The sequence below is a fragment of the Delphinus delphis genome, chromosome 11, assembly GCF_949987515.2.
Source record: "Delphinus delphis chromosome 11, mDelDel1.2, whole genome shotgun sequence".
In the NCBI taxonomy this organism is placed as follows: Eukaryota; Metazoa; Chordata; class Mammalia; order Artiodactyla; family Delphinidae; genus Delphinus; species Delphinus delphis.
In genome coordinates, this window is record NC_082693.1 from 37974255 (window position 1) to 38097312 (window position 123058).

The following is a 123058-nucleotide window of genomic DNA, read 5'->3' on the forward strand; positions in this document are numbered from 1 at the left end:
TGTTCTCTTGCTCTCTGTACATCCCTGTTCAACCAGTCCCTGCCTTACCTACACCCTACTCACATGACTGACCTTCCCTCTTAATCATATAGCCTAATCAGTAAATGTCTGCTACTTGCCCCAGGTTCCAGCAAGGGATTGTTCTAACCTTTAGATCACAATGTCTCCACTATGATAGTTTCACCATCATACTAGTGTTGCCACCATAGAGGGGCAGTGAAGGGCGTGCTGAGGTCAATTCCCTCTATCACCGGTAACCTCTACCCACCCACCCCCATGGTAGTGAATACTGCTGCCTGCCACCTGCTGCACAGAGCAGGGTGTTGCTCCAGGACCTTGCTTCAGGCATGTAAGATCCCCCTATCCACTAAGCCATTGATGTCTCTGTCCTCGATCCTGGGCTCTTTCCTCAGCCTGCAGGCTGGGCAAGTACAGGGCTTGCAGGCCTGTGGGGTGCAGCCCAGTAATTGTTTCTTAGAACATCCATCTCTTTGCTTACATTGCCCATCTGTTCTTGCATGCTATCTACTTTATCCCTTAAAGCCCTTAGCATATGAATCATAGTTGTTTTAAATCCCTAGTATGATAATTACAACATTCTTGCCATGTCTGGTTCTGATTATTTGCTCTATCTCTTCAAATTGTGTTTTTTGCCTTTCGTTATGCAAGCAGAGAGGGTAGGGAGTCCCCAGAGAAAGAGAACCAGGCATGGCTTTCTTGACAGAAGAGAAGCCATTTGGGGCCTAAGCCATTCTGTAATCTAAGCCTGGCCACAGTGCTTGCCCTTGAACAGGTCTGAGTATTTAATGATCTTAAGAGAACAAAAGAATGCAGAAACAAAGGACTGTTATCAGGCAAGAGAAGTAACAATAGCAAAGATCAGGAAAAAAAAAAAAAAGATAGCAAAGATCAGTGGTAAAAACTCCCCGTTCTGTTTCAGTAGTAAAGATTAACCTGGGGGCTTCCCTGGTGGCACAGTGGTTGAGAGTCTGCCTGCCGATGCAGGGGACACAGGTTCGTGCCCCCGGTCCGGGAAGATCCCACATGCCGCGGAGCGGCTGGGCGTGAGCCATGGCCACTGAGCCTGCGCGTCCGGAGCCTGCGCGTCCGGAGCCTGTGCTCCGCAAAGGGAGAGGCCACAACAGTGAGAGGCCCGCGTAACGCACACACAAAAAAGAAAGATTAGCCTGAAGAGCTCAACCACCACATCAGCTGGAAACTGAGGGGTGATGTTGTTGACCTTTTCTGACCCTCAACTAAAGCTTGGACTCTGTCAGACAGCCCAAGCCCCTCCATGAACATGCAGGGGCCCTTAGCTTAACACTTCCCCAGTTTTGCTGTTTGGGGTGACGCTGCTTTGGGAAAGATCCCCAGTGTTCTCCTTACTGTGGCTGCAAGTGAGAAATCCTTCTTCCTCCCTATCTTTGGCCTGGTTGTCTTTTGGCTCGACACCCGCCAAAAGGGGAACCCCGTTTTGGGGTAATAGTTTTTTCTTGATAGCCAGACACAATGTACCAGTAAAAGAAAGTGCTGTAAATAGGCCTTTAGTAATGTGGTGGTGAGGTGTGAGGGGAGGGAAGGCATTCTGTAGTCCTCTGTAGGTCTGTCCTTCAGTCAGCCTATGCCTCTGTACTGTGAATTTCACAAGTGTTTCTCCCCGCTTGTGCGGAGAGGATGGATGGAAGGGGGCTGGAGTTGGGTAATTTCTCTTCTCCCACTTGGAAGGCTAGAGTTGGGTCTGTCCCTACCTGTCAGTTAGGCTCTGACAATACCCCAGCAGCTTAGGCTCTGGTGAACTAGCTTCCCCTCAGGGCAGACTTTGTTAAGAAGGACAGAATGCTCTGGAGTATTTCAAAATGGTTTCTTTTCTCACACCGGTGCGGGAAGGCTGAGGGGATTTTTCTCACACGTTTATGATGGGAGCTCCTGGAGGTACATTTCACAGCATTGTGCAGGAGCGTTAAAAACTCCCCTGGAGTTTTTAACGCTCAGAGCCAACTGCACTGAACCTCCAGCAGTTATCGATTACAGTTCAGGTTTTTGAACCACAGCCCTGGTTTCTGTGTCTTCCTACATTCACCTGTCTTTCCAGTCCGAGGGCAGCAGTTTGCCTGTGTTCTCCCCTGTCTTACAGATCCAAGAAGAATCGTTGGTTTTTCACTCTGTTCAGTTTTTACTTGTTGTTAGGATGGAATGGTGACTTCCAGGCTCAATTATATGTGGAACCAGAAGCGGGAAGGGCTCTCCTTCCGCCCTTCACATTACAAGTCCACCAGGTGAATTCTCCACCGGTCTTAGCTAGAGAGACTTAGGTGAGTCAGGAACTTTACCAAGATACCACATCCTCCAGGTCATCCCAAAGAGTCACTAAAGCCAGAAGCATCACTCCCAGCCCTGCTCCACAGAAAAGACTGGGAGACAGACAGTTGAGGGGGACCATATGCAAAGAAGAGACACATTTCAAGTTTTCTGAGATGACTTGAGACTCAAGACTCTATAGCATAGTTCAAGCCTTGCCCTGGTTCCCAATGTGATTAGGGGAGAAATGCATAACTGAGTGAAATAGGGAGCCCCAGTCTCCCTGTCTTCCATTCTAAGAGCTTACGCAAATTATGGCTGCCGAGTTAGACTTAAAATAATTACGTTAGTGACACCAAGCTCTAGGTTCCTTTCTTCTTCTGATGCAAAATCTTCCGCCTAGGAGGGGAACTCTTTTACAAACTATTTGGAATCAAAATACAGCTCTGTAACTGCACCAAATACCCACAGTTAGGAAGCTTCTTGTTGCAGTTACCTAGCTGACTACAAAAAAATCGGGCCTGGAGGAGTCCACTGCCGCTCCAGCCTACTCGCTGCATCAGCCGTTACCCTCTCGCGGACCCTGTTCTGAGAGGATCTCACCCTAGAAAAGACCAAATACCCACCCTTGATCTCCATAGCCTGTTTTATTTGAGGCCCCAGTATGGGGGTGATTACAGTCTGCAGAGCTGTGTACCGTAAGAGCCATTAGGGTAACCTTGATTTTCTCTCAGCCATTCTTCCTAAGAACAATTGAAAACATCTTCACAGTAAGAATGTCATCAGGTTTGCCTTCTCACCAACCCCCAAAAGAGGAAATGGGGCAAACCCCTTCCCTTTGCATTAAAAGGAAACATGAGGCCTGGAGACCTCAAGGACTTATTCAGGGTTCCACCTCCCAGCAGGGCAAAGAGCTATTGAGGGTCCCCACCTTCTGTTTCCAAAATGCTGGAGGACAAAGATGTGACTGTTTCTCTAATTTGTATCATTTTCTCTCTTTCTCATATGGGCATTTCTGGATTGGGGGGTCCCTCCCAGTCTCCTCCATTCCCTCCCCCTCCAGCGCAGAGCAAATAGCATCTCAGTCCGACAAGAGCTCTCACTGCCCTCACGCCCCTTTCTAGCTCGAAGCTCTATTGGGTAGGAGACACCACGTAGGCTGTGGCGATGTACTTCTTGCCATTTCCGTAGGTTGACTTGTCCCAGGTATAGGTCTGGATGGCCAAGGGATGTCCACCCAGGCTTAACTGGCACCTGTGGGGAAAGATCAGCAAATCATAGGGACCTGCTTCACTCCACCTCCGTCCCCAAGCTGGAAGGATGAAGTTCAGCCCGCGCGGAAGGGCTCCACCCTGTCTCAGCCTCTAAGGGAGCTGCCACAGCTCGCTTCAGCGTCTGCCTCTGGCTCCCCACGTGCAGAGGGCCCTCTTAAACTCTGTCTTCTTTTCTGTCTTCTTAGAGAATACTGCTTCTCATCTGTCCTACAGGAATATTCTCAAATCCAACTCTAGAGCTGCGACCTCCAGAAATGAAATGTCCGCTTAGGGTTTCAGAAGTGGTTGGGCCCAGAGTCCTCAAATGTTAGAGAAGATGAGGGCCAGTGGTTTCTAACTGTACTCTCTGGGGCTCCAGCGTTCCCCCAAACAGCCTCAGGGGCCAAACAGAGAGGCTTGCAGCCCCAGGGCAACTCCATTTCTAACTGTTTTGTATATTAAGCTCCTGCATACGATTGCACTTGGAGGAGGGAGGGGATGTGGTTCTGCTGCTGGGGTGAAGGTTGGCAGCTACACGACTGATCTGATCAACTGCTTCACGTTCCAAGACAGAAAACCGAGGCCCAGAACAGTGATTTGTCCAAGCCCTCCTGAGCCACCAGGACTTACACTTTGCCTGGCCTGGCGATGAAGCACAGGGAGTAAAGGGCAAACTCAAACTCGGGGCTGCTGCCGATGAAAGCTGAACCCATTTCCTTGTAGTAGCCGTCCCAGCTGAACTGCAAGGCCAGCACCCTGGGGTAAGAATCCCCCTGCGGAGAGAAGGGCGGTAAAGGGGGTCTGCTGAGTGCCACAGTGCGGAGTCGCACGGAGGGTTGACTAGGATTTGTCGAGGGCCCGTGGGGGTCTGTGTGAGCTCCCTGGGAAGACTGGATTCTTTAAATCGACAGACGATGCAGTCTTCCCTGCTAGGGTATCTGAGTCCTGCGCACACCCTCTCTCTGGAGCCGCCAGCTCGCATCTCCCAGAAAGGCCACAGTCAGCATCCATGTGCCCGATGCCAGGGGAGCAGGGACATAACCGTTTCCTGTGGCCCTCACATGCGGAAGAGAAGGACAGCTTATTGCCCCCAAATTATTTCCAGGCTCAGGGCAGCAAAGGGTTCTTTTTTTTTATAAAAATATAAGAAGTTTAACTCAGACTAGCCAGACTGAAACTTCAGCTGACACCACATTCTAAGGAAATTCAGGTCTTTGGTTTTCCCCTCTAAGGATTCTCCCCTGCCCACACTCTCCCATCCAGAGAGGACGCCCTCTGCCCCCTGCCCCCTGCAGCTCGGGAGCCTTCACTGTTTGGAAGCGTCCTGGCTGGCTAAACCCTCTTTCCAGCAAATGGGGAAGTCCTATTCACGATCCCCGTTAGACTGCCAAGAGGGTCAGGATGGGAGACAGGTCTGCCTGTTTGGAATTCAGAACGAGGACAGGATGTCTGGGTACTGACGGCGCTTTTCCAGCCCACGGGGTCAGCACTCAGTACTCACGGGCCCGTCACAGATGTGACTGTAATAGTCAACCAGGCCCTCCTTCTCCTGCATGTAGAAGTGGATCCAGTTATGGAAGCCAGAGACCTTGCCTTTTTTGACTTCACCTGTAATAAACAGATCAAGGTGGGTTATCTGGGCCTCCCCTCCGACCTCTTTCCCCGCTCCCGTGCCAAGGCTGTACCCCTTCTCCAGTCTCTTATTCCTAGAATGTCCACCCCAACTTCCCAGAGTCCCTCACGCCCCTAACTCTCACCTCAGAAAGCTACACACACACACACACACACACAACTCCCATTTCAGCTGAAGCCCTTGGGAGAGTTCCTTCTCCCCGCTGACCCTGGGCCATTCTGAGATACTCCTCTAGCCATTTCCCTAGGAGCAAGCCAGACTTGGTGGGAGCCTTACGCTGGGGCAATGGGGCCTCCTTAGGAAACAGCTGACCAAGCCCTGGAAGCAGAGGACCATTGAGAGGTAGACAGCCAGGGCCTCAAACACGTCTCTCTTCTTACGTGTGCACCTTGGGAGCCCTGGTGTCTGGGCTTCTTTCTCCCTCTGATACTCCAGAAGAAACTGGCCCTCAAACATGGCCCCTCAGTCCCCTCCCTCTTGGCCAGGGAGCAGACGTGCCCTGCCCTGCGAGCTGGCTCGACTACTGATTCATCGGTGCTGATGCTGCCCTGTGCCTGAGGGAAGCATCTCTCTTCATCCCTCCAACTCTTTCTTCCCAAGCAGAGTAATCCCACCTAAGAAGACATGTTCAAAGCCGCCTGAGTCCCCGTCTTCTTTGCCTCTTGAATACAGCCCAAACCACATGTTTTTCAAGTCGTTGACGAACTCCTGTTCTGTGCTGTAGCGGTCTGGGGAGAGGAACACAGAGGACTGAGGAGAGGGGAAGGCAGGGCCAGATCCTGGAAAGCAAGGAAGGGCCGCCTGCTCCAGCGTGACAAGAGACAGGTGGGTTCCGCCAACATAGTCAGTTGTTCACTCAGCAGTTATCTATGCCATAGATTCTATGGGGCGCCTGTTCTGTGCCAGGCCCAGATCTAAAGGCTGAGGATTCATCAGGGAATCACAAGGACAAGATTCCTGTCTTTATAGTTTATATTCCGGTAGAGGAGACAGATAATAAACAAACAATAAACGGTATGATTTCACATAAGTGCTATGAAGAAAATAAAGCAGATTGTCCCATGATGCCTGGAGGTGGGGTTCGGGTGGGAGCTTTTCTAGAAAGGCCTCTCTGAGAAGGTAGCACTGATCAGAGACCTGAAGGGTAAGGAGTCAGCCATGCAAAGACCTGGGGGAAAGAGCCTTCCACGTAGAAGGAGCAGCAAGTGCAAAGGCTCCAGGACACCCCGGTGTTTAGAGAGCTGAGGGCCCATGTAGCTGGAGCACAGCCAGCAGGAAGGGAGAGTGGTAGGAGAGGAGGTCTGAGAGGCAGGCAGCTGCCAGCCCATGCAAAGAAGGTTGGAGCTCAGTCAAACCTTAACAATAAGAAAAATAGTTTCGATTTACTGAGTTTGTTCTGTGTACCTGGCACTGTTTGAGTGCTTTCAATCCTCACATAGATTCTTCATGTCAGGTTGTTACCAGGCGTTCCTGGTGGAGGAAATGGAGGTGGGGAGTGGGGAGGTAAAGAGAAGAATCAAATATAACCCCTGGGCTTTGGGCCTGAGCAACTGGATGAAGTATGGGGTCATTTATGAGATGGGGAAGATGAGGAAGGAGCAGGTCTGGAGGAAGAGGCAGGAACCGTGAGTTCTCTTTACCCTAAGTTCTGAGTAGATGCCAGTTAGACAGGCAGGGAAATGTCAGGGCTGGAGATCTGAATTAGAGAGCTAGCAACTATCGACGGTTCACTGCCCAGAATTGTGTGTAGAGGACGCTAAAGAGATACCAGGCATATTCCCTCCTTTCAAGGACTTAAAACACGGTTGGGTGGTCCAGTGGTTAAGAATCCGCCTTCCAGTGCAGGGGATGGGTTTCGATCCCCGGTCAGGGAACTAAGATCCCACATGCCGAGGGGCAGCTACTGAGCCTGCGTGCCACAACTAGAGAGCCCACGCACCGCAACTACTGAGCCCACACGCCACAACTAGAGAGAAGCCCGCGCACCTCAATGAAGAGAAAGCGTGCCGCAACTAAGACCCCACGCAGCCAAAAATAAAAATAAAATACAATAAACAGTTTTTTAAAACCACGCAGCTGGAAAACAAGACTAAGAACACACGATATAATAGAGAACGCCTTCACAATCTGAATGGCTACAGCTTACCGGGTGCCAGGCTTTCCACTGAGTGTTTTACATGCATGAATCCCCCAAGACCGCATTGCACAGACAAGGCTCAGTTGGGGTCTGAGGGTCAAACGGCCCAGGATCCCTTGCATCATTAGCAAGTGAAACCAAGTCTCTCTGGCCCAAGGCTATTTTAGGACACACTCCAAACCCTTGACCTCTGAAGAGACTCCGAAAGCCAGCTGTGAGCTGCAGCAAGTGCAGCTTCATAAATGAGGTGGAATGTGAGCTAGAACTTTAAGGATAAGTGGGATTTGGACAGGGAGAGAGGCGCAGACCGGGTGGGTAGTGGAACAGCCTGGACTAGGGCTCAGTCTCGACCTCCAAGATCCTCTCCTGTGTTTACTACAAGGAGAACACCAGGGGGCAGTGCAGGATCGCGCCCTCTTCACGGGGCTTGCTTGTGCGTCACCGGCTTTACCTAAAAACAGTGTTACTAACTCTTAACGGGGCTACCGGAGGATGGAATGCAACGGCTCCGAGCAGAGGCGATCCCACGGCCAGCAAGGGATGACGAGGACGGAGCCACCCCCAGGCAAGGCCCAGCTGCCCGGAGTTCAGGAAAGGAATCTGGAGGACACCAACAAACACACCGCATGCCAAGAAGTCCTGCGGCCCAAACCTTTTTTGGTCTGATTCACATGTATCTGTATCTGGAGTCTCTCCAACCAGAACCCTTCCCAGTATCACGTCCCCCTCTGAACCTTTGTTGATTTTCTGTTGCTGTGTCCCCAGCAAAAATGTGGAATGGGCCGGCCTCCTTCCTGGACTTAGTGCCCGATGAGGGAGCGGGGGCAGGGACTCTACGTGCCTGCAAAGCGGTGCTGAGTCCGGGATCAACTCAGGTGGCAGAGGAGTGCCCTGGGGGCTGAGCGGGAGCTGGGTGACTCACGGCCTGCGGAGAACCCTGAGACCGAAGCAGCAAGTGAGGGGCAAACCAGGCTGCTAAGATTAGGTCAAAAGATGGGCTGACTTCGAAGCCGGACAGAGGATTTTTCAGCTCCTGCTTGGGACTGTGGTCTCTTCTAGGCCCCTCTCTGTCCCCTCCCAGAGGTCCACTGGCCTCCACCTAGTCCCCACCTGCTCTCTTAACCTGCCCGCCGTGGAGCCCCCAGGGGTGCCTGGCCCGCGGTGGGCACACCGCATCCTCAGCAGGGCCTCCCTCTCTCTCGGGGCCTGGGGGAGGCCTCACGGCGTCACTCACTCTGCTGGTGGAGGAAGCCGTAGAGTTCCTTCATGACGGCCGTCTTCATAACCTCGCTGAGGAAGGTGTCCTGCTCAGCCAGCTGCTGGGCTGTGAAGTGCTCCCCGCGGCCCACGGCCCGCTGGTAGTTGTCGAGGAGATTGATGAAGGCGGCGTAGGTCGGCTTGGAGAAGAGCTTCTCATGGACATACGTGAAGAGCCTGGGGCAGGTAGAGGGAGGCCCAGTGAGAGGCCTGCACGCGGAGCAGAAACCCCTCCAGAACTTCCAGGTGCAGGGGCGGGCATGAGAGGGTTGGGTTCAGAGGCAGAGTGGGGACTTCACATACTCTTGGGGACAACGCATGAGGTCCCTCTTTTCTTGCACTTCATCTCTTGGAAGGTCAGTTCTATTCTCAGCCCAGCCAGTCCCAGAAACCCTCCCAAATGGATCCCCACAGGTCCTCAGATGGCTTTATCTGTCTCTGGAGACCTATTTTTTCCCTCTCCCTTTGGTCCTGCCTGCCTTGAGGAGAAAAGAGCTGAGGCACCAAAGCGAGCAAAGCTGGGGGAGAGACTGCAGGAAGAGGCCTGAAGGGAACTCACGGCTCTGGGCAGCGGTCTACTTGGTCTCTGGCCTCCGAGGGCGAGATGCACTTCTGGCGATTGAGAACAATGTCTTCCTCCTGGGCTTTGTTGCTATCTGCCCTATAGATCTTCTCAGAGATGCTCTGCGTTTCCCCCTTCGTTATGACATCGCTGGTGTGGGAGAAACCCTCTGGGAGGAATTGGGGGAGGGGTGTTTCAGAGCCCGAGGGAGGCCAGGGGGCAAGCAGCTGTCTGTGTGCATCCCCTCCTGGGCACCTTCCAGAAGCCCGCAGCGGGGGAGAGGGGCTGCAGTCAGGCGCCCTAGTGATTGTAGGGCAGGGGCCTAGCGGCCTAAAGGATCCTTAAGTTCAGCACATGGCCTTGCCCACAGAATGTCCATGAAATAGCCACACTGCCCCCTGCCCCTAGGAAATTTCTCATACTTTGGCACGCATCAGAATTGCCTGGAGGGCTTGTGAAAACAGAGTGGTGGGCCCCTCCTCCAGAGTTTCTGATTCCATGGGTCCGGGGTGAGCCCTAGAGTTTCCATTTCTAATAAATTCCCAGATGATGCTCATGGTACTGGTCCAGGGACCACACCCGGAGAGCTATTGCTCTAGAGAGTTCCTCTGCCTCTGGGGCTATGCTAAAGGGAGCAGGAGACTGACCACGGCCACACAGGCTCTCGAAATCCTCGCAACAGTTTCCAAACTTTGGGCAGCGGGCGTTGCAGTGGCATAGGTGGTGCTTGTCGAAGGCTTCCAGGCAGCGGCCCCGGCAGGAGTTGGGTGCCGAGTACAAGTCTGAGAGGACAGAGGGGAGGTGTGTCCTGGGCTGACCTCTAGGGGTCGCTCCCCGCAGCGGCCAGGCCGTGCCCACTGCATGAACCCCACCCCACCCCGTGCCCCGCCCCCCAGCCTTGCTTTCCTGATGCTTCCTATTAAAGAACTCCAGGGAAGGAAAACAAACAAGCCTAATTGGTGCACACCCTTCACAGTCAGGAAGTCCTTTCTGGTGCCGAACTCTACTTTCTGGCCTGTTGTTTTTATAATCTTCCCTCTCTAAAAATAAAATCTCTTCCCCTTCCCTGTCCCTCTCAGCAGGCCTCGGACTCTTTCCTGCCTACCCCCCAGGTCACTGAGGCCCTGGGGCTTCCTCCCTCCCAGACCCCAGGAGTCCAGCGAGCTGCTCTCACCACCTCTAGGTGCTGGATTAGGGGTCCCATCTGGCTTTGGCTTGGGCCTGTGGCCACTCACGTGGCTGCCCCCTCCTCCTCATCCTCTCACGTCCCTCATCTTTATCCCGAAGGCCCCCCTCTGGGGAGGCAGACTCACCGCTAGCCGGGGCCCCCTCCATCTCTTCTTCCAGCTCCAGGAATGGCTCAGGCTCGTTGAGGTCCTCATCAGCTGTAGGTCAGAGAAGTAAAGTCACCAAACCTCCCCAAGGGGCCCCTCCTCTTTATCACTGATTCTCAGTCCTCCTGGCTTCGGGGACAAGCATGTGCAGTGGAAGAAAATACAAAACATGGGCGAGGGTACGTTGAGCAAGTACCAGGTGAAGGAGGAGAAAATCTGAAAGTGTAAGACAGGGAGATTGAAAACTGTTCACAGAAGTGAAACAACATCCCCAGGCGACAACCCTCCTCGCCATTCACCCTTCTGGTACCCAGTGTGCTCATCTGTAGAAAGGGGAGGTGGTGGGCAGGAGGTGGTCTCTTCTGGGCTGAAAACTCTGAGGTTGGGATGACTTTTATTTAATGTAAATTGATAGGTGGATAGGCTTGAACTCTCCAAATGACAAGACCCTCACTTAGGAACATCGCTTACCTGTAATAACTCCCAGAGTCAAGGGTGAACTCCTCCCAGGCCTCATGGAATAAGAACTGTTTCCTGAGATACCAGATTCCCTTCTTTCTTCGCAATTACACTTGGCAATGGCCACAAAGGCTGCATTTGGGAATCTTTAGGCGCATTCACAAAAGCACATTCCTATTGCTGGCCCATTCCCTTGCCTGCAAGCTGAGTAACTGCAACCTTGGCTCTGGGCAGAGAAGGGTGGAGCGGGGCTGGGGAGGAAGACGAGGGAATGAATGTTGCTGGGGACTCTGAGCTCCTCTCTCATCACGGAGGGGAATAAATTCTACCCCTACACCACTCCCCCCAAAACCCGACACTATTACAAAGTGCTTCAGAATCTGTCAGCGCGGTCACCAGATAGTATCTTGTTCTTACCATCAGAACCGTGGGGCAGGTTATTCATTCAGTCAACAAACATCTCCTGATCACTTGCTTTCTGCCAGGCTGTGTTTTAAGTGCTGACAGTCCACAGGGTTCTTAACTCGGCCACCGTTTATGCTAAATAGACCTTTGTGAGCTGATCTAGAGCCTCAATCGCCATTGATGATATTTTTTCTGTGGGAAAAGGATTCTGAATTGCACATCAGAGACGGTGATGAAACGGCTGCTAGGCTGAGTATCGTCTCTATCTTGAAATGCCAGCCTGATTGTCCGAGGTGCACAGGCCTCCCTGTGTCTGCTACATGGGGCACAGGGCAGCAGAAAGGGGTCGGCTCGTAGAAAACAAACTTATGGTTACCGAGGGGGAAGGGGAGAAGGGATAAATTGGGAGATTGGGATTGACATATACAACTACTATATATAAAATAGATAACTAATAAGAGCCTACTGTATAGCACAGGGAACTCTACTCAGTACTCTGTAATGACCTATAGGGGAATAGAATCTAAAAAAGAGCGGATGTATGTATATGTATAACTGATTCACTTTACTGCACAGCAGAAACCAACACAACATTGTAAATCAACTATACTCCAATAAAAATTAATTTTTTAAAAAAAGAAGGGGGGTTGGCTCTGATTCTGGCACTGAGCTCTGGGCCTGGGCTTCCCTGCCTGGGCCTGATGAGCAGAGCTGCTAGTATGTGTGGTGTTTTTTGTGTAAATTGATTTAGCATTGTTTTGGGTGGAGGTAGCTTTGAGGGCACATTGCTGGGCCAGCAGAAACCACTCTTGGGCAAATTAGGAAAAGGTACGCCTTTCTCAGCAGACACAGCTCTTCACCAAGACACATGGCTTAGCGAGAAGGATACAAATTCAACTTCGGTCCAACTCACCTTCTCAACCAGGGGCCCTTGTGCAGTACGCATCCTGCACAACCATATGCAGTGGTCTTGCTGGCCATTACCTACCATGGGACACACGGTTTGACACACGGTTAGCAAGGCTTCATGTCACAAAGCAGAAGACCATTTATCTGGGAGTCTAAAATATCGGAAGCATCCAAACAAGGGAATTATTCGAAGCGAGTTTTTCAAATTTTAAACTGTGTAGTTGGAGTAGCAGAAGAACAACTGGCTTTTGAGGGCGATGCATGTCCCATTTAACCTCTGGCCTGGGAATGACAGGTCAGAGATGTGCAACCACTCAGTCCACTCGCGATAGGAAGAGTGGTATGAATTGTCAGTTACTGATGCCATGCGGTCTTCCTGGTGGCATGCAAGTTGGGAAAGTTCACTACCACTTTTTGACTTTTGAAAATGATAATTAGTAATGTAATGCATGCTGAAATGATATTTTCATTCTTTTGCTTTTTTGGGGAATTACTTAAATTTTCCAGATATTATTAATCCTGGTAGTTCAGACAGATATTCCAGGTGAATGACATCTACTTTATTTTAAGTTGGGGTTTTATGTTGGAGACATCCTAGAATACCCAGGACAAGTGGTGGCCATTACAGCGAGATGCGCATGACTCCATTTGGCCTACGGGCAGTAAAGGTCACAAACTTAGCTCTATGGGGATCCTACTCTCCTCATCAAGGCACCCTCTGCAGAAGGGTTCACAGACAGGGGCAGGAGCCCCACCTGGCAAGGAAGGTCATTGCTAGCCGCCGGGGAGAGGTACGTGCACAGCCTCCCATATACAACATAAGCCTCGTCCCCACCACCCACCACCTGCCACCCACTGACTAATAATAGAGACCAGGATCACAGAGTCAGGTGCCAATCGGGGCTAGACCTGTAACACAAATGAATCAAGAAGCAGGAAGGCAGTAGAAAGAGGTGGGGACGGTGACAAACCTGGGAACGATGCCCTGCCTGAAACTGGCAGCCACGAGCAGCTCCAGCCAATTGTTGCCATGTTGAGATGCAGGCTCAGTGTCGCCAGAGCCTCCAGTTTTTCAAAAGAAGCCTTCATTTCTATGTGAACTTTTCCAACTTTAAAAAATTCAGACAGACCGAAGAAAGAGGTCTGTGGGCTGGGCATGGCCCAGAGGCCACCATTCACCTGTCACATAGAGGCTGGTGAGTCACCTTCGCTCCAGTGATCCCACCTGCCTTCTCCCCTCTGACCTCTGTCTCTCATCCTGTGTCCCTTTGATGTCTTCTGCTTCTCTGTTCTTCCCTCCCCTTCGTTTGGTCTCCTCTGCACCCTCTTCCCCCCTCCGTGTCACGTCTTTCTGTCTCTTCTAGTTTGGGTTAGTTTAGCTCAGGGTGGGGAATGAGGTGGGTTTGGGTGAGAATTGGACTTTGGAATAAGTTCTGTTATGTAACCACAGACCACATCCCTTACTCCAGCCAAATGGCTTGCAGAAGCCAGCTTTTGGTCACAAGGGGCATAAGACAAGAAATTTTGAAAGACATGGTACAAACCCACCAGCACTCCTAAAATGACAAGCCCGCCACAGCAAAGACAGTGGAGGGGGTAGCTGGCTGGGCGCTCTTTCCTTTCACTCTGGGCTTTAAGGGTGATAACAGAGCCTTTGTTTCCATTTGAGGTTCCTGAGGTTTGGATTTAGTGGGTACTGGGTTTAGGGTCAGGCTGTGGGTTATGGAGAATGTCAAGATCAGAGTCAGAGTCACAGTTAACACTGGAATTTGTATGAATGAAGAAACTGAAACCTAACTGGGGCCCGGATTGGGGTGGGTTAGGTTTAGATTAAGAGCTAAAGTTAGGATTTGGGCTTGAGTTAATTATTGGTAAAATAACAATTTTGTGTTGCTGTTCGGGTAAGGAAAGGGAATAGGTTGAAAACTGCAGGGTTGAGGAATGTATCAAGACTAGGAGAGGAGAAATAATCCCAATTTTGCCTTAGCTTAGATTTGGGGTTTGGTCCTGGTTGTGATTCCACACAGGTGTAGCATCGAAATTTAGCCTGGATTGGGGTGGAGGTGGAGAAGAGAGATATGGGTTTAGCCACTGGTTTGCATTCTGGGATTAGGGTTTATACTGTGCTAATGAGGGTGGCACAGCAGAGAGACAAAGAACCCGGACTCTGGCACCAAACTGCTCGAGGCCAGGATTCTGGTTCTTCTGCTTTCTAGCTATGTGATCTTGGGCAAGTCATTTGACCTTCTTTGCCTCAGTTTCCTTCTCTGTAAAAGTGTGATAATAATGGAGCCCATCTCATAGTCTATTCATAAGAATTAAATGAGTTCATTTTTGTAAAGCACTTAGGACACCGCATGACACACAGTAGCGCCACTTAGATGTTAGATAAATAAACGGTCAGTATCTCATGCCCATCTTCCAGGTGGCAAGTGTCCAGACTGGCTGGAGCAGTCTTCCCTGTCTACCTACTCAATCTAGCTGACTCCCTCCCTGGGTTTCAACTGGGCCATCGCTCGGGCTGGGGTGTCAGCATGTTGATGTTGCTGACAGTTTCTAGCTGACATCTCCGCTATGGGTCTGTGTTCTTTACATCAAAGAGGCGTCAAGATGAACCCAGGTCCTGAGGCAACTTCACACTGTGTAAAGGGCTTCCAGTGTGGCCAGAAAGGCAGAGCCAGTGGATTGTCCCTAAAAGAGACCAGGCCCAAGGCCACTTGTCCCTCCAAGCCTAGGGGAGCTCCCCCTGAATCTTAAATGATGCTCCCTTGGTGGAACCCAAATGCAAAGACCTTAAGGTGAAGTTTTCAGCCCAGTAGGAAGGCTGTGTCAGCTGCCTGCTCAGTCAGCCTGGCAGTACACCCAGAATCCAAAGGGAGAGAATTCAGACAAATCAGGGCAACGCTCTTAATGGGCCAGATCAGCAGAGTCCAAGGAAGGAATTCACCCCATTCCAGCAGCTGGCACCAGTCGAGAAGGGCTGCAAGTCAATAGTCAGCTCTGTAGAGCTCAAGAGGGCGCCGCCCCACTGGCCCTGGCTGAGTGGACTTTTTCATCTCTGTTCAAGAGCTTTGTCCCCAGTAGGAATCCCAGGCCAGGGATCCTTCACACTTCCCTGTACACCTCACCTTCAAGAGGACCTTGGGACTTGAGGGGGGAGGTTAGGACTGGGAGGGACTTCTCCTCATACGTACCTCCCCGGGCTGCTCTGGGGACACTCAGGTGAGTGTCAGAGTGTCACCCTGACTACTCACTCCAGCGATCCCACCCAGTACCTCCCGTTCATACAAACCCTCTGTGTGCGCCTCCCTCACTAGCCAGGCGCCTGAATCGCCGCTCCAGTAATCCTCTGCCCCATCTCTCTGACTCTCTTTCTGCCTTACTCCATCTTGGCCTTTCTTCTCCTGGACAGAGGTACCCTCTTCAGTCCCCGGGAAGAGCTTGTCACCAGCCCCCATCCCTACACGAAATGCTAAATTTCTCCGTACACTCCAACACTTCAGTATGCCTCAACACCCAGTCCCTAACCACACTGCCCGCCAAGAAACTTGGTCCCAAACCTGGGTGTCCCTATATGCCAGCCCTCAGCCCCTCTGATGGTTGGGGACTCCTACATCTCTGCTTCTCTGGGGGTCTCAGAGGCTGTTTCCGTGGACACCTAGCCAACCAAGTAGATTCACTTCCAGGACCAGATTCCTGCTTCAATTCACTTGAAACAACCAGGGACCTAAGACTGGCTCCCGTGCTATTCATACTCTTGCATCTAAGTTCTGAGATGTTGGCATAGGACAGACAAGAACCGAGCCTCTTCCTCCCACTTCGGGAAAGAAGGAGGCATCACCCACTGGACCCTCTCTTCCCCATCAGTCCCATAGCAGGATCAGACCACCAGCCCCAGGGGCAAGGGCGCCATCTGCCCTTCCGAAGCCACCTTGGCCTCTGCCCTCAGGGATGTCCCCCAAGGATCAAATGTCTCCAGTTGCTCTCCTCTCCTGAGACTGGAATGCCTCAACCCCACACCACTCCTTCACAGTAAGCTAGAGGCTCTCGCACCCTCCCTCACTCCCTACCGAGAGCTCTGCACCACCCCGGGCCCAGCTCTCTGCCATGTGTGCTGGAGAGGGGGTACACGATCCCATCCAGCGTGGGAGGCCTGGGAATGGCTTTCCCCTCCAAACGTTTTCCACTTAGGAATCCTGTTAGGGGTCTCCTTATCCACAACCTGACTGGAAATGATTCCAAGAGTAAATTTCATGTTTATATAAATTATTTTATATAAATAAATACTTGTTATATTACTAGAATTAATATGTTCTAAATATACTTATAAATATTATAAATGATTTTATATGTATTTATCTTTATAATCATAACCAAAGACCCAGTTTATTGAGATCTCACTCCATGTAGGGGGCTTCTTGTATATTATCTTATTTCACCCTTACGACAGTCCTAGGTAGGAAAAACCTGAGTGGGATTCTTTCTCCTTGGGCTGAGGATTCCCCCCACATCCCTCAGCCCAGCCCCCTCCCTTGGCACTCTCCCTACTCACCCAGTAACCACTAATTAACACATCAGCGTCCGCATCTGCAGCTGCTGAACAGGAACATGTTCCCATCCTTAGCCACGGGTCCTGTCCCTGCATCGCTAGTACCTGGGGGCCAGGACCCTTCTCTGCTTTAGGTCCTCTAACACGGGACAAGACTGATTCCTCTGACCACATGACCTGCCTCCTGGTCAGGGGCTCTTCCAGTTTCCCCGGAGCCTGCCCTCCTCCTAAGCCTTTACCCAGGGAAAGGTCCCACGCAGACAGCTCACCTACCCCCAGGTAGCAGAGGAAGTGACCAAGGGCGACCAGGCCACTCAAAGCCAGTCGGCCACAGCCCAGCTTTACGCTATACAGTGGCCCCAGAAAACAAAACCTTGGTGAGATCAAAAGTCAGGCTGGACTAAGGGATGCTTGGGGCTCATCTTCCAAGTCGTCGAGAAGGGGCTTCCATGACATCGGTCCATCAGCTCTGCAGCTCCCTTCATACAACCCAATCCACTCCAGAGGCAACTCCTGCCTCAGACCAGGCTTGGTCTAAGGTGTCCATGGCTTTAGGACAGAGCTGGCTCCCTCTCTTCTCACTACCCTCACACTCTCCCAAGTCCCCCAACTCTCGGCAGGACTCCTGCCATCCCCACCAGTAGTGACTTACCAGCCCAGGCCAGGCCGCAGAGCACGGCCACTATCAGGGGAACACAGGCCTTCATGGTGTCCGGTTGGAGGCCAAAAGGCGATTGGCCGTTGGACTCTCACTAGAGTCAACGTGAATATCACAGCTCCCAAATGAGCCTTGCTGCCCAGGCTGATCCTTTTAAAGACATCAGAACCTGTGGATCTGGTGCATCCAGGTCCTTCCAGGGGGAAGGAGGTGGAGAGTGGGTTAGCCCAACAGCCGTTTGAAGCCCAAGGCAAGGGAACTAAGCAGGCAGGCAACGCCAGATGTTTAGAACAAGGGATGCTAGCTGTTTGTAGCTAGAAAATAGGTCATGCAAGCAGGCACAGCAACTTGGGTCTAGTGTGGGGGGGAGCACTCATGAGCTCATCTTTGGGTGATGCCTTTCAAACATCCACCCACCTGCAAGCCAGGGTCTTGACCCTCCAAGGGCCTCAACTGGCTCCATATTTGAATTCCAGGTGCTCAGCATGAGGAACATAGTAAGAGGGTCATTGTGTGTTAGACAAACAGGAAGTGCTTCAACAAGCTTTGGGGGTCCAGAAGGAGTGATCTAGGAGGCACAGGTCAGAAACAAGTGCTGTTCTTGCTACATCAAGCCACACGTAGCCACATCACCCTTGAAATGTCACGCAAATGGGCCTTTACCTCTTACTGAGTCAGCATCTCGGGTTTTACCTCTTTCAGGTTCTCCCAGGCTCCAGGTTGATGACGCCTCTTAAAGGCAGCCAAAGGACCATCATTTCTCTCCTCTCTTCATCCCTCTTACACTCCTCTCCCCCAGGGACCCCTCCCCAGAGAGAGACAAGGTTCTCAGGGCTCCCATCTTCCCAGGTCTGGGAGCAGAGATGCAGCAACGTAGGGCTGCCAAGTTTTCCCTCCTAATAAAGGTAAAATCTTCTAAGTAAAATGCCCTTTCCAGAAAGAGCACTGCACGGAGATTCTCAGGCCTCTCAAAAAGGAAGTCTCATAGAAAAAGGCAAAACTGATGAACAATTGAGACCACGCTGCAGTAATATTTCCTGGGGTGGGGTCGGGGTGAGCACATCCTCCATCCTTCTTTAACAGTGGAACTTTCTTCCTCTCTCCCGTCTTCAGTTTTCCCATCTTTGAAACGATGGGGTTGGAGCTAATGATCCCTTCCAAGTTCTCAGATTTTAATTTTCAGGCCCCCCAGGGTGCACAGCTGCAAGGTGGGGCAGTCCCCACCTTGCAAGGGACTCACACCACCAGCACAATTGCCTCGCCATTTTCTCCAGGAAGGAAGCCCGCTTAAAGGGAGAAGGAGCCCTTTGTTTGCATAAGTGTCATTTGCACAACCGGAAAGCAGAGGTTGAGCCACTGCGAGCCAGAATCCTCACCCTCCCTGGACTGGGAGCACGGGGACATATCCTGGACCCCAGGTAGTTTAGGGAATAAAGGAGAGTGTCCCTGGCCGGGCAGGAAGCAATGGTGCCTCAGAGTTTGGGATTGGAAGGTCTGTCCCTTCCAGGGTGGGACCCTGGGTGAGGCCAAACCTATCAGAGTGGGAGTGGGGTCTGGCCAGGGTTGCCCTGATGTCCAGCTGAACCGACTGTGGGATGGAGTTTCAAGGGTGGGAGCGCTTCCCTCCATCAGGGGAGTTTTAGGTCAGGAGCAAGGCTGGGAGCTGGGGAGACAGTTGAAACTGACCCCATAGAGCCAGATGGGCCATCTGAGGACCGAAGTGTCCTGGATAGGGTCCTCCAACAAGAACCAGAAGGTTGACCTTCACCACGACCGCCAGCACTGACTGAACACGTACCACGTGTCACCCACGAAGAGCTTCCTACGTGCTATCCCGTCCACGCTCGCTGCAACCCTTTATAGGTACTATCGTTACCCTCATTTTACAGGTGAGGAAACTGAGACACAGAAAGGTTGCCTCAAACAGCAACCTTCAAAACACATCAACAACCACTTCATTATGTCTGGGTTGCTATGCAAAGTGGTCTGGAGTCAGATGCATCGGAATTAAAGGGACCTCCGTGGTCACCTGGTTCCACTTCTCATATGACGTTGCAATGCCCTAACAACACTACATCGTCACTCTGCCTCCACGGGGGGGCCTCTGGTGTTGAGGGATCACGGGGCTGCTCATCCCCCCTTCCCAGATCAGATTCCCAAACCCCAAACCCCGAGACCTGCTGACATGGACAAAAGTCGACAGGACAGTAGGAAAAATCCATTTGGCCAATATTAGGAGCACACATCCACACGTTCATGCAAAGACGCCTCATAAACTTCGATGCGCACACGTATGTACACAGAGACAGACACGGTGAACTGTATTTCAGACAGCTTTCTTTTCCTGGGCAGACAATGCTGTTGCTCTTTTTCCAAGTTCTCCCCCAGTGAGGTCCCCCTGTCAGCTTTCCACCCTTGATGAAAAGCTCTACTTCCCAAGGAGCCACCGTGGGGGCCAGCCAGCAAGGTGGGAATCCCAGGAGGCTGGGGCCCTGAGACCCGGGCGGGGAGAAATCGGCAACAGGTGCTTGTGGATCGTATCCCCACAATGAGGACACCAACGGAGGCGGCCGCTCCACGGGAGGAAGGGAGGGGAGGCTGCAGCTATGGCCTCCGCCAAGGTTTGGAGGGTGGAGAGGGTGCAGCTGCCTGGGCAAGAGTCTAGGAGGCTGTCAGCCGTCAGTGGTGTGAGGAGTGGGGATTCCAGCAGCAAATAGTTACTGGTGCTGTCTTTGTGGCTGGGGCTATGCTGACGCTGGACTGGCAGGGTTCAGGCTGGGCTAGAAAACTGTTCTTGGAACCCACCGGTTTCTGGTGGGATAGAGGACAGAGAAGCCCCAGCGTTAGGCTGCTGTTTGAAGTAGATCACACTCATCTCTGGGCTTCCAAGAGGGTCAGGGGTCTGTGAGGACCAACAGGCTATGGGAGAGCCCCAGGGGGCTACTAAAGGAGACGTATGCCCAGACCAGCCTAGACCACCACCCTTGACCTCTCTGAAACCAAGGCCAAGTCACTTCTGCACACGACCAGAGACTGGAAGGGCCCTGCAGCTGGTCCAGCACAGGTGAGGCCTGGAGTCACTTACCAAGGGGACCCTGGCACCTGAAGATGCTGGATCTCCAGGCTCCATCCCACCGTGACCTGGGAGTGCCCCAGGATGGCAGCCCACATCTGATCACGTGTGGGCCACGTCAGTCTGTAGTCTCCTCTTGTTGAGTGTGTCTTAGCACGGCTCCGTGTGTGGCTTTCTCCCACACTGGTTTGTGTGCTGTGTACCACGATTCGGTTCCCAAGCTTTTTTTGTCTTTAAGTTTGTGGGCATCCTTGACATTCAGCATCACACTCACCGCCAACCCTAGGCATGTTAGTCAGACGTGCCTCCTGCCCCGTTCATCACAGTGTACTACGATGTACCCAGGCGGTACTTCTGGTTGTGCCGGCCGTGCCCCATGCTGGTCCTCTGCCTGAAGGGCCCTCCCCAAACACATCAGCTGTCCATCTCCTACGCATCCTCCAGGCCCAGAGCAAACCCACCCTTCCACAAAGCCTAACTTCCTCCTCCACTCCTGCCTATGGACTCAGTTCTTGATATTTGTCATGTGTGCCTTTGAAACACATCACAGCCGCCTCCGATAGACAGTGCTGCCAACGAAGTGTCGGTTAACCCCTGCACTGCCGGTGAACGTTTCATCCACACAGGTTGTTTCTTCAGCTGGCCTCTGAAATTCCTTGAGATAGGAACCCTGCCTCCTGGGTCCCCTCTACTGCTTTGTATTGCCCATGCGATGTGTGTTAGATAACTGTCAACTTGTGCCTGGGACCAGCAATGAATCAGTGAATGAGTGAGTGACTGAATGAGCAAACTGAGCCTTTGAGCCTCACTTGTGATAAAGGCCCAAAGGAAGATGACTCGCAAAACGGAGAGAACAGATACCTCCCTCCAGGAGCTCTGGACGCTCCCGGGTTGGTACTGGGGGCGGGGGCAGAGGGCTTATGGGCAGTGGCTGGAAGCGGCTGCAGGGATTCATTCTGTAGTTGTATTTTCATAGCAAACACATTCAGGAGTAATGGAAACTTTGGGGGGGGGACCCAAAGCCCCAAACCACCTGTTGGCAACACCACCGCCAAGGGGCAGCCAGTGCAGGGATCGGCTAGAACTCAGAATTCCAGCAGCTTCTGAATCCACAATGTAAAGATCACTCAACTTTACCCTGCTTTTTAGGATCCCAGATAACCAGCTGCCTGCGCTTTTTGCCAGCTGTGTTAATGTTTGTTTTATACCGCCTGCTAGTGATTGTAAAATAAAACTTCTGTTTCATGTCCTCAAACCCCAGTGGCTTTGGAGAGGGTCTGGAGGCACAGATGGGAAAAAGAGAGGTGGCCGAGACAGGCAGACAGTGATAAGGAGGCTCGGAGAGACAGCAGGGGAGTGAGCAAGGGCAAGGGGCGGAGGGCGATCAGGAACGAGGCAGGCGTGAGGCACCTCGCACACCTCTCACCCCAGGTGTTTGGGCACAGCCGGCTGCTCACAAAGGCGATGACAGGACTGGCAGGGGCAGTTCCCGACCCACGGTCTGGAGATCTACAATCTGTCAAAATTACCATAATTACTGTGCCGAGGTAGTTGGATGATGGACAACTTCCCCCTTCCTCGTGCATCTGAGCATGCGCTCCGTTATGCAAAGCGAAGTGGATGCAAGGGTGAGTTGCTCAGCGTTTTACAGGACGACGGAACGGAGTGCACCGAAAGCTTGGATTGGGGCCAGCAGAACACCATGCTGAGACCACTGGTTCTAAGCCAGACTGCCTGGGATTGAATCCCAGCTCTGCCGCTCACCTGCTGTTCAACCCTAGGCAAGTTCCCTGACCTCTCTGTGCCTTGGTGTCCCCTGTAACTATATAGCGAATAAGAATACCTTACAGGGCAGTTGTGGTGACTTGAATGAGTCAAGACTTGCAAAGCCTTAAAACAGTATCAGGCACATAACAAGACCGGATAAGTGTGTGTTTAAAAAAAAAAATAAGGTCACATAAGATCTAATTTACATGGGATGGTTAGGGAAGGCCTCCCTGAAAAAATTACCTTTAAAACAGAGACATGAGAAAGTGGCAATCTTTCTTTTTCTTTCTTTTCGTTTTTGCCACGCCGCGAGGCTTCTGGGATCTTAGTTCCCTGACCAGGGATCGAACCTGTGCTCCCTGCATTGGAAGCGCAGAGTCCTAACCACTGGACCGCCAGGGAATTCCCCATAAGGTGATTTTAAAAAAAAAAATTCCAAATATAATTCCAAAAATAAATTTCCATTTCAAAATGTACACTTTGAGTACTTTCAGGTCTTGGGGATGATTCTTTAACGAGTCACACGTCATCCAGCTTACCTGGTTCGGTTGCCGAAGGTAACACCTATTTTCTGGGGTTGCAGCTGTAGCCTGGGGAACTGAGCTTTGCTCTGCGGGAGGCCAAGAGCTTCAGTGGGAACAGCTCTGGCCTCCTAGGCCTTGGTTCTGTTTGATGAGATTGCCAACAGTTGCACGGCCCAGGAGACAAGAAACGAGAGGAGAGACAGAGAAGGCTGGCCTCCTCCGTGGGCCACCAGAGTGCAGCCTGGATGTGCAGGCTCCCCCTCCAGCACCCAGGCTACCCTGCAGGGCCCTGCCCCAGAGGAGCTGGCCATCCACTTCTCCCTCCAACTCTCACCCTGGAAGACTCTGCCGTGTTCCCTAAGTCATACTCTGGACCCTGCCCCTCACTTGATGTCATGAAAATGCCCCTTATGCCCCTGCCTGGGGACTCTTCCGTTCCTGCTCTCGCCCTTAAAGTGACCATTAGAATCCTCCCAAGTTACGTACCTACATAAGAGGGGCCTCCCCCAGACAACTGGAATTCGGGTAGGCTGCAGTAGGAGATATTTAGGGGCAGAGAACTCTCTGAGAATGCTTCTAACACAATTGTGCTCACAGCTGACTCTCCCTCCCGCGGGCAGTCTGGCTGGGGGCCGCCACTGGGAAGGTGCTCAGGAAGGTGGGGAGGCCCCACAGCCTCATGACCAAGAGGGGTCTGCACAGTCTCACCCCGTGTGACGCCTTGAGCTGTCTAAATCAAAGACACTAATTGCAGGAAGACATCCCAAACCCTTCTAGTCCAAATCCCTGTTTATAAATAAGGAAACTGAGGTCTAGGGAGAGGCAGGGACTTGCTCAAGGCCAGGTGCTGCTGAGGCCGAGGCTCCCGCACGCACGGCCCACCTGCGGGAGGACTGCCCTGACACTGGCCTGCGCTGCGTCAAGCTCTCCCGGAGCACTTTTCTGGGAGGCAGAGTAAGTGTAACGCGTCCTGCTGCCATGGCTGCAGCACAAAGTCACCCTGTCTCCGCCCCTCTGCTGGCTAGAGCCCCCCGAGCGCCAGGAAAGCCTGAGCTCTCCTCCACTCAGCAACCGGGAAGCAGCTCTGGCTGCCCGCAACTCACACCCCAGCGAGAAAACTGGGGCCCCGAGCCCTCCTCAAGGGCCAACAGGATGGCAGGCAGCGTGAACGTTCAGCTCCCTGGCTCCGGGTTCGTAACGGTCAGTCTAAACACACGCAAGCAACCAGAGTCTCACACTTTCCCATACAAAGTGGGTCTGGGCTCTGAGCCCAGCCTTTCCTCCTTCTTCTGGGGGTCCCTAGGCCCATGCTCCTGCAGAGGCGGCCCCTCTGGCCCCATCCAGACCACCTGGCCCGCGCACGAAGGCCCCAGGCGTGGGAGAGAAGTGATCTCAAAGCGCAGGGGAGTCGGACTTGGCTTCTCAGAGAGATCAGTTTCATCATCGCTGGGCGGGATGGTAGCCACCCATCACTTGTACCACAAGCCCCTTCCAGGGCCCTGTCAGGCTGGGCTAGGCTCCGGTCTCAAAGAGCCCAGAATCTCAGAGAGGGTCACCCAGATTGGCTGGAGACGGCAGCTGGACAGGCCTGAGAGGACACTATGTACTTCCAGCCCATGGCCTTGGCACACGTGAGAAGCCCAGAACTTTGTGCACGGGGCAGGGTCTGAGTACACATTCTGGAAATGCATTTATGCTCTGACCTCCATGGGAGGGAGGAGGGATCAAGAACAAGGGCCAGGTCAGAGCCCTTCCCAGCCACCAGCCACCATACTGATACTCAGGTGGTTTGTACCAGTGGTGAGCTGAGAGCACCCCAACTCTGGAAGGCAGAGCTGTGAGGCAGGCATGCAGGGTTCTGGGGGCCGGATGGCTGGGACCGTGAACCTGCAGCCCAACGGAGCAGCTGGGGGCCTGGGGGCTTAGGGGTGAGCAGTGAGACCCCGTGGCCCTAGGCACGCACCTCTCTCTGGCCTTGCCCTCTTGGCATCTCGTCCCCTCCGATGGCCTTGTCCTGTGCCCGTCTGCCTAGCTGGGTGGTCTGCTCCAGGACGGCCGGGGCTGCCCGTCTTATAGGTAGGACTCCCCTACAAAGCCCATGGTAAGTATTCCAAAATGAAGGAAGGGAGGGAGATATTTATATGCTGTGTCTATCCCTACGAAAGCAGAAAAGGTTGGGGCTCAGAAAGGTTGCATCTGGAGTGCCAGGGGCACGAGGAAAGGCATGGATGGGGAGGCCCATTGCATGGGCATGGCTGATACACATCCAGTTCCTTCGCCAGTCCACCCTGTTATTAACCAGTTATGTGACCTTAGGCAAATCTTTACGTGCTCCAGTTTGACTACAAAACAGGGGTAAAAATATCTACCCTATCATCAGGGTAAAAATTAAGATAACAGATGTGAAAGTGTGCTGGAAAGGATGAAAACGCTACTCAAATCTCAATCTATTAGCGCGATAAATACTGTGAGTAACAGCAACATTAAGAAGATTAATCTTTGCTGCTTGGAAGGCAGAGCAGGCAGAGGCCCGGGGCTGCGGCTGCCGGGAACACAGAAGCCACGGAGAATGTGAAAGCAGGTCTGCACCCCCCCCACCCCCGGGCCCCGCCCCCAACCGTGAGCTCTAACTCTGCTCGATGCCTTGGTGGGGGAAGGGCACTAGATCACCACCTCCAGGTCTGTCCTGCTTGGAGGGGGCTTGGGGAGAAAGGGGATGGCTGGCTCCCAGGAGAGAAGTGGGAGCAGCCAGAGGGTCGGGGCTCCCCAGGCTGCCCTACCCTTTCACCAGGTCCTGCTCAGCCTGCTGGAGGGGAACCCTCCCTGGTGTGCACCCCACAATTACAGTCCTGGCCTGGTCCCCAGGCTGCCCCAGGGCTCTGCAGGGAAACTAAGGATAAGAGGGTAAAAGAGGGATGTTAGGAATTACCACCTCTGTCCTTTCTCCCCATAGGACACACACACACACACACACACACACACACACACACACACACACACTCCCTCTCTGCTTTACCCCCTTTTAGGTAAGAGATTGTTTTAAAGGTCTGACCTCAGACTTCCTTCTTTCAGCAGTCCCATGAATTCCTCCTCCCATCGCAGCTCTCCCGAAGCTGGGACACACACTGGGGGCCCCCTACACACAGCCCGGGCTGCTAGGGCGCACAAGGGATGCCACAACTCCACCCCATGCCTGGGCAGTCAGGGATACAGAAGGTGACACAGCCCTCAGGGCAAGAGGCCACTGTGACCTGGAGCCTTTCCCTCCGCAGTGGTCCAGCCCATCACTGGGGCCTTCGGCTCCCGGTCTATGTCCCCTGCCTGCCCTGGGCACTGCTTTCCTGGCAAGGCCTCTCCCTACAGGCTCAAAAGGTGTCTGGCCCCAGAGACTAAGGCAGCTAGAGGTGGCCAGGCGGTCAAGGTGGAAGGGAGATTCCTGCACAGCCAAAGCTCCTTGGGGACACGGGTGTGACCACAGGGAAGAAAAAGAGAAATGCTGATGGAGGACACCAGCCCCACCACGCTCAGCTCCCACCGTTCATCACAGGCCTGGTCTCACCCTGGGTCCGAAAGGATGGAGAAGGGCGCCTGGCTGGCCGGTCTGGCCTTTGCTGAAACGTTGACAGACAATGGGTTTAGGAGAGAAGAAAGGCCCTGGGAGTCCTGACTCACCGGGCCTGCACCTCGTGTCATGACTGCTCAGCTCTGGAAGCTTCCGTGCCTCAGGGTCCTCCATCTCTACCCATGGGCAAGGGCACACTGGCTTGGTTACCTTGCCGTCTGCTCCACCCCAGGCTGTTCCTGAGGGAGTGGGCTCCCCACTTCCTCTGAGGTGATGTTGCCCCAGCAGGCAGAGGACACAGGACAGCCGTCAGCTGTCACCTCAGCTGCAGAGGCAGAGCTGCAGTTCACTTGTTTGCCACTAAGCGCTGATCTGAGATCATCGTATCACACCCATCTTACAGATGGAGAAATGGAGGCAGAGAACTGTTCATTGACTTGCTCAGATGCACTTAGAAACCCGAGGCATAGTCCCAGTTGGGCTGCCTCCTGCCAAGGGCTCTGGCCCTTTCTGGAAGCAGTGCGTGTCCATGACCACAGGGATGAGAGGTTTGGCAGTGTGGGGGCGGGGGGAGGTGAGGGTGTGTCCAGCCTGAGCCCCAGCAGCTGTACCAGCTGCCTCCTCCTCCCAGGTATGGGCCCACTCCCTCCACATGCCCCAGGACCCTGCTGCTCAGAACCTACTCCGGGTCATCCCCAAGGCCGAGAGGCCCCTCTCGGGGTCAGACAGCGCACCTCCCCTGGCCAGGCTCAGAGCCACAGGGAGCAGAGAGGAGGGCAGCCCCACCTGGGGCTTCCTCACGTGAGTTCCCGTGGCAGGAGGGTCCTCACTGCCCATCACGGCAGCTGGCAGGGGAGAGGGGACTCCAAGCTGACAAGGCTTGCTGGCAGGAAATCTGACTCCTGGATGCCCTTAGGCCTCAGCAAGGGATGGGCTCCCCTCAGAAGCCTCGGCCTTAGCCTCTCCATAACCTCCGCCTCGCCTCGCCTCGCCTCCCGGAGCACCGCCCAGCAGGGCTGCAAGCATACGGGCAGGAAGTGGAGTGGGGAGGGGAGAGGAGGGAGGAGCGACCTCTCAGACCACTGTGGACAGCTGAGGGCCACTCCGGCCAGCCCCGTGCAGGGCTCCAGGCTCCTGCCGCTCTGGTGACCAAGGGGCTGAGGTCCAGCCGCAGTCAGCCTTGGAGCCCTGCAGGGTCCCAGAGACCATCCCGGGCAGGGGGCAGGGCTCGGCCTTCCCTGCCACACCCCCCGGGGCTGGCCCGAGAACACAGCCTCTCTGTCCGCTTAGGGTAACAATAAGTCTCCTCCGGGACCACCACTCCCAGACAAACAGCCCCGACCACACCCAGCTGTTTATCGCACAGGCCGTGGAAAGAAAAGCAGCACGGCCCCCACCCTTCCCTGCCTCCCCACCTCCCCGGGCAGCGGGCCTGCCCCTGCCACCCACATGCCACACACATGCAGACGCTCGGTCCACTGCGGAAACACACCCCAGGGGCCCGGCGATGGCCGGTCAACAAAGCCGAGAGGCATGGAATCTGGAAAAGACCTGGTGCGGAGAGCTCTCTATTGAACACACAGAGGGAGCGCTCTGCTCTCCCACCCACTCCAGGGCTTCTCTGTCCCCCATTCCTTGGCCTTGGGCCCCGGCTCATTCCATTCCGAGGTCCTCCTTGGCCACCAGTCATCAAGGGGACGGCTGCCTCCATGCCGCCCACTCCAGGGCCTCAAGTTCAGTCCGCGGAGAGCCCCTGCCCGGCGCGGCCAGCCCGTGGGCCTCCTGGCCCGGCTCGCCCTGGCTCTCCCGGCGGCCAGTGCCTGCTCCAGCCCGGCCCCTCCTCACGGCTCCAGCTCCCGGGAGAGGCGGGACAGTTCCCGCTGGTTGTCGATGACCTTCAGCTGCTGGACGTAAGCCCAGGTGCTGGCTGGACTCCGGGTGCTCAGGGACTGCTCCGAGCCTAAGTGGGGGGAGGGGGGGAGGGGTGGTCGGCGGGGGGGCGCCGCGCACTTTGTAGAGCCCACCCCTCCTCCTCCAAGGAGCAAATCGGCCTCCCTGCCCTCCGCCACCGAGCCTGCCACTTCCCAGGGCCGATCTAGAAGACACCCCGCCCCCCTGCTGGGGCAGAATAGCATGGCGGTCAAGAGCACAGACTGGAGAAAACAGGCCCCCCAAATTGCATACAGTTTAATACCCCTTTTACTAAGCTCAAAAACAACTAAAACTAAAGAATATTTTGTTGTCATATATATATGAGGTATTTAAAAGATGTGTATGTATGTGCGTGTGCATATATATTTTATCATACGTATATATAATAAACCTATTTTCCAAAACAAGAAAACGAGTAACTCAAAATTCAGGAGAGTGGCTCCCCTGGGCGGGAGGGGCACGAGGACAGGGGAGAGGGACACCACTAGGGAGATGGAAGCTATTGTCAATGTCCTCATGTTTGGCTTGGGTCCAGAGGTGCCCATTGTATTATCAGAATCTACATACATATATTAAAATAATGAGGACGGTGTGGTATGAACTGTGGATTACAGTGAATCCCATTTCATGCAACTGAAGGCCAATTAAAAGAACGCAGATCTGGAGTAAGAGTACCTGGGTCCCAGCTCTATCTAACCCTGTGGCTTCCACAGGCTTCTTCAAGGCTCCAGCCCGTTCGCACATCTTCAAGTTAGGATAACATTCTACCTACCTCACAGAGGTGTTGTGAAGCGTCATCAGCATCACGTATGCACGTGCCTGTAAATGCCAGCCATGGCCAACTCGTCAACGCCCACCCCTGCCCGCACTTACACGTGGAAATCCTGGCCGCCTGGCTGTCCTCGTGCAGGTGGGAGACTCGGCTTCTAAGCGGTGACAGAGGCACTGGCGGGTGAGAGGGGGGAGTCAGCGAGACAGGACCAAGCCAGTGCCTTGAAGGGGACACCGGTCAGGGGCACCCACGTGGGGAACCCGCCCTCTCACCGTTGCTGTGGCTTCTGCAGTGGTGCAGCATCCTCGCAGCTCTGGCCATCATTCTCTGCGGGCCAAGCAAGGACGTGAGACCCAGTGTGAGGAATGGGACCCTGGTGTGGCCTGCGGGACAGCTGAAGTGCTCGTAGGAACTAGTGGCTGTAGGAGATGGGGTCCTGTCTGCTGTGCCCCAGCTCACCCAGAAACCCAGTGGGGACCAGGCATTGGGAAGAACAGAGGTCAGGGAGGGCTTAGACGGGAGGGGGCTCCGGTTGAAGAGCAAGATAGTTGAGGCTGTCACCCCAGCACTCCCCAGTGGAGACCAGACCCTCATGAGGGCATGCAATGGAGTAATGGCTATTTTAAAGGAAGAATTCATATTTATATTGTTGAGAACAACTTTAGACCATCTCCCTCCCCATCCCCAAGCCCTTGCAAGGCCATCGTCTTGCAAGACCCAGAGACCCTCAGCCACGTGCATAGCCTGCAGCCCATTCCAGTGTCAGGCACCCACTCTCCTCGGACTCACCATCTTCTCAAAGTTGATGAGATTCTCTACCAGCGTGTGATTTCCCTCATGGATGAAGGTCATGTCTGCAAAGAGATGGGCTTTGCTCATAGGTCCCCAAACTCCTTCCCCTTCCAGCAGCCAAGGAAAGGTGAGGGGTCAATAACAGGGGGGCTCGGGCCTGTCGGTCCCCCACATGGCCCTCTTCCTCCCCAACTAACCTCCTGGAGCGATTTCCTTGTATCTCTTAGGCCTCGTATCATCGGCCATCTAATGTCTGCATGTCTTAACTCTGCTCCTACCCTGTGAACTCCTAGTTCATCTTTGTGTCCCCCAGGGCATCAGCGCACTGGAATCACTCAGAGGGTCGGATGGACACACAGGGGCAGGAATGGATGGGATGGAGACAGGGAGGTGGATACTGGCCCTCTTACCTTTGAGAAGAAGGGGCATGAACGGGATGAGGGGAGGGGAGAGCTTGGTGAGGGCCAGACGGTACACACGGTGGTTCCATGAGGGGTCCTGAGAGGGAAGAAGCCACAGTGAGAGAGGGAAGGTCCCATACACCATAACCCACCACGTGCCACAGCGCAACCAATGCCCACCGTCCCAAGGAGAGGCTGTGCACCCATCCCCTTGGAGCTCAGCTTCCTCTCGGCCCCAGATCTCACCAAGGCAGGCTCTGCGGAGGCGGGAGGGGCCTGGACCTGTGACTGCCAGTCTGCGTGATGTGGCTTCCTGGCCTCTGATTAAACCCCAAGGACACGTCGTGGCCATTATCACAGGGGCCCTGAGGTTTCATGGAAAACTCTTTCTTTTCCGTCCCTGTTTCTACCTCTTTCTCTCTAGTGGGTAAATTCCTTTGAGCCTCTTGAGCCCCAGGAGAAGTTTTTCCTCAAGCGTCTTAGAACCTTGCTGATGAAAGCACCCTGCACTAGCTCTCCCCTGAATACTGTCAAACCTTTCAAACCAGCCCCCCTAACAGCTCCTGGCAGTGGAGGGCTCGGCTCCTGAAATCTTTCCTCATCTTTTGGCCTGGGCTGGCACATGGGCTCCTTGAGTCTCCTGAGGGGCCACGGACAGGCCCCAGAACACCATGGGAGCTGAGGTCAGGACCTGCCTCCTGCGTCCTGAGGCAGGTCAGCTGGAATCCAGCGTCCCCCAGCGGTCCCCTGGCACCTCAGACCCCAGGGCCAGACACTGCCCTCATGCAGGACCTCATAGCCACAGTAAATGCCATCCCCCCAGCACACATACTGAGCGCTATAGCACACTACCCAATCACGCTAAACACCTGTTCCTCAGCCAGCACCCCAAACTCACAGGCCAAAGGGAACCAGGCCCTGACCCAGGGTAGACAAGGGGACCCAGAAGGAGACAAGGACTGGCAGAGAGGCTGCAAGGGAGCCAAGAATCGGGGTTTCTGGAGGGAGGAACCGGGGCCCAGCACTCACCAGCAGCCTCTCGAGGGCCGAGTAGAGCTTCCGGACTTTGTGGGGCAGCCTCTGTGAAGGAGAGGCAGGCGGGGCTGTCACTGCTCTGGGGTGGGAGCTCCATCCCCAAAAAGGACCCCCAGAACGGGCAGGGGCCTGACTCAGGACCGAGGTGGGAAGGCCCTGGCCTGCCCCGGCAGATGGTACTCACCTCCCAGGTCTGGGCCAGGCGGCTGATGGCCGAGTTGCTGAGGCCAAACATGATGGCAAAGAAGGAATTGAGATTCTTTTGCTCCTTGAGGCTGTGAACAGAAGACCCAGAGACCCTCAGCCACGTGCAAAGCCCCGCACCCATACAGCAGCCGGCCTGGGGTCCAGCGGCCTGCGGGCACTGGGGCCGGACGGGGTGGGGAGGCGGAGGCTCCAGGGGACCCAGGGAAGCATGGGGCTGGCAGATTTGGCAACACCCTGCCCATGGATCGGGCATTTAAGTAAAGGCAGCCTCAGGACTCCGCCCACCCAGCGCACCCAGCCCACAGCGCTCACTGGGCAGCCAGCTTGATGAACTTCCGGAGCAGCTGGGCCCGCAGGCCGGGCACAGGGCAGAGACACAGCTCCGTGGCCACCCAGTACTGCAGCTCATTGAAGCGGCGCATGAAGCGCTCCAGGTTGGCGGTGGTGACGTCCCGCAGGGGCTGGGGGCCCAGCACGTAGTGGATCAGCTCCACCTGGGCGGGGACAGCATGAGCGGTCAGCGCGGGGCAGGCGGGGAGCCCACATCGCCGGCCCCCTCCCCTCCGCTCTGCCCCTGCACCTGGTGGATGCTGTTGAAGAGGCTCCAGTCGTGGTCCGTCAGCTGGCCCGCCAGGTCCTTGGTGCTCACCAGGTCCAGCCCCTCTGCAGAGCCCACGGTGGGCCCCAGCTGCTCGGGGTGTGGGGTCTGCAGGTGGAAGAGTGCTCAGGGGGGCTGCCTGGGGAATCCGGGGGAAAGGTGCAGGGTGGGAGGAGCCTCTGTGCCCAGGGTCGGAGGAATGTCAGGGAGGGCAGGGGCTGGAGGAGCATCTGATGGAGGGGCTTCCCAAGGAGGCATGTCCCAGACAGCTCCCCGACGCTGGGACCCCTCCTTGTAGGGTGCCTGTTCTCTGGGGAACCCCTGATGAGGCAGGTCTCCCTCTTCCCCCTTGAGAGCTCCCAACCCGTTCTCCCCTCCCACATCCTGGGGACTTTCCCCATTGGCTGAGGCCAACTCCTTCCTCTTCCTCCTTAAGGCCCAGCAGCAGTCAGAGCCAGCCCTCCCCGTCTTCTCCATGTGACCCTAGCACCCACTCCTACCACCCGCAAAACGCAGCTCCTCCCCAGGCCCTGGAGCCCTGCCTGTCCCTACCAGCTTGTGCACTTCCTGAGGGTTGACAACAAAGAGCCGCTCGTTGAGTCCCAGGGATGTGGCCACACCGTGGGCATCTGGCTGCAGGCCAACAGTGTCTGCAAAGAGAGCAGAGGCTGTGCCGGGTGGGGACAGAGAGGGCGGCCAGCAAGCAACCGGAGGCAGGGTGGAGACCCCATTCAGGAGGCTGGAAGGTCTCTTCTCCCCGTAGCAGGGTTGGAGCCCTGGGCAGGTGCTCTAAATACACAGGTGCGCATGCCCACGCATCCGCACACACAGGGTAGCACGGCCCAAGGACGATGAAAGGGGAGTCTTAGTGAGACAGGCTGACGCTAGGCAACGCTGGAGTCTCAGTGAGCCTCGGCTTCCTCCTTTGTCGAACGGAGACACTAAGATTTTCCCTGACTACTCACAAGTCAAATGAAATCATTGATATAAATATAACTAGTGGCTATAAATACACGATACATATACAGGCCTTTTGAGAACTGGGAAAGGCCCTGCAGAAATCTTTGTGCGGATTTTCATCAGCTCTTGTGGACTGAGACTGGGTTTTTAGTCATATCTGAGTCCCCAGGCCCTAGACCATCAGCCTCCAAAGTAAGGTACACAAGACCATCCACGTGTCCAGGAAAAAACCTTAGCTCTTTCACTTTATTGGTTTTTCTCACCTGTTTTGCACTTCTATTTTGTGTGTTGTGTTATGATCATGTAACATTAGGGTAGGAATATACGTATGTGACTTACAAGGAAATATACACATATTATGGAGTTTGTAATAAAATATTGAGGCACGTAGGGTCTCAATAAACACTGGCTTAGAACAACTGCAACTTGCCAGGTAGCCACCAGAGGGCAGTGCTTCCCAGAGCAGCACATAGGCACAGGTGACCTCATCCTCTCTCCCCACTTCCTGAAGGAAGGAGGCTTTGCCAGTGTCCCTGCCATTCCTTGCCATTATTCTCAGCTGCCTACCCTGGGCTCCAGCTGTCAGACCTGGGCTGTGTCCTTCATGGACAACAGTGGTTTTTAATGTCCCAAGTTCTCCAAAGGCAGGTCTTAATAATCCTCATGTTGCCGTATTCCGAGCACCAGCTTTATGCTGGGTCCCGTGCTAACGGCTTTAAACACAGTAGCTTATTTAATAGCCACAGCAGTCCTATGTGATAGGTACAGTTACAGTGCTCATTCGACAGACAAGGAAACCGAAGTTCACAGAGGTTAAACGACTCGCCCAGGATCACACAGCCAGTAAGCAGTGGGTCTGGGATTCCAGCTCAGATCTGGGAGTCCACTGTCTAGGCTCTTAACCGTCAAGCTGCTCTATCTTACCTGCCATGGTACCTCTACCTCCTAACACACTGCTGGCCCACAGCTGACCCTCAAAGATGACTACAGACTAAATGAGCAACTACCCGAATTCAAAGGCTCTCGACGATGCTCTCGCTGTGTGAACTTGGGAAAATCACTGAACCCCTTTGAGCTTAAGTTTCCTTGTCTGAAAATAGGATCAGAATACCTATCTCATAAGATTGCTATTAGAGTTCAATAAATATGTAAGCATGATAATGACGTAGCAGTAGCTACGTAATAACAGATAATAACGTAGTGCTGACTATGGGTCAGACCGCATTCTAAACACTTTTATAGATGAGCTCATTTATCCTCACAATTCCTCTATGAAGCAGGCACTCTTTTCATCCCCATTTTACAGATGATGAAACAGAGCCCAGAGAGATTAAGCATCCTGCCCAGGGACAGAGAGAAGGGAGCCAAAGGGCAGAAGTCAAATGTGGGCAACAGGCCCCAGAGTTCATGCACTTCACCACATGCAAAGCACTTTGAAGAGATGTAAGAAACCTCCCAATAAATGCCAACCATCACTAACATGATAAAGATAATAGAGATGATGATAATCTTAATTCGGGGGATGGGCACGGCTCTGAGGGGGTCCCCTCCCTTGGGGCCACCCTACCCAGAGACACAACTCACCGCCCGCAGAGTTCACCTTCACCAGCACCTGCCCCTTAGTCCAGCCGTCCTCCTGGGCCAACGCCGCCATCACCTCTCTCACTGAGGCCGTCACAGGCAGCTGCAGGGTCAGCACCGAGTGGTCCGGCCGGCAGATGTCATAGGGGACTGGAGAGGAAGGCTGGCTGAGCTGTGGGGGGGGGGCTGCTTCGTCTCCCCACCCCAGGAGGGAGAGGGCAGCGACTGCAGCGGAGGGAGGGTCCCGAGCAGGCGGGCAAGGGCACTACGGAGTAGCTTGGGTGGGTGGGAGGCCCTGAGCCAAGGAGAGGGGGAGCCTGGAACACAGACCCCGAGGAGCGTGGCATGCCATCCTCGGCCAGGCGCCCCAAGGTCAAGGGTGATGACAGTAGGGTTCGAGCTATGAACTGGCTGGCTTGGACAGACCACCAACCTTTGTCCCCGACTCGGATGGCACAGTTGCTGCTGGGGAGAGGTTCATCCTGGCTGGGGAGCCAAACAGGCATGTTCCGGGCCTGAGAGGGAGAGAAAGTAAGGCCGGGAGGACACAGGAGAGCATGCAGGGACGGGGAGGGGCCTCTGTCACCAGGAGCATGGCACTCGCGGGGCACGCACACCACCCTGGGGCTCTGCTTGGCCCATGAATCTGGGCCAGGTAAGGCGCTGGGGACTGAGGCTCCTGGAGGAGACAGAGCAAAGTCTGTGCCCCCCTACGTGTGTGTTACCCCCTCTACCAGATGGGTCTAGAATTGCTCTAATACGAACACACCTCAGCTGTTGATCTCGGTTTTTTCCTCCTTCAGCTACCATTTGCTATTTGCTACATGCCAGGCTAAGTACAGGCATCTTTTAACTATCTAAATAGTCACAAAAGCCCTTTGACAAAATATTATTATCCTCATTTTATAGATGAGATCAGTGAGGCTCAGAGAGGTTAAGTAACATACCCAAAGAAACACAGCTGCTAAGTGGCCCAGCTGGAATCCTAACCCGCCACCTGCGCCCCCCCCACACACACCCCGCTCTTGTCCACCAGCACTCAACTGTGTCAGCTGCCCCGTCACCCCACAGCCCTTCCTCCATGGCCCCACCACAGTGGGCTGCTGGGGAGCCCCCGCTGGCCAGAGGCCTCCCTCACACAGCTCCTCTGCACACCGACCACTCTTTCTAACTCTTGTACTGACTCTCTACCTGCTCTGAAGGTGGCAGATCAGGTTCGGACCTTGGTTCATGGCTCTTCCCTGGATTTCCAGATCTCTGCGCTCCCCTCCGAGCTCCCCCCAGCCTCACGCACCCTCCCACTCCACCCCACCCCCGCAGATGGAAGACTCTTAAAACCATACCACTGAGCACTGAATGTTCTTCCAGGCCCTGGTCTCAAATGCCTCCTGGATCCTCCCGCGTCTGTGCTCCATCACCCCAAACTCAACACACCCCTCGGATCCCTCATCCCACCTGCCAGGCTACTCTTCCGCCATTCCCCTGGGCTCATGGTTCCTGCTGCCCAGCCCCCGCTTCCCCACGGCATGTCTCTAGTCCTGGGGTCTCCGTGTGCCCCCCTCCCCAGCCCAGGCCAACCTCAGGGTCCACCAGCCTGTGTGTTGCCTCACTCTTTATCTACTAAAACGGCCCAGCTATTCTCCGCCAGCCTCACCTCTCGAGCGCCTCCCTCTCTACCACTGCCATCTGCCTGACAAGAGCCCGATTAAGCTTCCTATCACGGCTCCCACCGTCACTGTCTGCTGGATAGCGCAGTCTCCTCAGCTGACCTATGCAATACGCAAATCTCATCTTGTCAGTCCTCGGCTCAGACACCTTCAACGGCTCACGCTGCTCTGGGGTCAAAGGCCAGGCCCCTTACCGTGGCCCACAGTGCGGGGGGGGGGGGGGGCACCTGCTCTGGCCCCTGCCCACCTCCCCCCTCTCCTCCAGGCCCAGCGGTCACTTCTCCCTGACCCTGACCCGGAGTCAGCCCTCCCCTTCCCGTCTCCAGAGACCCCTGTCTTCGCCCTTATACAGCATGAGATTGCCCTGCAGCCCCGTCCCTCGCTTCGCTGCAAGCCCCTCGAGGCCAGCGTGGCTCCCCCCGCCCCCTACGGCATCCTCGGCACCTAACGCAGTGCCCGCCGGCCGTTCCCTGAGTGGCAACCACAGGCTGGGGAGACAGAGGTCAAGGCCCTTCACGCGGGCATTCCAGTGGGACATGACAGACACCAACAGACAATAAGCAAGTACACAAACAAAGAAAACAATTCCACTGGGATAATGCTTTGAGGAAAACCATAGAGGACACCTTGGAGGGGAGCCGGTGGGAGAGGGGCCAGCAGGTAAGGGCAGGAGACTGAGGAGGGGCTGAACTTCACCTTTAGCCGAAAAGGAGCCTGCGAGGAGGAGGGGGGAGCAGGATGAGGTGGGAGAAGCAGCTGGGCGCTGCAGGCCCAGGTGAGGCATCTAGGTGTTATTCCCAATGCATGAGCCCCCAGCCAGCCCCAACTTAGCTGCCCAGCCCCTTCCGCCCCATCCCTCAAATCTCGTGCCCATCACGGCTCTTCCTCCTGCTTCCCCCCGCCCCGCCTGCTGCTGGGAATGGCACTGGGATCTCGGCCTGCCTTCCTCTGGGCTCCCTGCACTGGCCCCCAGGAACCCCTGGGCTTCCGAGGCTACCCCCAGGCACCACCCCTCACCTCCCAGGTGGGAACTGCTAGCTGGCTCTAACTGTGAGCATGAATCACCTCCCGGATGGAATAACAGCCCCCTGGCTTGGGGGAGGCGGGGGGAGCAGTGACCTTAGACCTCTGTGTCTCCCTGCAGGGCCTGGCCCCAGCGCCACATGCAGCCTGAGCTCCATGAACACCTATCCCAGACCCAAGGATGTGCCTGGGGCCGACAGGGGACGGGGGGGCTGCCCACGCAGAGCCCCTTCGGTAGGGGCTGAAGGAGGGGCCCGGCGGTCCCTGGAGGAGTGGGGACAGCTGGGGCCCCGCAGAAGCGAGAGGACCTCATTCGGGGCAGACACCTTCATCTGCGGAGATGCGTTCCCACAGCCATTTTCCAACCTGTGGAGCAAGAGAGGAGCGAGGTGAGAGTGGCGGGCAGGGCCCCCTGCAGGCGGGATGACATGGGGTCAGGAGCAGAGAGGACGACACGGGCTCTGGATTCTACCTGCCCTCACCAGAGGCTCAGAGGTTTGCAGATTTGGTGAGGATCAAAGATTTGGTGAGACAGGCAAGACTCGAAATCCAGCCCCTGGATCCTGGGATTTTCCCAGGCCAGCAAGGGAGGGAAAGAGAGCTCAAGGGAGAAAGGGACGCGGTGTCCGGGCAGGCAGCCTGCACAGGAGCTCTCCCTGGACCTCAGCCGCCCCCATGGGATGCCTGGGAGGGCGGGAAGGTCTCGGAAGGCGAGGTAAACGCTAGGAAATTGACCGGGCTGGCCGGCAGAAGCTGGCACCACGGGTGCTTGGCAATAATTAGGAGGCAGTGAGCACAGCAGGTGTGCTGGGGCTAGAAGGATGGCCCACGAATGACTGTGGCTGCGTGAGCACACGGAGGAGCACGTGATGGGAGGGCGAGTAGCAAGGGGACCGGTAAGAACACTAACAAGTCTAGACAAGTGAGCACAGCACACCCTGAGCTGCACTCTTCAGGTGCAGTGAGGGGTAGGTATTCTCCCAGTTTTACAGACAAGAGCTGAAGCCCTAGGGGGTGGGGGGGCAGTGAGGGTAATGGGCTCAGGGCGGCATAGCTACAGTGGTGCAGCCTGGACTGAAGCCACGTGCTTGGCCCCAGAGGCAGTGCTCTCCATCCCCGCTGCGCCGCCCGTCCCCCAGGTGACGAGTTAACCTGAGCCAAAGCATCACCTGTGGTGTCGCCGCCTCTCTGGCCACTGCTCCCGCAGCAGGTTGCAAAGCCGGGCATCCCTGCTCACCAGGTCTGACAGTTTCTGGGAGGAGCCAAAGTTCACTGAGACTCCACATCCACCCTGGGCAGCCCGGTCCAGCCCTGCCTCACGCCCAGGTACCTGGAGGAAGCTGGTGGCCACAGGGTCGGTGTGGAGCATGGGGCCGTACAGGGCCACCCACTGGCTGACCAGCCGCAGGATCTGTTGTCTCTTGTTGCAGATGTAGGTGCTGCACTCCTGCTCGCTGCCTCCCACGGGCTCCGCGTGGAAAGTGGGCACCCGTCAAGGGAACCACAACATCTAACCAGACCACCCACCACACCTTGGGCAAGGGAGGGGCAGGACGCCCAGAGCCCATATGCACAAGCTGGGCCTGGCACGATGCTGGTACTTCGGGGGGTTCAGCACAGCCACGATACGAGGGATTCCTTCTCCCCACTCCACACGCCATCCTAATCCCCTGGGGCCGGAAGGATATTGGTGCAGGAGGGCAGCGCAAAGCTGGGCAGTGGGCATGAAGACACTGTGGGTCAGGAGGAAGTCGCTGAGGAATGTCTCTGTAGGGCAGGGACAGGGGACAGGTGGGGGCTTCAGCGGTCACGTCTACTGAGCACAAGTATATGCACAGCTGGAGCATCCCTTTCCCCAATCCCACCACGGGCAAGGGACCAGCGATGCCCAGTCCCTGTCACCGCGCTTCCCACCCAAACCAAGAACACAGGAATGCAAACTTCCTGTCAACTGACCAAATGGATCAAACTAGCACCCGATGAGGTCAGACGGCAGGGTGCCTGGCCCTCTCCCATGCTGTGCTGACCACCCAATGAGTCAGAGAGCAGTCAGGGTGTCTCCTGCCCCTACCTGTTGGGTCATGAGCACTGGAATCAGGCCGCATGGCCTCCAACAGAAGTTCTAGGATCTTCTCCGGGGTGCCAGACATCACTATATACCTAGCAGAAGCAGCCAGTCCATAGCACTTATGCCACGACTCCCCTTCCCACAGCCGGGGCAGACATCAATAATCAATCATATCACTCATCCCTATTTGCCAGCCCTCTCTCACCTTGGGGTGGAGGGGGGACCAACTCAGGGGATGCCTCTTAGTCCCTGGAAGCCTCTCCACCCCCAGGTGGCCAGAGGGCAGGGGTATGACACGGGGAAGGGAGTAAAGCCTGGGAAATGGAAGGAGAGGAGGTGGGCAAGAGAGGTGGTATGGAAAGGGAGCATGGTGGGTATGTTACCGGTTCCTGCCTGGGGTTGGGGGACGAGAAGGGCCAGTGCCCTGAGAGGTTCTCTCCAGCACCAACACCACTTTGCCATGTTCTTCCAGCCTCATGGTCTTTGCTTCCACATCCTGGAGAACAAGCCAACACCCAGTGCTCAACATACACCATGACTCCTTTCCCCACCCTACAGCTTCTCCCTCTCCCTCCCCCATTCCAAACGCTGAACCCCACAAGGCTCCCACAGGGACCCTCAGCCCTTCTCCCACTCCATTCAGTGCCCATGACCTTGGTTTTAACCCCCACTCCTACCCCTGCCCATCACCCAGCCTGAGCCCTTCCTCCACCCCATCCCTCCCAGGGCTCCCTCCGTGGATCCCACGCTCCATTATGCTGCACCCCCTTGCACCCTAGACCCCCACCCCTCTGTAAGCCCAGCCCCTGGTCTCCCACCCGAGCCAGGGTCCCCAGGGCTCGCTGGCCCTCCTCAGCACGCTCTGCACCTCCTCACACACGCAGGGCTGGGCTGCCACCTGCAGCCAGCGCCCCGAGCTTCTCCACCCTCGACCTCTCCTTGACCCTTAAAGGCTCTCTCTGGTCTTTACTCTTTGCCCCACACCATTTCTCCAGAGACATGTCCCTGCCACGTCCCCTGCCCTCCCCACCCCCAGCAATGGCACCTTGATGATACGGTTGAAGTCCTGCTTGTCCACGCGAAGAAAATGGCAGTTGTCCTCTCGCAGGATGATGGTGGCTGCCCGGGGTGCGTCGTTCACCAGAGCCAGCTGTCCGAAGTCGTCTCCCTCGTGCACTGTGGTCACCAGGCCCTGCAGCCAGGCCTGAGTCACAGCCCAGCCCCACCGCCCAGCCCTCGCCGGGACAGACCCATGGCGGACAGAGCCACCAAGGCAGGAGGAGACCCGGGAGATTGGCAGCCTTGGGTCTATTAAAGGCACTGCCCATGAGGTCAACCCCAGGGGGCTGGGCAGGGAGGGAAGACTCACCTTGCCGTGGGTCACCACGTTGACAGATCCCTTCCAGATGATGTACCAGGAGGTGCCCTTGTCCCCCTGGCTGAACACTGAGAGAAGCACAGATCAGACATGCCCCCGGGGACCCATCACTTCTTCCCTGTGGCCTCCGCCCATGTCCAGGTCCCTGGTGCCCAGCTTCCCATCCCGTCTGACTTACACACGGTCCCTGCCTTGCTGTGTGGTTCAAAGAGCAGAACTGCCGCTAATTCCCGCTTCACCTGGGGGTGGGGAGAGGAGGGTCAATGAGGTGAGTTCAGGGGAAGAGGGAGCATGTGAGGCGGTTAGGTCCGAAGCCACAAGTGCTCAGGGGACAGAGATGTAGTTAGGTCAGGTGACCTGGGATTCAGCGGGAGACAAAGCAAGGGGAAGAAATGGGCAAAGAGAGGCAGAAGGGCTTACAGATAAGGATGCCGGGGGCAAGAAATTAGACTGAGGTTTCCCAGCCACAGGCAGAAGGGGAGGGGAATGTCTTCTGGCCCAGCAGCGGTCACAGGGAAGGGAGGTTTGGGGGTGGGGAGGGCAGGGCTGGGTCGGGGGACTGACCGAGTTGGAGAGGTGGGCCACGGCCTTGATGTGCAGCAGCTCCTCAAAGATGAGGTCCAGCTCCTCGTCTGTGCGCTGACCGGGGCTGCGGGCACAGGAAGGCGGGGAAGAAGTGATGAGCTGTGGGCCCAAGGCCAGGAGCGGGAAGCCACCACGTCCACCCAGCTTGGGCCTGGGCCAGCCGGTGCCCCAGCAGTAGCTGTTTATCAATAGTGGGCCAGTCTTTACCGGGAGCACACTGTGTGCCAGACACGGGGCCATGCGCTTTACACGCATTACCTCATTCCACCCTCACGACAACCCCATGACGTTGGTATTGTTATCCTTTGACAGAAGAGGAAGCCGGCATGGAGAGGCCCAAGGTCACCGAGCTAGTAGCCAGTGGAACTGGAATTTGAACGCAGACCTGCCGGCGGATTCCAAAGCCTTCCGTCTCTCTGCATTGCAGAGTGGGTAGCGTCTCCGGAGGCCACGTGTCCCACGGCCTCAGTTACAGAGGAAGGACCATGTTCAGAGGGGGAAGGAGGGCTCGAGATCACACAGCAAGTCCATGGCGGAATGCAGACCAGAGCTCAGGCCTCTGGTCCAGCCAGGGTCCCTTCCCTCCACAAAAAGTAAGGGACCACCCCCTCAGAGGGGAAACCGAAACTACCGAGTCCGAGAGCAGGGCTGCGAGATGCAAGGCGCCCGACTTACGGCTTTCGAAGCGCCACCGTGAGCAGGGCGTCAGGCCCCCGCTGGGAGAGCAGGGCCAGAGCCTCAACGAGCTCCTCCTCCAGCTCGTGGAGGCCTGCAGGCTCCGGCTCCGGCCCGGGGAAACGGTAGAATTGGGTATCTCGATCCTGGAAGGCCCAGTCGTGTTTCACTGGGGGGCAGAGGCCCAGGCGTGGGGGAGGAGAGGAAATTGAGGCCACGTGGGTATGAGGCCCCCTGCTGCAATGCCCACCAGTGCCTGCTCCCCAGGACTGCCCAGCCCCGGGCACCCACCCAGGGCTAGGGCTCACCATGACAGAGGGCACCTTCATCCAGCAGCACCTGGCAGATTCCCACGGCTTGGCTCCGGGAATGGACCCCCAGCCCCAGGGCCAAGATCCCATCCACCAGTTCCCGGCCAGAGCAGCATTGCCTGGGAGGTGAAGGGGCCAGGGAAGAAGAAGGAGTCTCAAATGGCAGGACGGGAGAGGCGAGAGGGAAGAACACTCCATCTGAAAAGCACCTGGGTCTAGAAGCAGGGCTGGGCCCAGGTGCCTGGACAGAGTGAAAGGGAAAGAAAACAGGGGGTGGGGAGGATTTGGAGGGGGTGCGCGAGGAGGTAGCCAAGGCCACCACTCACCGGTGGAGTCGGAGGTGGTACTTTCGGTCTCGGATGAGGTTGGGGCAGGTGGCCAGGAGATGCCGATGCAGCTGCTTCCCCGCCCTCAGCACCCGCTCCGTGGAGGCCTAGGGGCCCGGAGAGGCACAGCTGGCTCAGGCCCTGAAGCCCTCGCTGTGCTCCGCCTCCCAGCTCCACCCCTCGTGGCTTGTACCTGCTCGAGGCTCACGCTGAAATCCAGGGACTCCTCGCTGTTGGTGAGTGGCGTCTGAGGGCGGTGGGAGGGTTTGAGTATTAGTGCCAGGCCTTTAAACCCAGCTGTCAGATGCCCACCCCCGTCAGTCCCAGCCCCTGCCCAGTCCCCGACTCCAGGCGTCCACTTAGCTACTCTTTCAACAAATACTCACTGAGCACCCCCCATATGCCAGGCGTCCGCCTCATGCCCGCCCTGCTGCCCTATCCCCAGACCCTTGTCTTGCTTCCTGACTCCAGCGGTACATCCCCACAGATGAGATTCCAGTTCTGCTTACTCAGGGCCCAGGTGTGCCCAGGCTCCCAGGTAAACTGCACCGTGTAGGGAAGGGGCACAGTGGAGCTGGGGGGAGCATGACGACGTGAGATAAGAAGGCCAGGGAGAGGCCAGAAAGTGAGCAGCTCGGGAGGCCTGGCGTCCCAGGGCCTCCTGCCAGGCCAGGGTCAGTCCCCAGTCACAGGGCCGTGGGCGAAACTCCTGCCCTCCGTGGGCCTCGGTGCAGACTGGTAGTTAAAAATACAAACCCTGGAGCCGACTCCTGGATTCAAATCCCTGCTCCTCTGTTTACTAGCAGTGTGACCCTGAATATATGATTTAACCTCTCCCTGCCTATAAATCTATAAAACATTCCTAACAACAATTCAGGCTTTAGGAAGGATTATGTGAGTTAATAGAGATCACATGTTTAAAGCACTGCCTGACATATACGTGTAATTGTATATACATGTTAGTTATTATTACTGATCTGTGAAGCTGGAAGGCCCCTTTCCTCTCCAAGATGCCGTCGCTGCTAGCTCATAAATAGCCCTGTAACAGTGAGTCAGTCTTGCTAGCACACAGGACAGCTCTGGAAGACGGGGTTTACGTACAAATCATTGGAGAACGAGGTCTCCCTGCCCTTGGCATCAACTGGGCATCCAGGACTCCTGGGCCTGTGTGCCCTGGGATGTCGGCCATGAAAGCCTCCCATGGCCCTCTTTTCCTGCCACCTGAGGACTGGAATTTGTGGGCATCTCTGGACAGGATGCCCTACCCTCTATGAGCCATCCCAAAGGCAGGCACTTGAAGTTTACAAAGTATGTCTACCTCCATGATTTCATCTGATCTCATATAGAATAGGATCAGGTGGGAAGTAGGCAGAGCAGGTATTGTCTATCCCCCCTGACTTAGGAAGAAACAAAAGTCTAGAGATGAAGTGCGCTTGTAACTCAGACACAGCCGCACAGTCACGGATAAACTCAAGTTCCTACCAGAAGTGCTCACATTCTTGGTCCCACTCCACCCACCACACCTGCCTGTTTCCTCTCCCGTCCCACTTCTCTCTGCTGCTTTCCCATCCGCACACAGGGCCTGAAGAGGACCTGGCTGGGGAGCTAGGGTACGACCAGGCCTGGGGCCACAGTCCCCTCCCCTGGTCCCAGCATCCTCCCACCGTGTGCCAGGCAGAGGCCTGAGGTCTGGCGCGCGTAGGTGCCTGGCCCAACGCCGGGCGGAAGTCGCTAGGTGTCCCATAGGTATCCCTGACCCGGTCATGGGGCCCATCCTGGTGCCAGACATAGCCCTGGAGACTTACTGACAGGAAACGAGGAGGGGGAAGGGCAGGAGTTCTACCCAGCCAGCCCCCTGTGTTGGAACAAACAGTACCGAGTGCTAATGACTTGTTGTTGTAGCTGTCAGAGTGCCCAGGTGGCCCCAGTCCCTGCCCCAAGTCCCTTCGGTGCCCACGACCCAGGCTCCCGCGCACACACACTCCCTTCCTGGTATTATTGTGACCCCGCAGGGCACATCAGGAGGGGAGGTGCCTGGTCACGTGGCCAGGCTGGTCAAGACTCAGATCTCAGATCCTCAGGCCTTGCTTAAAGCACTTCCTGTCCTGCCCCAGGGGATGTGCACGGAGGCTGAAGGCTCGGAAGCTGGGGGCTCTGGCCCATCAGAGCTGAGGAAGGCATCCTTCTCATTTTGCGAGGAAAGCAGGAGCCCAGAGGGATGAAGCAACTTGTCCAGAGTCACACAACCGCTTAGAAATTTAAGATCCCACTGCATAACCCTACCAACGCTGACCCTGAAGTAGGTGTTTGTCTCCTATTTCACAGCTAGAGAAAAGGAGGCTCAGAGGTTACATAACCTGCCCTGTGAGCCGGTAAACAGGAGCACCAGGATTCACGCTGTGCCTCTCCGACTCCAAAGCCAACGTCCTTAGCCACCAAGCCCTACCATATCCCATGGTGCCTCCGCGGCCCCGTGCTTCCCCCACTGTGTGCCATGAAAGCAGAGATGAGAGAGGTGAATGCCGCCCTCAGGAATGTTCCACGGGCAAGGAAGTTTGGAAAATACTGGGTTAGACCAAGTTCCATAGCCCCTCTGGACCCCTGCCATGTTCCCAGCATCGGGTTGGAGGCGCTATTCCAGAGCAGCAGGTGTGTGGGCTCCGGAGCCAGGCACCTGGGTTCAAATCTCGGTTCCCCATTACCAGCTGGCTGTGTGACCTTGGGCTGCTTATAAATGTCTCTGTGCTTCAGCGTTCGGTAACATGGGGTTGATGATAACAGCACCTGTCCCACAGGGTAATTCTGAGGATCCGATGAGTTCATAACATGCAGCATTCGAAGCCGCGCCTGCTCTGTAGTAACTGCTTAGTCAGTGTTAAGTACCTTGATGTAACATTATTATTTCATGCTGGGCACCTGTCATCTGGACACAGTGCAAGAAATGTTGTACTTCCGCTGACCCTGTCCCTGATCTGATAACCCTGAGTGTCAGCTTAGAGGGTTCTCAGCTGGAGAGCAGTGGCTGGTACGGCAGGGGTGAAGGCCCTCACCCACCGCCTCCTCTCATGTCTGGACAGGAAGGACTCAGGGTGGAAGAGGAGGTCCCAGCTAGCTTCCCTGGCATCAGCACCATGGCCTGCCCCACCCCCGTCACTGAGGGTCGGAGTCGCGCTGGAGGGGCAGGCACAGAGCCAGAAAGCCATGTTGGGACCCGTCAGACCAGTTCCCTTAGGCCACAGCTAGGGTCTCAGGCCAGGGCTGTGTGTACGATGGGACTGGGAAAGGATGCATGAGTGGGGGTGATGTTTTGGGGTGTCGGTGTTACCATCCACAGCAATAGAAAGTCCACTACGAGCTTGAACTCTGCAGCCAGATCGCCTAGGACCAAAACCCAGCTTTGTCCCTTAGCAGCTGTGTGACCCTAGACCTCTCACTTAGCCTCTCTGTGCTTCTGCTTTCGCATCTATAAAATGAGATGATGGCATTAGTAGCTATCTCACAGGGCTGCTGTGAGATTATCTGGTATGACAAAGTAAGCTCATAATAGCGCCTGGGATATAAATACTACACAACGATTAGCTACTACCATGATTTGGACAGGTTGGATGAAAGCATGTTTTCTGAGTTCGAGAATAGAGCCACGTCCCCCAAATAAGTCACTCAAAGAGAAGCATCCCAGGCTTCTCTGAGCTGGTAGGACCCAGCAGAGGTCGTCCTGATCTCGCCCCTGCCTCTAGACAGATCGGTCCCTCTGTAGGCTCCCGGACGTCGGACAAGATCTCATCTCCCCTTCATGTTTTCCAAAGGAGACGTCCTTCCATCCCATTCCAGCATCAGCTTTGCCGTGGTTGGTAAGTCCTTTCTGTATCTAACCTCAGGCCCTCCTGCTGTAACCTGCTTTCATTTTCTCTTGTCCTGGTCTAGTAGGAACAGAAAGTGCTCTCTTCAGACCTCAGGAGGTTGATGGGTTTCCCCCTTGATTTTCTAAGAGGGGGGCATGGCCTGAATAACTCCCAGCACTGCCCTCCTGGGGCTCTGGGCCCCACCTCCTTTCGACATCCACCCTTCACCCTGTGTGTGCACGCTCCCTGCCGGGTACTTGTTCCCTCATGTGAGCCCCTCCTCGGCCAAAGGCATCATCCAGAGAAGAGAGGTACAGCTCACAGGTACCCAGAGTCTCTTAAACACAGACGCCGTATGCTAACACATATATATGGAATCTAAGGAAAAAAAAAAAAAAAAAGGTCATGAAGAACCTAGGGGTAAGATGGGAATAAAGACATAGGCCTACTAGAGCATGGACTTGAGGATATGGGGAGGGGGAAGGGTAAGCTGTGACAAAGTGAGAGAGTGGCATGGACATATATACACTACCAAACGTAAAATCGATAGCTAGTGGGAAGCAGCCGCATAGCACAGGGAGATCAGCTCGGTGCTTTGTGACCACCTAAAGGGGTGGGATAGGGAGGGTGGGAGGGAGGGAGACACAAGGGGGAAGAGATATGGGAACATATGTATATGTATAACTGATTCACTTTGTTATAAAGCAGAAACTAACACACCATTGTAAAGCAATGATACTCCAATAAAGATGTTAAAAAAAAAAAACAACACCACAGACGCAACGGGCTGAAACCACCTCTGCCCCCCCACTCCCCAGAGATGGTCCTCAGGAGAGGATGTGCCCCGTCTCTAGCCCTGAAAATCTAAGTTCCCTCTAATCACCAACACCCACACATACCTGGCAGGGGAGGGGCTTTGTTTCTGTGCCTCTGACCCCATTTTTTACTCCACTAACCCTCACCCTCACTCTTCCAGCCTCCCCATGCATACCAGCCCTTCAATTCTGGGGGACTGGGGGAGCCAGGAGACAGCCTGGCGGCCTCTTCCACCCCCTCCCAGACTTTGGGTCCCAGGGGATCCTCCAGTGACCTCATTGTCCCGGCACCTGACCTTCCCCCCACTCCCCACCTTGCCTCTACAAGCTGGGAAGGGGACAGGAAATGCACAAGTAATTATAGCCTGAGAGGGAAAGAGGGAGGGAGGGTTCCAGCCCACTGGCTCCAAGCAGTAGCTACTGCCAGTGACCTGGAGGGTGAGGGGGGCAGACAGCGAAGCCCAGAGGGAACCCAGCTCCCCTGCCCCCTCCAGAGCGTCATCTGGAACAGGACCCAGGCCCATGAGGCCCCTTGTCAGGAAGACCCAGGGAGGGAGGGGTTGGGGGAGAGCTGGGGACTGACACCTAGATTCTCCTCCCGATTCCCATTGCAAGGAGAACCCCATCACCTTGGTGGGCTTCAGTTTTCTCAACCCAGCTTCATATTTTGGTAAATATAAATGGTGGTTGGGTGAGGTAGGAGGAAGGAGGCAGAAAGTGGTGGTCATTCTACTCAGAGGAATTTGCTGATAAGAGAGGAGCTCTCCCAAGCCCTGCTTTCTCTCCGCCCCTTTGCCCAAGCACTCTCCCCGCACTCACCTCCACCCAGGCTGGGCACAGGTAATAGACACAACGAATCTCAGGTGAAGAACCTATTAAGTCTGGGTGGTTGGGGAGAGCTTCTCTGTGATTTGGATCCTGCAACCTTTATCCTGCCCCCCCAGCCCCCCCACATCCTTCCCCCACACCCTTTCTCTCTCCTTCATTCTTGCAGCTCCAGAGAGATTCTTCACCGGCAAAGGGAGCTCCGTTCATCTCAGAGACTCCAAACTTCTCAGAATTCTCCCCTGAGCCCCTCAAAGCCAGATGCCAAGCAATGTTCACATGACCACCTCACCCCGAAATCCAAAAGCAGACTCGATGCAGTTCAGCCCTCACTAAAGGAGAATGTTGTCGCGGCGATGTTTAAAGAACAGTAACCAAGCTTACCTCACACCCGCCCCACTTGACCTGGTCCCCAGCATTTCATACATGCCTCCCACCACCACCTGGAGAACACGCAAGCACCTAACTCTAGGCACACAGAGGTGACAACTAAATGACAGATCCCTGTACCCCTCCCCTCATGCCTGAATGGGGGGACTTGGGCACCACATGCACACGCAGTGCAGCTGTGTGAGCCACCCGCACACTGCAGCCGAGCTGCCTGACCCACTGTCCACCCCAGCTGTCCCCCTCATGCCCCCAGAGCGAGCTGGGCCGCCGGAAGCATGCCCGTTCTTCCGGTCAGGGCCCCCTCCAGCCCTGGTGCCTGGCCCGGGCAGGGGGTGGGCACTCACCCAGCGAAGCCCCTGGATGCAGCTGGGGCGCTGGTGCTCAAGCAGCAGCTGGTAGGAGCAGCTCCGGGACCGGTGCATCCTCCTCAGCACCATGTTGAATAGCGTCCCCTCCGGCACCACGTCCGGGAGCCCTCCCACCGGCGGGGCTCCCAGAACTGAGCTGTCCTCCACAGCCAGGCCCACCTGCCAGCGGCTTTCACCTGGCCAGCTCACCTGTGACGGGAGGAGGAAGGCAGACAGCCATGAGGCCGGGCCTGGGGCAGCTGGACCAAGGCACAACTGCCCCAGGCAGAACCACTTCCCTAGAGTCCTCTGGACTGGTCAGGCGGAGGTGCTGCATCCCTGCCAGGAGCCGGGGGAGGGACAGGAAGACCTTCACTGGGGCCTGCCGGTCTGGCGCACTTAGGGGTCTCCAGCTGGCGCACCAGAGATCAGGTCCTTCTTCCCGGTCTTCTGGGGAATTCTGCCCCACTCCACCGCCCATGGCCCTGCAGGGATCTCCACCGACTCCCGGTATGGGACTACGGACTCTGGATGCCCCAGAAATGCAGCTTCAGCTCAAACCATTCGTTTCTCCACCTCCCTCACCCCTGACCAAGCCTCTCTCTCCCACCCCAACTCCCCGACCGTGCCAGCTTCCTCTCCGGCTCCTCCTCCCCCTAACCCCACCTTACCCACCTTCATATTCTTCCTCGAGCTCGCACAGCCGTGCAGCCTCTAGCAAAAGGCGGGGGCTGACGGGAGACCCCCCGCCCCCCTTCCCCCCGCCAACAGCGAGCCCCTGCTGTAAGTCCCAGGCGAAGTGAGCAGGCCAATTCCTGGCTGGACCCGCTGCCAGGGCAGCCCGAGCCAGGCTGGGTTGAGAGGCTCCTCTTGGGTGGGGGGAAAGCTGGGGACTTGAGGGGCGGTGTTCCCCCACCCCCAGCGACAAGGAGCCCCGAGCCTCCCCTCCGTCCCAGACGAAAGAGCCAGCTGGCACCGGGCGCTGAAGCGAGGCTGCAGCTGGCACTGGTCCGGGCGGGAGCTGTCACACCCCCTGCGCGGCCCGCCCTCTTCCCTTCCCGGGAAGGACCGGGAGGGCGGGGAGGACGCGCCAGGCCTTACAGTAGGGAAGGGGGCGGGGGCGGGGGCGGGCACGGGCGAGGGGCGGAGTCTCGAGCCCAGGGTGAGCCGAGCCGGCGGGAGCCCGGGTCCCGAGAAACCCTGGCGGGCCGGAGCGCCCTTGGGTTGCGAGCCGGGGCCGCGGCGGCGGGGGTGTCGGGCTAGGGGCTGCGGGCCGCTACACCGGCCGCCACGTGGCCGGGAGGAGAAATGCAAACAAGGAAACCGGGGGAAGGGGGAAGGGGGTGAGTCATTGCGGCCCCACCCGGGAGGGAAATCCGGGCTGGGGCCGCTTCCCGGCCGGCCGGGGGCCTCCTGCCTCCTGTTTCGGTTCAGGGTCTCGAACAGGCCGGGGGAGGGATGGGGCCGTTTTCCCGCAGGGAATCCCGCTGCCGAGCCTCCCACTGCCGCGCTTCTATGCACACACCCCGTCCGCCCCCTTCTCCCCGCCCTACACACACACACACCCGCCGCGGGTGGGGACACTGAGGCTGGAGAGGCAGGACGGCGCTCGGGGACTGTGGGCGCTGGAGGTGGGGCTGAGATCCCAGAGGAGCTGGGCTAGAAGGCCACGCCCCCGGCGGGTGAAGGTCGAGCTCGGGATTCCAGAGTCCTAGGCGGGCTCTGTGTGGAAAGCCATCGCCTCCCTGGGCCTCAGTTCCCATCGCCGCGCTGCTGGCCCAGCGCCCCCTCTTCGCTCCACTCCTGCTTCTGAGTCCGCGGAGAGACAGTGGCTCCGGGACAGCAGCTCCCCCAGCGCCGGCGCCGTAACTGCTCAGGGCGTCACCGAGGGTTTTGGAAGGAGTCGCACGCCTCGCCCCCGGCTTTCTAGGACTCACCCCCTTTTTGCCCCACCTGTGTCCCTTTCCCTTTGCTGCTGAGCCTGCCTGGACAGAGGAAGACATGTCTCTAACAATCCATGTCCCCTGCTGTTTCACCGATGATTATTTTCTTGGAGGGGGGGTTAATTGTGATTAAAATCAATTTTAATATGTCTTTGAAAATCATTCCAGGAGTTTATCAGATTGTAAGTTCCATCCCCTCAAATTCAGATTCAGTCCTACTGGCATGAAGTGGAAAATCTATATTTTGAACAAATACCCCAATCTGCTGGGTTCCCACTTTGAGAAATGATAGTGGAGTTTTAAATGACCCCCTCAGGGAAGGAGGGGAGCCCGAAAATGAATCTGCCCCCCAGACCAAACCCATCCACTCAGGTTTGGGGAATTTGGAAGAAGGAAGAACAGCTTGAAGGGATAACAGCCTGGGGTCACAGGTGTCCATGGGGAAGAGAGTAGAGAGGGAGTGGGGCTGGGGGAGTGAGTTGAAATTTCAGGTCTCTGGTGCCAGTGACCTGGTCTAGAAGTCCTTGCAGGGGAGTTTCCGGAGACTGGCAGTCGGGTCAGAAAGGGGTCCCCCCTTTCCTATTCATCCTGCCCCTACTTTGGGCAAGTGGAAATGGAGCCAGTGGGTGAGGCAGGACATCTGCGTCCCTCTCAGCAGGCCACAATAGCCTGTAAGTGCCTGGCACTGTTCCAAGTGCTTCCCAGGTATTCTATCTCTGCCACCACCCTATGAAGCAGTACTACTGTCATTCCCACTTCAGATGGTGAAGCTGAGGCTCAGAGTTACCAAGTAGCTTGCCAAGGTCAAGGGTACAAGGATCCAAAGAAAGTCATTCAAATTGGACCTTCCACTTGTCTCGTTCTTGTCACTGGAGGGCAAAGCCCCCCACCTCCCACCAAGGCAGATGATGGAGCAGGTGTTTCCTTCTCAGGATTCCTGGTTGGGACTGGCCTGTGAAATGAACGCTTGGTAGGTGTTTGATGGAGCCTAAGGCCTGGAGGGGGCGGGGGACTAGGGGAGTGTGTCTGAGGAAGGCACTTTAAGCCAGATGGTGAGTCATCACAGGGAAAATCGTGCCATACCCTGGTGCAGCCTCCACCCTCCTCTGACTATCTTTAGATGCCTGAAAGTTGTGTTAGGACAGATAAATGATAACAATAGTTAACATGCACCAGGCCCTGTTCTTGGTACTTGTTATACTGGTTGATGTTCTTGATTCATTCACTGATTTAATCATCTCAATGATCCTATGAGATAGGTATTATTGTTATCCCATTTTGCAGACGAGGAAGTGGAGACATGGAAAAGTTAACTGACACACCCAAGTTTCCACAAGTAAGATGTGGAGCAGTGAGTGGTTCTCCCCAAGCACTTAGGAGTCTGTATGCTTTACCACTCTGTAATCCTGCCTCTCAAATATACTGACAGCTCCTGCAAAGGGAGAGAAGCCCACGTCCAGAGTCATTTCCCTCACACTTGGGTGCACAGGCTCCAGACGTAGGGGGAGGGACAGACAGATAATGGAGGCTGACCAGCAGGGCCTCTTCACACTGTCCACCCACATGATGAGCTCTCTGCCAGGGCATGAGCCTCATGGAACCCTGCCTCCCTCCCTCAGGCAGGCAGCAGGGGACGGCAGAGGCTCCCAGGGAATAGTCCAGGAGGGTTAATGGGAAAAGAGGGCTTCTTGGCCGGCGTGACTCTGGGCTGTATTCCTCCCACTGAATCCTCTTTGCTGAACTCTACACTCGTGGGGCCCACAGCTTCCTGAATCTTCACACTACACGAGTCTAAAACTCCCTTCCCACCCCAGCTGCCTCTCCTCCCGCCTGGCCTCTCTCAGCTCCCTGCTCCAGGACCCCCACCACTGCCTAAGCAAGGCACCTGATACCTCGCTCCCTCCCTCTCCCACATCTCATCAGCCTCCAATTCTGGTTGATTCAACCAATGGATAACCTCTTGCATCCACCCATCATGCCCCATCCCCACTAAAACTGCTCTAGCAGAACGATGGTCTCTTCCATCACTTACTATGTGCAGCGTACTCTGTTTACTACTTTATAGACATCATCTTTTAATCCTCAGAACAATCACTATTTACAAGTGAGGAACAGAACTGAAGAACAGAGAGGTGAAGTAACTTGGCCAAGGTCACACAGCTAGTAAGTAGCAATGCCAAACTCAGTCTGACGGCAGGGCCTACCCTCTTAATCACACTTCGGTGATCGCTACTCTCAACCTTGCCTTCCTCAGTCCTTCCTGTGCAGTGCCACAAGAATCTTTAATTCCTTCAACGGCATTTACTGTAAGTTCCAGCAACTCTGCTGTAAACTGGAGATCTAAAACTGGGCAGATACTGGGTTCCAGGGCCACGGAGCCTGGTGGAATTTTCTGGTAGCTCACTAACACACTAATCTGGTCAGGCCTCCATACCCAGCACAGTGGCTGGCATAAAGCAGGTGCTCAATGATTCCGGGTGGAAATGAGCTGAAGTCGGTGGGACAGTCAGCCGGGGCCTGCTGTGGGCCTGTACCAAGGGCAGGGCGGAAGGGAGAAGGGCTGCTTTCCCAGTTCATTTTCGGACAGTTTGTTTCACCTCCCTCCCGGCTGCTTCTTTGTCTCCTATCTTTTCTCCTTCTGTGCTGCAAACCTTGCTTACGAGGCTCAGCTGTGTCCCTTGAGGTTGCTGGTGGGTTGGAGGGTGGGAGGTTGGAGGACGTCTTAGCTGATAGGCTGGCAGCGGGACTGAGGAAAAGGGCCAGCTTGGAGGCCAGAGGTTATAAGGGCTGTGCCTGGGTACCTCGGCCTGCTGCAGCTTCCCTCAGCATCCTGATGTGATCCCCTGGCCATAGCTTATTAACAAATGGAGAGGGACTGAGAAGAGAGCCCAGGTACCCTCACCTGGGCTCTACCTCCCGGCTCTGGAAGGTTGAAGGTCCTCTGGCACTTGTCCAGGCTTCTGGCCCCAAGGATGGTTCCAGTCCAGTTCCCCCATCTCCTCCCCTGCCCATTCCTGGGGGGCTGAGGCAGGGAGCTGGAACACTGATGGGCACCAAGCCAAACCTTCCTGGGACCAGCAGGTCACAGCCAGTCACTCTTGAGCCACTATGACAGTGGTAGAGCAGGGACGCAGAGGAAGTGGGGGGCAAGCTGGAGGGAGGTCTGGGAGGGCGGGACAGGGCTGGGGAGCAGTGGGGAGCTGACTGAGGCGAGAACAGAGTCCCCACGCTTTCCTGCAGGCACATTCTTCTGGCTGGTGGTCAAGCTACCCGTGCATGACAGGAGCAAGGAAACGGTCACCAGACAGGCCCGTGGTGCTGATGGCGGTAGCCAGAGGGTGAGGAGAGGCTGGCAGAGCAGGGTAGAAGGCAGGGGCAGGTCTGGAGCTGTGCTAAAGGGAGGGGAACTTGCCTAGCAGGCAAGTTTGGTGGTATTTGAATGTGCAGGCAGTGCTTTCTCCCTCCAGCTTCTGCTTCTCAAGTGTGTGTGTGTGTGTGTGTGTGTGTGTGTGTGTGTGTGTGTGTGTGTGTATTCCACATACCCAGGAGACACTGCATCTGCCCTTGAGTAATCAGTGCTCTGAAACCGTGGCTCCAGCCCAGTTGTGACCACTTTCCCTCAGGCCCAGAGCCCTCTCCTTGGCTCCCTCGCCTGCACCCCTGTTGGGGCTTCCAGTCTGCACTTGCTGGCCCACACCACTCCCCCGCCTCTCCCTGGGGCTCACTGCCTGCACTACCTCCTCCCAACATCCCCAGCCTTCCCCGGACCCTCATCTCAGGGGCTCCCATCTTCCCTGGGCCCTTGCTCAGGACTCGAACTCTGCACCCACTTTGCCCTTTTAGAGACTTAGGCAGGGGCAGCTGCAGTAGCCCGAGGGAGGGTTCCGTGTGGATCCAGAGCGCTGGCCAAGGAGAGGGCAAGGCTGTGAGTGGCCAGGCAAGCAGGCCATGCAGAGAAGGCCCTTCCCAGCATCAGCGCAGACCCCAATCCTGCCCCCAAATCCCACTCGGGAAGTGCTGGGGCCAGAGGAAGCTGAACACTCCAAAGACTCGGCACTAGACCCACTGGCCATTTCCTCCCTCCAGAGAGGACACAGCAAAAGGCCAGGGGAGGCTGCAGAGATGGGGTCTGTAGAGGGAAACAGAAAAGAGAGGTGACGTCTGCAGGTCTGACTGAGAGAGAAGGCCGCAGGCCACTCCCTCCCCGCCTGGGATCAGTCCTCCGCTCCAGGATGGAGAGGCGGCCCCCAGCGGCTCAGACTTCCCACCCAGCCCTCAGCTGCTCAGACTTCCCACCCAGGCCTCAGGAAGTCCTTCCTGCTCCTGCCTCGGAGACCCCTCAGCTAGGAGCTTTACCTCCAGAGAAATGGAGGGGCAGCGGACTCCCCTTAAACCTGCTGCAGGGCGGGCATGGAGCCCACCTCAGCACTCCCCCTCTCATTCCACGGAGGACTGGATCCTGATTTAATCTCCAGTCTCCCCCAGGCCTCAGCTGACGGTGCCGGCTGGGGTCCTGGGTGCCAGGCGAAGCAGCCACTGCTGTGCCCCTGCCGGGTTCTTCTCCTGCCACAGAGCCCGGCTTGTGTCAGTTCCTCCTGCAGGGCCCCATTTCTCTTCCACACGCCCGGCACTCACCACAACTACAATTAGAAATCCAGGCCGCGTGCTTAGCACAGCCAGGGCTGTGGGCACAGAGGCCCTCAGGAGACGCTTCTTCTATTTATTTATTTATTTTATTTTATTTTATTTTTGGCTGCATTGGGTCTTTGTTGCTGAGCACAGGCTTTTCTCTAGTTGCGGCGAGCGGGGGCTACTCTTCCTTGTTGGTGCGCGGGCTTCTCGTTGTGGTGGCTTCTCTTGTTGTGGAGCACAGGCCCTAGGCACAGGGGCTTCAGTAGCTGCAACATGCAGGCTCAGTAGTTGTAGCTCGCGGCTGTAGAGCGCAGGCTCAGTAGTTGTGGCACACGGGCTTAGTTGCTCCGTGGCATGTGGGATCATCCCGGACCAGGGCTTGAACCCGTGTCCCCTGCATTGGCAGGCGGATTCTTAACCACTGCGCCACCAGGGAAGACCCAGGAGAGGCCTCTTGAGTGGAATAGGTAAACTCGTCTCCCCCTCTCCTGCCATGGGTCCTTCTACCTTCCTCATGGCTCCCCCAGGTCTGCCTCTCCTGTTACCTTTCCAACCGGTTCTTGGCCCATCTCTGTTCCTCGCACTGCCTCAGTCTGTCTCTAGCCCATCCTCTCCCTCCTCCAGGGAGTGCCCTCAGATTCGCACCTCAAACCTCTCTAGGGTGCTACTCATGGGTCCCGAGCGCTGGACTAAGCACAGGTGTCAAGCTTTTGGGGGGATCTGCGTGTACTGATCAAGACTCCGTGGTGACTTTCTCATTCAACAAATCCAGTCCCTAAACTCAAATCTGAAGGACAAATATGTACTAATCCCTGTGCCGGGCTTTGTCCTTTAGGGAGAGTTGATGCCCTCCTCTCCTGGCCTCAGCCTTTGTATTCGCTCACTCCCCACAGCCCCAGGCTCCAGTCCATGCAGAGGTTAACTCCTGGCTTTATCTCTCTGTGTCTCTTTCTCTCTCTCCCTCTCTCTCCCCTCACCCAACAACAACCCCACAGCAAAAGGGAAAGGAAAAGAGCGAGCGCATTGGAGGATGCACCTGTGATTGGGGGTTCAGGTCAGCAGATGGAAGTCGCCAGAGGACAAGGAGAGGCGAGCAGGCCTAGGCCCCGGGCCCCTCCTTGTTGCCCTTCCAAATGCTGCGGCGGCTGTGATTGCTAACACGCGTACACGCTCGCACATTCTCCCTCTCCACACTTGTCTGTCTCTGATGCTTATCTAGCTCTGGAGCTCAAAGACCTGTTGCTTCCGCTCAGCATCTTCTCACTCAGCATCCTGTCCTCTGCGTGGACCTCCAGGTCGTCAGTGGGCAGGCAGAAGAAGTGGGGTCTCAGTGAGAAGCCAGACTGTGAATGGTTTCACTCTAGCCATAAAAGGTGAAGATGTCCCCTTCTAGGGGCAGAAGGCAGCCACGGCCCTAGGGAGCAGCGCTGGGGGAGGAGTGGCCAAGGTGACCCCCTGGATCTGAGTCCTCAGCTCGGGATTACTTCCTGCAGTCTGGGCAGCTGCGGTGCTCATGATGGGGCCAGCTCTTCCCTGCAAGAAGCCACCTGCTCTTCCTCTCTAGAATGGTCCTTTCAGCTCTGTGGTCTATGAGCCTGACCTCAAGAGGAAGACGAAGCTGCAGGGGGACCAGCTGAGGCGGGCTGGGCCCAGGGGATCCACCTCCGTGTCAGGCACGGCCTGGGGCTGCCTTAACCAGGGTCCTTAGCCTTGAACTCCACAAGGGCTGGAGGTGAGCAAAGGGACCACGTAAGTTCTGGTAAAAACTTTTATTTGCTAAAAATCTTGCAAATAAGATTTTTAGCCCAACCTTGCAGAGCTCGGTCTCAAGACACAAGGGTGGAGAAGGCTGCCCCCTAGAGCCAGGATCAAAGAATTCTTTATGGACAGCCAGCCATTCTTGCCTTCATTTATTGCACAGATATTTATTGAGTTCCTACCTAAGGCCCTGGCATTAGACTAGGTACTGGGGATACAGAAGCGATCAAGGAAGGCAATAGGGTGACTAACCATCAGAGTTTTCCCTAGACTCAGGGGTTTCCTGGAATGTTGGACGTGTGTTGGTAAAACCAGGACAGTCCTAGGCAAACTGAGAGGAGTTGGTCCCTAAAAGGTAAAGCCCCTGCCCTCATGGAGGTTATATTCCAATGGGATGGCAAGGGTGGAGTTGGAAAGGATAAACAAATACGCAAGACAATTTCACATAGTGCTATCACTTATCACAAGATGTAAGACAGAGTAGGGGACTGTACTTTAGAGAGGAAGGACAGGATTGCCTTTCTGAGGAAGTAGCATGTGACCTGAGGCTTGAATGATGAGCAAGCCTTATGAATCTTATGAGCACTCAGAGGAGAGCTTTCCAGATACAAAGTTACCAAGACCCCGGGGCAGGAACAAACTTGGCACATTCAAGAAACAGAAAGAAGGCCAGTGTGCCTGAAGTGAAATGGGCAGAGGTGAGACTAGCTGGAGTTGGCAACTGACTTGTTTACCCCAATTGCTATGGAATCTATTGGAGGGATTTAAGCAGGGGAGTGCCATGTTCTGGTTGTTATTTTTAAAAGACTATTCCAGCTGCTGGCTGGAGAGTGGATTGGAGGGGAAAGAACGAGCAGAGGATGACCACGTAGGGAGCTGCTGCAAGTGGGGAGGTGGTGATGATGGTGCCTGGACTAAGCAGTGTCTTGGGGAGAAAGGACAGGGCAGACCCAACCGTACTTGCTAATGAACTGCACATAGGGGGTAAAGGAAGGAGAGGACCAACTGGTGCCTAGGTTTGGGGCTGGAGCTACAGTAAACAAGGATATACCCCAAAGGACATCAGAGGTCCCTCTGTGCGGGGATTAAGAAGCAGAGAGGAGGAAGCCCTCACACGTCCAAGAAACTCAATGAACTGTCATATAGCTCGGTAGGGATATCCTTGATGTAACATTGTGGGAGGAGATCTATGTCTGGAATGTGCCTGCTTTGGGGGAATGAGAAAGAAATGTCTTAGGAGACAAGGTGTCTGTGGGTGGGAGTTAGGAGTCTGTCTTAATACTGGTGGGGCCCAATTTAAAAGTGACTTCGGAGGGCTTGGTAGTTCAGACAAGTTATCCATATAAGAGACGTTTTCATGACCTGAAATGGAATGAGGGATGGTGTATTAGGGTAATGAGGTTAGCTGTAATGACTCCGAAATCTCAGTGGCTTACCACGAAGAAAAGGATGTATTTTTCATTCCTATTACAGTCCGATGCAGGTTTGGGGAATGGAGTGGGTAGTTCTGTTCATTCACTCATTCAAGGGTCCCAGGCTCTTTCCACCATGTGGTACAGCTGTCTTCAACATGTGGCCTCTAGAATCATCACGGAATGGGAAGAGGGAATGAGGGCTGCATGGGAGATTGTATGGGTCCAGCCTGGAAATGGCACACATTGCTTCTGCTTTGATTCCATTGCTCAGAACTCACTCTCATGGCATCAGTTTAACTGCAAGGAAGCTGGGAAGTGTTCAAAGTTCCTATTTAGTAGGTCACGTGCCAGAAGAAGGATGCTAATGGTGAACACTGGTGGTCTCTGTCACAGGCAGGGAGAATGGCTCTCTCTCTTGGGGATGGGGGGGGTGGGCAGTGGTGTCTGTCTTGGGCTGGGATGGGAGTGCACTCTCAGAAATCACCTTGGAAAGGAAGCTGATGTGGGGAGAAGAGCATGCGCGGTGCCTACCAGTGTGCTTTGCAGCTTCATAACCCTCCCATGCTTTCCCTTCTCGTGGCCTTTCTCCAGATAAGATCTTAATTATCCCACATCTCACCACAGAAATAGCCTTGTGAACGCTTTCTCTTCTACAATTTTCTTTTCCCATCAAATCCAACTTGGATACCAAATAATCTTCTTAAGGCATGGTTTATGTCATGCTACCCCTGTTCAATAATAACAATAATTTCAACAACAGTGATAATAATTTGTCAAATTACTGTGTTGAGTGCTTTAACTGCAGTATCTCAATATCTCTCGATTGCTATAACAAGCCGATAATGTATCATCATTCCCACTACACAGATGGAGCGACAGGGGTTCCGAGAAGTTCCTGTGCTGTCAAACATGGTAGCCACTAGCCACGTGTGGCTATTTAAATTAAAATCAATTAAAAATTCACTCATACTAGGCACATATCAAATACTCAACAGCCACATGTTACTAGTAGCTGCCGTTCTGAAGAGGGCAGATATAGAATATTTTCTTCTTGGCAGAAAGTTCTCCCGAGTTAGGGGAAAACTGCCCAGGTCGCACAGTAAGTGGTGATCCCATCTGAACATAAAATCCTTCAACAGCTCCGTATTGCTTCCACATGTAAAAAAAGTGTCAGCCTGCTGGTAACCTACATCCTGGGCCCAAGCTACTGTTACATAATTATCTCTCGTTATTTTCTTGCACAACCTCCCTCTCCAGTGTAACGAGTTTGTTAACTCCTCTCCAATACTCCTGACCTGCACTCATAATAAATATTTTTGCTCTCCTCCTTTCTGTCTGCCCAGCTAATTAATTGCTACCTGACCTTAAGGTTCAAATAGCTTAAATATTTCTTGAATCAGCCCCCTCGTCCCCATTCTCACTGCCTCAGCCTGAACCACCTTTCAGGCTCTCCTCATGTGGCAACCTTTCTGCTGCTACTAACCATACTTGCCAACATTTTTTAAGCACCTGCTACATACTTGCCACTCTTCTAAGCACTGCCTCTTCATCAAAGCACGTTGAAGTAGACATCACAGCTGTGCCCTGTCCCCATTTTACAGACGGAGTACCTGAAGCACAGGGAGGTGAAGAATTTGTCCGAATGACCTCTCTGCTTTCTAGTCCTTTCGAAGGAAGTTCACCCTCACACTATTACCCTGGCCACGTTTCTAAAACACAGAACTGTTACTTCCCTCCCCTGGCTTCACAGAGACAGGGGAAAGCCTTTTCAGCAGAGCAAGCAAGGCCCTTTATGTTCAGAACATTTCCAACCTCAAAATCCATCACTCCACCCACAGACCACAAACTACTTACAGTTTCCCAAACCTGCCATGTTATTTCTTCCTTCTGGGCTGTCACACAGGCTGCTCCCACTGCGTGGAGGACTGTTATCCCTGCCAGCCAGCTCTGGAACCATCCGTGGCAGTGTACTCTGGACCACAGGGTTCGCTCCCTCCTCTGAACAGCCATCACTAACTCTCTCCATCAGTGGCTCCCAAAGGAGGGCTGGATGCCGAGCTCACCTCATTAAAATCACTTCTCATTAAAAATATATATATACTCCCAAGATTCAAATTTACTGTCAGGGGTGGAGTCTGGGGGTCTTTTTTTTTTTTATTCTGAAGTGAGGCAAATGTGGTTTACATTGCTCGCTTGGCAATTAATCATGTCCTGCCTAGATTTCTTGTGTATGATCCCCTTTATTGTTATTTGATCCTTAACCTTCATTCACTCACATTCATCTATTCGACAAATGTTTACTAAAGGGCTACTATGTGCTGTGAACTCTTCTATGTGTTGGTGTGAATGAAAGAGGCACAGTCGCTCTTCATGGAGATTACATTCCAGATATATGTGATAGCAGAATGATGGCCCCCCGAGATGTCAATGTCCTGATCCCCGGAATTTGTGAATACGTTACTTTACATGGCAAAAAGGATTTTGCTGCTGTGATTAAGTTAAGCATCTTGAGATGGGGAAATTATTCTGGATTATCCAGGTTCTTAATCATAAGGGTCCTTATAAGGGAAAAGAAGGAGGCAGCAGAGTTGGCAGGAGAAAAGGAGATGATGTAATGACAGAAGCAGAGGTCCGAGGGGTGTGTTTGCTTTGAAGATGAAGGGACACCTTCAGGAGTCAAGGGATGTGGGCAGCTCTAGAAGCTGGAAAAGGCAAAGAAACAAATTTTCCCCTCGAGCCTCCGAAAGGAAGGCAGCCCTGCCACCCCCTAGACTTTAGCCCTCTGAGTTCCTTTTTTGGACACATACGTACAGAACTGTAGGATAATAAATGTGTGTTGTTTGAAGCCCCTAGATCTGTGGTACTCTGTTACAGCAGTGAAAAGCAATAAATACAAGGTATATTGGCTACTTATTTTGCGCCAGTATGTGACGGGCCTCCCCAACTAGATTATAAGTGTTTGAGGGCTCCGTGCGTTGTGTTTTTTGATTTTCCCTGCCGGCTCCCAGCGTGGCACTGGGCCCACGGAGGGAGCTCAGTATACACCTGCTATAGATTCCAGCCTCTACCCTAGAATTGTCTGATTCTGATGGGAGTGATGTTTGGTAGATTTGGGGTGGGAGGACGAGGCTTGCGGAGATGAAAGGAGAAGGGAGCTGTCCTTGAGGGTGAGGTGTTTGACGTTAGAAGATGGGGCAGATGTTCCATGACAAGAATCTTCTGAGAATCGCTTAATCCCTGAGGAGGGAACTGATGGATAGATAGGGGCGGAAGGAATCATACTCACTGTGTACTTTCATCTACCTTAATTTTTATATCTTGATTTTTAACGAGAAATTTACATCTTAAATTTTAAAGGAGAACGTGATAAATTTTAAAAGTAATCACGGCAGCTGGCTTGTACACCCGTACATTTCCGGGCCCCGCCAGGGACCAAATATCCTGTAGCTCAGAGGACGAAGCCCGGAACCTGCCTTTTTAGGCGGCATCCCCAAATGATCAGGGGCCCGAGGACTCAAGGCCAAGCCCAGGACGCGCCCTCCACTGTGGTTCCGGGCGCGGGCGGCCTCCGGCCGGGGAGGGCGCTGTGCCGGCGGCGCAGGGGGCGGGCCGGGGGCGGAGCGCGGGCGGCCGGCGGCTACGGCTCGGCCCCCGGCTCCCGGCTCCCGGCTCCCGGCTCCCGCTCTGGGCCCTGCACCTGTGACCGCCGGCCACGCTCGCCTTCTGCGCCCGGCGCCCGCAGCCCCATGGCCCCGTCCCGCCTGCAGCTCGGCCTCCGCGCCGCCTACTCCGGCCTCAGCTCCGTGGCCGGCTTCTCCATCTTCCTCGTCTGGACGGTGGTCTACAGACAGCCGGGGACCGCGGCCATGGGGGGGCTCGCAGGTACCGCGGGGCGCGCGGGGGTCGCTGGGTCCCGGCTCCGGCCGCGCGGACGCGGGCGCGCGGCTGCGGGAAGGAGCCGGCGGCTGCTCCGCAGGCTCCTCGCGGGCGGCGCTTCCCGGGGGAGCGGGTGGGGTGTTTACCCAAAACTGGCCGTGGGCAGAGCAGGCCCCGCGCGGGCCCGGGCTCCTGGACATCCTCGGGGGGCCTCAGGGACTCAATGCCCGCCCGAGGCGCCGACGTCCCGTATGTGTCATTTGCACCAGCCCCGGCGCCCCCGGGTTAGCCCGTCCGCCCTCCACCCTGGGCCCAGTGACAGCGTCCTCCCTGCACGCCCGCTGCTCTCGCCACCTCCTTCGCGCAACCAGGTGTGAAGACCTGGCGGTCTTCACACACACACACTTGTGCTGGGGGATCCGCGCCCCTTCCCTGGGGACTGGGTGAGAGCAGAGAAGAAGTAAGTGGAAAGGAGGGCTGGGGGTTCCCGGGGAAGCCCATGTGCCTCCTAACAGGGTGGAGTCCACCGCCAACGGAGTCGCCAGCGGAGCCCTCAGCGGAGCCCCGGAGGACCGCGCTAGGGATCTGATGGAAACGACTTTTTTTCCCACCATGTTGGTGTCTCTTTGCCACTCTTCTGCTGTGGCTCCTGGGCCAAGGGCGGCTCCGACCGCCCTTTCTGTGCCTCAAGGAGGCCAGAGGAGGCTTGTACCGGAGTTGAGAACGTCAGTGCGCTGGGGGAGGTCTGGTGCTTACCGGTGCTCTGTACTCGCTGTGCACCTTTGAGCATGTTGTTAACCTCTCTGTGTTGTAGAATTGGTGTGAAGACGAAGCATATCATTTCTACTTGCTAACTTTTTTTTTTTTAATGCTTCCTATGTGTCAGACACTGTGTTAAGCAAACTGCTTTCATCATCTCATTTAATCCTTACGTTAGTCCTAGGAAGTAGGCATTATTATTGGGTCCATTTTACAGGTCAGGCTTAAACTGAGGCTTAGTGTAAGCTATTTATAAGCTATTTATTTATATATATTTTTAATATATATATTTTTTATATATATATATTTTATATATTTATTTATATATAAGCTATTTTTTATTTATATATAAGCTATTTATATATAAGCTATTTATATATATTTTTATATTTTTTATATATTTATTTATTTATAAGCTATTTATATAGCTTACCTAGGGTTACACAGCTACATGAAATTATATGTGTGGGGAAAGCACTTTGGGAAAAAATACGTGTAAGGTTCATAGTTCTGCACAGGATGATCTGACTCCATAATTAAACTCCTCTGCCACGGGAGCCCTACATGGACTAACTAAAAATAACGAGATTTGCTCATGGCCCCAAAGCTCACTGAGTGCCACACCTGGGTCAAGAAGGGACGGGAGGTGGGGCTTCTGCCCTGGAAGAGGGGTGTAGGTAACCACGGCCTAAGCAATGCCAGGCAGAGCACTTGGGTTCTCCGAGGAAGGGCACGTGGTTGCCTGGCTGGGCTGCTCTCATGCCTGCCTAGATGCCCCACCTGTGGTTCCTCCCAGGGGGCCAGCCTGCCCACCTCTGCTCAGTTATCAGCAGACGCCTGACCCCCTTCCCCGCTGCACCCCACCGCCCACCATGTTCCTTATGATTCTCTGGGCTTTGCAGTGTTTTCCTATTTCCTGTCGGCCTGCTGCTTTCCCCTCAGGAAGGCGATGTGACTCTCCAGGCGAGGCCCAGGGGTTGCCCTGATGAGACTTGAGATGAGGGCGCTGGTGGGCGGTGAGGAGGGAGGGCTGCCCCTGGGATCAGAGCTGGGTGTGTCGGAGTCTGGCCTGGTGGAGTGAGCCCCACTGAGCTGTGTGACCATGGGCACATCGATGCCCCCTGGGCCTCAGTTTCCTCATCCGTAAGGAATGGAAGGAGATTCTGCTGACAGGGGTGTTGTGTGAGACCCCGTTCAGGTCTGGAATGCTACAGCTGTATGTCCTCTCCCCGAATCATCCATCTTTCAGCTGCCCGTCGGGGGGCAGCTCCAGGGAGTCCCAGGGTTTCCCTCTGACCTGAGCCCTGCCCTCTCTTCCTCCCTGCAGATTTCCCTTGGCCTCTGAGGCAGGCCAGCTGTGGAGCCGCCCACAGCAAGAGGTGCTAGGGCAGCGACCAGCTAGAGCAGGGTCCTGGCAGCTCCCCGACAGCCATCGCAGAACCAAAGCCGCCTGGTGACGGTGGTGGTGGTGGCAGTGTGGCAGGTGGGGGAGGGCTGCCAGGGCCACACACCCTCTGCGCCCTGAATGGGTGCTGAGAGGGTCTGCAGCCAGTCAGCCTCTTCCTCTTTTGGGGATGAAGCGTCAGCAGATTGGTGCGTACCCCGCTTCTGACTTGGCATTTTCCAGAAACTGCTGAGTCACCAGAGGGCAGCCCCAGCGTGCTCCTTCCCCTGTGTGCCAGGTGGGGCTGCTGGGGGCTGTTGATTTCCTGGGGACCTGGGAGAAACGTTCGTGGGTAGAGACCCAGTCTCTCCCATCCTGGTGTGCGTCTGGGAAGAACTGGCTTGGAGGAGAGGCGGAAGAAATAGTTTTGCTGTGGGAACGCTTGGGAAAAAGACTTGCTCTAGGTCTAGTAGACCGAGGAAAGAGAATAAGAATAGAAAAGTTGCCCAGGAGTCTAACCAGCTCTGTGTTCTTCCCCATGAGCTGAGAAAGGACAGGGGTGGAGGGGAGGGGTGGAGGCAGAGAGTAGGGCCTGGGTTCCAGTGGCCCACTTGTCTGTTTCCCTGTGAGCTCCCCTGGGCTCCTGGCCCCTCACCTCCAACCCAGCCGCTGGGAGTACTTTCACTGACCATCTGTGTGCCTTCCTTGTCCTGGGCCTGTCAGCTCTGAGCCCCGAGCCACCGAGCAGAGCCCTGCTCCTTGAAGCAGGTGGGGTGGAGCGAGGGGTGAGGTCTGGTGTGGACATGCATCCGGGTGGGCCTGGGAAACCGTCCATTCTGCCCTGAGTTATGCAGACCAGGCTTCCTGGAGTCCAGAGTGTCCCAGGGGAGTGAGCAGGGCTGAGGTGTGGGAGGGACCGGCGGGGGGGCGGGGGGGGGGCTTGTGCTCCTTCACTGACCCCCTGGATGGAGTTGGGGGAGATCCCCCTTCTAAGGACAGAGGCGGGAGCCAGGGCCGGTGGGGAGGGGCCTGCTTCCAGATGTGGCCTGTGTTTATCTGGAGGCCAGGGCTGTGTGCAGGGCAAGTGAGAGGTGGGGCAGGATGCGTCTGCTTATTAACAGAGAGCTGGGGCCTGGCACACCCAAAATGGCCATCTTCCTCTTCTGCTCAGCCCTTTTTGGTACATGGATGTGTGTGTGTGTGGGGGGGGTGTCCTGGGGGCACCACTGGAGCGTGGCCAGTGGACTAAGAGAGGGCATCCCACAGGCCCCTATTTCAACACTTACTAACCTAGAAATTGCTGAGTCACAGGGGAATTGCTCTGACCTTATTTTTCCCCTAAGCTGGCTTCTAGACTCTTTGAGTGGTAAAGCGTCTGAGAGCCATCTATCTCAGCCCCTCCATGGCATAGTGAGCAGATAGAGGGCAAGTGGAGCGGTCGCAAAGGTACCCATCTGACGGTTCCTTGGATGTGCTCAGTGACGATACGCTTCCTTCCGCGGGCCCTTTGAGAAACCAAACAGCTCCCCCAGTGAACACTTAGGACCTGTGTGAGAGGATTGGGAAACACTTCTGGAAAAGGTGGCTAGCACGCCGTCCATCCGGATCACGGAAGATGTTAAGCTGTAGCCGGGGGATTGTTATTCTGTCCACCTCTGGCCTGCTCCCACTTCCTGCCTAGGCAGGGACGGAGACAAGCTTGTCTTGCCTCACCCTGATGCCAGGGCTGGAGGGACCCATGTTCCAGGCCCCCAACCCCTGAGGAAGGCTGAGGGTGGGCAAGGGCAGAGCTGGGAGAGCGTGGGTCAAACAGCGTGGGAAGGGAAGCGGCAGGTGTTGGCAGAGCTGAGTCCTCACTAGCAGGGAGCCCTGGGTCACCGTTTCCAGGCTGGCGGGACCTTTGGGCTCCCCCACTTGCAGATGTGGAAGCGCCGAGGCTCTGAGAGTCACGAGCAGCACATCGGTGCCAGGCCCAGGTCTCCTGGTTGGCAGTCTCGTGGTTTTCTGGCCCTTGCCAGGCTGCCTGAATTGTGACAGCTTCTGAGCCGGTAATCAGAGCAGAGATCTGTGATGACATTCCCCCCTGCCTTTTGATTTTCCCCCAACTTAAAAAAACATTATGAAATATTGCAGGCAAGTAAAAAAGGATAGGCAATTTAGTGAACTCCCTCATTCTTACCATTCAGCCTAAAAAATTAAAACGTCATAGATTCAGTCAAAGCACTCTCCCACCCCGATCCCCCTGTCACCTTCTCTTCCTTCTCTCCCGTGCCAGAGCTGACCACTTTCCCCAGCCTTCCCGTGCTCCTCTGCGTGCAGTGTGGGCGGCTCACTTTTTGAAGGGCCTCCTGACTCCTAGGATCCAGCGGTCTACACACAGGTGGACAGCTTGCAGCTGGCTCTGCCTTGTCCCTCATTCGTCCCTTGTCAGGACCCTGCGGCCCTGCCCTGGACCCTTGCCAATGGAACTGCTATTTGCTCCACTCTCTGGGCTGCGGCGGCAGGCACAGCCCGGCACAGAGGGCATTCATTGTATTGTCTGAGCGGCAGCTGGCATCGTAGGGGAACTGCCCAGTCGGGCCCAGAGGGCAGGCCCAGGACCGGCTAGGGGCATCTGGCCTGCCCTTTCAGCAAACGACTTAGTGAAATGGAGTCTGGCTAGGGGACTTCCCTGGCGGTCCAGTGGTTAAGACTCTGCACTTCCACTTCAGGGAGCACGGGTTGATCCCTGGTCAGGGAACTTAGACTCCGCATGCCTCGTGGTGTGGCCTAAAAAGGAAATTAATAAAATGGAGTCTGGCCAAGGGCAAGAAGAAGGCCACTTGGGTACTGGGTGGCCCTGGGGGTTTTAACCACTGGGCCTCCCCATCCCATAAAACCAATGCATGGAATTTGGGAAGAGCCCCACTGCCAAGAGCTCAGCCACAGGCCTTGCAACGTTACGGTGGTGGCCTCTGAAGGCTGGGAGAGCAGAAGCGTCAGGGCGGGAGGAATGCTTCTCACAGCTGTGGCCCCCAGGGTGGGGAGTGGGGAGTCCCCGGAAAGCAGGCTGGGCTGCAGCAGTCCTTGAACTTTCTGACTTTAGGACCCCTTTACACTCTTTAAAAAGTGGTGAGACCCGAAGGAAATTTTGTTTATGTGGGTTATATCTATCGATATGGACTGTATTAGAAATTAAAACTGAGAACAGTTTTAAGCATTTTAAAGTAATATTAAAAATAACATTGTGGGCTTCCCTGGTGGCGCAGTGGTTGAGAGTCTGCCTGCCAATGCAGGGGACACGGGTTCATGCCCCGGTCCGGGAAGATCCCACATGCCGCGGAGCAGCTAGGCCCGTGAGCCGTGGCCGCTGAGCCTGCGCGTCCGGAGCCTGTGCTCCGCAACGGGAGAGGCCACGACAGTGAGAGGCCCGTGTACCGCAAATAATAATAATAATAATAACCTTGTGTTAACATAAGTAACATTTTTTTGTAAGAAGTATTAGGGTTTTCCAAAGCAAAAAAATTAGGGAGAAGAATGACATAGTTTTACATTTTTTGCAGATCTCGTTAATGTGTGGCTTAGTGAAAGGCAGCCAGATTCTCCTAGAATTTTGCGTTCACATCCTCTTCATATCACAGGCCACGCGGCCTCCAGCAAACTCCACTTTACCGGGAGAGTGAAAAGGCCAACACTGCTGTTATTATGCGAAGAGCCTGGCCTGGGGGACCTGCAGGGCTCTGGGGGGTCGGCAGGTGAGGAGAGGGGCGCTGCCTGAGCCGTCTCTCCCGGCAGGTGTGCTAGCGCTGTGGGTCCTGGTGACGCACGTGATGTACATGCAGGATTACTGGAGGACGTGGCTCAAGGGGCTGCGTGGCTTCTTCTTCGTGGGCGTCCTCTTCTCGGCCGTCTCTGTCGCCACTTTCTGCACCTTCCTTGTGCTGGCCGTCACCGGACACCAGAGTAAGGTGTCCCTCCACAAAGGGAGGGCGTGGGAGGGCCGGTGGGTGGAGCACTCCGGAGGCCCGGGATTCCTGTCCTGGGTTCAACACTTACGTCCAAGGGACTGGACAGACCACTTAACCTCCCTGTGCCCGAGTTTTCTCGTTGTAAAAATGGGGAGAATGGACGCCCCCTATCCCCGCCCCTGGGTTGGAAGGGATCAATGAAACGCGTGGGAAGTGTGTGCTGCATTCAGCACCCAGGAGTGTGTGGTTAGCCGCCCTTTTTAGCCTCCAGCGGAGGGTATGGGAGCGCCCCCTGGTGGCTGCAGTCTGCAAGTAGCCAGAGGCTCTTCCTGCCCGCTCTGATGCTGAAGCACATTGGAAGGCAGTGGCCTGGGGTCAGTGTCACAGAAGCAGAGCGGATGATACAGCCCTGTGATTAGCCAACCCTCATCCCCACTGCTCCCTGCCTGCAAACTCTGAATGCTCTGAAACCTCTATCACACCTGATCTCTCCACTGGCTCAGTTCAGCCTCTGTTGGAGGTTGTGGGGAAGGATGGCCCGGGGCTTGTGGCACGGTGGCTAGGGTCAAGGGCAAGGTCCTCTCAAGTCACGGTTGGGTTCCTCTCCCCTGCAGGCCTCACAGACCCCAACAGCTACTACCTCTCCTGCGTGTGGAGCTTCATCTCCTTCAAGTGGGCCTTCCTGCTCAGCCTCTATGCCCACCGCTACCGGGCTGACTTTGCCGACATCAGCATCCTCAGCGATTTCTGACCTGAGCGATGAGGTCTCCGCACCCTGGTGGTCCTCAGGACCTGGACTCAGCCTCTGAGACATCAGGCGGGCCTGTACACCCCCTGGGAACCCCAGAACCGGGGCAGAAAGTATACAGCAGGAGGACGGTGGTCTCCCTGGGAGCTGTCCTGTCCCCTTGGGGGGAACCCTGGGTGCCGTGGAAAGGGGTCCTGCCATGTTGCTCATCAGCGTGACTGGAGGGCAGCTTTAGACCTTTTCAAGTGCATCTATTTTCTTAGCACTCAGTGGGCAATCTTTCTAAGTAGGGCCAGGGCAACAGGCAAGGGGTAGGGCAGTGGGGCCTTGACCTGTGCCTGGGGGCAGGGCTCCCTGCTGCCCTAGACACTCTCCCTCAGGTGGGACGGGACCCTGGGGAGGTGAGGTCAGGTAAGGGATCTCTAGTAGAGACTTCTCAGCCCCTTACCCCAGCACCCGCATCTTGTTGTCCCCCAAGAGTCAGGTAGCTGAACTCATTGGTCCCAGGGATGGTAACACTTGCTTCTCTTTTCCCAAGGCCTGGGGACCCGAGGGGAGTTCAGTGTCCCTCTCTCCACCCACCCTGTTCCTCGCAGAGGTGGTTCCCATGAGTATGCTAGAGCCGTCCTCCCCTTCCCCACACACCCCAGAGCAGGACGCCCCAAATGAGGCCAGACTAAGGGTCTTGGGGAAGGTGCTTCTGCCCCCCGAAGGGCTTTGGGGAAGGGGGCAGCACGGGGTGGGCTAGAAGGAACCCTCAAACCTGTGCCAGGCACCTCCAGCCCAGCATTTCCATTTGGCCTTCTCATGCCTGCCCCTCATGGCACCCAGATTGCCCCTGGCCCCGAGATGCCTCCCCCACTCCTGCCCCTGCCCTTCACCCAGAGCTTTTCTCTTTTAAAATCTCCCTTCTGAAGGACAAAATCTGCTTTACTGCCTATACACTGGCCCAAGGGCTCACCTAACTCGGAAGGGAAGGGCTCCATCCATCTTTTTGTCTTAGGTTGTCATTTTGCACGGTCTACCCCTTTCCCACCTGATGTGTCCTGCCCCTCAGCTCTTTGCCTTATCTGGGTCACTGTCACTTTAGCAGAAATACAGCAGCCATTTGTATCAGCTAGCCTCTGGTGCTTTCTTATGGGGTGGACTGTGGGAGCGGTGGGTGGGAATGGGGGTCTCCAGTCATCTCATCAAGCCATTTCCTTAGCTCAGAGGGGACCCTCTCCCTCTGGTCCCACTTGGCATGGGGGAACCCACAGTTCAGCTCTCTTCCTCCAGCCCCCTCAGCAAACCCCCCAGCCAGGGCGAGGATGCCCCGGGGCACAGCCTCAGCAACGTCTGTGGGATTCAGTGCCTATCGCCCCAAGAGGCCAGGACAGATGGGAAGGGGATGAACATGGTTCCCCTCGTATTCTCCAGGCTGTGAGGGCTTGGGCCCAGGTCGGAGGTGATGAGGCCGCTCCTTCTGCTGGCTGAAGAAGCCTGGCCGCCTCGGAACCATAAAGACAGGCGCCACTGGATGAGCTCGCCCAGGCCTGCTGTCTCGCCCGTTCTTCCCTTCTAGGCTCAGCAGATGCTGAAGAAGTCATGGTACATTAGAGCAGGAAGGAACCGAACAGTGTCTATTTCGGGAACCTTTAACTGATAAACAGAGGCCCCAGGAGGTGACGTGACTTACCTGAGCTCCCAGCTGGGACTTGAACCCAGGTAGGTCTGATTCAGGACTCTTTAGGGGAGCCTTAGCGAGCCGGGTCTGCAGGCATCCATGTTCCCCACGCCCTTACGGGCCCTCTGTCTACGGACTCAGCCCAGAGCTGCCGCCTCTTCACTACCCAGAGGTGGGGCCGGCGGGGGCAGCCAGGGTGTGTTCAGAATGGATTCTTCCCGCAAGGCAGCGGCCACAGAAGGCCAAGGAGCTGGAGGGGGGCTGCCCCACGGCCCAACCTGTCCCTTCTCTTCCACAGTGAATCAGGCACAGGCTGTGCTGTGTAGCTGTAGGCCCGCTGCCCACCCCTCAACCCCCGGAGGCCCTTTCACATGAACCTTTAAAGCAAATAAAACATTTATTGTTCAGATTTTTTTTCCATTTTTTTTTTCTTTTTTACAAAAACATGCATACATACACAGGGCATGGTGGTCCTCGGGAAGACACACTCATGTGCACACACATACAAACCCTCCTCTTACTGTCTCTCTCTCTCTCACACACACACACACGCACACACACACACACACACACACACAAATACTTTCCTTCTTGGCCCCAGGCCTGGACCCCAGAAGCCTCGAAGTCTTTGCCAGGGCAGCCTCCCCTCCCCCATGTCTTCCATTCACTCTCCCACCCCCTTTCCCGTCAGCCAAGCTAGTCCTATGTAGGGCAGGAGTCAGCTGGGGTGGGGGAGACCCCAGAAAGAGAAGGCTCACGGAGGGGGGTGGTGACTACTGAGGGGTCCCTGGGGGTCATGCTGTGCTTCTGAGGGGAGATGAAGGGTTTGGCACCATTGGATCAGGAAGCAAAGAACTCCAGGAGCACCTGTCTGCTGCACCAGAGCCCTGAGATGGCTGACGCAGGTGGCCTCTGGCAGGGGCAGGGACCAGATGGGAGGCCTGCCGATGACTGCTCTCAGAGGGAGGTCTGTCTCACTGCCCAGTGGTGGGGAGGAAGCTTCCAGAGTCATCTGAGGAAGCAGGAGAGGAGGGACTCCCCCTGCACGCAGGGACATGGGACCCCTTTGCCCCTGCTACCCATCCTCCCTCCCCCAGAGCCTAGGAAGGGCCACTCTGGCGGAGGCCGAGTTCACATTTCTGTGTGGAGCCTGGGGCTGTGTGCAAAGTCGGGGGTCTACAGAACCAGGAATAGTGGTTGTGAGCGGGCCCGGCTGTGCCAGTCCTCCTCTGTGCAGGCCTGAGGATCGGGGGCCCAGCTAGGGGCCCAGACCCCAGAGGGGTAGACTGTGCTTCGGGGAGAGCCCTACTGGGGCCCGGCTGGCTACGCAGCCGGCCTCCTCTCAGGGTCTTCTTTGGTCCCTATGCTAGACCCAGGGGCCTTCCCAGGCTCCTTGGGGTGACTGTCAAGAGGCTGTTCTCTGGCCCCGACTACCTGCCCGAAGGATCTCTGAAGACCCCGGGAACGGGTACTGTTGCCAGAGGTTGGAAGAGAACCAGGTCCGAAGGGCAGGGCGGGGCAGGGCGCGGCAGGGGGCAGATCCGTCCTGTAGCCTAAAGATTCATGGGTTCTTCCTCCTCCACCAGCTGCTCTGAGGTCCTGGGGGAGGGAAAGGGGGGGGTGCTGCTGAAGAGCCAGGGGAAAGGCCTGAGCCCAGCTTCCCAGGAAGCCCGAGAAGGCCGTGGTGGCTGGGCTGGAGCCTGGGCTCTGCAGGTTGGGAGGGTCCAAGGGGCTGGAGGGGCTGTGAGCCAGGGGTCTGGCATTACCGCTCTTCAGTCAGGATGCCCACGGAGAGGGATGCCAGTGCAGTTACTGCCTCCACTTCTGCATCGGCCCCTGGCACCCTGGGCACCCAGGAGTCTGGACAGGAGGCCAGGCGCTGCATGCAGCCCCAGTATTCACCTGGGTAAGAAGCCGAGTCAGAAAGGGCTGGGGGCACAAGGCCCTCCACCTGCCCACCACGCATCCTAGACTGGTCCTGAGGCTGCACATCTCAGGCCCAGGAGTAGCGGACGCGTCCTCGGTGTGGGGTCAGCTCTCACCTGCCTCCACCCTCAGTGCAACACCCTCCCTGACTCGGCCCCCGAAGCCCTGACAGGGTGAGCAGTGCAGATTCAGCGTGGCAGTGAGGGGCCCTCGCAGAGGTCCAAGCCAGTCCCACACGCCTCTGGCTGAAAGGCCACCGCTAACCCATTCCCATGGGTGTGGGGTTCCTAAGTGCCCCATTAGGGCCTCCCTTCCCCTAGATGGGGTCTGTGTCATGGTGACCTCACGGAGCCCTGAGCCCCGGCCTGCTGGAGCCCAGGGTCCCCCTCACATGTAGCCCCTGGCAACGCTCAGCGCAGCACAGGCACGGGAGGCCAGAGGACACAGTGCCGGGAGAGGTGACCAACACCGCGGCCACTCTGTCTGGCTGTTGGCAAGCCACTTACCACCCTGGACTCCCACTGCCCCATCTAGACCATGGGCACGACCGTCCTGCCTGCTGTGGCGAGAAATAATGTCCACGGAACACGCCCGGCCCGGAGCCTGGCCCAGTGGGAGGGCTCCACACCGAGTACCTGCAGCAACTGCACTGTCATGTGCAACAGCCCTACTGAGCCCGGACGTGGGAAATCTATTTTGTTCATTTTTGTATCCCTGGCATAGATCACGGGTCTTTACATAAAGGGCTCCACAGATGCTGAGCTGAAGCTGAAAATTTAAAGTGCTTTCCAAATGTGGGGTTAATCTAAGACTCAGCCCCGAAAGCACCCAGAGCTCCTGCGGCCAGGTTTGAGGGTTAGGGTGGGAACCAGCACTTCCACAAACAGGGCCCGAGTGTTGCTGTGGGCAGGGCCCTGGCCTAGGGCAGCAGCTGGGGATGGGAGGCCAGTCCTGCCTGGTCCCCACTGGGTCCGTCTGGAGGGCTCCGAGGGTATCCACTCATGGTGGGGGGGGGGGGGGCTGCTTCCCATTATCGTGGGGTACTTTATAGGAAGCCTACTCCAGAGCAGCAGCACCCCTGGCCTGGCTGGTGCTGGAAGACCTGGGGCCCTGGTCACTGGGGGCAGCAGAGCCCCAGGTTTCTCCCGAGTCTGGGGTCAGCGGTGTCCTCTGTCCATACTCACTGTGCACCCGGATCACAGCTTCCAGAGAGCGGATGGCATTGAGGTTGGGTTTCTGTTTCCAGCCTTCTTCTGAGAGGGGATCCACCTACAGAAGAAAAGCGTACATCAGTCACCCACCTCTCAGGGACCCCCAGGCCCAGCTCTCTCCCACCCCCGGGCCCCCGCTTTCCAAGCGCAAATAGGCACGTGCTCCCGGCTCTACCTAGGGCAGGGGACGCTGGCCCTACGCCTGACCTGGGGAAGAGGCATCCACGCCGCTCCCCTCATCCCGGGCCTGGCCACCCCCACCCCGCCCATCTGCATGCCCTCAGGGAGGCGCCCTGTCTACCTGCTCCCTGGGGCACTCCTGGGAGAGCCGGACACCCTGCCCCACCATCAGGGGCAGGCTCCTCACCTTGTTGCCTAGAAGAGCAGCCACACAGGCCTCAGAGGCGTCACAGATGGCTGTGAGATCGTGGCCACCCTCCAAGGCCAGCACCACCGCGCCTCCCGCCAGGCTCATCAGCTGCTGCGTCATGTACCCAAAACCTAGACGGTTGCGCGAGGAGGGTTAGGGGGGCAGCGGTGGAGGAGAGGGGGGCCCTCTCTACCTCTGGTAACTCCCTGCTTGACTCCTCCCTTAGAAAGAGTGACTCATGCACAAATCTCTACCTTCCCAAGTGCTTTCACACGGAATCCCCTGTAAATCCCATCAGTATGCCTCACTGAAGGCTCAGCGAGGTTAAGGGCAGCTAGTAAGTGGCAGGGCTAGGACCGGAACCCAGGGCATGGACTCCAGCCCATGTCTTTTTCGCTAAGACACACCATATTCCTCTCTGTCCTCCAGGCCCCATGGCCCAGGGGGCTGAGTGGGCTCCCTCTGTTCTGAGAACACTGCTCCTCCCCACTGCCCCCCCCAGGAGAAGCTGCCAGCCCAGCCTGGGAAGGACACAGCTGGGGTGGGAGGAGTCCTGTGACTGAGCTTCCAGGTCTACGGGACTTAAGCCCCCTGGGTGTGACTTAGGCCGCCCACACTGAACTGACCTGGTCTGTGCTGGGGCCCTGGGCCAGCCACTGCCACCTTCCCCTAGCCTTGGGCTGTGCCGCCCCTCCCGGCCTAGCCTTCACTCCCTACACCTGCCCCCTGGCTTGGGCCCTCCTTACATTTGGCGGAAACGTGGTAGCCGCCCAGTGGGGGTGGGTGACCCTCGGCAGCATCGAACCCAGCTGACACCAGGACCAGGTCCGGAGAGAACTCCCGGGCGATGGGCATCACGACTATCCTGTGTGGGCAGAAGGGGGGCTCACCACGCTGTGCAGGGCTGCCAGGGGCAGAGGCCAAGGGCCCCGCCAGCCCTCTCCCACCAACTCTACTGGGGGCACCCTGCTCTCAGGACTCCTAGACACCCACTCTCCCGGCAGGATGAGCAAATGCCTCTGACTTCCTTGACCTTGGCTGGCCACCCATGTCCCTGGTACAGCCTAAGGACTCAGCCACCCAGGGCGCTTCACTGGCGAGAGGCAGGAAGGCACCCGAGGGAATGAAAGAGGAGTGGGCGTGTGGGTGTGTCTGTGTGTGTTTCGGGGGGTGCGGTGGGCAGGGCCTCGGGAAGGGGCAGGTCACTGAGCCTCAGGGAAACACTGGAAACACTCAGCACTTAGCTGCCACCCACTTAGGACTGAGTTGGCCACACCTCACCACTCGTCACCTGAGAGCTGACCAGGGCGACGGACTCCCTCTGAGGTCCTGGGCCACCAGATCCATTCTCGTCCTCTGCCCCCGCTGGCCCCTCACAGCTGCCTCCCTCCATCCCTCACCCAACTCGGGGGTCTATTTTGGTGTCCTTCAAGGCCCCGGGCTCTGGGCACACAGATGCCAGGAACCCCAGCCCAGGGCTCCCACAGAATTAGCTCTCATCGAGAACACTCTAGAAAAGTATATGGAGACCTACTTCCAGGGTTCTCTTTTTCCAAATGGACTATAGGAACCCTCAGAGTGAAAGATATAAGGGACCCTGAGCAAAGTCCCTCTTCTAGAATGGCCTTTCTTAAGCAACTCCCCCAATACGGACATCACCTGCTTGCTCGCCCTCTTTCTCCACAATTTAAGTTTCTCAGTCCCTGTGCAGAGCTGCTCACTCCACCCTGCCCATCTCCCCGCACTCAGGTCAACACTGGCTCTTGGTAACGTGTGACATTATAAACTTTATAATAATATAAAGCACCCTTTGACCTTTCATTCTGTGTTTCCTGTCTTCCCACAGGGACTGGAGGCCCCTAGAGGCCAGTGTAACAGTGCCTTTCCCTTTGCTTGTCTCAGTCCATAGGCCCACTCCGGGGGCTGACTTATAATGAATGTCTAGTAATTGGATGAGGACAGGCTGACCAGCCACCTGATCGCCTCCAACCTGGTGCTGTTGGAAAAGGGGACGAGAGGGTGGCCTTGCTGGGTCCCCAGAGCACTTACCTGAAGGCGGCCAGGTACTCAGGATCCCCCACTGGGGGGTCCAGACCTCCAGCCCAGGCCACATTGACATTGAAGCCCTCACCGCTGCCAGCTCCCACCTGGAAAACAGGAGGCAAGAGAGACGTGAGGAGAGCAGAGTCCCAAGAGAGCGATCCCAGGATGTCAGAGCTGCAAGACCAGCTCATCCAACCTCTTCACTTCCAGATGGAGAAACTGAGGCTCAGAGCGGCTAAACAGTCTGCCCAGATCACACAGCTAGCTGTGACAGGGGCCGAGTAAGGGCCACAAGGGAGAGTCAGTGGGGCTGGAAGGTGTGGTTACCTCATCCACAGCCCCACTGCCTGGGAAGAAGTTGCCATCGTCGTGGCGATGAAGGGAGATGTAGAGCACGCTGGGGTCCTGGTAGAAGGTCTGCTGTGTGCCGTTGCCGTGGTGAACGTCCTGTGCAGGGAGATGGGCAGTGGATTAGGGCAGGTCTGAAAGCAGACACATGGAGACTGGGGCAGGCTGGAAAGGTTTCAAGGTCGGTGACCATTCTGAGGGTCAGGAGTCTAGACTGGGGGTGAGAACATGGGGGCTCCTAGAGCGAAACTGTTGCATGACCCACGGGCACTCTCTGAGCCTCAGTCTCCCCCTGTATGTATAGATGTGTACATAGCACGCTAGGTGGGGGTAGCGATAACACGAAGCCCTGAAGGGGAGGAAAGAGTGCGTGCCAGGGGAGGATCAGTGCCAGGAGAGGGAAGAGTCCAGGGTCACACATGTCAGGAACTCTCGCTACTGTGTCTTGCCCAAGGTCATGGAGTGATGCAAGTGATGGAAGCCATGCTCCGCTGCAGAGGGGCCGGACCATGAGGCCCAGCGCCACCCCTCCAGGGAGAGCCATGGTAACTCACAGGACCGTGCGTGGGCGCAAGTGTGGACAGTTCCTCCACTCCCCTCCATTCTGTGTAGGAATGTCCCATAAGCAGATGTCAGTGCACAGTAGAGCACGAGGCCGTGCTCAGAGCTAACAGGCCTCGGTTCAAATCACAGTCTCAGGACTGACGAGGTGTAGAGCTGTGTGCCAGTCACCTAACCTCTCCTCATCTGTAAACCAGGTCAGAGCCAGGGTTAAATATATGAGGCGTGAGACCATCAGTGTCTGGATGCGATTAGTGGTATGTTGATGTTATGTGTTATTACTGGTACTGTCACTACCTGCAGGAGAAAGGCAGAAATGATCAGATCTGCAGGAAGAAGCCAACAGAGGCCAGAAGACGGCATTCCAATGGCCCCTCCCCTGTGGGAGCTGAGGCCTTTCCATATACCATCTCCTCTGGGCCTCCCAACAGCCCCGTGATGGGGGCGTTATCCTCACCGCATTTCCCCCGTTTTACACAGTGGGGGAACCGAGGCTTGGGAGGCTAATGCGGAACTAGGCAGGACGTTAAGCCATGTCTCCTAACGCCAGGCTCAGGGCTCTTTCCACAGGCCTCTCGGACCTGACGGGGCCAGGACCCGGGACCCACCCAGTCCACAATGAGGATCTTGCTGGCCTTGCCCTGTTGTTGCAGCTGCCGGCAGGCGATGGCCACTGAGTTGAAGAAGCAGAAGCCCCTGGAAGGAAAAGAGAGGTCGTGCCAGCCCCAGAAGCCTCCCCGTGCCGCACCCCCTCCACCTGCCTCTGGCCCGGCCCAGCCCCAGAAGGCTCAGAGGAAGGAGGGGGAACATCCCAACAGGAGGGCCTTGAGGGCCTGCCCCCTACCTCAGCCCACCCAGGCCTCCCCCAGGCCTTACATGGCTGTGGAATGGTCTGCATGGTGTCCTGGGGGCCGAACCACAGCAAAACCGTTCTGGAAACAGAAAGAATGCTCGTCAACCGAAGAGCCAGACCTCTGACCCACGCCTCCATGAACCTGCCCCTGCCCACCCCATCCCCAGGCTCCTCCCCCGAGAAGGGACCCCAGGGCAACAGCTGCCAGTGTGACTGACCATGACCAGGCTGGGTATCAAGGGCCCTGTGCTGACCCCCGGGCCGTGAACACAGAATCTCCCACCCCGGTGGCTCCTGGCCGTTACCACTTTGGAATCACAACAGCTGTCATTTGTTGGGCAAAATCTATGTGCCTGGCACTGTGCTAAGCACTGGGTAAATGCTGGATTTCATCCTCACAGCTCCCTGAGGTAAACGTTATCTAATCTTCGTAAGATAAACATTGTTATTATATCTGGTTTACAGACAGCAGAAACCTGGAGCTTCCGCGGGTTTAACAACACGTGCAAAGTTGCCTGGTTGCAGATGGTGGAGCCAGGACTTGGGCTGTGAGCTCCTAAACAGCAGGCGGCGGGGGGGGGGGGGGGGGGGGGCGGGGGGGGCTCGGCACAAGCCCCCATAAGGTGCCCAGCCCGGAGCAAATGAGGAAATGAGCGCCAACCCGGTCTGTAAAACCTCAGCATCACCAGCAGGCGCTCTGCCAACGCACGGGGCTCCCGAGAGGCCCTGCAACTTGCCCACGGTCCACAGCGGGTCTGTGTTAACCGATCCTGGATGATCGTGACCCTGTCTCTCTTAGAGACCACAGGCCCAGGGGCACAGTGGCTTGCTTCCCCACCAGGTAACAGGAGCCTAGGGTTCAGATCTCATCTTGGTCCCCAGAGCTCTCAATTTCCCTTTCGAAACCCTGTGGTGATATCCAAGAGGAATGTGATGCTGGGTGTCGGGTCTGGCCTTCCCCGCTACCCCATCCTCTGCCTCCTTCCTCCGTGGCTTGCCCACCCTCCACTCGAACCTCCTACCTTTAGCTCTCGGGAAGCCACTTTGAAGGCGAGGTCAGTGACGCTGCCGGCAGCCCAGCGGGCCGCGTTGGAGGAGTGCAGCTCGTTCCAGATGGTGTCGGTATCCACCTGCGGGGGCCAGAGTCAGGGCCCGCATCATCCTAGGCCTCCCACAGCAGCCAGGGCCCGGGGGGCGGTGCCCACCCCACGGCCAGGACCCCAGGGGCAGGGAGCTGGGCAGACGGCGCTGCCGCCCCACTGCCCCGCCGCCCAGAAAAGCAAGGCCTCCCGTGTCCCCCAGTCCCGGCACGACTTCTCCTTCCCAGCTTCAGTCCATATCACCAGCCCGCAACTGGCCAGCACTCTGCCGGCAGCATCGCGCCTGCCCCCCGGTCAGAGGAGGGGGCATGGCGTTACCTGGGCGGGACTTGGGGTTTGGGCCTGGAGGGGGTTTTAAGCCCCAGCTGACTCTGCTCAGGCCCTCGGGACCGTCGGAGCTCGAGGGGCCGTCTGCACCACTGTCTTCCACTCGGGGCCCCTAGCCCAGGCTGGGAGGCCCCCCAAACCCAGTCCCTGGGCCTCAAGGCTAGGGAGGGGCCGGGGGGCGTGATGGGGAGATGGGGAGGGCGAGGCGGACCGAGAGAGGCGAGGAAGGCAGAGAGAGTCGCAAGAGGCTGGAGAAAGAGAGAGAGACAGAGACAGAGAGGGAGCGGAGGGAGGAGAAAACAGAAGCAACAACAGTTGGAAAAATCAGAAAGTGGCAAGAAATGGGAAGTTGTGAACAGGGCGCTGACCGGCTCCCACGCAGCCCCCCAGCAACAGCTCCCATTTCCCTCCAGGACCGGGCCTCCGTCCCCTGCCTCCACACGCCCGGTTTGGTTTGCGCAGGGACCTTTTGAGGGGAGGAGAGCACTGCCAGCAGGCAGAAGTCCCCCGGCAGAGTGAGAGGGAGCCCGGAAAGCTAGGGCGTGGGAGGGACAGGCCTGGGTCGCCAAGGACACCCCTGCAGCCCCAGGGTCGCCAGAGGCATCCCTGCAGCCCCAGGCCGGGCAGCCCACTCCAGGGACGCAAAGCAGCCTGGAGGCCAGCGTGCTCACGACGGGAGACGAGCCCCAGCCCCGGGCCCGGCCCTGCTCTTCGGGCCTCCTCAACAGCCACCAAATGCCTTGCAAGTGTGAGGGATGGGACTCCACACTCAGGAAGACATGCCCGCCACAGGGAGCTTCCAGCCGGCACAGGGGCACTATGGGAGAGCCCCTGGCCCACGGGGCCCAGCACAACCACAAGAACAAGCAGGCAGGGGCTGGGCCTGGGAGAACGGAAGGGAGGAGGTCTGAGAGCCCGTGGCCACGCGCGCTCGAGACCTCGGCACACTTACCCCAACGCCACCGCAGGGCAGCATCACGAACATCCGCTGTGCCAGGAGCCCTGTGGGGAGAGGTCCAGGTGTGTGAGCCGCATCTGCTCTGCCTCCGGCCGGGAGCGGGGAAGTGGAGAAGAGGGCCAGGCGGGGTGGGCAGGGAGGGGTGGAGGTGGGCAGCAGAGGGCCTAAGGGCGGCATGGGGGTGTCCCGGACGCTGGAGGGACAGGCTGGGCGGAGCTAGGACTAGAGCACAGGGGATGCTCAGGCTGGGTGAGCCAGGGGAGGTCTGGGGGCCCCAGGCGCCATCGGTCCCCTACCTGCCAGCTTCCCATTGTCCAGTTTGAGGCGGCTGAGCGGGTTGGTGCCGTAGAGGAGCACGTGCCGCTCTGAGTGCACTGACTGCAGCTCCTCCAGGGAGGCCTTCCGGCCCCGTAGAGACTGAGGAAGGACCCACAGAGCTCCTGAGCCCCTGCTCGGCCCCTCCCCTGTCACTCCCACCACCCCGCCGCCCCTCATCTCACTCTGGCTCCAGGGCCTCCCAGCCCCTTCCCTTCTGTGACCCTCAGCCCCTCCGACCCCACAGCCCCCACGCCGCCTCCTGACCTCGCACTGGCTCCGGAGCCCCCGCTCCAGCAGCCGGGACCAGATGCTCTGGATGCGGCCCGCGTGCTCCGGGTGCCGGCTGTTGTCTCCGCAGGAGCACTGGTGCTTCAGCATTACTGAGTCATAGACCAGCCCTGCGGGGAGCAGGGGTCAGGGCCAGGGCCCCGGGGAGTCCCCACCCCCAGCCCCACCATGGAGCCAGGCCGGGCACACCCTCCACACCCCCGCACAGCCCCACATGCCCCATCCTGCCCCTCGGAGCCCGTACGCACACCCCCAGCTGCTTACCCAGGCAGCCTTGGGCACCTCACCCACACATCAGGCAGCCCTGGCCAGCACAACCGCCACCCAGCCGCTGCCTTCCCGACTCACTGACCCCCCCACGTGGCCCAGGGACAATGACCATGACCTCAAGAGCTCAGAGCCTAACACAGGGAGGCTGATGCCAGGGGCTCGCACTGCATGTCAGGACCCAAATAGGCACCCCCGAGCTGGGAGCTGGGAGTCCACAGTGGGCCACGTGACAGGACAGATGCAGTTTTGGGGAAGTGACTGTTTCAGCCTGACCAGCAGGACGCCCAGAGGAGGGCCCTGCACGCTGCCAGTGGGAGGGTCACTTTCAGAACATCTCGGGACATTAGGCTCTTCAGAATGCTCACAGCATTTGACCCGGGGATGCCACTCCTTGACAGTGACCCTCGGGAAACAATCCCAGGGATAAGGGGAGATTTATAGAAATTTACAAAGAAATTCAAACGAGCAAAAGTGAGTAACCACCTAACTGCTCAACCCATAGGAAATCTTTAAACAAAAATACTGTGATGACATACTACAAGATCTCATTTTTAAAGTTTAATTATATCACAAGGTGTTCATGATGTGCAAAGTGAAGGAAGCAGGATACAAAACGTAGCCACAAAATGCACCGTATGTGAGATTTATACATGTGGCTAAAACAAAGACTGGCTTGAAATACGGCAGCATTTACAAGGGGTTGCCTCTGGGTGGCGGGATACCGGCTGGTGATTTTTGTTCCATTCTTAGGCTTTTCTGTATTCTTCAAAATTTCTAAAATGCTCGAGTTATTTTCACAAGCAGAGCAACAATAATAAATATCGTTTTTGAAGGCCCGGACTAGTCGTCAGGAGACCTGAATTCTTAGCTTGGCCTGACTGCCAGCTTGCTGTCCCCTTTGATTTCCTGAGCCTGGGTCTCCTCAGTTGTAAAATGAGAACCACCAGTTGCTCCACGGGACGCTGGGGGGATCTCATAAGACTAAGAAAGTGTTCTGTGGCCTTGAGAAATGTCCTGAGTGAACCATGACACAGACATGGTCCTCTGCCCCGAGGCTCCGTGTGCACCCAGCCACTTCCTCCTGCCCTCCAATCCGGGCCTTACCTGTGGTGAAGGGCAGGGTCCGGGCAGGGGTCTCTGAGCTGGGCAGGACACGGGCCTGGCTGGTGGGCTCTGGGGTTGGCAGGGAGGCAGGCGCGGCTGGGGAAGACTGAGCCCTGGACAGAGGCCGGTGACCGCCCTGGGCCAGGGGAGGCAGCACGGAGTCCCCAGTGGCTCCCCGGGGGAGCCGCCCAGCCAGTCGCTGCTGCTCCCAGAGGTACACCTGAGGGACACAGGGGTCTCAGTCTCCAGGTTCTCAGTACCCTGCTCCATCCACCTCTGCCCACAGCCTTGGAAACCTCCATGCAGGCCCCTTTTCTGCAGAAGCCTCTGGCCCTGCCTCCCAGCTGGGCTCTGGTCTTTGAGTCGCTGAGCTCCCTGCCCCCACCAACCCCCCCGAAAGGTCTGCACCCCAGACTGACCACCCTATTCCACCAGAGCTCCCTGGGCCCTCGAGACTCCAAGGTGAGAACCTGGGTGAGGGGCCTCAGGCTGGCTCTGACCAGGATCTCCTTGTCTCCAAGGACTGCCAACCACCCAAGGACACAGGGACCTGAGTGAGCCTACACGTGTGTGGCCTGGAACCACGTGTTACGGGCTGAGTTGTGTCCCCTCCCACCTCACATTTAGGATGGAAATCCTAACCCCCAGTCCCTCAGAATGCGACCTGATTTGGAGACAGGGTCTTTACAGAGGTACTCAAGTTAAAAATGAGATCATTAGGGTCAGCTCCAACATGACTCTGGTCCTTATGAAAAGGTGAAATTGGGACACAGACGTGGAAAAGAAGAAAGACGATGTGCAGACCCAGGGAGAAGGCGGCCGTCTATAAGCCAAGGAGAGAGGCCTGGGACGGCTCCTTCCCTCACAGCCCTCAGAGGGCACAACCCTGCCAACACCTTGATTTCAGACCTCTAGCCTCCAGAACTGTGGGAAAATAAGGCCTGTTGTTTAAGCCACCCAGTTTGCAGCACTTGTTACAACAGCTCCAGCAAACCAATACCCCACGGCTTGACGTGCACAGCTGAAGGGCTGAGCCCATCTCTGCCACACCTCCTGCCCTAGCACCTTCCTGGAAACAGTACAAGCGCTCACAGGGGAGAAGTCCTAGGGCAGGAATGTGTGGGGCTCTGTGAAAGGCCAGTCTCGCTGCTGGACGAGGGACACGGCTTCACCCTGAGATGGGAAGGCTGCTGGAGGGTGCAGCACGTGTATGTGTGCATGTGTCTGTCTGTCTGTCTGTAACTTGCTGTGGATTTGGCAGAGGAACTGTGGGTCCCAGAGCTGTCCCCTGCGCTGATATCCCATCTCCCTCCCTTCCATCTTTACCAGGCCCCAGAGTCTCCTGACTCTGCCTTCCACCGAGGGGCACCTGGGCACTACCATACCTGCTGGTGCTGCTGGAGAGGAACAGGGCCTCGGGCCTCATGCTGCCCATGGCTGGACTCCCTGTGCTCCAGGCCGTCATCCCCCAGCGGCCCCACGCCCCCGCCATCTGTCTCGAGGTCCTCCGCCGAGGGTATCTGCTGCAGTCGCGGCTTCTCACTCGGCTTGGCTGGCCTCTGGGGAGGGGAGATGCTAGCTGAGAGACATGCTGGGCCCCCAGGAGCCACACGTCCTCCCTCCGACCCTCCAGATCTCTGCCTCTCCTAAGTCTCCCTTCTCTCAGCCCCCAGGGTCCCAGTTTAGCAACCCCTCACCACCTCCCCTACCCAGTTCCACTCACCTTGATCAGCTGGACATGAGGTTTGAGCCGCTCCAGGCGGGGCTGCAGGGGGCCCAGCAGTGGGGGGGCAGTGGCGCTTGGGGGCAGGGGCTCTGAGCGGGTCCGGCTCAGTGGCCGGTGGAGGCCTGACCCGGAGGGCCGCTCGGTGGTCAGTAAGGACTGGGCAAAGTGGAAGGGCAGGGGCCCAAGCCCGGGCACTGGAAAGAACGGGGTGGGGGGCATAAGGAGGGAACCACAGGGAGGAGCAGAAGGAAGCAAGGGTGGGGCGGGGAGGGGGCGAGCCAGGAGGAAGGGACCCTGCCCACGCTTGGCCTTCAGCAGGGTGCAGGGATCCAGCCCCTCTCCTGTAGAAGCTGGGACTCACCAGTCAGCAGGGGGGCGTGAGAGACCGAAGGATCCAGGAGGAGAATGGGTTGCAGGCGAGAGGGCAGGGGGCCTCCAGCCTCGGGCTCCAGGCCATGGGGCAGGAAGAGGGGAGCATGGGGACTCGCCAGGACTGGTCCCCGAGGGCCCAGAGTCGCATGGGTCCTGCGGTCACCATCAGCCTGGAGGAGAGGTGGGGAGCATCACAGGGGAGAAGATCCCAGCAGGGAGACGGTGAAGGCCATCAGGTGGGGTGTAGAAGAAGGAAGAGAGAGATCTCGGGCGCTTGGGGTGGGGGAGGGCGCCTCAGCCACTCACCCTGGCAGGGGCGGGCAGCCCCAGCGTGATTGTGGGCAGCAAGGCGAACGGAGCCAGAGAGGTCTCCTGCAGCCGCAGCCGCTGGCCCAAGAGCGCCTGCCATGGGAGCAGGGCAGGGGTCACCGGTCCCAGACCTCCACCCCTGGGCACACCTTCCCCAGAACCCCCAGGAGGCTCCGGTGGGGGCTGCCCAGACCCTGCGGCCCCAGCCTGGTCGGGCCGCCTGCTGAGAGGAGCCTCAGAACTGCCCCCGACAGCCCAGCCTGGCAAGGCCTTACCTCGGAGCCCAGGACCGGGTTGGGGCCGTGCTCGCTGTCATTGGGGGAGCTGCACCCTGACGCCGGCGTGCTGCTACTACTGGGGGAGGAGTCTGAGGGTTGGGGAGAGGGGGACACGCAGTCAGGGGCCAGGAGGCGGGGCCAGGAGGCGGGGCCAGGAACAAACCCCTTCCCCAGTGGGCGGGCTCTGCTTCCTGCTTTCTTCCCAGCAGGGCGGGCAGAAGGGAGGCCGCCTCCAGTCTCCAGTGCGTTTGGACACTTATTTGTTTAGCGTGCCCCTTCTTCTGGTCAGGCGGCAGCTTAGCCAACAGAGCAAGGGGGCGGGGGATTCAGCCCCAACTTGCGCCCTGGCGAGTGCGTAGGACACCCCCCGACAGATGCCCATGGCAGCCCTGAGGCGGGCAGCCCTTGTCTGGGTGGGGCCTGACCCAAAGGGACCGGGCCTGCCACCCGCCCACCGCGCCGGGCCTCACCGCCGAGGGTCTCTGCCGGCCGCCGCCGGAGGCTGGGCGGGGCGCTCTCCTTCCGCAGCAGCGGGTTCTTCCTCCGCTCCAGGGACTTTTTGGGCTTGTAGCGCAGCTTCAGGTTGGGCTCAGAGACTGTGGGAACACCGGCGTTACTAGGCCCCCACCCCCCCACACACACCCCCCCACCCCGGTCTCTGGCCTACGCCCTCCCTCCCAGTCCTCTCTGAGAGAGGCCAGAGAAGGCAGTGCCAGAGAGAAAGCCACCGGGTGCAGACTGTCCCCCGCCCAGCCAGGCCCCCCTCCCTGACCCTCATCCAAGGTCCTTCCTTTCCCCTGGAGGTCCCTGCCGGCCTGTCCCACGCACCTGTCTTACGCAGAGGGAAGTGTTCTGGGGGGTCGCTGGGCAGGCTGGGTACAGGAGGCAGGAAGCTGCTGAGCATGGAACGGGCAGCTCCTTCCGTCTCCAAGGGCTCAAGAGTTCTGTGGGGTGAGTGCCAAGGCTGCTTCAGAGGGGCAGGCATGCCCAGAGGCCTGACAGCCATCTCATTCCACCCTTTGGGACCTGCTAAGGAAGGCAGCAGCCCGCAGGGTCAGGAAGTGCCTCGCCGGCAGGAATACCGGCCATCTCCAGGTGGCAGCATTGGGCCACCCATCCTACCTGCAGCCCACTGGTGATGCCGCCCTCGGACCTAGGCATGGGAGCCAGGGTCCGGGGCTTGGATAAGGGCCAGACACAATGGGAGGATCCTGTTCTAGGAATCAGGATGTTTTTGTGATTACAGGAAGATATAAAGAGAAAAGAAAGCGTGGTGTGTGTGTGAGAGTGTGTGTGCGACAGGCGGGGGAGGAGCGATAATTAAAGAACAAGAGAGCAGGTATCAGTTGGGAGAGGGGTTCGGGGGAGGCCTTATGATTAGAAGTGAGGGGTGAGGATCAGGTGATGGGCAGCTGGGAGGAAGAGGGGGCGAGTGTACGTGTGCTCACAGGTTGACATCCAGGGAGGAGGGGCGCGGCAGGGACACGAGGGGGCAGGTGGGAGAGGAAGTTACCTGTAGGGAACGCTGGGGCTATTGGGATGGACCGTCCTCTCTAAGGCTGCCTGCTGTTTCTTCAGAATCACCTCTGCCAGCTTCTGCTTGACCACACTGCTGGCTACGGCACCTGCAGGGGCAGAAATCATCAGTGGGCTGGGGGTGGGTGGACTGGTGGCCTCCCTGGAACATTCTCTGCCCGTTGCCCTGACCACGCCCCCAGGACGAGGCATCCCAGGGACCCCTCAGGCAAAAGCCAAGCCTGAGGCCCCACCCACATTCGCCGGCAGCGCCCAGCAAGCAGAGGGGGACCCAGGCCGGCACTCCCCCGTCCCGTGCCCACGAAGGAGGCCGTGGACACCGGCTGGGGAGGCCTCCATGCTTACTGCGCTTGCTCTTGTCCTTATTGAGAAGCTGCCGCAGCTCCTGCTCCTGCTGCCCCACCTGCAACTCGGGCAACGGCGTGTCCATTGAGAGCTGTGGGGAGGGCCGGCCGCCCAGGGAGGGGCGAGGAGTTGGAGACGGAGGCGAGGGTCTGGGGAGGCTGAAGGGAGGGAGGGGTGCCGGGTCTGAGCTTGAGGCCGCTGCGTGCGTGGGGAGCTCTATCTTTACCCTCATGGTCTCCGCCGAGCGCTGGGTCTGCAGGCCAGCCAGGAAGAGGTGGTGGTGCAGGCGCTGGGGGTGCTGCAGGGCCAGCAGCGTGGGCTCCGGCGGGGGCTCCACCGGGGGCCGCTGGCCCACCCGCAGGTCCATGGGCTGGGGCTGAGGGCCTGGCGTGTCTGCGCAGGGCCTGGGGCAGCCTGAGCACACAGAGAGGGCAGCGTCGGCCGGAAGGCTCTGCAGGTGCACGGTTACCTCATCAGCCTCCTTCAGATTCACTTGACGATGGTAAAACACCCTCCGGGGACCTCTTCCGCACTGCACCCTCCCCACAGTCCCGCACGGTGGTTATTCTCAAGCCTGTTTCACCCATGAGAAAGGAGGTCATATAACTACACAGTCTATCGCTGGTGCTGTGTGGATCGAGCTTTCTGACTCCAAGCACAGCGTTTTCCACGAAATACGCTGCCTCTCCAGGCCAGGATTGGGGGCTGAGGGCCCTTTAGTGATACATTCTGGGCCCTGGCCTCTCCTTCCCTTCTTCCCACCCTGGAAGGAGGATTGGGCCCAGCTGCCCTCCGATGAGCTGCGCTCCGACACAGCGATCGGACAGGCAGTCCCCTTTGTTCAGCCTCCAGCCCCAAAGGGCGTCCCAGGCCCTCTCAGTTGCCATCCTCCCTACTCTATCCTAGGCCACAGGATAAAGGAGAGGTGCCTCAAAGCCACAGCCAGCCCTGGCCTGCGCCCTGGGCCTGCACAGCCCACATGCCCGTGGAGCCTGCGCCCAGGTACCCTCACGCCAGCTCCGGGCCTCAGCAGCCTCAGCTGCCTCTTCTCGAGTGTCCCCTGCACCCATGCCAGGAGCACCCTGCCAAGGCTGTGGATGCAGGGGCTATTTATAACCAGCCACCAGACCAGGTCCTGTGCCAGCCCCGCCTGCTGGGCCAGGCCGGGCTCAGCAGCCAGAGACACTCTGAGGTGCTCAGAGGTGGACAGTTATCCTGGAGAAGGGGAAGCAGGTGGGGCTGGGAGCAGGTGCCCTCAGACAGGGCACACAAGCAGGGAAGCCTTTCCGGAGAGGCCTCCTTCAGCTCATCCAACGCTGGGCCTCCCCGACGGGGGCAGCCACAGGCCGTCCTCTGGGCCTGAGCCGGGAGGACTGGAAGGACTGGAAGGACTGAGGAGGACTGTGGCAAAGACCAGCTGGGGAGTCAGGAAATGCGGCATCTGGGCCCAACTCAACCATTATCTTAACATCCACAGCACACGTGCACAATCGCTGCAAACCCTTCTACCTCATCACCCCTGTAGGCCCTGGGAGGTAGTTATTACTATTCCCACGTAAGGAAACTGAGGCGCAGGTGAAGGGACCTGGCCAAGGCCACCCAGCTCGGGGCACAGTGAGCTCGGGCTCCGTCCTGCTGAGGCCAGTGCTCCGTCTCCGTCTTCCCATTGACTTCCAGGAAGTCACCTCCCCTCCCCCACCGGCAGAGGGGTCTCTCACTGGGCAAAGGCAGAGGGGCTTGCAGTAGGTGGTCACTAAGCGGTGTCTGTTCTCACATTCTCTGACTGTGAGATGGACACAAGAGAGGAGCAGAGGAGGGAGATGCCCTCACGACTCTCTGGATGTCAAGAGACCGGAGCGGGTGCCTGAGCACCCGATATGGCCAAGAGCAGGCAATGCACTGCTTTGATGTTCCCACCTCTTGTTCATGTGTCCACCCAGGGACCCCAAATTCTCATTCTGGTTCCATCTGGGCCTCTGATGCCACTGCACTCCCGCCCCAGGAAAGGTCTCAGTCTTCCCACGTCAGGTGTCCTGGCTTTCCGGGGTGACTCCCCTGGTGATGCAAGGGGGCCCTCAGGGCACCCAGGGCAGGCCACCCAGACTTCAGCCATACAGACTGGGAGCGGCCCCCTCCCTCTCTCCCAGCAGTGCCCCGGCCTCCAGAGCAGAAGGCTGCTGGGAACATGGGAGGGGCTCTGCCTGCAGCCCTGGCAACGCCTCTCAGGGTGACTCAGCATTTGGGGGTCTCCACGGTCTGATGCTAAGCCGGCTTCCGTCAGCTTTGCCTCCCACATCTGCACACGGACCCCCTGCCTCAGCCGTCTGCTCCTGTCCAGTCACAGCCCACGTACCTCTGAGCTTTAGCTCACACGTCCCCCTGCTGGTGCCGTCCTCCTCCCTCGAGTCTACTTTTCCAGATCCTACCCTGACTTCCAAGCCCAGCTGGAGTCTTCCCTCTTTCCTGGACCCAGCCCAGTGCCCTGCTGGGTCAAGCCCTCTTCTGGATTTCCATCACACTGGCTGCTCTGTGCCCTGAAAGCACCGCCCAGGCAGGTACCAAATCTGAATTAAGCTCCAAGGTCAGGGACTTGGTTTTGCCTACTGCTCACTATCCCATCACCTAGAACAGTACCTAGCAAGCGACAGGCACCCAATAAATACTGTTTGATTCGATGAATAAATCTCTATATCCTCGGTGCCCTGGAACAGAGGTGGGGTTCATTAATGTTTCTTTTTCCAATTTCTGTCTTTAAATTTTTAGAAAATTACACAACTAGGAGAACTAAATAACAGTAGGTGGTGAACTTACTGTTTCTTGAATGGATGGACAAACTCCTTAATCAGCTGCCCCCTCCTTTGGAACTGGTCACATATCGCATTCGACTATTATTTCCCTTTTTACTTGTATATCTTGTCTCCCCACCTGCCTGTAAGCTTTTGATGGCTAGGACTGAATCAAAGAGGATAGCGGCCTTCCTTTCTCCCTGCCGTAGTTTGGGTGTCAGGTGTGCACCTTGCACCCAACAGGCCCTCGTCCGGTCCAGCCCCCGCCCCCGCCCCATGGGCACGTCCTAAACCCTCCTCGCCCAGCACGGCCTAAGAGCAGCGGGGGCAAGGAATGGTGAGAGACCCACGGAGAGGGGTCCTCTCCCTCCCGCCCGAGCAGCACGAGGCATCTTCCCACCCCGCAGGGCTGGTGTGAGGACTGCAGAGCCTACAAATGAGAATGCGCCGCCTTGCCCAGAGCCCCCGAGGCAGGGGTCCGAGCATAAGTATTAGCTTCCTACTTGCTTCCTGTTTCACTGCACCAGCATGGACAAGGAGAGCATCCTGCCTTTCCTTTTCCTGTTGTGCTTCCCAGCTCTGGGGCCAACCTGGATCCAGAGCTGCCTCTCTTATCCCCCCTCTTACCCCTTCCCCACAAAACCCCAACTTCGCCCCCTCCCCCAGAACCCCAACCTCCCAACTCTCTGGCCAATCAGCCAGCCACCGTTCTGAACCACCCCTGAGCTCCTCGCCCCGCTTCTGTCCTTCCCAGCGCATCTTCCACTCCCCACCACACTCTCCCTCAGGCCCACTCTTACCTGTGCCAGGGGGACTGGGGCAGTGGGCACCCGGGCTCACCTGGGTCCCATCTGTAGAGAGAAGAGAGATAGAGTGAGGCGGCTGCCGGGAGGGGCAGGGGAGGCGGAAGAGAGAGGGCCAAGCCAGGCAGGCCGCCTGCTGGTCCAGGAGGCCCCACTCCAGCCCAAGGGCACCTCCCCCAGAAGCTAAGGGAAAAGACAAGACCCCACCCCATTCCTTTTCTCGGACTCCCGTGCCGCCTGAGAGCGATCCCCAGTTCCATCTTCCTCATCTGATCTTTCAAGCGGCTCAGGTATCTTGCTCCGCCAGAGCTCACTCCACAGCAAGAAACTCAGGAGGCCCTGGTTTACGCAACGGTGCCCTCAGCCCTCCCTGATGTGCTCAGATACAATCTTCCTTGGGCAGCCAAACCAGGCTCCCTTAGCCCGAAGGGGGAGAAGAAGGCTGGGAGGTGAGGTGGGAGAGCACGGCTGCTAAGACTGCACTAAGGATGCCAGGAGGGAGACGGGGAGAAAGGGAGAGCAGGCCTGAAGGGGAACTGGGGCCCCCTCTGAGGCTTCCGCAGTGTGGGAGGGACCGGGTCGTGGCCTGGAGGTCAAGTCAGATCTGGTGGAAGCTGTGAAGTGGCGGGTCTGGAATGCATAGCTCGAGGGCCCCACGGTAGGAACCCCTTTCCTCCTCCTGTCCCATCCTGGGTCCTGCAGCCTCTGTGCCCCCCGAGAAGAGAACCACTCAGCCGTTCTCGTGGATGACCTCAAAAAGAAGTCTTTCCTTCTGGAAATGGTCACCTCTCCCAGGCTCCTAGGCTCAGCCCAGGGCCCTCCATTCCGTTCAGAACCCATGGAACCCCACGGTAGGGCCGGTGCTGTCGGCAGCCGAGAGGCCCGGGGATCCCAGGGACTGGCTGGGGTGGAGAAAGAGAGAGCTGAGTCCTGAGGCCACCTTTCCCTCCTGCTGTCCCAGCTCAGGGCCAAGGGGATGGAACCTGGAGCCTGGAGGCCTCCTGGAGGCGGATGTGGTAGAAGCCCTCCTCGGGCAGAAGGGGCATCTTCTGAAGGACAACTGACGGGCGCTGCACTACTGCCTAAGGGGCAGCCCCAGTCCTCTTCCAGAAGCTGGAAAAGGAGAATTCCCTGCAGGCGGGAGCCTCTGGGGGAGGCGGCAACTCTGGGCACAGACTCCCACCAACTGCCCTCAGACACTAGTGGCCTGCGCTTCGGATGACGACATTTGGTAGGGAAATGCCGCTCCACCTGTTCAAATGCTGCCCGTTCTTTGAAGTCCAGCACGAGGCCATCTCCTCATGAAGCTCACCCTGACCACAGCCCCCTTACCATCCACAGCACCCACTCTGTGCCCCCCACCTCGACACTCCATTAATCCAGGTCTCTGCGGTGTCACGGCTAAGCCATGCCCATCTGCTCCTAACACCTTGCTGGGCACCTGGCATGCTCTGTTAGGAACTGGCGACTTGAACACAATGGCCCCCTGCCTAGCACACGGCACACGTATTTCTCAGGGTTTGTGAGCCTCAAGGAACAGGAGTATGGGAGGCAGCCTCCCCTCCCCAGGATGTGGTAGCCCCCTACCCTGGACTCTCTTAGGACCTCCCCTTTCTTCTGCGGGACCTGGTCCTCCAAGAGAGGTTTCTGAACTGGACTTCCGGGTGCAGTCCCGGAGACTGTGTCTGGCCTGGAGTCCTTGGCCTCCAGTCCCTACCTCCTGGGAATTCTCCCCTAGCTCCCTCGGTCCCTGCCTGAGGGCTGGCCAGCAACACTCACGCGTGGGAGCACAGCCAGCTTCTCTGTGCCCAGCTCCCCTGGTAACCATGGGTTCCGGACACCGTGCACCCTGTGGATAGGACAAAAGCTAATGGCCCTGAACTCTGTCGTGTTTGTTACGGGGCCCAAAAGGGATGTTCTGTGATGATGATCTATGATGATATAAACTCTGTTCAGAAAAGCTGTGTGTGTGTGTGTGTGTGTGTGTGTGTGTGTGTGTGTGCGCGCGTGTGCGTGTGCGTGTGCGTGTGCGTGTGTGTGTGTGTGTTGCCGACAGGGGCAGCTTCTAAAAGCAATGCCTCGAAAAAGTTCTGCTTCTCCTCCAACCCCCTAGGTTTGTACTGAGAGCCTTTGGATTCAGAAGAGCCCAGAGCAACAGAGATAAGATCTGGGGGACAGCTCTCCTGTGTACCAGAGAGAGGAGAGTAACTAAAGGCACCCAGTCAGTGGCTGAACTGAAAGCAGAAGCGGCATCCCAGGCTTGGGGATGAATCTGGGGACCCCTCTTCTCATCAGCCCCTCTCAGAGCGCCGTTACCATTAATTTGGGGTCAGACTGAAATAAAATCAGGAGTGAATGGACCCGAGGGACAGAAAACACTGCGTAGGGCTGGACCCTTCTCCACACAGCTCCGGACCTGGGTGGAGAGCTCTCATTTCTGGAATCCTGGCCACCCCCCTATTTCTACCTTCTTTGGAAGCAACTCTGGTCAGGCTGAAGAGGCAGTTTACCTCGTGCTGCGGTTCCTATCAAGTCACCTTCCCCAACCAGACACCTGATCTTACCCAGAAATCCCACCCTAATGGGTCCACCCCGGCCCTCAGCAACCTCCAGGGCAGACACAAATGCCACTCTTCTGTCCCCTAAGCACAAGCTGGCCTCCCACTCCTCCCTTGTTGCCCCAGGCCCTCACCTGCCCAGCAGATGCGACTGGAAACCCGAGCCTGGCCTGACCGCCTGCTCTCCCAGTGCTGCCAGCCCTGCATCAGGGGAGGGCTTCCCCAGGAGCAACGCCACCCACAAGCCCCCTCCTGACGCCTCTGATGTCTTTGTCGAGGCTGTGTCCCCCTCCCTGGTCTCCTGAGGAGCTGAAAAAGGAGAAGCAGGCAGACCCAGGCCCTGCAGGCAGAGGAAAACAGGCAGGAGCAAGAGGCCAAGCCCTGCGTCCAGGGCGGACTCCCTCCACCACCCGCCTGCCCTCCTCAGCTCGGGTCTGCTTCCCCTGACATGGGCAGACGAAGTTTGACTTCGCGGGGGGCTGGCAAAGAAGACAAAGCTGGGGGTGAAATGGCTTCAGGAAGGTCCAAGAATAAATAAACAGAAAAGAGAACATCATGGTTGCCCGACTCTCTGACACTGAGTGAGGACTGTGCAGTGTACATTAGGACCTGATGGGGCTTTAGAGATTGTGCAGGCCAACACTCTCACTTCCCAGAGAGGGAAAGAAAGAGGGCAAGGGGCTATGTCATGGTCACCCAGCAGGTCAGTGGTACAGCCAGGCCAGACCAGACCAGTGCAGGGGGAAACCCAAGAAGTGGATCCCAAAAGCAGGTACTAAGTACCTCTGTGTGAGGTCACTGGTCCAGGTCTTTTTTTTTTTTTTTGTGCGGTACACAGGCCTTTCACTGTTGTGGCCTCTCCCGTTACGGAGCATAGGCTCTGGACGCGCAGGCTCAGCGGCCATGGCTCACCGGCCCAGCCGCTCCGCAGCATGTGGGATCTTCCCGGACCGGGGCATGAACCCGTGTCCCCTGCATCGGCAGGCGGACTCTCAACCACTGCGCCACCAGGGAATCCCTGGTCCAGGTCTTGAAGGGATGGAAAAGTGAATAAAACCTGGCTCTCACTTTAAGGAGTTTAAGGTACAGCCCACAGGTGTTGTTTTTTTAATTGAAAAGTACACTACTTGCAGACACCACAGTAATTCAAAGAGCCCCTGAAAGTATGAAACCAGAAGTTTCTCACTCATCCAACTCCCTAGACCTTCCCTAGACTCAACCTCTTTTAACAGTTTCTTGTGTTCCCCTTCCAGAAATTCTCTGCTGGTTATTAATTCTATTGCTCAGTATCTTGGCACCAAGCTGCTTATTACTCAGATTTATCCAGAGCCCAGTGGGCTGCTCGCTGGCTGGAAACTCCTGCCCCATGAAGTGACAGAAGTGAGGGTCCACAGAACAGAGGCCATTGGCTGTGAGGTCAGATGGACCTGGGTTCAAACTCTGACTCCCTCAGTGACCGGCAGGGAGAGCCAGGGACACGTCGCAGCCTGGGCAAGCCTTGGCTATGCCTCTGAAATAAGAGGATAAAGAATATGGACGGGGAAGAGGCCGTGTGAGATGAGCAGTGCTGTGTGTGAAGCAGGGAGCACATGGCGGGTGCTCCCACAGTGGTCGGGATTCACACTGCTTGCTCCCAGGCTAGTCTGCAGCCTCCCTCTGGCACAAGCATTTCGGTGTCTGATACCACCTGTGTCCTCCCCTCGTCTGCCACAGTCCACTGTCTCCCAGATGTAGTCCCGGTCCCATCTCTTATCCCGACTCTCCCAACCACAGGCTCTTCTCTTTCTCCGCCCTCTGAACTTTTGTAAACTAACACTTTACTATGTGCCGGGAGTTGTTCTAGGTGGCCTACGTTTGCTAATTCGCCTAACCCTCATGACAAACCTATGAGGTGGTTACTGTTTTTATCCCCATTATATAGACTAGTCAACTGAGGCCCAGCAGTATTAAATAACTTGTCTGAAGGCACAGAACATGGGAGTGGCTGAGCTGGGACTCGAGCCAGGCAACTGGGCTCCAGAATCCATGTTCTCAAGCAATGCTCTCCGCTGCTGCTCCCCAGCACTTCCACTGCCACAGGCCAGCGGGGGGGACAGCAAATGCAGGACCCGGCAGGGCACAGGGAAAGATCCAAAAATCCCATAGCCCCCCAGAGACCCGAGCCGGCGGCCAACTCCAGCCCTGCTGCAGGTTAGAGGGCAGAAGCTGCCTGTTCCACCTTTGGGCCCCCGTGAAGACAAGCCCCCCCAAATCACTTATAGATAGCAACTGTTGACTCTGCAGATTCTAAGAAATGATTTCGTACTGTACGTGGGGACAGGAGCCGGCGACCTTGGAAGAGCACCGGCTTCATCTTCCAGGCGGTCGGGTGCCCTGCCCTGTCCCTTCTTTAGTTGCTCCCGAGTCCCTCTGAGGCTTTCTCAAAGCACGCTCCGCTGGGAGGGCGGGCGGGGCGGGCAGAGGCTCGGCTCCCAGGTGAGCGGCCTGGGATGTGGACCTGCCCAGACAAAGGCCTCCAGTCAGGCCGAGGCAGGGGGCCGCCGCTCTGCAGGCTCAGCAGCTGTGCGCCAGGCGGGAGGCTGGACATGAGGGCCGCAAGGCCGGCCCTCCGCCTCCGCAGCCAGCATGCCCCTTTCCCCGCGCCTGGGGCCCTGGGGCAGCTATTTTTAGCTCTTGACACCTGGGTATTTTGCAGCCGCAGGATGTCCGGTTTGGAGTCTCTTTCTGGGAATCCCACATGGGGCAGTTGTAAACAGCCCCACGCAGCGGCGGCCCGAGCTGGGAGCCGGCACCCCCCTTTCTGCTGTTTGAGATGAATCAAACAGGAAGCAGACGTAACCATGGCAGCGGCAGCTTGCGCTCCCTGGGGGTGGGAAAGCGTCCTCCCTGGCTCCTTGTCCCTGCCCCAAGTCCATTCCATTTTGTGGCCTCTCCTCACAGATGGCAGGGGGAGCTGGGCCGTTCTGAGTTGTGAGCGGCTGGCAGTTCCTGGGACTGGCGCTCCCTGGAGAGCCTCCCTGCCCTCTGGCAAAGAAAACCAGAAGTCCCTCCAAGCCCGGCCCGCCCCCGCTCCCGGGGCCTCTCGGACCACCACTCAGCCTTCCCTGGCTGCCCTCTGTGAAGGTAGGAAAGGGTGGGCAGAGCCACTTGCTCAGGGGCCCAGGGCGTGCAACATCCCTGAGCAGGCAGGTTCCTCCAGTCCCACGCCCAGACCCCTGGTCCAGCCTGCCCTAGGGTTTCCCAGGTCCCGAAAGGCCTCAAAAACCCCAGTTCCCACTTACCCTCACTCCCCTGTTCCCGGAGCACCAATCCCTGAAACAGGAAGTTCAGCATGATGTCTAACCACCATCTTTCCTATCATAAGCAAAACAGCCCGAGCAGTCAAGATGGGGCCCCCATCTGTAACACGGGGAGAAGAGTCGAGTTTCTATCAGCTTCTGCCTTTGTCTCTCCCCCTCCCCCACCCCCTGGTGCCCCACTTAGACCAGCTGCTCCCTCTTAGCCGCCCGCCAGCCCCAGCCAGTCTTTCTCAAGGGCCAGCGCTTGCCCCAACAGGAAGCACAGTCACCGCCCCGGGGCTGTCTCGGAGCCGCTCCTTTCTCCCCTCTGAGGTCTCCTGTTCATGCCCTCGCCCTCACTGATCCCTCAGCTTCTGGAGACCCTGCTTCCCTGCGCACCCCACCTCTGCCTCCCGCCGGTTCTGCCTCTCCCAGATGTGCCTTCCTGGCTCCCCTCACCTGTGCCACCCACGAGGCCACTCAGCCCACTCCCGAGACTGCCAGGGAAAAGCTTAAGCTATGATATTAATGTCCATCGTTATTATTTTATTATTAGCAGTAACTAGTAGTATTAGTATGATCAACAACCACGTGCTGAATGCTTACTGGGTGCTGGTTACTGTGCTGAGTGTCTGACTTGTACTATCTCCTTTGGTCCTCACAACCACCCCATGAGGTCGATATTGCTACCATCCTCACGTTACCAAGGAAGGAAACTGAGGCTCAGAGAGGTTAAGAAACTTGCCGAGGTCACACAGGTGGCAAGTGGGGCTTCTGGGACTCCAGAACCTAAGCTATAATCACTACACTGGTGTTTACAACTAGTCCCACCCACCGAGGTGAGGTAAGGCCACCAAGGGGTCACACAGGACACAGTGCGGTCCCAACATCTGAAGGCCTGGGCGTGACTCACATGTTCTCACAGTGCCGGTACTCCATCCAGAAAACAACAACAAAAATAAAAACTGAATCATATCTGCCCGTGTCCCTCACTTGCTTCTTCATGTCCAGGAGGCACTCCCCGACCCCATCCTCACTTCCTTTTTCATCTTACGGCCCCATCCCCACTCCCTTTTTCATCTTACGTTTTCCCTGCTTTTTAAATGTACATATTACCATTTTATCATTTCCTGTAAGCTGCCCCCAGCAGGGTATAACTAAACGAGCAAACCCCCAGGTGCCAGGGAGCATCAATGCTGTGTGAAAGCCCTCTGGAAACTGTCAAGCCCTGTCTAAAATGCACGTTGCATAACCAGAGCAAGACCCCCCCCCCACCCCCCAGCGGCTACTTGGGAGTGAACCAAATCCCCCAGGGAGGGGATGGGTGCGCGCGCGCTCTCTCTCTCTCTCTCTCTTTCACTCTCCCTCTCTTGCCCAGGCCTCACACACCCGGGCAGGCCGCGGGCAAGGATGGAGGTGCCCACAAGTGCAAAAGGGAGCACCCGTCTTCAGGGCAGGCTCCCGGGAACTAGGAACAACACCAAACAGCCATCAGCACCCTTGGACCTGGGGCAGGGAGAGACAGAGGCCACAGCGAGACCCTGGCCTGCTCCATGGCCTGGGGCATCACGGATATGAGTCCGTGAATAGCAACAAGCTATGAATGCTGGCACTCACAGGGATGCCACATTAATATTCATGACAGTGAATACCAGATCCCCATCCCCGTGATGCCCCAGAATCCCACTCATTTTGCCTGTTATTTTTGGAAGATGGCAGAACTCTGTCGGGCAGATTCTCCAGGTGACACGATTCCCTTTTGTGGCCAGGGCTGCCCTTGAGACTCACTCAGCTGGGGTTTTTCCAGACCACAGATCCAGCCAGGGTGCTTAACACAGCTTTCAGGGAATTCAAAAGCCAGATGCACAGTCCTGGGTACAGATTTGGACAAACCAGCTGTGAAGGACAATTTCTAGCCAACTGCGAATGCGATGAGATGAAAATTTACTGCACTGGAAGGTGGAGATCACTGACTGAAAAGAATGGCATACGTGGTATGGCCTCGTTTTGGTAAGAAGCACGGTGTATAAAGGCATGTCAGGAGATGGGAAGGTGTACACTGAGGTACCGTGGCAGTGATCTCCCACTGCTGGGATCGGGATGTTTCTTATTCTTTCATTTTTGCTCCTCTGTGTTGTCTGATTGCCTACGATGCACAGGAACTGCCTCTGGAATAATAAAACAGAACTGATATGTGTATGTGCACCCACACGATATCAAGACGGCACTGCCAACGGGCGGCAAAGTCAGGATGCGACCTCTGGTTCCCGTGAGAACTGGGACGTAGGGCTTTCACTGATTCCACGTATTATATTCTTGGACCCCATATCGTCTGGAGTTCCGCATTATCTACAGCTCAGCATCCTCCGCTTCTCCCGAATCACACAGAGGGCCTAGCACAGGCCTGGGCACAAAGTCAGGACTGACTTAATGGATGCCTGTAGGCTGAATAATGATCATTTCCTGAAAGAAATGCCTGCTGCCTCTTCCAGGGCCACTGTGCTGGGAATACAGACTGCTGACATCACTGACCTTCTCATCCCTCCTCTGCCTCACGCTCCTCTTAAAAGCTGCCAGGGAGGGGGCTAAAATAAAGGTCACCCCAACAGATGCTGGCAAGGTACTTACTCCACAGCAGGGCCATCAGGGCCAGTCCCATCCCAGACCCTCCCCGGGGCCAGCTGGCAGCGAGGCCCTCAGGTTCCCCCGCATCCTGCCTCACTGGGAGAGGCCAGGGGTGGGGGAGTGAAAGAGAGAAGGGGTCCACCCTGCGACTTCTGGCTATAGACTCCTGCCGTTCCAGGCCCTTATGGGTGGAGGAATCTGGAACAGTGAATTTGGCCTGGTTTTTCCTGTGAACTGGGGCCGAGCCCAGTTTCTGTTCTTCATGTCTTTAACATTCCCTATCCCTGACCTTCAAAAATATGAACAATAACATCAATAACAGTGATAATATTCTGTGTGTACTGACTTCATACCAGACACGGTGCTAACCTTACTTACTTTAATCTTGAGAACAACTCCAGGAGCTTGAAACTACGATTATTTTCATATTACAGAGATGGAGAAACTGAGGCACAGAGAGCCGTGTGCCCAAGGTTACACTCAGTGGTTTGCAGGAGAAACGGGGACACTGCCACATTCCTCCCTCTGTGTCCTCACTCGGAAGGCCCTTCTGCCAAGCTCTGCAATGGGCACAGGAGAGTCGAGGGTGACCATTCTCATCTGTAGGGTGCATTAGAATCCACTGAGAGTTAACACGCGCATGTGAGCAAATCCCCACGTGAAAGACGAGGAAATCAAGTCTCAGAGCCCGTGGCAGCCTCGCAGGAGGTCCCAGAGCCATTCAGCTGGGATTCAAACCCAGGTCTTTGGTATGAGAACGCAAGCTTCTTCCCCTCTATCACACAATCTCCTTGGCCCAACTCTCAAGATGGCTCTGAAGGCCTGGAAGGGAGATGCACAGCCTCTAGCACCCCGGAGATGAAGCCTGCGCCCAGCCCCTCGCCCGGTGGGGGTGGGGTGCTGCGCCAGCACCTCATCAGCGACTCCACCGACTCCACCGTGACTCACTCCTGGGACCCAGGGGAAACACAGCCCTGAGCTGCGGGCAAACACGGCCTGCCGCCTGCCCCGCCTCCAGCTCCCCGCCTCCACATTTGCTAACCGAAACCCGGCTGTTGCTATTTTTAACCCTCCAGCTCCCCCTGGCCTGGGGCTCCCCCCTTCACCCCACCCCCACCCCCTGCCCCAACCGGGTGCTACCAGCCCGTCATTCTGAGAGCAGTTCCACAACTTGAACGCCCAGGAGGGCGCAGCGGATGCCCGTGCAGGTTTGTGGGGCGAGCAAAACAAGACAGTTACGGCCCGTCGCCGAATTCCCCCACCCCGACGCTTTCCGAACCTGTGGCTCCCCGCCTGCCCCGCTTCTCCCTGTCATCCTGGCAGCGGGGGAGGGAGGAATGGGACTTCCAGGGCTGCGGGGGGGGCGCTGCAGGAGCCAGAGCTGGCCTCCTCGGGGTGCAAGAGAGCTGAGCTGGACTCCCGAAGAGAGATGGGGTCCCCCTCATTCCCTCCAGGGCACCAGGCTCGCCCTGAAAGCCCAGGGTCTCTGCCCACCAGGGTTTCCAATCCCTGCAGGCAACATGGGGAAAAAAGGAAGTGGCTGGTGAAGGGGTGGGGATGGAGAGTTTAGCCCAGGGCCCTCCTCATGGGATGTCCCCTCCCCATCCTGGGCAGAAGGCCTGGGAGACACAGGAGTCCAGGGGGTGACTGCACCCAGCAGCCTAAAGGAGGCCAGGGTTGAAAGACTCCAGGCAGCGGGTTGGAGGGTGGGAGGCCTGACGGGGCCTCTTCTCTCACGTGAGGGCTCCTCTGATATTCAGCTCTCTGAGCAAAGGGCCCGACCATCCTGCAGCCGCCAGCTCTGGGGCCCCAGGGAAGAGCTACCACGAGAAGAGCCCGGAGGTGAGAGGGTCTCAAGGCTGCTTGCTGATGTGAAAGTGAACCTCCTGAGACGGGGGTGAAGAGGTGGGGCTGCCAGGGGACCGGGGGGGGGGGCACTGCCTTCTAGCTGTCATCTGCTGCCCCCACCCAACACCTCCCAAGCCCCCCGCTCAGAGGCTCACCCAGTTTGAGGAGCAGATTCCAAGGGCCCAGGAGCAGCTCTGGAGCGCCCAGCCAAAGATCTCCTCTGCTCCCTCTCTCCTGCCCCGGCCCCCCGCTCGGCCAGCCTCGGCCCTCCCTTTGCCCTGTCCTCGCTGGCCCCTGCCCCAGCCCTTCTTTCTGGTGTGTCCTCTCTTCCAGGGCCCAGCTCCTCTCTAAGCCTTGACACCCCCCCCCCCCCCGGGTGATTCCTGAGCCAGGTAAATAAATCCCAGTGGCCACAGAGACAGCCAGGCTAGACCAAGAGAGGAGGGACTTGGCACTGGAGTTGTAGGGTGGGGAGATGGGAGGAAGGGAACGAGGTGGGAGGAAGGTGAGGCAGGAGGGTCAGGAATGGGCTGGCACTTGAGAGAGGCTGCCGCCTTCCCAACCCCTGACATGTCGACAGGGCCCTGGACTCGGCCCCACGACGGGGAAGAGGCTGCTCCCCCAGGCGCCGAAGCAGGCTGGGTCCAGCCCTGTCCAGCCCTCCCTCCTCCTCGCCCCTTCTGCCAGCCTCTGGGGATGGCTCGAGCAGCCGAGACCCTGCTGTTCCCTGCCAGGCAAAAGGCTGGAGATTGTGCTCCAGTCCCCTGCCAGCACTCAGCCCAGGTCTCTCACCTGGACCCAGGCGGTTGCCAAGAATGGCTCAGAAGCTCTGAGGGCTCACTTCTAGTCTGGGGGGGTGAGAGCAGGCATCGATGTCACTTCTCAAGCAGGCCTCCCCTGGCCGCCCTGTCTAGTTAGTGCCACCTTCTTATTCTCTATCGCTGCACCTGGTTCATTTCCTTCTTAGGGTTTAGCGCAATGGGTAACTAGGTGTATATACTCATTTCTTTACTTGCCTACTTGTCTTACTGTCTCCTCCACTAGAGTGGAAGTTCCCTGAGGGCAGATGCCCTGCCTCTGTGTTCACTGTGTATCTGTGCCTGGGACCTGGCACCCAGCAAGGCTCAGTAAGCATCCAGTGAGTAACGAAACAGCTGAATGCCTGGCTCAGTAAAGGGGGCCTTCTGGTTGCCAACCTCACTTTTAGGACTGACGAGCAACAGTTCCAGGACTTCCCCAGGGAGGAGGAAGCAGGATATAACAGGAAGAGCAAGGTCGGGAAGCCTGGGACCCCAGGGAAAAGGTCAAGGCCCAGTAAGCATCCGCACCAGTCCCATGTGGTCCACGGCATCACGCTGAGTGTGGACATGTACACCACAGGGGACGCATGGGTGGGTCCTGGATTGGTCTTGAAAGGCTTGAATTTTGTCCTGGTTCTTCCTCTTAATATCCCTGTGTCCTTGGACAAACCACATACCTTCTGTGGGTCTCAGTTTCCTCAAAAGAAAATATGAAGAGATTGGCAGTCCTCAAACACGGCTTTGCACCGGCTCACTGAAGCGCATGTCAAACTCCAGATTCCTAGGCCCAACCCCTGCGGACTCTGAGTCTATCTGAAATGGGGCCTGAAGATCTTTATTTTTAATACATTCCCAGGTGACTCTAAAGCAAATGCTCCGGGAACCGGCATTTGAGGAGGGATGAAAATGCTTTCCAGCAGATACCTGGACTTCCATTAAAAAAGCCACTCCTGGGCTCCCCTGGTGGCGCAGTGGTTGAGAGTCCGCCTGCCGATGCAGGGGACACGGGTTCGTGCCCCGGTCCGGGAAGATCCCACATGCCGCGGAGCGGCTGGGCCCGTGAGCCATGGCCACTGAGCCTGCGCGTCCGGAGCCTGTGCTCCGCAACGGGAGAGGCCACGACAGTGAGAGGCCCACGTACCACAAAAAAAAAAAAAAAAAAAAAAGCCACTCCTGCACAGGCATACGTCCCCCCAAAACGTGTCCACACACCCCACGCAGAGCCACGAATTGCAACGGTGCACAGCTCTACAGACGACACACATCTGCACTACACGTGTGCGTGTTCCCCAGACACCCAACAGAGAGCCACCACGTGGATCGCCACCTCTACATACACAGCCCAGGGGCACACATGCAGGCCCACCACCACATACCCAGTGTGCACACACACCCATCACATGCTGACCCACACTAAACAGACACTATCCTGAATTTATTTTGCCTCTGGGAACTGGTCCAGGACCAAAGGAGCTATGCTCTGCTGATGAAAACATCCCTCCCGCCTCTGCCACCCCCCACCCCTTGCCCCAGGCAGCATGCTGTCCAGCTCCCCCTTCGAAGGGGGAGAGCTGCTGGAGGACAGTGGGGAGATGGGATGAGGGGAGGCACAGAGCCCTCCCCAAAGTCCAGCAGGCCCTCTCTTTCCCGTCCCCCCGGGGAGGTGCAAAAGGGCCTCCACCCAGCCCAGCCCCCCACCCCGACCCCCAGTGCTCGCTCAACCCACTTGCCTAGATTCCCAAGCCCTGGGCCTAGGCGCCAAAATGGCAAAGGAGGTGGCCAGATTGAGGGACTCCTCCTAATACTCAGACCTCTAAGGAAAGGGCTGTCTGGGGGCATTTTCCTGCAGCTCGAAAGCCTGGGTCCCCCAGGGAAGGTTGCCACAGAAACAGGGGGAAATATCACAGGGAAACACAATACCCGGTAGGGTCACCTGCTGACCAGGCTTCCTGCTGTGTTGCCCACCCCCCATCTCATTGCCTTCTTGGTCTCCTGCTCTGGCCTTAGCCTAGGCCTCCTCACCAATGCTCTCCTTCCTGCCTCCCCTGGGTGAGGGAAAGCAGCCTTATGCAGAAACTCTGCCCCTTTTGGTTCCAAACAACAACATCAGGGATGGCCCAGAGCTGAGTCCCCCGCTTCTAATCCTACCAGCATCCCCACCACAGGAAATCAAAGCTTCCTGCCCCAGAGGAAGTGCCCCATCTAGTGAACAAATCCAACACATAAACGCACAGTCCCAGAGCCTTGGGGAGGACAGAGGCCAGCTCCCACGCCTTACCCCAGCCCTGTTTCCAGCAATACCCCACACCCCACTACAGGCCCCAGTCTCAACGCCGACTGAGGACAGGTCAGGGCCGAGGCGTGAAGGGGGCATGGGCAGGACCTGAGCCAGGCCAGGGGAGAAGAAGGCCAGGAGAATGGGCATGGGCAGAGTTAGAAGGTCTGGTCCCAGCCCTGCTCAGCCTGCCATTCCCTGGCTGGGTGACCCTGGGCCTTGCATTAGCTCATCTTCTCTCAGACCCCTGCCAACTTCAAAATTACTAGCTCTTAAAATGAAAGGTCAGGAGAAGGAAGACAAAGAGATGCCAGGGGTTACGCAGGCTTTGGCCTTGGGCAAGGACGCCTGCAGCTACAGGAGGGTCCCCGCTCGTACGCCCATCACACATGCGTTTCTCACTTCCAAGGGCTTCATATCCGAATTGAGGAGAGGATGGACGAAGAGAAAGTTCCAACTCTCATTCCCAGACCAGGATGAAAGCTGGGGTCCATTATTCCTGAAGGAAGTGGTCGGCATAAGAGCCCCCACCGATCCATCTCCTCCTCTGTGGTCATTTTACTGATGGGGAAACTGAGCTCCAGCATAAAAGCGGAGCGACCAGTTTAGATTCTTGGAATAGTCAGTGCAAGACCTGAATGCAACCTTCTCAGCCTCAGGATCACAGCTTAAGACTTGGTGGCCAGAGAGACACCCATCCCTGGGCTCAAGCTAAGGAACACAGAGACCTCGGGAGAACACTTCCCGGGGCCATTCCAGATGTTATACCAAGAAGCAGCTGTGAGCCTGGCCAAGCCAGGGATGAGAACCATCAGGGGACTAAAGGCAGGGGAGGAGTCCCAGCAGGTCCAGGACCTGGTTCCAGTCCAGGTTCACTGGGAAGAACACAGCAAGACTGCTTTGTGCCTTAGTTTCCCCAGAAGTGACTCCACAGAGGAGGAAACTTACTTATTAATTCAGGTGCGTAGAGGGAACAGAGAGCAGAGTAGGGAGGCTGAGATGCTGAGCAAGGAGGAGCTAAGAGATGTGTAGTAGAGGCTGGAGAAGGAGCTTCCGAGAGGGCTGGTATGAGGACAGGAGTGTGTGGCAGGCTAAACCCCTTGGAGGACCTGGCCTGTGGGGTGCTATGGGGGAGAAATGGGCCACCGAGGTGGCCCATTGGGAGGTAGGAAACTGAGTCACATTCTCTTTGCTTTCAGCCCAGTGGCTGGGCAGGGGTCTTAGGAAGGTTCCCGTGGATCCAGGTGCAAGTCCAGGGAACAGGCTGATGAATCCAGATGTTGAGTCCCCAGCAGGGCCACTGAAACTGGCAGGCAGAGCTGGGCCTCAAGCAGATGTTGAATGAGGGTGTGGGGAGGGATGGGCAGCAGCAAGACAGCCAGTGTCCAGATGCAGGGGGAGCCCTCTGGGGTATGCAGGACAGCCAGCAGGGACGGGGAATGGCCTGGACTTGGTGGGAGGAGCACCAGTGGCTGGCAAGGTCAGATCCGAATGGGTAGCCTGGGCAGCGGGAGGGAAGGAAATGGGGGTAGGGGGAGCTGGGCGGCCTGCAAGCCCCAGAGATCGGTCTCTCTCTCTTTCTCTCTCTCTCAGCCCACAGGCCTAGAAACTCTGGGCGTCAGGGCCCAGCCCAGCTGCCAGATTTGCCGCCTGCTCTTACTCCCCAGGACCAACAGACCGCAGGCTTGGGGGGCACACATCCTGTCCCCCACCACTCACTACACAGCCTGCGGTCACCATCTTCCCGCGCCCCTCCAGCACCTCCGCAGCTCACTCGGGCACAGGTGTCTCTTCACCCTGATGGGTGAGCAAAGGTGGGGGGCGGGGGCGGTGCTGAGAGAAACCTCGCTGTCAGAGACCCTCCCTCCCAGGGGTCACACTCTCCCCAGCAGAGGGGTCGGAGTACGGTCCGGCCGGGATTCGCGGGATGGGGGCGCTGATGTCCGGGGCTAAGAGCCCGGCCCCAACTCAATGGGTCCTGCCCTTTGCCCTGCGCTTCCCAACCTTCCGCTCCGGAGCACCGCCCCCTCCCGGGGCCGCGGCAGCCGTCCCTCACTCCCGGGTCCCCCGGTCCGTTCTCCCCGCAAACGGGGGTGATGGGACGCCGGGCCCGCGCACCGGCGGCCCGGGGCCTCCAACTCCCTCCCTCGGGCCTGTCGCTGCCCCGCGGCTGGCGGATGTGGGCGCCCCGCTGGAGGCCCGAACCCTCCGGCCCCGGAACCAGCCCGGGCCGGGAGCCTGCCAGAGCCCCGCGGAGACGGGCGGGGCGGGCACGGGCGGGGGGGGCGCACGCCGGGCCGGGCCCGCGGGGCCGCCCGGAGCCCGAGCCGGAGCCCGAGCCGGAGCCCGAGCCCGGGCGGGCGGCGCTGGGTGCCGCGCGCAGGGCGGGGCGGGCGGGGGGCGACAGCCCAGTACTCACCAGCGCCGGGGCTGTGCATCCAGGGGCCGGGGCCCTCAGAGCGGGGGGCTCATGGCGGGGCGGGGGGCTGGGGCGCCGGCCTCACATCCCCCCGGTCGCCGGAGGCTGCGGAGCGACTGTGAGACGGCGAGAGGAAGGGAGGGGGCCGGGAGGGGGAGGGCCCTGGCAGCCCGGCCGGCCGGGTAGGATGACAATGGAAGGAAATGCTTTATCTGAGTCTGAGAGCGGGCCAAGGGGGAGGGGAGGGAGGGGGCCGGCGCTCGCGGCCCGGGGACACACCACCTCGCAGACACGGCGCGGCGCCCGGGCTGGCGGGCGGCGGACACCCCGCGCGGCCGGCTCGCGGGGAGGCAGCGCCGAACCCGGAACGTGGGACGCGGCCCCGACCCGCCCGCGGATGCCGCGCTGCCGCCCAGCCCCGGCCGCCGCGCGGCGCAGCGACCCGCGCACAATTCCCGGAAACTCAGATACCTGAGCGCACGCACCCTCGCAGACAGCACGTACGCGAGCACACATCCATGTTTACCCGGGGCAGACTCGTTCACACAGACACTCTGCAGGGGAGGACCCCCGCGCTCACAAGCACACATACGTACGGCCCACCAGCCAACAGTTACACAGGGGGACGGCGGGACACGCGTGGAGCCCCCGGTCCCGGCGAGGAGTCCCAGACAGACACCCCCGCCCCCCGCCCCAAGCACGACTTGCCTGAGGAAAGTTCCAGGATCTGATTTGAATCACTGCCCAGCCCTCCCCCTCTGCCACCTCCTCCCCCCCCCCCCGCCCCGACCTCGCCAGCTGAGGGGAATCGAAGGGTCCAGCCTGTTCCTATTAAAAGAAAAAGGGGGGTGGGGGTGGTGCGGATTTTGAAAGTTCTCTTTTTTTAAAGAAATTTCTCAAGGGATTTCCTTCCCTCCTCTCCTCTTCCTCTCTTCCTCCCATTCCTCTCCCCCCACCACCCTCCCCCCTACTTTCCCCCTCCCGGTCCCTATGAGTCAAACTTCAGCAATGTGCCCAGTGTCTCCCAGTGCATTACAGCGGATCACAGAAATGTTCCAGTCTGTGAGTCGGAATGCAGCCGCCTCCAGCCCTCCCTCAGCTAATAAACTCAGCTCCGGGCTGGCTTTACGCAGCAGCCCTCCCTGCCCCCCCTCCCTTTTAGCGGGACCAGAAGGTCAGAGTCAGGGGTCAGGGGCTGAGGACCTCGCCATTGTGCTTCCCGGCCTAGTCTATGAGCCCTGTCGCCTTTGGCAATCTGCTGGGTCGGAGGCACAGCGGCTCCCGGGAAGGGGAGAGGTCTGCAACGGAAACGCTGGGCTCTCCTGCGCTGGGGGCCTCGCTGCTAGAAGGCAAGAGTGCAGCTTCCCTCCGTTCCCATCCTGCCTCCCTCGGTCCTGCAAAGCCAGAGTCCCGGATTCTACAGAAGAAGAAGAAGAAATTGAGGCTGAGCCAGCGGCGGAGCCATGACAAATTAGAAGCAAGAGTCCCAGTGGCCTAGGGGGGCTTGGCCGTGCCAAGGTCCAATATGACCATAGACTCCTTGCTCCCTCCAGACCGGCTCCGGCCTCACCACCTGTTGCTCCCGCTTCCCACTTCAGGCCTTTTCCTGGTCCCAGCGCTCACTCAGCAGGCAGGTCCAACCCCTCTGCGCTTGTTCACTTATCCTCACAGACCCCTTTCCTGGCATCCAAAGTCTCCTACAGCATGGCGCCGCACTACACGCATCTCTCTCTCTCTTCCCACCCCTTCTGCTGTTCTGCTCAGTACCTCCTGGTACTTAGTGCTCACTGATGTTAGTTGCTATGATTACTGTTATTATTTCAGCCATACTGGGCTACTGGCTGCTCCCCATCGTGTCCTCATGCTTTCCCACTCCCCTACTTTGGCTCAGCGCATTCCCTCCCAGCCCCTTCCTCCTCCTGTTGAAATCTGTCCAATCCTCAACGTCTATATCACCTTCTCCAGGAACCTTTCCCTGATTCCCATAGCCAGAGAGATTCTTTCCTTCCCTCGAAGGACCCCACTCCAGCACCTTGTCAATCTTTCCCTGTACTTTGACCGTCACCCACTGTATACTTGTCTCAACTCTCTCCTCCTTCCCAAGAACGTTCAAGAGTGGACATCCCCTGAGCCCAGCTATGGCCTTAGTCATGGGTGCATTCCTTGTAGTGTCTTGCTGAGTACCTTGCACAGAATTCAGACTCCCTCTGAGTTATTTGTTAAATTGGAACAGATGTTCATGGCCTTCAAGGACCATCCCCCAGCTGGACACTCCCAATATACCTTTTTTCCCTATGACTCCCCATACTGACTCTGAAAGACACATGTTCTTCCACCTCAGGTGTGTTTTTCCCAGCACCGCCCCCGCCACTTCCTAATTGAATCCCTCTCCTTGCCCACAGCCTCCAGGAAAATGGCTTGGTTGCTTCAGACTCGCAGCCTCTCCCCTGCTTTTTTTCTCCTTTAGCCTCACAATGCCCCCTCCTGACACCCCCCCCCAGGACTCCCGTAGTTATTTCTGGACTGAAATCAGGCCCTTGTTTGCTCATGTCTATCATGTGCATCATTCATGGATTTGTTTGTGAGTTTTCTTTTTCTTTTTGACCTAATCACTGAGTTCCAGGAGGTTTGAGCACAAAGGGTATCTCCTCCTGCCTCTGCGTGTCCCCACATTACCCAGCACATGGCTTTCTACACACACCAGAGCTCCCTGCCCCCGAAGTCTAGGCAGAGAGAAAGACAGCAGGTGAGTTCTCCAACCAGGAAGCTGGACTGTGCCCCTCCTTCTCTTGCCCCTTTACTTACCATCCCCCCATCCCCACCCAGAGGACAAGTCTTAAGCCAGTTTCTAAATCACACGTCCCTTTCTGGGATGTGTTAGAGAGCCTCCAGGAAAGAGACATGAGGCAGAAGCGTGCAGGCTACCTCTCTCTCCTCTACCCTGGTTACCATGGGGAGGTTTTTGGTTGTTGTTGTTGTTTTTCTTTTTCTTTTTTTGCGGTACACGGGCCTCTCACTGCTGTGGCCTCTCCCGTTGCGGAGCACAGGCTCCAGACGCGCAGGCTCAGCGGCCATGGCTCACGGGCCCAGCCGCTCCGCGGCATGTGGGATCTTCCCGGACTGGGGCACGAACCTGTGTCCCCTGCAACGGCAGGCGGACCCTCAACCACTGTGCCACCAGGGAAGCCCTTTTTTTTTTTTTTTTTTTAAAGGTTCTTGAGTGCAGACCTCTCACAGACTGCTCAACTAAGCACCTGGCAGAAGACATTAGTCCCATAGGACCTGCCTTGGCTTCCTGGCATCTTCCTTGAGTCTCTGGCCAGTACAAAGCGTGAGGGCACCCGCCTTCTGCTTTCTTTGGGGCTCTGGGTCTACTTGACATTCTCTTTCTCCTTCTTCTCTCCTCCCCTTCCTTAGCTACCTTTTACTGACTATTTCCCATGTAGCAGCCCTATGCCATCCCCCTGGCAAGCATTAGATCATTTATTCTTCAGTTATCCTTGTTATGCTTGTGATTAAAGTAAGGCTCATAACCGTTGAGAAACCTGACCAAAGATACACAGCTAGTAAGTGATGAGGCCATTCACTTACTCAACGAGTGTTTTTGGGTGCCCTCCTCGTGCCAGGGTTCAAAGCTCCATCCAAAGTCTTCTGGTCTGAACCTCAGGCCTCTGAGACCACTCCTGACCCAGTTTTCTAGATGTGGTAGCTGAAGCCACAACCCCTCGCCTAACCCGCACTTCCCCCACACTCTCCACAAGGCCAATCAGAAGGTGTTGATCCCTGGCCCGGGTGAGATCTCAGAGGGACAGCACTTCCTTGGGTGGGTTCGGCGTTGCATTCCAGTTTCTGAACCTAGAATCAGGTGCCAATGCGCAGGATTTGGACTTCCACATAAATAGGGGCAGTAGATCCCCCACTCCATAGAGGGTTTCATGGGATCAGATGTAACAAGTGGAAGGAAGGAAGGAAGGGAGGGAGGGAGGGAGGGAGGGTAATTAGGATTTACTGAGCATCTTTTTTGTATCATGTGCTGTTCAAGGCCCTTTCACTTATATCTCATTATCATCCCCTTTGTTTTAGTTAGCAAACTAAAGCTCAGAAAGACAAAATGATTTGCCCAAGGCCATAGAACCGGTAAGTGACTTAATCCCAAATATGCCTGATTCAGAGCCTGTGCAGTTTCTTCTAGCAGGTCAAAACAGTGCAGAAGCTGCAGTCAGGTCTCCCGCTCCAGTGCAGCCTGGTTACTAGAGGTCCCGCTCATCTAGGAGTGACATTCTAGATGTCAAGTTTCCTTCCTCACTGACCCCAGCCTTGTCCTCTCATCCCCGGTTCCCACCTTTGTCTGCTACATTGCCCAGTAGGGATCAGAGGAGCTATGTAAGTATTCTGGTTAGGATTGAGGGCTGTGGCTTTGGGGTACAGCTAGGCAGATCCCAGCCAGGATTTTAGGATCTGACAGAAGAGGCCATATATCCTCCTGGGCCAGAATTGGATAGATAAATCAGGAAGAGGCTGGGGCATGGCTACAAGTTCAGATAGCCTGAGCTGGGAGGTGAGATGCCTGTGGGGGCAGAGGCAGGTGGAGAGAACTAAGCAAGTTCCTTCCCTGTCCCCCTACCTCCCTCCAGTGTCAACAAAGGTGATGTGGTTTCCCCTGTGGTCTGTTGCCCTAGACACCTGCAGTTCTGAGTATATATGTGTATGTGTCTATGTGCCAACCATGCCACGGGGGGACGCAAGGAGAAAGCAGTGGGACAGTATGGGGAGCGGCAGAAAGCCAAAGGCAAGGTCTCCTCAACCCCAAGGTGAAGAATGCACAGTGAACGAGGAAGACGGCAGAGGCCACCCCCTTGGCTACCCCAGGTCCCGGCCAGGAACCTCAGGAGAGCATCGTGGGTGTCAGGGCCCTGGGCTGGGACGAGGAGGCAGGGAACTTGAGTTCTGCCATTAACTTCCTGGGTCAAACGTTTCTAAGTCTCAGTTTCCTGCTCTGTAAAATAGCAAGGCATTGGTTACCTACCTCACAGGGCTGGTCTGAGATCATATGAATAATATATGCAAAAGTTTGTACCACTTTGAGTTTTAGAACTATTACAATTGCCCCCCCACACACACACCACAGTGGAGATAAAAAACAAAAGCAAAAATGAAAACAAAAACACAGCCTCTGCCCTCATATTGATCACATTGTATTGAGGAAATAAAACAAAACACATAAAATACTTGAAAGCCTCTTGTGAAGCCAACTATTTCAAAAACTCTCACTACTGTGTGATCTTGGCCAAGTTAAGACCTCTCTGGGCCTCAGGTTGGTCTCTCATCTATCAAATGAGAGAGCTGGTTTAGATCATCTCTACTTATTTTTCTGAGTCTAAAAGCAGTTTTCTGATCGTGTTATTTCGAGTGCAAATGAGTACATGACAAAGAGGAAAGACCTGAGCAGATCACAGCCGAAATGAAGTTGGTGAGTTTTGGCTGGGTTTTCAAAGAGCCCAGAAATGTGAATCGGTGTGGGGAGAGGGGGTGACATTCCAGGTAGAGAGAATGGCATGTGCAAGGGCGAGGCAAGGAAGCAGAGGGTGACAAGCAGATTAGTGAGGTTTAGGAATGGGGTTGGTGAGGACTGAGGGAGCCTGGGGAGGAAATGGGGACAGGAGGAGGAGAAAGGGGCAGTCCCCGGGGCTGAGGCCACTGAGACTGAAAGTGGGGGAGGAACATGGATGGGAAGATCCTCTCCCAGCTCCAGAGGCGGGTGCCAAAGCCCACCCAGCCAAACTCCACCCAGGAGAGAGAGACAGAAAGATCCCCTGGCCAAGAGGCCCCACCTACAGGGACGGCCCATTCCTCCCTTCCCCTCTCTCCCAGCTCCACTCTAGCCTGGAGGTAAGCAAGGGCCCCTCCAAGCCAGAGCCCTGTTAGTGACAGAAACAGGCAGATGGGGGCAGTGCCACGTCCCTCCATAACAATAATGCCAGCGGCAAAATAATAACAGCAATAGTGATGATGATGGTCGGAATATTGAAAATTGAGGTATCGAAACACCGCGTTGGGTAACAGGAACTAACATAGTGTTGTAGGTAAATTATACTTCAGAACAAACACACAAACAAGCTCCTAGAAAAAGAGATCAGATCTGTGGTCACCAGAGGCAGGGGGTGGGTGTGAGGGGTGGAGGGTTGGAGGGAGGGGGAATTGGAGGAAGGTAGTCGAAAGTTACAAACTTCCAGTAATAAGATAAATAAGTACCAGGGATATAATGATAATGTGCGACATGATAAATATAATTAATACTGCTTTATATATGCTTTATATCTATGAAAATTATTAAGTGAGTAAATCCTGAGTTCTCATCACAGGAAAAAACCTTTTTTTTCTATTTCTTTAATCTTGTGTCTATATGAGATGATGCATGTTCACTGAACTTGTGATAATCATTTTATGATGTATGCGAATCAAATCATCATGTGTACACCTTATACAATGCTGTATGTCAACTATATCTCAATAAAACTGGGAAAAAAATAGTAATGGACGGTAATGATGAAATACACCACTCATCACTTGCCCTCTGATAAAACCCCGCAGCACCAAAACCTCTTGTTATGGCCATTCCATTTACTAGAATCTTTGCTTCTAAGAGCTGCTAGTGATTTATAAGATTATCTAGTGTGTAGGATCCCCCAAACCTGACATTAGATCAAAGTCACGTGGAAGAACCTGTGAAAAACAGATTCTGGGGCTCTCTCACAGTCTGCGTCAGTCTCTTTGGGGTGGCAGAGGGTACCTAGTAATCTGCAGATCCCCAGGTAATTCTAAGATGTGGTTAGCTTTGGGACGTTCTGATCTAATCAAACCACGCCTTCAGAGATGAGGGAACCAAGGACCCAGTCTCCCTGCCGGAGATGTGATGGTTAATCCGTGGCGGGGAGAAGGCAGAGAACTCAGGCATCCCAGCTTCTAGGTCAGCGCTCCTTCCCCAGCCTGCACTGCCCAGCCCCGAGATGCCTGTGCCAGCAGAGATTATGGTCAGGGAGGCAGCCACTGGGCCATACCCTAATCGTGAACGAGAAGAAATTCGTCTGAGTTGCAAAATGCCTTTCTGTAGCCAGCTCACAATTACTCGCTCCAGTGGCCCCTGTAGGGAGGCTGCAGTCCACCCACCGGTGGGCTCGGGAGTTCAGCCTTGCTATGTGCCCCCAGCAGGGCCCTCCGTAGGCCCTGTGGCTGTATTGGATGGAGGGCAGGATCTTACCTTGTTACCAACCTTAATGGTTCCTCTTTGGAGACACTTACCTCTGGCCCTGGAATCTCCAGGAAAGACCTTGAGGAGGTCCTGGCCTAAGAACACTCACCTCTCTTCCCCAGGAGTGTCTTTTAGGGTGGATTTGGACTAGTAGCCCCTGTGCGTAGGAAAGGAGCTATGAGCTGAGGGGAGGGTAGAATGGGGTGAGGGTAGCTATGCAGAGACAGGAGTGGGAGCATCCTTGCGGCAACCTTGAAGTGCCCACCCACATACAGCCACCACTGTACTCATTTTCATTGAGTATAATGTCTTACTTATTGAGCATCTCCTCTGCCCAAGCCAGGTTCTTGGGCACAGAGGCAACGAGAACTGCAGTCCCTATCCCTGGGGAATTCATCGTCTCCTGGAGAGCAGGATACAGCCAAAGAAAAGAGCCTGGAATGGAGAAAACTGTCAGGGGAGGAACTCCACCACCGATGCTGCAAGAGTTGTTGGGTTCCCAGAGTCATGGACGCACCACACTGGAAGGGACCTGACGGGCCATCGGGTCCTTGTGGGCGAGGGCAGTGGTCCTGCTCTGACCTGCCCCCCTCTGTGCCTGGAACGGCAGTGATTGTAGTAGTCTCCGCGTCTCCGCTCCATCCTCGCATCCCTCATTCTGGCTTGGCCTGAGCGGCAGAGGTAGGAGGGGACAGGAGGCAGAGAGACAGCCGCTCTCCCCCTGGACAGACCCTGAAGCTGGGCTCCAGTCTTCTCTGCACAGAGCTTTCAAGGAACCATTTAAAGGAGGACTGGCTGAGGGAGGCTGTGTTGTACTGTGGTTAAGATTGAGACTCTAGAGTCGGGCTGCTTGGGCTGGAATTTCTCGGTTTCCTCATCCGCAAACTGGGATACGAAGTACCTGCCATATTAGGGTTGTTGTGAGGACTGATCAGGACGTGAAGTGCTCGGTGTGGAGCCTCCCGTCCACTGGGCTGTCAGGGACGGAGCCCGATGCTGACGTTAGTAATAGAAGATAGCGTCCTGTCCCACTAAACCGCAGTTTTCCCCTACAAATTCAGTCTCAAAATGAGTACTGACCTAATTCACTCAAAGAAATCCAAGCAGGTCTATAGCCCTAGCTGTCCCCTCTGGGAGCCGGGCTATGGGACTGGAGAAAATATGTGGGATCTTCGCCGACCAACCCCCCACCCACAACCCTGTCCCCATACTCAGGTGTTGTTGACGCAGAGTTGAGGAGGGGACCCTGAACCAGGCTGCAGGGAATGCCCACACCCACCGAAGAAGGGGCCTCGCCTGCTCTCCCAAATCCTGGCACTGCACATCTGGAGTGATCTGCACATCTGGCTGCATCCCTGGGGCAATGGCCACAGCTGTTGACATTTGACGGAGGAGAGATCGAGCTCCTCAGTCAGGGCCTGGGGGGCTATAAATAACTAGCTAAGAGGACCAGGGGGATGAGGTTGACCTTTGGGGGGCGGGAGCGGCTGGCGACTTCCCCCAACCCCTCGGGTCCAGAGCCAAAGTTTTAGCAAAACAGGAAGAGGCAGCAGCAGCTGCTGGGAAAGTAGGAGTGGCTCCCCTTCCCCCACTTGCCTGGGGCCTTCGGATCCCAGCCAGGACCTGGGAGAGGTGGAGTCTTCTAGGCTTGGGGGAGAGGAGGGGCACACCCACGCAGACTGTGGCCCCAGCCCCTGGTGCCCTCCTATGGCTCAGCTGGGGCCCGGGCAAGGGAGGATGGGACGGAGCAGGGCAGCCCAGTGAGTTGTGCCTGCCAACCCAACCGCCTCCTGTTCCCTTTCTGTTTTTCTATCAGTGGGACAACAGGAAGGACAGACATTAGAAATGGAGCATAAAATATGTCTGTGGCCCAGCCGGTGTATCTAGAGGCCCACCATCCTCTCTCATCCCCTCCCAGCCCACAGGTGGGCTGAGCCGAAGCCCGAGTGGGCGGGAGGCAGGGCTCTAGACAAAAGGAAGGATGCTTCCAGCTTCTGGAGAGGGGCCCAGGGAAGATGGAGATGGAATGATGGAGAACTTCCCCATGAACTATTGAGGTGGGGAGATCCAAAGCTCTGGGGGACTATTGTTCCTGGGCTAACTTGTCCACGGGAACAAGCTCTGTAGAGCCGAGAGCCAGCTAAGGGGCCTCATGAAGTCCAGGATGTAAGCTGTTGTCCCGGAAATGTTGCTTTGCTTTGCCTTGCCTGGGGGAGACTGGCCACTGCCTGGTTGGTTACATCTGATTCGACCCTCGGCTGGTCCACATCTCCAGTGGGTCTGTATCTGTATCCGTCATGAGCCCTCATTGGAGCCGCTCAGCCTGGAGCCCCGCATTTTGCCCGCTAGGAGGGGCTAGACGTGCACCGCCCAATAGAAACGGAATGGGAACCATGTGTGTAACTTTAAATTTTCTTAAAAAATAAAAGTAAAAATACATCAGTGAAGTTCATTTTCATAGTATATTTATTTAACCTAATATATGTAAAAACATCTTTCCAGCCTGCAATCGAAATAAAAAATTGTAAATGAGACATTTTACATTCTTTTTTCATACTACCTCTTGGAAATCCAGTGTGTATCTTACACTTGTAGTACATTGTAGCCATGTTTCAGGTGCTTGATAGCACCTGTGCCTAGTGGCTTACTGTATCGAACAGCAGAGGTTTAGACAACAGTAGCTTAACCTCCTCTTCAGCCCTTCTAGTCCCTTGCCGGGGAAGAGGCTTGGGAAGTGGAGGACGAGGCCAGTGAGGTCAATGCCAAGGGTTAATTTGCTCTAGGAGGAAGGCCACCCACTTTGGCTTTCAAGCATCTGTCTCTAGACCTGGAACCAGTCCCAGTATACAGACAAGCAAGGAGACTGAGTCACAGAGTGACATCTCCCTAGACAACTGGCCGCCTCCTTCTCTTCCCAGCCCTGGTCCTCTTAAGCCAAAGGTTGACAGAATCTCATTAACCCTTCAGATACACTAGCTTCTGCGTTCCTCTGTCTCCTTCTGGACACATCACCCAAAGGTCCTCGGGCAGCAGAGTTAGGGAATATGGGGGGAGAAGCAAACTTGGAGGAAAAAAACAGTCAAGCTGTGGACACACGGACTGAGGTGCTGGTGGGATGGTCAGGGGGAAGTTGAGTGGACAGTTGCTCTCCGGAGCTCAGAAGAGGAGGGAAGGACAACTAAAGACCAGAGATCCTCGGTGAGAGCGGAGAGGGAGCAGTCAGAGATTTAAATGAAGCAAGAGGAAGCGCCATGTCACAATCCAAAGTGGGGAGAACATCACGAAGGAGAGATCTGCACTCGATGGCAATGGACGGTGCTTTAAAATCCTTATAGAGAGAGCTCGCCTCACACAAATTGGTAATAAACACTGAAACAGGGGTGGGCTCAAGCTCAAAGCACAGAAACGGCTCTTCGGGGAAAGAGGAAACACAGCCAGTAAGCAAAGGTAGGGGAACATTCAACCTGATCACCATCTAAGTAACGCCAATTCAAACAAGATGAGGGCAAGCACCGCTTTCAAACATTAGTGAGAATGTGGTGAAATGTACGTGTCGTTGTTGGTGGTGTAACTTCTTTTGATATCAATTTGGCAACATATAGTAAGAGCTAGAAGCTGTTTTTACCCTTTGGCTCAATGACCCCACCCAAAGTACCCTAAACTCGATTTCTATAACCAAAATTCAGGGTGGGGCGAGTGGAATATGTGCATAATAGCCCTCATCACCACATTCTTTACCATGTGGAAAATGAGAACCAACTTTAACACCTACAACTGGAAAATTGCGAAGCAAATTATATTTCCACTCCATAGAAAATTACGAAACAGTTAAAAAGATGTTTTGAATGTGACATAGCATGGCAAGAGAATACAGACTTCTACATGCCCGGTGATGGCAAAGAAACCCGACGGAAGCACAGAGGAAAAGATTGAGAGGAAATACGAGTAACAGGTAGTGACTGTGTTGGGTGGTGTGAAAGCACACGTTTCTCTAGTCGTTTAATAACTGTCAACATTGTGAAGCGCTACGGAGAATGGGGATGAGGGTTGACCAGAAGCCTAGATTGGGCTGCAGGGAGCGCCCTGATGACCTGATGGAGGTCTTGACTTCATTCCTCTAGCAGGTATATTTACTGGGCTCTGTGCCAGCCGTTAGGTCACTGCGGGTATTAGCTCAGCACCCACCAGATGGAAGAGGCCCAGATTCCCAGTCTGGGTTCCGGGGGTGCTCTGTTCACTGAAGGCCCCTGGAACTTGGTTGGCTCCTGTGTCCCTGCTCGGGGCAAGACCCTGTGCTGGGCCTGGAGGGACAGTCCCAAGAGGACAGGAGTCAAGAGCAGGCACTGGGACAGGGAAAAATGTGTGTGGGTAGCAGTGGCCCCAGGGAGGTTAGGGGAAGGTTGGGGGGATCACCAGGGAGCTTAGGGTATGTGAGGGCCACTCTGCCCTGGGGGAGGGTTTGGCAGGCTGTGGTTGGCCACCTGCTGTTTCATATCGCCCCGAAGGTGACGAGAGACGTGAGTGGGCCATCACCTCCACTGCCCCCCACGGGAACTCTACCTGGGCCCCCAACTACAGGCACCATCCGGCCTGGGCAGCCTCCTGTCCCGCCCCCCTCAGCTCTCTTCCAGCAACGCACATTGGGGCCTTGAAATAACACATCTTTATTTATGCCATTATTTCCACATAATTTGCCTATGATTCATCTGTTGTCAAGAGGCATTAAAACGTCCAGCCTCAGCTCCCAGGCACCCGGCAGGTCCTGTCCCATTCCCTCCTGTGTCCCACTCCCTCCTGTGCCCCACTCCGCCCCCTCCCACAATATCTTGACCAATTCTCCCCCAAGCCCAGCGCCCCGCACTCTCAGCACCTCTTCCTCCACGGGGGTCCCCACCCCTAGCCCCTCCCTACCCGGCCTTTTCTGGGGAGTAGGAGGCAGGGGCTGGGACTGTGAACGGCCCAGACTGTGTCCACCCACTTCCCCAGCTCGGACCCTGGCCTGAGGCAGGCCCTGCTGAGACTCCGGATGAGCTCACGCAAGCAGGAAAAGGGAAGAAGCTTCTCTTGGCCTGGAAGCGGGGAGCTAGGGAACCCCTTTCTGCAACCCCCGCCCCCTATGTCCTCAGGCTGGATTTTCCTCATGCCTCAAGGTTGGCCCCTAGGTCCCTCCCTCCCCTTCATTCTGTTTCCAACAGGGCACGGGGGTATAGTTTCCAGTGTGCGTGCATGTGCGTGTGTGCATATCTGTGCGCGTGTGTGCACGTGTGCGTGCATATCTGTGTGCGTGCGTGCATATGTGTGCGTATGCGTGTGTGTGCGCGTGTGTGCACGCATGTGTGTGTGTTGGGGGGCAGGAAAAGGAAGAGTAGTCTTCTCACACCCTCATTAAACAGTAAGGCTTTACGGCTTTGGGGACCCCCCTCCCCAGCCCTCCCCAGGGAAATCTAGGTGAGTCAGGGAGCCACAAGGTGGAGGAGGCGGGGGAGGAAGAGGGCAGGGGGCGAGGAGGGGCTGCTGGAAGGGCCGGGGCTGCTGTGGTTGGGTTATCTGATGTGAGGAACCAGGTGTGCTCTGGGCGTGGGGGGAAGAGCAGCCTGAGAAAGAGAGAGAGAGAGAGAGGGAGGCAGAAACTGCAGACTCGGCCTGGAGTCGCAGAGAGGGCGAAATAAGACAGACAGGGGAAGCCTGGGGGCCTTTGAGACCTCTCCCCCTTTCCTCTCGAGCTCCAGAGGCAGCCCCGGGGTGGGGGCCGTGTCCTCCTGGCCATCCCCCCCTTCCTCCCCCAGCTCCCTGAGAAGCAGGCAGCCTCCCCTCCACCTCGGGACAGAGGTGGGGTAGCCGGGGGGATGGGGTGTGTGTGGTGTGGCAAGGGCCCAGCCTCATCGTGAATCAGGGCAGTTGGAGACAGTTGAGGGTCTGTAATCTCTGTTGGGGGTTGATGGGTGGAGGCGGCTTTGCAGGAGGAGATAATGGGAGGGAGCAGAGCCCTGGTCTGGAATGGGGTGCGGTGGGCCTGGCCCTCCCCCTCCTTGGGTGGCTTGAGCAGGGCTGGGTCTTTCACAAGAGGAGCCCACCTGTGAGTCCCAGCTTCCACCTCCTCTAGTCCTGACTCGGGATGTGTGTATGTTGGAAGGACGATGACTTAGGAGAGGAGAGGATCCCTGAGAGAGTGATGAGAGTTTTAATAACCAAGGCTGAGAGTCACCAAGCCCTTACTGCAACCAGACCCAAGTCTAAATGCTGTGTGTTCACTTATTTACTTTTCGCAACACCTCCCAAGTGAGCGCAACTAGTATCTTTGCTCTGTAGCAGAGACAGAGCAAGTCCAGCTACCAGCAGTCCGGCAGGTAGTTCAAATCCTGCTCCCCCCTCGTTGCAGCTTCTGCTGTTCTCACCTGCTCCCCTAGAGGAGGCCCTGCAAGCTTCCTCCCATTCGCTGCACAAAGACCCTGTTCATAGGTGGGGAAACCGAGGCCCAGAGGGCTCACGTCACTGCCGCCAAGTTACACAGCTAGTGACAGGTGGTATCAGGATTCATCCTTCACCCCCGTGGCTGCTTCCCTCAAGGCTGGGAGTGGTGCAGCGTGGGCAGGGCGCTGTGTGAGGGAGAACCTGGGCTCCCTCTGCCTCCGTGCCCACAGCCCAGCCCCTGCAGGTCCGCGGTGGGCTGCATGTGAAGGAACCAACAACCAACTGAACGGTCCTCTCCCAAGTCTACTGGCATCCTGCCCACTGACAGTGCTCCCTTTGCTCCCCTCCCATCCACTCCTCCGCCACCTCAAGGCCTTCCTGTGAACACAGCAGAAGGCAGGAGCCCCTCGGGGCGGGGTCCCTATCGGAGAGGAAGTGGGGCTGGCTTCTTTCCCATCCCCTTTATCACTTCTCCCCATCCCCACTTTATCACCCAGGGCTGTTTCACCGTCTCCTCCCTGCTGCTCTCCTACGGCTCCAGGGTGGGAGAGGGGAAGACATTTAAATCTGTGGGGCTGGGGGCAACAAAGGGGGCAGCGGGGAGGGGTTTCCCTGACACTCTGAACCCGGTTGCTTATGGCCCTCCGCACCCAGGCTGGGCTGGCCCCAGGGGCTGAGCCTTTCGTGATGGGCTGCTTGTTCTACCTGGCCCTCCTGGGAGACAAACAGCGAAACAGGAGCCAGGTGCAGACACTGTTGGGGCCCCTGCACTCACTTCACCTCACCTTGCCCTTGCCCCATGCTGACTGCCACAGATGTTCACAGGATTTGTAATGAGATGGGGTTGGGTCAGGGTGGCAAGGGCCTTTCCAGATGCCCGGTGGGAGTCTGAGTGCAAGTGGAGGGGACAATGGGGAGACCCCGCTGAGCTAAATAAGGGCTGCCAGGCTGGGCTGCACGTGACTTCTCCATTTCTCACCGAGGAGTTCTGCTCACCACCTTCGCCTCTCAGCAACCAGAATCTATGGAGGAGACTGTGTCTTTCTTCCCCGAGTCCAGCTCAGACGGTATTTGCAGAACAATCCAGCTTGGAATTTGATACTTGATCCACCCCTTCCTGCATCCCCTATATCAGGTATCCCTGGATCCCTGAGCCTTGGCTCAGATCTGGTCTAATTCTATAAGAATCTGTTCAGACTTGGGGTGAGACTGTTGAGTCCTGGAGAGGGAAGGGTTGTGGGAGCATTGCCAAGTTTCCCAAATTCCTGTGAATGCCTGGGTTTTTGCAAGGCATCCACTCGCCTCCCCAAGACTCAATCTCATTACCCACCCCTTCCCTTTCTCCCAGGGAGGTCTTGAACAACTGAACCCAAGTCAAGTCCCTCTGGTAGGGACCCTGATCCCAAGTCTGGTCAGTGCGCTAGTGTCAACCTGCAAGAAGGCGTCGTCTTGCCTCTGTCTTAGCCAGCTCTGTACGTGGTCTGCGGAGCAAAGTTTTGGAAGATGCAAGGCCAGGAGGGATGGTCAGAATGTTGGATGACAAAATGAAGATGCAAAAGATTTGAGCAGGCTAAAATGTGGGCGAAACCAAATCAGATAGATATGAATAGGGCTAAATGCTAAATTCTGCATTTTGGACCAAAAACCCAACCCTCCACATGCAGAATGAGGGAGATACGGCAGGTGCTGTAGGGAGAGGTAGTTAGCATGTGGGTTCTGAAGCCACAGGGACTTAACTTCTCAGTTTCCAAAGTTCAGGGGAAGGTGCTGAAATTTGCATAAGTCTGTTTGCATTTCATCTTCCAGCAGGAACCCAAGCAGAATTTTTTTTTTAATTTGACATCTATTGTGAAGATCAGATCTTTCAGATGCTGACAGAAGTGGGCGGCACATGGCCTCATACTCATTCGTTCATACATGTATTTATTCAGCTACATTTATGGAATCCCTCCTTTGTTCCAGTCTGGTAGGGAGCCCCGAAGGCAAACCAGAAATTTAAAACACACAACAATGTACACTTCATTCTACCATAGAGTGGGCGCACCGTTCTACCCAGACGGGGCAAGGGAGGGTACAGCATTGTGAAGTTCAGGGAAGAATCTGTGCAAGAGATGAACCTGAGCTGGAAATTGAAGGATCAGCAGGGGTTTGCCGAGTTGAGAAAACTGGGGGATGGAGAACAGGGTGGGGCATGTCTGGCTGAGGAAACAAGGCCTAGAAAAGTGTGCACTGTGGGTCTCAGAGTGTAGGCTGGGGACCCCTGTGGATCCCTGAGCCCCATTCGGGGGCTTTGCAAGGTCAAAGCTACTTTCATAATAATACTGAGACATCATTTGCCTTTTTAAATTAATTAATTGATTTTTGGCTGTGTTGGGTCTTCGTTTCTGTGCGAGGGCTTTCGCTAGTTGCGGCGAGCGGGGGCCACTCACTATCGCGGCCTCTCTTGTTGCGGAGCACAGGCTAAAGACGCGCAGGCTCAGTAACTGTGGCTCATGGGCCCAGTTGCTCCGCAGCATGTGGGATCTCCCCAGACCAGGGCGCGAACCCACGTCCCCTGCATTGGCAGGCAGACTCCCAACCACTGCGCCACCAGGGAAGCCCCATCATCGTTTGCCTTTTTAACTCTCATTCTCTCACTTGTGTACAGAGGAGTCTCCCAAGGTTTCCATCGTGTGTGATACCCTAACAGATGGAACGCAGAACCAGTTTTGAGAATCTAGCTGCC

At 56.6% G+C, this 123058-nt stretch overlaps 4 protein-coding genes across 12 annotated transcripts; 1 reads left to right on the forward strand and 3 right to left on the reverse strand.

Annotated features, from left to right (window-relative positions):
- Nucleotides 1-3301: 3301 nt before the first annotated feature.
- ENDOU (endonuclease, poly(U) specific) lies at nt 3302-17503 on the reverse strand. Of its 2 annotated transcripts, XM_060026180.1 has the most exons (9): nt 17449-17503; nt 10454-10525; nt 9788-9922; nt 9138-9309; nt 8556-8755; nt 5799-5912; nt 5053-5159; nt 4182-4324; nt 3302-3552 (listed from the first exon to the last, which is right to left on the reverse strand). In XM_060026180.1, exons 1-9 carry the CDS (start codon nt 17501-17503, stop codon nt 3432-3434), a joined length of 1119 nt encoding a protein of 372 aa, XP_059882163.1. In that variant the 3' UTR covers nt 3302-3431. The 2 variants fall into 2 exon arrangements, with proteins under 2 accessions (XP_059882163.1, XP_059882164.1); XM_060026181.1 differs by lacking the exon at nt 10454-10525.
- Nucleotides 17504-27921: 10418 nt separating this feature from the next.
- On the reverse strand, nt 27922-49863 carry RAPGEF3 (Rap guanine nucleotide exchange factor 3). Of its 3 annotated transcripts, none has more exons than XM_060024643.1 (29): nt 49586-49863; nt 48908-49120; nt 42885-42938; nt 42692-42798; nt 42363-42484; nt 42055-42223; nt 41359-41443; nt 40973-41033; nt 40786-40862; nt 40462-40608; nt 39800-39912; nt 39420-39508; nt 39037-39115; nt 38679-38829; nt 38518-38600; nt 37675-37714; nt 37022-37039; nt 35092-35173; nt 34662-34808; nt 32670-32767; nt 32100-32225; nt 31832-32013; nt 31497-31587; nt 31307-31357; nt 30287-30374; nt 29874-29938; nt 29357-29411; nt 29186-29257; nt 27922-28340 (listed from the first exon to the last, which is right to left on the reverse strand). In XM_060024643.1, the coding sequence occupies exons 1-29, from the start codon at nt 49589-49591 to the stop codon at nt 28222-28224; spliced, it is 2790 nt and encodes a 929-aa protein (XP_059880626.1). In that variant the 5' UTR covers nt 49592-49863; the 3' UTR covers nt 27922-28221. The 3 variants fall into 3 exon arrangements, with proteins under 3 accessions (XP_059880626.1, XP_059880625.1, XP_059880627.1); XM_060024642.1 differs by having other exon boundaries at nt 36950-37039; XM_060024644.1 differs by lacking the exon at nt 37022-37039.
- Nucleotides 49864-62285: 12422 nt separating this feature from the next.
- SLC48A1 (solute carrier family 48 member 1) lies at nt 62286-70488 on the forward strand. The gene is made up of 3 exons (XM_060024652.1): nt 62286-62540; nt 68452-68619; nt 69239-70488. The coding sequence occupies exons 1-3, from the start codon at nt 62405-62407 to the stop codon at nt 69373-69375; spliced, it is 441 nt and encodes a 146-aa protein (XP_059880635.1). The 5' UTR covers nt 62286-62404; the 3' UTR covers nt 69376-70488.
- A 928-nt stretch (nt 70489-71416) lies between these two features.
- Nucleotides 71417-106921, reverse strand: HDAC7 (histone deacetylase 7). Of its 6 annotated transcripts, XM_060024648.1 has the most exons (27): nt 106674-106921; nt 92650-92719; nt 90868-90918; nt 87508-87695; nt 87282-87372; nt 86914-87025; nt 86229-86344; nt 85871-85996; nt 85398-85489; nt 85120-85215; nt 84803-84983; nt 84439-84635; nt 84101-84274; nt 82716-82935; nt 81318-81451; nt 81032-81152; nt 80730-80779; nt 79373-79480; nt 78374-78429; nt 78106-78193; nt 76916-77035; nt 76595-76692; nt 75292-75410; nt 74543-74676; nt 74149-74233; nt 72805-72940; nt 71417-72637 (listed from the first exon to the last, which is right to left on the reverse strand). In XM_060024648.1, the coding sequence occupies exons 2-27, from the start codon at nt 92696-92698 to the stop codon at nt 72592-72594; spliced, it is 2988 nt and encodes a 995-aa protein (XP_059880631.1). In that variant the 5' UTR covers nt 92699-92719; nt 106674-106921; the 3' UTR covers nt 71417-72591. The 6 variants fall into 6 exon arrangements, with proteins under 6 accessions (XP_059880631.1, XP_059880633.1, XP_059880628.1 ...); XM_060024650.1 differs by lacking the exon at nt 85120-85215; XM_060024645.1 differs by having other exon boundaries at nt 87282-87695.
- Between the last annotated feature and the right edge of the window lie 16137 nt (nt 106922-123058).

Coding starts and splice junctions, on each gene's coding strand:
- ENDOU (XM_060026180.1), bottom strand. CDS start 17,503: ATGAAGGCCTGTGTTCCCCTGATAGTGGCCGTGCTCTGCGGCCTGGCC. Junction 9,310..9,787: donor CGAGAGCCTGTGTGGCCGTG/GTCAGTCTCCTG, acceptor AATTCCTCCCAG/AGGGTTTCTCCCACACCAGC. Junction 8,756..9,137: donor GTAGACCGCTGCCCAGAGCC/GTGAGTTCCCTT, acceptor TACCTGCCCCAG/GCTCTTCACGTATGTCCATG.
- RAPGEF3 (XM_060024642.1), bottom strand. Junction 42,939..48,907: donor GCATCCAGGGGCTTCGCTGG/GTGAGTGCCCAC, acceptor CACCGCCCTCAG/ACGCCACTCACCAACAGCGA. Junction 38,830..39,036: donor TGCGCTGCCCTCCTGCACCA/ATATCCTTCCGG, acceptor ACGGGTGCCCAC/TTTCCACGCGGAGCCCGTGG.
- SLC48A1 (XM_060024652.1), top strand. CDS start 62,405: ATGGCCCCGTCCCGCCTGCAGCTCGGCCTCCGCGCCGCCTACTCCGGC. Junction 62,541..68,451: donor GGCCATGGGGGGGCTCGCAG/GTACCGCGGGGC, acceptor CTCTCCCGGCAG/GTGTGCTAGCGCTGTGGGTC. Junction 68,620..69,238: donor GGCCGTCACCGGACACCAGA/GTAAGGTGTCCC, acceptor TCTCCCCTGCAG/GCCTCACAGACCCCAACAGC.
- HDAC7 (XM_060024651.1), bottom strand. CDS start 96,761: ATGCTGAACTTCCTGTTTCAGGGATTGGTGCTCCGGGAACAGGGGAGT. Junction 85,216..85,397: donor ACCCGGTCCTGGGCTCCGAG/GTAAGGCCTTGC, acceptor CTCCCATGGCAG/GCGCTCTTGGGCCAGCGGCT. Junction 74,234..74,542: donor CTGCTCTTCTAGGCAACAAG/GTGAGGAGCCTG, acceptor TTTCTTCTGTAG/GTGGATCCCCTCTCAGAAGA.